Source organism: Lissotriton helveticus, chromosome 4_1, assembly GCF_964261635.1.
Source record: "Lissotriton helveticus chromosome 4_1, aLisHel1.1, whole genome shotgun sequence".
Lineage (NCBI taxonomy): Eukaryota > Metazoa > Chordata > Amphibia > Caudata > Salamandridae > Lissotriton > Lissotriton helveticus.
The window spans coordinates 993705770-993849948 of record NC_136063.1 but is presented as its reverse complement, the minus strand read 5'-3'; positions in this window follow the sequence as shown (position 1 = coordinate 993849948).

Sequence of the window (144179 nt, the reverse complement as noted above, 5' to 3'; positions counted from 1 at the left end):
ATTTGTTTTGAGTCAGGTGTGTTGCAGTTTTGCAGTTTGTTGTTTTATCTGCTTTAGTTCTGCGCTTCCTTCACAGTGCGTCTTTTCTTTTGTCCTGTTTTGTTGTTCTTAGAGGTAATAGGATATCAGACACTTCCTGGAGCCACTCATAAAGTTTTTTAACTGAGATTACTGAGTCTAGATCAGTGTTGGAAGATAGTTGTGTTTCTAAGTTTTCAAAATTAAGTTTGGTCCATGGTCAAAAGGTGGATGCATGTAGGATGGCTTTAGATATGTTTATTTGTGGTATTTTGGGCTGGTAAGCTACTAGTTGGTAGCTGACCATATGACACGAATAATCCTTTAGAAGGTAACTAGGTCTGGATTTGAAAAAAAATGAAATCTAGGATGTGTCCTGCAATGTGTGTAGGTTTGTGGACTATCTGATGTAGGTTCAGTTGTATAGGCGAGTGATGAAAGCTCTTGGATGGGGAATATTGGGCTTGCCAAACCATATGCTTAGGTAACTACAGATTCATAGGTTGGAGTGTAAAGTTATATGGTGTGACAAAGGCAGCAGACCATTAAGTGTGCCACTTAACCTGTGTTCCAAAAGTTTAAAACTCTGAGCAATTAAAAGCGTGAGCACACCCTACCACTGCCAAGGTGAAATCCCTAAGGTAGGATTCAAACAATAATACAAAGTGTAGAGGTGCACCACTTCAATAGTAACAAAAAAGGAAGAGTCCTAGTCATGTGTGTGAACTTTATACTTGACGAGGGTGGTTGAGTCCACCGTAATACAAACCTTGTCTTTCTTTTCTATTCTTAAAAAGTGTCACATCTATAAAGCGAAGACAGCCAACACGTTTCATCCATAACAATGGAATTCTTCGGTGTGAAATAGGTGTAAAGTAATGACTTATTCAGATTAAGTGTGCCAAGGCGCCATTACAAACAGTTCAAAAGGATTCCCTTCATCAGTTTTCCCAGTACGTGTAGATCACAAACTTAGGGGCCGATTAGGATGGCGGACGGATCACCACCGCCATGTAGGCGGTGGTGATCTGTCCGCCATCTGTGTCCATCCGCCACCAATTTCCCCCCTGCTATATTAAAATGGCGGGGGGACCGTGGTGGACAGAAACACCATCCGCCGCTTTTCCGCCCCGGTCGCCTTGCGGCCAGGGCGGAAAAGGGTTCATATGGCTGGCGGTGTCTTCCAGACAGCGCAAGCCATATTACGATGGCCGGATGCAGATGCCTTTCAGGCATACGGTCTTTGCTTTGGTGGCCCGTTGCGGGCCCCCAGGGTGAAGGGGGGGGTGCACATCGTTTCACAGTACAACATGGCAGGCACTGCGCGGTGCCTGTCATGTTGTGCTGTGGAATGCAAAATATGCATTTTTGGCATTGTGGCGAACGGTGTTTTCAGCACCGTCCACCGCAATGTTAAAAATGCGGGATGCACACGCCACTGTGGTGGGTGCATTCTAATTTGGGGCACAGTACCTCCGCCCTTGTGGCGGATGGTCCCTGCCCCAGACAGGATGGCGGACGGACTTTGTCCGTCCGCCGTTCTAATCGATCCAAATGTCTTTCTTGGTGGTCCAATCCTCCACAAATAAAGTAAGTAAATCTAACAACAGTTTTCCCCAAGGCCTCCTACTTGCACTCCTTTTGCTCACGCTATGTCTATGGATCATCTGTTTGTGGACGGTGCTGTAGACCTTGAGCTTGCACGTCCTCCCTTAGAGGTTCCTGGGGGAGAAGTTTTATCCTTGGTCTCGGAGGAGGCCCCTAGCATTGTGCATGACTCCTTTGTGGGTGATTTAGCGCTAGGGCGGGGTGGAGTTGGCGACGTAGCCCTAAAAGTGGTTAGTTGGAATATAGCGGGTCTTACACGAAACACAGGCATACCCGAATGGAACTCATTTGTTGAATCTTTCGGGATTTGCTTGTTTCAGGAAACTTGGTGCCTGGAACCATGCCACAAGGTGGGTTATACTACCTACTTTGTTTCCGCAATACAATCGCCTGGTGGGAAGGGCCGCCCCTCTGGCGGTCTATTAATCTGGGCAAGTATTTCCCTGGGATTCTCTATTAGATGTATAGCCACTAAGTCACCAGATTTGCAGAGAATATCAGTGAGAGGGCCCCGTGGGGGGAGGGGTCTCAAAGTCTTTAATATCTATGTCAGAGGCTCAAGGGGAGGCACATCCCCACTGTCCTCCATGGGCATTGATGAGGAACTTAGAGCTAGTGGTGCTGACTCCCTTGCTATAGTGGCTGGGGACTTCAATTGTACATTTGAACCCCTTGCTATGGAGGATATATTGGGCACCCGGGAGGACGATGCAAGGAGAGGTATTCCGCCCCTCATGTTATCCCCAATTAGAAGCTGGACACAAAGTGCCATTGATCTCAACGCTCTTTGTCTGGAACATGGTCTGAGGGCAACCAATGGCAGATCAAACTCAGATCCTAATGGGGCTCATACGTTTTATAGAGTAGGTCATTCCTCACGAATTGATTTTATTCTCTTGAATTGTAGACTTTGGGCCCACTTGCTAGATATGGTGGTCTTGCTGTCTACTGACAGCGATCACAATCCTCTATCTTTGTCCTTGTCCCCCCTATGGGTGGGAGTGACCATTGTTCCATGCCCACATGTTTGGAGAACAACACACGAAGTATGCCCCTCCAACTGTGGTAGGCGCCTGTAATGGAACACCTTTGCTGCCAATGAGGGGAAGATCCTGGAAATAAAATCCATAATGTCTAACATCATGCCCCACTTAGATTCCCCCGCTCTTAGTGCGCATGAGGTTCCCGCTTTGTTTGCCCAAACCACCAACGCCTTAAGCGAACTATTCTTAGTTTGCCCTGCAGGCATAAGGGCCAACGTAAGCGGTGGACCCAAGGGTATTGCGGGCTGGTTCTCCCCTGCCTGTCGCGCTGCCAAAGGTGATCTAATTTAGGCGGTGAAAGCCAAGGATGTAGGTCTGATTAGTATTGCAAGGAGTAATTACAGAAGGGCAATATCTAAGGCCAAGGCTGAGCACGAGAACCAGTTTTGGTATGACCTTAAGGCGGCAAGTTCAAAGAAGGATTCGAAGGGATTCTGGGACTTAATAAGAGCTAGGGACAAACCCGTGGACTCGCTTATAAAATGCAACATAACAGAAGGTGCATGGTTTGATCACTTCTCCCAGCGCTACACTATGGCTTTGGGTACTGAAGCAACCCCGACTGAATGGTCCTCCTTAGATTGCATCGAGCTTAATGAGGAACTCATGTTCACATCTAAGGAAGTGGTGGAGGCGATTAAACTTCTTGTCCCTAACAAAGCAGCGGGCCCTGACAGTCTACCGGGGGACTTGCTCCGCATCAATCCAGATGAGTGGGGGAGACTTATTGCTTCCTTACTGAACGCTGGCTTGGCTGGCGTAGCTCTACCGGATTCATGGAAGGGCGCAGTGGTCGTCACAATTTTCAAGAAAGGGAGCCGGGAGGAGCCAGCTAATTATCGTCCCATAAGCCTCCTGGACTCCACACAGAAGGTAGCAGGTAAAGTGGTTTTAGGAAGGGTTTTGCAGTGGGTAGAGGAGAAGCATATCCTTTCTGACTACCAGGCTGGCTTCAGACCAGGCATGGGGACAATAGAGCAATCCTTCCGGCTTATGATGCTTTATTGGAAAGTGGTTCTACTGGGCAAAGGCAGTCTGTACCTAGCATTTATAGATTTGCGGACTGCCTTTGACCTGGTCCCACGTAGCCAACTCTGGAGTGTGCTCAACGAATTGGGAATTCCCCCATATTTACTGAGCATGCTGATAAAGCTGCATGCTGACAACTTTGCCCAGATCAGGTGGGGTAACCAGGGACAAAAAACAGCACGTATTCCTGTAAATAGAGGGGTCCGCCAGGGATGTGTGCTAGCCCCCACTCTGTTTTCTTTGTATGTCAACGGAGTGGTGGAGCACCTGCTACAACATCCTGCAGACGCACCATCCCTGGCTGGCAGGAGTATACCTACCCTCCTATTTGCAGATGATACCCTCCTGATCTCCAAAACCCCAGCAGGCCTACAGAATCTCCTAACTAGCTTTACGTCCTTCTGTGATTTTAGGGGACTAGTTATCAACACAGGGAAGACCAAGTACCTAGTCCTAAACCCCCGAAGAAGACTGTCAAACCACCTACCCTTGACTCAGTTCCACTCGAGAGGGTCAAGGAGTTCGATTATCTCGGTATTCGTCTCTGCGACTCCATGAGTTGGAAATGTCATCACCAAAAGATGCTGCTGACCCACAAGAGGGTGGTGGGGCACTCCTTAATGAACAGCGCGCCTCAAACCTCAAACCCATTGCACCGGTACTTGACCTCTATAGGGCAAGAGGTGTCAGTGCAGCTCTTTATGGAGCGGAACTCTGGGGCGTGGAGAATGTGGACCAGTTGTCCCGGTCAGAAAACAAATTCCACAAGGACTAAATGGGTCTCCCCTACAGTACGCCAACTTTACCACTCCTCCTAGATATGGGTACTCGGCCTATTAGTGACCAGGCGAGGTTGCGCCCTCTTCTTTTGTGGGCGCGTATTTGGAGAGTCCCTGAAATGTCCAGTTATGCAGAAGGTTTAAAAGAAGTTCTTTCTACGCCTGGCTGGTCTAAGATCCGCTGGTTAAAGGAAGTCAAGCACCTTCTTACAGACCTGGGCCTTGAAGACGCTTGGACTACCAGAACTGCCCCGCCCAAGTCAGCTTTGAAGAAGTTATATTGGAGTTGGGTGTTTGATGGCAGAAATAGTAACGCTAATTTGTGTAGGTCCACTATGGATTTCCTCTTGGTCAAGGAGGTGCACTTCTGCGAGCCAAATTTGGATATTATTTTAAAAACCTGGGACAGGGCTCTATATTTTAAATTTAGGGTAGGCCTACTCCCAGTTGGGAATCTGACCTCCAGGTGGAAGGTCCCCGCACAGACAATTCCCTCCAGCCCCTTCTGTGAGACCAGCATAGAGTCAGTCCACCACCTGTTGTTGGAATGCCCGGCCTATGCAGCTCCTCGCCGCAGATGGTTGAAGCCACTCTGTAGAGAGCTTGGGAGTAGATCCCACAAGGAGGCCCTACAAATCTTGAAAACGGACCCGCGGCCCCTCTTTGCATGTGGAGTGGCGAAATTTTTAGGTTGGGCATGGCGTATTAGATCTATTAGGCTTTTGCACCTTGTTTAATATGTACTTTTAGACTGTTCTTATGTAATTTATTTGTGCTATTTGTAACATGAATTGTATGCCTTCTATGTATGTATTGGCTTTTTAATTGTTTTTATCTATTTGTAATGCTTTTTAAGATATGAACCATATCGAAATAAAGCCTAATTGACTGACTGGTTTTCCCCAAGTAAGGAGTCAGTTACATGGAAGGTCTGGCCCATTAAGCCCTGGATGACACTACAGTTGGTGTCGGAAGCCACGTGAGCCCAGCTACATCATGAAATGCGAAGTGCAATGACGGGTACAGAAAAAAAGCTGTACGGCTTCAGGCACCAACTGCAGAGACCATCCTTTTTCCAAGACCCTTTACGCCCCCATTCAGAACCACTACCCTCTCTTACAAGGTATACTAAGTATTTTGCTACAAGACTTTCTGACTTGAGAAATCCCTTGGCCTGCCGGCGACAGGGGCAAAACACGTGTCAACTGTTAGTTTAATTTATTTCTGGCAACTAATAAATACAGTCTACTGTATCAAAAATGAAATTGGATTTTGGGAATTTATACCACAGGAACAGCCTATATCCAATACACGTCTGGACTGGGTGAAAGATGCTCTTTGTGGATTCCCTCTACACAGCCACAAACACAGGAAGGTGTGGCTCATATACATTCTGAGCACTCATCTGCACTCATCTGCATTCTGATGGGTCTTCCTGGGCAGAGAGGAATGGGAGGGGGTGATACTTACACTTCAATAGGTAGTGTCCTGTCCACACACAAAGCACTGTTTTACCCCCCACAGATAGCCTGGTAGACAGGACTGGGTTGAAAGGGATCCTTGTGCATTTCAGAGAGCTGCTTTAAGTCACCCCATACATCAAAGACACTTTTGGGTATAAGTACTGGTTCTCTGACCCTCTAAAATCAGACACTTCTGGATCTTGAACTGACCCTTTAGTAAAAGGACTGCTGTGTGCTTAAAGGACTCAACTGGACTGTTTTTCGGCTTGTTGCCTCGCTGCCTGCTGCTCCCTGGCTCTGCTAAAGGAGAGTTGGACGCTGCCTTCTCTCCCAGTGATCCCCAAGGGCTTGTTAGCTTGCCTGCTGTTTTCTAAAGTTTCAGGGACACAAAAGACTTCCAGCAATTCTACTGGTGCTGCTGGACTCTGCCTTATGTGAGTCCTACCCTTACTTGAGGTGTCCTCTCCAGGTTCTGGGCCTCAGAAGTGGGTTCCTCAGCTGTTTTAATACAAAACCAGCGCATAGTCAACGCTGCACCGGCTAGAACCAACGCATCGCCATTTGATGCTGGTGCAGAGGCTGTTGGTTGACAGCAGTTCTACAGACTGCACTGCCCGTTGCTCTGCACGGCTTTACCTCATTGAGGTAAAGCCGTGGCGGGGCGTGGCGGGGCACTGCGGGGCAGTTCTGGTAGTCCAAGCGTCTTCAAGGCCCAGGTCTGTAAGAAGGGTGCTTGACTTCCTTTAACCAGCGGATCTTAGACCAGCCAGGCGTAGAAAGAACTTCTTTTGAACAACACAGCTTTACGACTTTGTGGAAAAGATTGACGCATCATGCCCTCAGTGTCGACACGTTGTTCCATTCAAAGTACTTTCTCAGTAGGCCCAGCATGGATCCCGTGGTTGGCCTGAACTGTGGTCTAGCACAACGTCAAGTAAACTTTTAGCGCTATTGACTTTTAAGTACTGTTTTTGGATTGAATGCTTTAAAAATTCATTTCCCGATTTTTCTGCTTGGATATTTGTCATTTTTATCTTATTTTGCTCAGATATATATTCTTCATTTTTGTACACCTGTGTGGAGTAATAATGTGGTGTAATATTTGTGTTACTGTGTGTGCGTGTGTTGCAGACACATTTTACACATTGCCTCTTAAGATAAGCCTGACTGCTCTGTGCCAAGCTACTATAGGGTGAACATAGGTTATCTTCTAGTGTGTATATAGCTTACTCTGAGTAGAGTGGTGGTTCCTGCCTGACCTGGGTGCATACCTCAGACAACCCCGAATCCAATTTCTAAAAGGTTTCATCTAGCGATGAGGGCCTCATAACCGTGCATGGAAACTTCATCAGCTTTTGTGAAATGAAGATGTGTGTTACAGATCTCTCTGTGTGGCATGGGCATTCCCATGCTCCAGAGTGACAACTGATGACAAGGATGGGATACATGCCCCGAAAAAACAACCCTACTCTCCCTGAGAGTTTGCTGTGGTCCAGCAAACTGTTCATGTGTGCACCCAAAGAACAGTCTATGGTTGGCGTGTGAAGAGTCAAAGCGTTGTTTGGCTCTTACAAGGCCTTTGAAGAAGGCGAAGGCCCTACAAAGGAGCATAGTCAGAAAGCCCGCAAGAAGCCTTTTGGTAAGGCTAAAAGAAGAGATACTGATCCACAGTGTAACACAGAGATATCATCCATACAAACCCTAACTCTAAAGGTGGTGACAACCAGGTACAAAGAAGTGCTAAAGGCAGCGCCAGCCAGGTGCAAGAAAATGCTAAGGGTAGAGATGACCAGGCACAGAGAGACGCTAAAGGCAGTGGCAATCAGGTACAGAAAGTACAAATGTACTTACCAGCATGAGATAGGAAAGTGCCACACGACCTCGATTCGGGTGTGACTACCAAGCCTGGTTGAGCTGCTGATGCATGCAAAGTGGCAAGTGACATCAAGTGTTCTGAAAGGCCTTAGGAGTTGTGAATTTTTTCAATGGCTGCTGAAAGAAGCGCAAAGTAGGGCGCAGCCACATTCCGGAAACAACCACCGCCATTCAACACCAACAAATTGCAGAATATTGAAGCCAGATTGACTGCAGGGATCAAAGAATTTGATGACTTCATAGATGCTCTAGAAGAAGTAGATGACAAAAAGATCATCAAATACTTGAAGAACCTTGCAGATGATGAAGTGAAAGAAGTGATAAAGAAAATATCACAAACCGATGAAGTAACATACTGTCAAATCAAAGAAAAATTGGCACACAAGTTCAATCCAGTGTTGACTATGAACGGTACAATTTCAACCAGGTAATAGAGCAAGCTGGTGAAATGATGGTTTAGTTTGTCGAAATACTTGACACCCTCATCAAGCAATGCAGGTTCAGTGAATTCAATGATGATAAGTCCATGCGTTCCTGAGTCATTGATGGTTGTCTCTCTGATTCGTTCAGAGACACATGCTGAGAGAGACACTCAGTCTAGAAAAGGCACTCATGGCTACAAGAGCTGAGGAACATTCAGATCGACCGGCTGCTGACATGAAAGCGGATACAATCCAGAATGAATCAGTGTGGATCATGAAAAGTAACAGAAACACAAAGTTGAGTCCCATAAGACAATATCTCGCAGAGAAAGAAATTGTTTCTGATGTGGATTCTCATTCTCACTTGAAGGTAAATATCCTGTGATTGGACAGATATGCAAAGGCTGTGGGAAAAAAAAACATTTCATGGTTGCAAAGTGAAAGAGATACTAAGTGCATAATGGCGAGAAGAGAAGATGGAAGCCAGAAAGTTTCTTAGGCACTCTAGCGACACCCACAAGGCCAAATGGCAATATAAACTGCGGCAATTAGAGTGTAAACTAATTCTATTGTCATCAAATTCATCTTCCAAAGGCTCTCCGATATCCTCAATGAGCGACAGTCGAGAAGATGGATGTGCAATGGTGATGTCGACCACAGAACGACATACCCAAGTAGGATTGTCTGCTTGTAAAGGAGATTACAAAGTGATAGAGAGATCATCACATGAAGGGATCAAACTGTTTTGGAAATTGCCCCAAGATCATGCTAAATGTGAATGGTTGCCCTATAACCATTATTATAGACAGTGGATTATTATCAATCAATGTAATGCAGCAGAAAAATACAATAACTGTCTAAGGCACCACGTCTAACGCCAGTGAAAACAAAGATGTACACATGGGCTGCTCCTATGCCATTGCAAGGTCAAGGGTGATTCGTAGCAACAATGAGGCATAAGAAAACGAAAGTACAAGCACCAATCCATGTTCTACAAGGTACTCCGTCCAGTGCATGCCTACTCATTTTCTGCACTGCTGCTGACATGAGACAACTACAACCTCAATGCACATTCTGAAAAATTAAGTAATTTCCTGTTGTTGTTTCATGGACTAGACAAACTCACAATGGTCAGCGACACCATTGGATTGCTTTTCATTTACTGTAGGTCATTGAGAAAGAACCAGAAAGAATATTAAAACATGACATAATCGTGCTCTCTAGTGGTCCGATGCCATCATGGGTTTCACCCATATTGGTAGTACCAAAAAAGTGTGTGTTTGTGTTGATATGCGCCAGTCCAACAAAGCAAATGAGAGAGAAAGACATCCAGGCCCACACATAGCAGGCATGATTACACAGCTGAATGGTGCCTAAGTTTTCTCCCATCTTGATTTAAACAAAGGATACCATCAACTCGAGCTGTAACAAAATTGTAGGTACATTACTACTTTTTCAACTTATGGTGGTTTGTTTAGATACAAAATACTCTGCTTTGGTGTGTTGATGGCTACAGAAATATTTCAGGATTTCATTTGCTGAGTAATTCATCCTGTCACATATGCTATTAATTAAAGTGATGAAGTGCTAGTATTTAATGATGGGTCCACAAGAAAGTAGCATAACAAAGCTCATAAACAAGTATGAGGTCTGCTCATTGATCTAGGTCTCACTTTGAAGGCAGAAAAGTATGAGTTTCACAAAAATCAATTCTGTGATAATATTTTCTCCTAAGGAGGAACGACTCCTGACCCTGAAAAAGTGCCAGCATCAACATCCATTTGCCACTGTGAATGCCCCCATTGAAGACATGACAAAGAAGACTATTCCCTTCCAGTGGTCCTCTGAATGGGACCAACTTTTCAAGAAACTCAAACATGCAGTTGAAAATGCAATTGTAATGGCCTATTTTGATCCAAAGTTACATACTGAGGTCATAGTAGATGCAAGGCAAGTGAGGTTGGGTGTGATCCTTGCTCAACACAATGGACATTCAAATGCACAGAGACACATTGTGTCCTTTTCCAGCAGAAGTCAACCTCAAACTGAATGACCCTATTCTCAGCCAGAAAAAGAGAGCCTGGCTGCAATGTGAGCTTGTGAAAATGTTCATGTGTTTCTGTATGGAAAACATTTCTCCCTTGATGCTAGCCACCAGGCATTGCTCACAATGTTTGGAAATCTGAAAGCCAATATGCCATCACCCATCGAGAGGTGGAAGCTGAGGTTGCAAGAGTATGATTACACCACTGTGCATACACCGGGGAATGATTAAAACCCTGCAGATTACTTCTCACAAGTGCCACTACACTATCAAAGTGCAACGTCTAAAGAGCTGATGTATATATCAATTTCATAGTAAAGTCTAGCCCCCCTGCAGTTCTATCCATTGAGCAAATCACTGATGCTACCAGCACAGACAGACATGCTCACAAAAGGATATCATTGCAATACAATTATGGAGAAAACACACTCGACCTCTCACAGATGAGGCTGACTATCAAAAATTAAAAATGTGCAGGAAGAACTTTCAATCACTCAAGAAGGTATTATACTTGAGAATTGTCATACCTGAGAGCTTGAGGCAACAAGTCATTGAACTGGTTCATGAAGGACATTGGGGCACTGAGTGTGGTTTCTTTGCACTGATGAACAAGTCGAGAAGGAATTAAAAGCAAGTCACTTGTGTAACTGCTTATCTTCAAAGACAATCCAGCATCCTCCAAATATATTTAACCTTCCTACAAGTGTGGGAGAAAACTCCAATTGATTTCTTTTGACCCTTAAACAATAAACATCATTGCATAGTAGTTATGAATGAGTACTCATGTTCTCCCTTAGTGCAAGATTTATTATCGACCACACATGACAAAGTAATCGAGATCCTGGATGATATTTTTGCAACTTGGGGTGTTCCACCCATTCTCAAATCTAAAGATGGTCCACCAATCAATAGCAAAGAGTTTAAGGACTTTCTTTGTCGCTGGAACATCAAGCATAAGTAAAGAACTCTTCTCTGGTCACAGGCAAATGGCGTTGTTGAACGATTTATGACCACCCTGAAGAAAGTGTTTCAGCATGCCATGCTCGAATGAATTGATCTCAAGTCTGTCTTATGTCCAGCTCTTCATGCCAATCAGTCAACTCTATATTCTACAACATGTGAAAGCCCTGCCACCTTGCTGTTTCAGAGAGTCGTTGGGACAAAACTACAACAATGAACCATGAGTCAAGTAATAGAGACTGATGAGATTCGTGTCACAGACACTTCTTGCAAAAGCAGGATGAATGCCTATGCAGATAAGCACAGATCTGCTTCGGATACAGGTTTCGAAAAATGAGACCGGGACCTAGTCAAACAAAAATGTAAATGCAAGACTGATGCTCCGTTTGATGCTGATCCATTGAGAGTCATGACAAGTAAAGGACATATGGTGACCGCTCAACATCCAGGAAAGTCCATTGCAAGAGACTTGCCACATTTCAAACATCTGCCTTGTTTTTCGCCGACTCCAACCTTACGAGTGAGACAAGTCCACCTGAGTGCTCATGTGAAGCTTCTGAATCGATGTATATGATGTCAGATGGCAGTGCAACTCCTTCACCTCATACGACTCAATCTGGAAGATTGGTGTGAGCACCTCGATGACTGATTGAGGAATTCTAATGTGTATATGCTGTCCATACTTTTTATTTACCAACGAGGTAGATCTAGTGTTGTGTGATAATGTGCAGCAGGACTCTTGTGGTCCGTGCCGGACTCCTTACAAAGTTACATAATCAGTTGGGAGGTACCTGGGTGTGTCTGGTTGTGGTCAATAAAGGTTATGTCGCAGTGTGTTCAGTTAATGGTTGCCTGCCGAAGAAAAAAAAACATGTGTTACAAAGCTCTGTGTTTGGCGTGGCCATTTGTGTGCTCCAAAGCTGGGTTGGACGCGACATCAGAAATGAGGAGGACAACCTTACAAGCAGTTCTAGACCAAAATGTGCAGCCTCTTCCTCTCTGAGAATGATATAGGTCAAGGAGAGTTACAATGGCACTGAATTAAAAGTACACAAAATCACAAGTTTCAAGAGATATTTTTTTTAATTATATAAATCCTGGTGGCATTCGCCTGCCAGTAGCTCATATGAAAATTGAAAGGTGAGGAACTACCACATTGAAAAGTCTTAACAACTACCAGCAGAGACTGCTTTGAGGAGCAAAGATCTTGTGCAACACATTTTCTGCTCAAAACAGTCTCTGCGGGCACAAATTATGCACAATGCCACAAAATTCATGTAGTGCAATCTTTGCAAGTATTATCTATGAAACAAATAGGGTCAGAAAACAGATACTCCAATCAATCACTCGCTTGACATATATGTATGGAGATTGGTTGTTTCTCACACACTTTTCATACTTCTTAGACTAACAATTCAACTTTGTTTTTTTAATTTTCATTGTGAATGCAGGAATATATACATACTTTATCATCAATCAGGTAAACATTATATAATCATCAGAACAGATAAAAGAAAGAAAAGTTAATTTTTCTAATTTTCTTTTCACAAGCGAGAAGGAAAAGAAAAAAAATGGAAAATAGCATCCAGTCAACCTCAGTTTTCACACATTAAAGACAGCAAGGATTTTCTTCTTGTGGTACCCCACCTGATGTTTTTAATATATTTGTATAGGTTGGTTACAATGGTGGCATGTATCAGGAATGATTGTGATATATATGTGTTCAACCTTGATTGATTGATTGATTGTGGGTTTCTAAAGCGCTAGAATCGACTCCCGAAGGAGTATCTCTGCGCTGTAGACCGCTGGGGAACCCGTCCTGGCTTTCCCTGTGAGATGGTCCCTACTGGGTATCTCCAAGGTGAAACCAGGCATCCCCGGCGTATATGGGGGGCCGTTGTGGAGATGAGGCAAGCTAATGCCCAGAGTTGCCGAGTGTGATCCCTAGTTAGAGTAGGCACCGAGGCGAGAATTATTGAGTCCGTTGACCCTGGTCCAAGACCCTGCCGCGTCGGGAATTGAACCCTGGACCCTTTAGAGTGCTTTGGGGAGAAAGGTTGGTATTACCTTGTATATAATTAGATTATATTGTGATTTATAAGTATTTGTTCTGTTACTTCACACTATCTTCTGCAAATGAGTAGCCAATTAGAGGACAATATTAGAAAAACTTTATAGAAAAGACAAAATAACTAATAAAAAGTATTGTCAGAATATATATGAACCAGTTTGGTTCTCATCATTTTTTTGGCTCAATATGTATGCTGTGACAATCGCCATTTTTGAATGAATACAAATGTAAATCTGTAGGGATGGCAGGTTTGTTCTTCAATTTGTAGCTCTTTCCCCTGCCTCCATCTCCTCCCATTTTTTCCTCCATGGGCCCTCTTTCTTTCTTTAGACTGTATAAATACTTTACACATTGCCCTAACTTAAACCTGTTCGCTCTGTGCCATAGCTACCAGGGAGGTTGAGCTCAGATGAATTTAGTGACATTAAGAGTTCTCCTTGACAAGGGTTGTGAATATTCCATGATGTAGGTTGTCCCCCACTCCAATTAATAATCCAATTTCTGACAGCGATCCTGAATGAATCCAGAAAACGTGATAACAGACTGCTTACATTTCACTTGAAATTCGTATTATACCAAGAGAGACTTGCTGTCCTCCAGTAATAGTACTCATATGTCAACCATGTGTTACACCAGTTAAGTACACCAGAAAGATAGTTGCATGATCCAACAATATTGGTCCTGAAACACCGACATCTACAGATTTCATTGTGTAGCAAAAAAGACATCTAGGCTGGATTTGCTTTAGTATATTCACTAAAATATTCAAAACCTGTTGTATTCTGCTGGATCTCCAATCAAGCCTTGTTTTGACCAAACATCAATTACTATACACATATTTTATGAATTTACACCCTTTAAGACTATTTTTGATGAAATGCTGGAATAATGCCATTGCTCTATCAAATAATCACTAAATTCAAACCCCCAATGTAACATTGTACAGAAACTAGCTAATGCCAGCATTAACCTTTATGATGAGCAATGCTTGTCAGTTCAATTATCAAAATAACCTACTCACATATTACAAGTGCAACATCAGACATCAAACAATGTGAATCAAATCCATATGCAATCTCAGTATAGAAATATTTCTGTCCTTTCTTATGATGGAGAAATTACCCTCTTACTATTTTGCCACAGAGGCATTAAAATATTTCAACTCCCGAATCTCCAGGATCCCATCAAACTGATACTGATTCTCACACAGTGGGCAGCCACAAATACTAAGGCCCTCATTACGATGGCGGTCGGACAAGCATTTGACTGCCATTGCAGTGGGAGTGGGACAGCCAGACAATAGTTGAAGGTCCCGCCCACCAGATTAGGATGCGACCACCCTGTAGGGGGTCGGAAGCATCCCTTTTTCTATTGCGGCTTGTGTTGCGACCCAGTAAAGGCCCAAAGCACAAGCTGCAATAGAAAACGTGATGTTTTTAGACATCCATGCACCATGTGTCAGGCACCCTGTGGGGCCTGGCACATGGAGCATGAATGTTTGTGGGCACCACATGTGCCCCCCTGGGCACACAGCAAAGGCACATGGGAGACAGGGCCCTGTTAGGGGTCCTGTAAAGTCACTTTCGGACAGCCTTTTCATGGCTGTGGGACCACCATGAATAGGCTGTTGGAAAATGACAACCTAATCCCTACGGCGGTGCCTCTGCAGGCACTGCCCCCATTGTAAGGATAACCTGTCGGAGGCGGCAGTCTCTACACCCGTCCGCTGCGCTACGACTGCCGGCCTCATAATGCGGCGGTTAGACCGCCGCCCTAGATGTCAGGTGAACCACCACCTACAACCTGTCAGTGGCAGTCCGCCAGACATCGTAATCGGGCCCTAAGTCTAGAAAAATTGTAAAGGAGTAATCCACTTCTTGAGAAAATCATTTCATTTAATGCCTTCTTTAATCTGATATTTTCTAATGACATTAAAGAACAATTCTATCAGTGTGATATTTTGCTGAAGATGATCCAGAATCTTAAGAATTCTAAGATTATTATTTATTTACCTATTTTCTTTTAATTTGAATCTTAGCTGTCGATTGACTACAGTGTGCTTCTGCTGGTCTTTATGATGTGCTTGTCCAACTTCTGGAATACATTCCTCCAAAATAACGTCAAAATATTGTTCTGCTTTTCTGCTTTGATGGTCTATTCCTCTCCTCTCATTCACTTCCTTCTCCAGGGTTTGCTTGTACCATTGGAAATTTGAGTTTGGGATGAAATCCAAGTATGATTAATTTAATGTATTTTCTATTACTGCAAACCACCTGTATCCACCATTGGTTGCACGTGAAGTGTGTGGTTTTTTCCATGTTTTTGAACGTTTCCTTTACACATGTATTTGTGAGTGAGATTTTGAAACATGTTCATTCTTCTGTAAATGGAAAAAAAGAACATGAAGTAACCCTTGAATGTTCATGTTATGTCAGGTGGAAGTTGTTCAACAGAGAACTTTATTGACGTAATCTGAAAAGACTAGTCGGGTTGGCATACTAGTGTTTAAGAGGAACACTGCTCATCATTCAGAGAACGCCTTATGAGTTTGTACTGAATAAATCATTCCATTATTTCAAAGCAAACATCCCCCACCATTGACTCATGTTTGGCATTTACAAATACTCTTCGGTCTGTCAGCAGTTTATAAAATGAATCTTAGTTGCTTTCTTCATATCCCTGTAAAATGCAGCAGCCTAAGAGACCAATATGCACCCCCTAACTCCTAAAAAAGCAACCTGTTTATCAGAATAGATAATATCTGGAACTGCTGTACAGTGGCCCATTTAGCAGCTATTAGATTTAATTACTGGATTATTTATTATATTTTGATGACTTGTACAGATTGAGAAACAGCTAAATGCACTTATTAGACGGAAACTATCTCACGACCAGCCCAGAAGGCCCAGTAGGTTGCCATATTCGTTTTCGGTTGCTCTGTAGATTGCTGATATAATTCACCTGCTTAATTCACCTCCTGAATCCCCTTGGGCATCTAAGTTCCGTCTGCCCATACCTAAGGACATTAGGGGGCAAATGCTGTTGGAACATGTTTTCTCTATCAACACCTCTTTGATCTTTGCAGGCAGGAAATTCTTGGTTGTCGTCATCATATTGAAAAAAAAAAGTGTCTATCTACCTGGCCGTCGGCTTAAAAGTAAAGGAAGTGACTATTTATCTGGCCACTGACCAAATAGTGCATTATTTCTGCTATTTAACCAGTGGCCAGCAAAAACGTACATAATCAGTGCTATTTAGCCAGCGGCCAGCTAAATATCTGAAACATCAGTGTCTATCTTGCCACAGATTAAATAGTAGAGATCATGTAATATTTGACTGGGGTCTGGATAAAATGTGTGAGGGAGGACTCTATTTATCCAGACGTGAAGAAAAAAGGGACTCCACGCAATGGCCGCTCATTTTCCCACTTAGGTCCCAAGTTTTGGAATACCCTGCCCGCTGCATTGAAAACTGAAACCAACTTTTTCCGTTTCCGCAAAGGACTCAAGACATGGCTCTTTTGGCAATTGTCCTCTTTTCCTTCTCTTAATCTGTCCCTTGGCGCCGGGAAACCCACTGCGGGTAGCTGTGCACCTTATAAGTTAAATAAATAAATAAAAATGGTAGTGTAGTGGCATCTTGTAAAGAGGATGCTGCATGTGTGAAGCATGTGAAAGTAAGTGCACATAAAAATTTACATAAAGTATGTACAGAGTAAGTACATAACGTAAGCTAAGTTGTTGACAGATAAAGAAAACCAGTAAAATCAATTTGGAATAAAAAAACATTTATGTTAATATAATATTAAAATAAAATAAATCTTTTTAAGATGCTTCAGGAGCTTGCACATATATTTTGGGCTAAAGTCTAGAAATAATTGCCTGTCTGAAAAGAATAATTATTATATTTTTGAATCATGTTACTTCCATGTTTTTTCACTGATAAGAAGACAATAGTTTTGTTTAATTTCATTATCTTTCTTCTTATGATTTTAGAGGACCTTTCTTTTTTTGGGCTTCATATGGAAGACCATGTCCTAGTTTGGGCTTCTTTTCAAATGGGATTGTGCTTGTTGGTATTTATGACCTGGCAACACAGTAGCAGTTGACATGCACCGATAAACATCATATGTGCTTTGGGGCAAAGTGCCTTGGGTCACTTACAGGATATAAATTGAGTGAGACACAGTAATGGGTCTTCTGTGGAACAGGGGAAGTGAATATAGGAGGCAGGTAAGCAATCCATCTGGGTAGTTCACAGGACGAATGTCTATTCATTTAGGTGCAGGCATAACACACACACACACCTTTTCATAATATTCATCCAGTGGATTTGGATTCAGGCATACATGCTGATTGGTCCCCATGGCATGAGTGACCCCTTCAGTCACACTGACATTTTGGTCAACTGGCAGATGTATATTGGGAATTTTACTTTTGTTTTTAACACGTTAAACAGTGTTTTAAATAGGCAAAGTCATGTCTCTACTGGACCATCATTTGTGTCCTTGACAGTGATGTCCCAGCAAGTGAAGTATGAAAGGTAAATGAAAAAAATTCAGATGGGGTGACGAGGGACATAGGAGTTGGGGTTCCTCAAAGTCCTCTTAAAGCCAGCAGAAGTTCAGTTATGACTTGGCTACATTTTTTTCAGTCACAGCATGTCCAGTGGTTTACTTTGGTGATGGCTAATGTCCATCTTTGGTGACTAATCCCCACTCTGGCGAATCTCTTGGATCCGGCAGACTCAGGTGCAACTTTTGGGCATAGAGAATCAGTCTTCTTGGCTGTACCTTGGTGGTTAGCGGAACTTTTATTAAAGTGGCTACCAACCATCTAGAATGAGCTAATTCAGCTTTCATGGCCTTGGTGCTGCAACAGGGAGTCAACCGACTGACTCTTGAGGTTCACTTTTTCTGTCTGGGCTCTGGAGTGACTTTTCCATGAGCCAGGCACCACAGGCACATTGTTCTCATTACTAGCCGAAGAAGCAACAGTGCAGTCCAGCGGTTGGCGCAGCCTCTATTGCCAGGTCTAGTGGTCTGCAGGACAGTCCTTCTTCGGTCCTCTCTCAAGTTCAGATGTGATCTGAGGTTCAGTGTACCAGGGGTACCTTAGTTTTGCCCAGAAAGTGCCCTGGCCGGATGATGAAATCATTAGCCAATGGACTACCAATATCCCTCCTGCCTAATGATGACTGCCGGCTATATCTGGCATTTTAGCAATGGTGGTGAGCACTATTCTGCCCACTATCGAGATGTCTGAGACTGTCTCTTTGTTTAAGAAGCTTGGTAGCCCACCCAATGAGTGTGGCTACCTGTGGGCTACACGCCCTTGGAAAAACTGTTTGGTGACTAGTTTCCCATGTCTATTCCAGCCACGTGCCTGTCTACCTCTTCAAGGGGACAACCCCTCTTGTGTGTCTTTGCTATTTGCCCATTAAAGGTGGCTTCTCCTTTGTAGCTCGCCTTTTGGGTCAACAACCTGTGTGTCTTCCTGGGAGAGGATGTCCACCTCTCTCTGGGGCAGGCCTCTGCAGAAGGCTGTCTGGCGGGCAGCAACTCTAAATAGCCACCGGATAAACTGGGCAACAGAGTAGCAACTTTCTAATAGTTGCTTTTTCGCAAAAGTGACGTTAAACTCTACTTGGGCATCAAGTTGAGTTTATTGCCAGAATTAATTTGATACCCTGTAGAGACTATTTTAGTAGTCCCAATCAGAAGTTAGTCGGGCTGAGGTGTCAGTCTGTAACTCTGTAATGGCCAATGGGGATACTAGCATTTGCAAAGCAAACACAATAGTTTGGAGTTTTTAATGTTAAGACATAAGATGAAATATATATGGTTTTAAGTACGACTCACTTAGAAGAATGTATTCAATGTCAAGGTGGCACATAAAAATCACCGTCAGTGTACTCGAGCTGTGTCAGAGCCCGTTCTTATTTCAGAGCAGGTGGGTGGTGAAGGTCCTGTTTGTCAGAGCGGCCAGCGCTGGAATCTGACACACCTCATGGTCTAGTGCACAGTGGTTGCTGGCACAATGAAGGAGGGTGTATGAAGCTACACAACACGGCACCCCCCTGGCAGTGATGACTTTATGGTTGCAATTGGGGAGATGAAGGCAATATTACTGCTTAACGAGTCATGGCCGATGTGAATATAACCACCAGAGATGTTGCCGCAAATGTGGTCATACAGTCCATCTGCTGACCAAAGTCGGGGCATTACTATGTGCACGAGCTGGGGTTACTTAACCCATGCTTGCAGATTTGGACTACTGAGCACTTATTTGTGGCTGAATACGAGGCGCATCATGTTGTTTTACAAAGGACACTGTAGTGAAGTGACTGTTATGGATTGAGAGGACTCCATTGACGATGCCGAGATTCAGTATTTTACTTGTTATGTCAGTCCTCTCTCTATAACTATTCAATATCCTCCAATGGCAGTCAACAAGGGAGATCTAAAAAGCCCTACAGCTGGCAACTTTCCACATGAACCTGGCATTGAAGAAGGCAATAGGTCTAAACGCATCTGCCAGGTGGTTTTAAGTACGGCGCACTGAGAAGAATGTATTCAATGTCAAGGTGGTAAATAAAACACCAGCTGTGTACTCGAGCTGTGTCAGAGCCCGTTCTTGTTTCGGAGCAGGTGATGGAGGATATATATATATATATATATATATATATATATATATATATATATATTCACTGAAAAAAACATAGGTTTCACACCAGTTATAGTTAGCTGGAAGTTTTACTCGCATAAAACCATTGAAATTCCCACGTTATATTTAGTTGGACTCACTATAACTTGCGCGTGCAATGCACTGCTGATGACGTCACATATTACATCACTCATGACATGGTCAGTGACATCACTCATGACATCACTGATGACACCATCCAGTGAATGTGTGTCTTTTAAAAAAATAAATATGTGTTATATATGTATATGTAAAGTTGATGGAAGAATAAATGTTTAAATAAGTGTTTACATGGATATTTTCTTTAAAAAAAATTGATTGGTTAACTGGTTTATTAAGTGTATCTTACTGAATATATATATATTAGAGAGTAATGTGTGTAAGTGGCTGTATGGGTTGGTGAGTAGCTACATGTGTATGTATATGGGTTATTAGATGTTTTTTCTAATATCAGTATGAGTGTCTATATGGTTTGGTGAGGGTATTACTTCGCACATAGATGCATGAATGACTAACTCTCTCTTTGTATGTGTTTTGAAGACAGCATATGTGCAGGACTGTATGGGTGGATGAGTGTGTATATGTGTGTGTTAGTAAGTGAATGACTGTCTCACTAGTGTCTTTATCAGTAACTACATATGTTTTAATCTAGTATATGTGAATATTAATGTATATAAGTGAGTATATGTGAGAGTGAGGGATTGTAAGAGTTCCTGTTTAAGTAAGTATGTTTTTCTATAAGTGATTGTTTAACAGAGTAAATATGGGTATGCTTTCTTAGAAGTAAGGTGGTAGTATGTGTATAGTTGTATATGCAAATAAATGGATGTTCAATAGTTTATTTGCATGTGTGAGTATGTGTGTGAGTAACTTTTGGATGACTGTCGTTGTGTAACAGGATATATAGGTGTATCACTACATATGATGAGTGAGTATATGTATGAGTGACTACATAGAACTGTTGGTGAATGAGTGGATGTGTATATAGATGGAGGAATTACTAAATTGGTTGTTGTAACTGGTATGGGTATCTCCATTTTTTTGAAAATTTTAGTTTCTATTTTTGAATTTGTGTTTCGAAGGTTACATTACAGTGAAAGGAGGTCTGTCACTCTGTCACAAGGATGGTGTCATCAGTGATGTCATGAGTGATGTCACTGACCATTTCATGAGTGATGTAATATGTGACGTCATCAGCAGTGCATTGCACGTGCAAGTTATAGTGAGTCCAACTAACTATAACGTGGGAATTTCAATGGTTTTATGCGAGTAAAACTTCCAGCTAACTATAACTGGTGTGAAACCTATGGTTTTTTCAGTGAATTTAATAGGTTTTTTAAATGCTAATTCCTAACTATAACTGGTGTAAAACCTATGGTTTTTTCAGTGAATTTCAATGTTTTTTTAATAGCAAATCTCTATAGGTATAAAAAGTAAAAAAATTTAAAACGAATTTTATATTGTATAATTTTTTTTTGTTTTTATTTTTTGTCCCGGGGCGCTCCCGGGGCGCGTACCGGTGAACGCACGGGTAAGCGCAATAATACGGCGCGCCCCGGGGCGTTTACCGGTGAGCGTCCCGGTAGCGCTATTCCCGCGAACGAAAACAACATCGTGATGTATCGCGTAGCCGCGTGATGCTTCATATGACGCACAGCGTAAGCGCACCCGGAAGCACGTGAGCGCATACGATCGCGCAACGTCCTGACGCGCTTATGCTACGCGCCCCCGGGCACGCCCCGGAACGTGACTACGGGTGCGCCTCGGGGCGCGTAGCGTAAGCGCGTCGGGTCATGTGACCTGAAAATAACACTTTCTATTGGTGCAGAACAGTTTTGGTTTCCAAATGATGAAAGCCCGGGTCATGTGACCTGAAAATAACACTTTTCATTGGTTCAGGACAGTTTTTTTTTCCAAATGATGAAAGACCCCACCTTTTTTCCTTATTCTGACTTTGTCCTTTGACTGAGGAAGACCTGTTTGAACAACTTGGAGAAATATTTTGTACTTTAAAATGGCTACAGTAGCAGCAGCAGCTGGAGCATCTGCACCACCACCACCACCACCACCACCACCACCACCACCAAGAGGACCACCACAACATTACATTGGTGGTCAAGAAGAGGAGGAGGAGGAAGAGGAAGAGGAGGAGGGGAGAAGATGGCTGCATGAAGACAATACCCCATACAAGCCAAGGCCACACATTGTATGGGAGGTTTTTTCTATCCCAGAGGGCAAGAAAAAAGTCAATGCGGCCAAGGTGACTTGCCTAATCTGTGGCATGGAACTTTCAAGGGGGAACCCTAACAAGAAATATTCTTTTGGTAATAATACCATGATTAGACACATGAACCGCAAACATCCGAATAATTATTATGCTGCAGAGATGAGGGAACTGGCCAGTAACCTCCCCCAATCTTCAAGTACCACCTCCAAAAGAAAGCAACCCACTCCATCGGGACCAGAGACAAGGGAGACGATCCCTTGCATTCAACCACGGTTTGAGGATTTCCGAATTACATGTATTCATTGTGGTAAACTCATCTCCTATGGTGAAAAGAGCGTAAAGCTCATCGTCCCTGCTGGTGACAACCACAATTGCCCCAAAAAAAACTAATTTTTTCTGTTTTTTGTTTTTTGCTCCAGTTGAGCCATTGTCAATTCCCTTTTTTTTATTTCTCCCCATAAAAAATACAAAAAATATATAAAACTGTTCAGAAAAGCCAAAAAAAGTACAAAATGTTTAAGCATGGGCGGATTTTGCGGATTCGCGATCCGCGAATTTGCGGATTTGCGTATTCGCGGATTGCGAAAATACGCGAAATCCGCGAATTCTCGCGGATTAGCGGATTTTTTGGGGGTGTGTGTGTTCGCACGGGTTTCTGCAAGTTCGCGAGGGTTTTGTACTATTTCGCAAATTGCGAACTTACTTGTCGGGTCGCCAGTTTAGCGAACTTGTTGTTTGTACGTGCCCAGTCTGTTTGCTAAGCTTTCTTCATCACTGCCACTCTCTGCCACCACTGGCACTCTCTTTGGTCACCCATGCCACCCTCTGGCTCACCCATGTCACCCTCTGTGTCATCACATCACCCTCTAGTTCACCAGTGTACATTATTGGGGCAAAGCAAAGCACTGCCATCCTCTGTCAACACTGGCACTCTGGTTCACCCATGCCACCCTCTGGCTGGCACACCCATGCCACCCTCAGTGTCATCACAACACCCTCTGATTGACCACTGAGTGAACAAACACCTGCTAAGTCCCTTAAGTTTTGCAAACAACAACACCTGCCCTGCCCCAACTGACATTAATGAAGGCTGGCACCTGCTTGTCTGCTCCCTTTCCTTTTTGTTGCAAATGCAAAGTAAATAATTTTTTTTAACAGGATGCAATGGCATACTTGTAACTATTCTGTGACTGATAGAGCAGGGTCACACAATAGTTGCAAGTTGGCAACCGGATTCTGGAGGGCCCCTTCAGGAAGCACTACAGGTAAATGGTTACAAATGAATAGCTCGAACTTTTGCACCTGCTCGTTCGTTTTGCTTTTGCAAAACTCGTTTTTCGGTAATTTCGCCCTATTCGCGGGGCGCGTCGTAGTGCGAACTCGCCCGTGGAAGCCGCGAACTCGTGCGAGTTACCTCAAGGTTGAGTATGGGCGCCGCCATTTTGTTTGCGTGACGTATTTCCGTTTCCGCCCGCTAAGTGTAATCTCGCCCGACTCGCGCCTTGCGAATACAAGTTCGCACGAGTTCGCGAGAGAAATCGCGTGCGAACTTACTTACTCGCGCGTGATCGGGCCGCCATCTTGTTTTTCATTCATTCCTATGTGTCTGGGTATGGTGTTTCTATCCTCTCTATATCTCTGCCATCCTTTGCTTGTTTTACTATTTTTTTGATCTATTTAACTTATTTTCTATCCCTGTATTTTTCTAGATCTATATTTTTGTGTTTTAGGCTATTTTTGTTTACTTTTGAACTACTTTTTTAAACTTTTACTTTCCTTCTTCCCTACTCTTATTTTTTTTCATTTTGTCTCTTCTTTACTGCTCACACCTGCCCAGAACAAGAACATGGTCAAGACAGCTGTGAAGCTGCCCAAGACGGGCACCGCAGCCCGTGCCCGGCTCCCGTGTGGTCGATTGAGGGCGGAAATGGTGGTGCCTCGGGAGATTTTCAGCCCTGAGGAGGTGGGCGCACTTGTTTTTTACGTGCAGCGCCGTCTCCCCAGGACCATCGCGGCAGGCGGCAGGATTGCTGCTGGTTACACCAACGGCCAGGAGCGACGGAAGCGGTGGGCGCAGGTGTGCCGGGCCCTTTTTAAGATCACGGGGGTCCAGCGCACCTACAATCAGGTCACCCACCGCTGGACCGACATCCTTGACCGAGAGCGTGACCTGCTAGACGTGCTGGGAGTGGAGGTCCCCGGTCTTGGTGAGTAGTAGTAGCAATTTTTTCATTAATATTTCAAAATCTTCTGTGCATTTCATGTGCATTGTTCTCCTTCTCTGTGCCGGTGCCACTGCTTATTTGTTATCTATTTTGTGTTCATTTAATTGGGCTGAGTATGAGTGTATGTTACAGAACTGCGTAATGCTAGACACAAAGGGGCAGATTTACAAGCCCCTTGTTCCACGTTTACACTGCCTTACCTGATGCACAGCGACGTAAACGTGGCGCATCCCTGCGAGTCATGCACAACGTGATGCATCTAAGGAGATGCGCCACGTGAATGCCTGGGCCTGCGCCTCAATGGGTGCGTTCCCACGCAGGGGGGGAGTGGGGGGTGGGTGTTAATATACGCCACACCATGGCGCCTCTCTTGTGGCGCTGCGTCACAAAATTGACGCAAGAATGGAGCAGAAGAGCTGCAAGGGGCTTGTAAATCTGCCCCTAGAGTAGAGGCTCAGGTGCAGTCCTTCCTTTGTAGCCCTCTTTTTGGATGAAATAGTAGGTTCTTGTTCTTTCTAAATGTTTGATTTGGTTGACAAGGACATCGGCAAGCAGCAATCATCAATGTTTTCTGTTATTTCTTTCATGTTGTACGTTAGGTCCGCCCAGGGGCAAATCTGCTGCAGCAGTGGCTCCAAAGGAGGAGGATGCAGGCCAGGGCGGCGAGTGCTCCTTTGCTGGCCCCAGTAAGTTTTCTTTTAAATATAGAGGACCTATTGTTGTCCAAGCATTCCTAATTTAATTGTTTTGAAATAGTGTTTAGATAGGAGCAAAATCAATATTCCTACTGTTGCAGGGACAATTCTCCACAAACCGAACTATGGACACCAAAGACCAGAGTAATAATATTTCAGAGGGGCGTGTTTGGCACACTGTATAAATAAACCTGGTAGTGTCAGCAGCACAGATTCCTCCTTCCAAAAATTGCAAAACTTTTCGCTCAGTCACTCTAGTCCGGACTCTCTAGAGGAAAAACTACAGAGTCAATTCAAGTTTAAAAGCTTTATTAAAAGTTTAAGTAAACACATATATTAAAATAAAGTTAGTTGGAAATGGAAAAGTGCTTGGTGCTGATTTGATGAGTTCTGGAATGGTACACATTTCTTGTGGTCGAGCCGAGCTTTCACCTGGTTTCAAGTTGATGTTCCTCTCTTGTCATTAGAAGTCCAGTTTCTGTCTGTTCAGAGAAAAATAATGTGTGTTAAAAAATTAAGCAAGCATTCAACAATTGTGACAAAAAAATTAAGCAAGACAACAGCTTTCCCTGGAAGGAGGGACATTTACTTTAGACTACAGTAGACAGTCAATTACTTTTTCAGTTGTTTTCACATTTTTTCATTCATAGTCCAAATACTAGTGGAGTGGTGTAATCTAACATTCTTAAATCTATTTTGTAGGTGGAACATCTGGTGGCGGGGCCAGCTCGGATGTTGTCATCATTGACTCGGAGTCCGAGGGTCAATCTGGGGAGAAGTCGCACCAAGAACAAGTACAGACTGTGAGGCAGGAGACAGTGGCGGTGGCGAGTACAGGTAAGCTGGATCATGGTACTATCTGACTCTTAGATAGGATATGATGTGTATCCAGTGGTGGCCCAGTGACAAATTACAATATGGTAATTACAGCAGGCTGGGACCGAAAGACAGATAGAGGCAGAGACAGAGAGAGAGGAAGACAGAAGGAGAGATAGAGAGGGAGGGAGCCAGAGGGAGGGTGAGGGAGGGAGACAGAGAGAGAGAGACAGCGAGGTAGAGGGAGACAAAGGGAGACAGAAAGAGTGAGACAGAGAGAGAGTGAGACAGAGAGAGAGAGAGAGAGAGAGAGAGAGAGAGAGAGAGAGAGGGAGGGAAACAGACATATCGCCTGGGCCTGGTGCAGATGATACGGTTGCTGGTGTGGTTAACGGCTCAGAGGAAAAATCACTCACTTCTGCCAGATCTCTTTCATATGAAAGAGCACCAAACCAAGGATACAAGAGAGTTGTGGGAAGGGAAATGGTGATTCAAGCGCCCCTCCCTGCGGACGCCCATGATACTGGCCTGAATAGTTTTGTACTGCCCTGGCTAGTTGCTAGTTGTACTGTGACACAACTTCCTGCTGAATCATTTTGTGTTAATCATATTCCTAAAGAGCATTGCTTACAGATTATGTCTTTCTTTCTTCATATAGTTGGCAATACTAAAACCTCCAAACCAACGAGGAGTATGCTGGCTGTACTGGCCCGGCAACGGAGGCTGGAAGCAACTGTTGCGGAGTATCGGCGACTGGTGGACCTCGAGGGGGATGACACGCACTCCAGTGCATCCAACTTAACATCGTCTACATCCTCCTCTGTTACCCCACGTTCTGCCGGTAAGCACAGTGCTCCAGCGAACCGGAGCCGTGCCGGAAGACGCCACCGCCGCGCAGCAAAAGCTGCACCTCGCAGCACTGTCAAAGGACGCTTGCGCCGTGCACTCCGCAGAGTGTCAGACCTAGAGGCGGAGGTCCAGAAATGGCACAAATTTCAAAATGTGGTGGAGGGCCTCCGCCTAGAGCAAGCCATCCTCCAGGAAAAATATGATGCCCTGGCCCTAAAGCATGATGCCCTGGAGGCCAAACTTACCAGCTTGCATCCATAGAGTGTCCCTTGCCCCTTTTTTTGAGACTGTTGGGGGGTGGGAATTGGGAGTTGGGTTTTTTGGGGACTTTTGAGGACTATTTGTTGGGGTTAGGGAGGGTCTTGCGGGAGATTATTTTGTTAGGGATATAAATATACTTTTTCAAACTTTATCTGAGCATACCTGTTTTTTTACTACTTTTGAGCTGGGTGGGTGGTGGTTTTGCAGTAATTTCATTTAACAGAACACTGTCATCGTGTTGGTTCACGTGCAATAGGCCACATTTTTTCCTAAGTAAATGCCTGTCACAGACTTTGTTAATTCAAGAGCCCTAGGACTTTGCTGCTAGTACCACTGTCACTCTCTCGCCTCTCCGAATACTCCATTATACTACCTCCCATCCAAAAGCTTATCTTACCTGTAATTTGTGTTTGAGGGCTGGCTCCACCTGGAATTCACAGAGTCCTAACGCGTTCTGCAGCAGGGCCACAACTGGAGTTTCCCGGCGTGGATTTTCTGCAAATCAAAAGCAATCAACATTAGAAATGTGGTAGCGGTGCTGACACAACCCTAAAACCTAGAAACCCCAGAGACAGCACCCCTGAGACAGGCAAGCGAGCAATAGAACGCCTACACGTTCACGTGCAATAGGCCACATTTTTTCCTAAGTAAATGCCTGTCACAGACTTTGTTAATTCAAGAGCCCTAGGACTTTGCTGCTAGTACCACTGTCACTCTCTCGCCTCTCCGAATACTCCATTATACTACCTCCCATCCAAAAGCTTATCTTACCTGTAATTTGTGTTTGAGGGCTGGCTCCTTCATTTCTTCATTTCTTCATTGTGCAGAATCCAGGCATCAGCATTATGGGTAATGGATAGGGTGAGTCTGGAGGAGGAGGACTCAGGATAGACGACCAGGACTGAGTTCTTGTCAACTAACTGTTGTGAACCGGTGGAATGCTGCTGCATCAAAATCAAGACAGTTCTGCTGATGTGCTTGTTGTTTGATTGGGTGATTACAGTTTTGTTGGGAATGTGATGAAGCACTTGCTAAAGAAAGACAGACATACAGGAATAAAAGTGAATAAGGAGGACTATTTACAATTAATGAATGATTGATTGAGTCATTTTCAGAACTCGCTGTCAGGGAAGCAGAACTCGTCCTCATACTCTGCTAACTCATCAGTCGGGGTTACTTCTGGTAACTGAGGAGAACTTTCCTCGGGTAGGGCGGTGTCCTCTTCTTCCTGCGTGCATTCTCGTACTCTGTAATCTGGTGGTATGAAGTGCTGGTTCATCTTTATCAAGGTGAGCCGCTCCACATTTGCGGGCAAGAGGCGGGACCTTTTGGAAGTCACAATGCCACCAGCAGAACTAAAAACACGTTCTGAAGACACGCTTGCGAGTGGGCAAGACAAGTAATTGATAGCCAGGTTGGTGAGCTCTCGCCATATTTTTCTTTTCCCATGCCAATACGCCAATGGGTCCTCAGTAATATTGACCTCTGTTGAGTCATCCAGATAGGCCTGCACCATTGAAAGAATGTCCTCCCGGATTCCTGTACTTTGCACTTCTGTGTCCTTTCTAGGACCAGGAAACCCTAGCTGAGTTAGCCAACTCGCTTCAGACATATCGCATGTGCCTGGTGCAGATGATACGGTTGCTGGTGTGGTTAACGGCTCAGAGGGAAAGTCACTCACTTCTGCCACAGGCACAGATGGTGAAGTGCTTTTTTGGGACGCCTGATCGCCTGCTGATTGACTAGTAGTACTGTCTTCTCCTACAGTTTCCTTCCGTTCTATTTCAAAACGAATGGCTGACTGAGCTAGCCAACCTTTGTACTCTGTAACATCCGATGTTTCAAAAGGAATTATTACTTTGCCAAACAATGGCTTTTTGTAACGTGGATCCAGAATAGTAGCACAAATGTAGTGCTGTTGTTTCTTGATATTTACAAGCCGTTCATTGCTAACTAGGCGTTGTAATAATCTCTGCGCCAACTCATGTGCTTCGTTCTTTCCAACGTCCTTTAATTGTGAAGACACCACCTTGACTTGGTGCTCGAGCTTCAGCAACAGTGGGATAGCTTTGCTCAAAGAACAGTCCTCCCTGCTCACGTCACGCGTGAAGACCTCAAAAGGCCGAAGCATGTCTGTCAGGCTTTTAACTAGCTGCCATTGCTCCACCGCTAGCATCATTCCTGTCGTATCACCACCCAGGTTGTAGAAATACTCATTGACTACTGGAAACAGCTCATGCAGACGCTCAAGCATGTAGAAGGTTGAGTTCCAACGTGTTGCTACCTCCTGGATAAGTGCTTTCACTGGCATTCTACGTTCATTTTGCTTGCGCCTCAGCTCCTTCCGGGCCTTAAAAGAATGGTTGAAATGTGTGCATATTCTTCTGCAGATGGTCAGTGTTTTGTCGACTGCAAGTTCTTTTTTCAAAAAATTTTGCACAACAAGGTTGATACAGTGCGCCAAACACGGCACTCTGATATAGAAACCGTCCTCCATGGCCTTAACTACATTCCTGCCATTATCTGTAGAAACATAACCAACCTTGCAATTTCTTGGGCGCAGCCATTTCAAGACCTTTTTGTTAAAGTCAGCCAAAATGTTGACTGCAGTATGACTTTTCTCCATGCCAAACATGGCTAATGTTGCATGTTTACGAGCACCCTTAAAAATCTCGACCAAATCACCACCTGCATTTATCTGTTTAATAACCCCTGAAAAAGAGACCCAGTGTGCAGTGATGCACATGTAATCAGTGGCTGCGCAACTGGTCCACATGTCTGTTGTCAGGTGTATAGTGTGAACAGCACTCTTCTGCAAAGCTGCCCCCACCAACTCAAGCACCTCTTTGTGTAGTGCTGGAACAGCAACCCTGGCAAAATAGTACCGGCTAGGAACCTTCCATTTAGGGGCCAATGTTGCCACGAGTTCAAGGAAACCCACACATTCGACAAACGAAAAAGGGAGAAGGTCCACCGCTAGCATTTTTGCCAGCTTAGTGTTATAGAGGCGTACAGTTGGGTGGTTGCGTTGAAATTGCGCATCTGAGGAGAACATGCCTGAAATGGTGCGCTGGACAAATTTACGGGATGATGCGGATGCCTTCTTCGACCCACTTCTGATCAGTGTTGACATTTTCCGCATTGGTGTGTCTCCCAGACTCTCAGTGTGCCTGCTATGTGTTACGGAGGGTGTGATGCTGCAAGGGGTACTGGGTGCAACCGGACACATGTCTGACGCTTCTTCTACCTCCCCATCATCTTCAGATGAAACACCTACTATGGGTATATTTTGGCCACTTGCCCTTTGGGATCGCTTTCCCTTGACTTTTGCTAGGTGCGGAAACCATTCGACAGCGTGCTTTCTTTCAAGATGACCTATCTGGCCTCCGGTTCCATAGTTGGTACCAGTCTTACCACGGCTAACTCTAGTCTTACAAATGCAACAAACGGCTATGTTATCATATTTTTCGTGGACACTAAAAAAGTTCCAAACTGGGGACTGGAAACTTCTGGTTTTGCCGCACGAGGTGATACTGGTGCCAATGCCAGATGAAGCAGTGGTGGATGAGCCTTGCAGACATCTACTGGGTTGTGCAATTATTGCAGCAACCTTACTTGAGGGAGTCGAGCGGGATGGAGTCCCCCTCCGGGGAGAAAATATGGGAGCTGTAGGTTTTGTTGAACTTGTGGTACTACTTGACTGCGTTGGTGGTGCTACCAGTGGCACGTCGCCAGGGTCACGCTCAGCATGACGTCGGGATAGGGTGTAAATGTCTGTCTGCTGCATGGCCGGTGTGGCTGGACTGACATGTGTGATGACTAGGTCATTGCTGTCATCCTCTTCAACAACATCAGAATGCACCACTTCATCAAGTCCGACGTTCGGATCCATAAGTATAAGCTTTCCGGGGCCCTTCCTTTTAACATTTGATACCTTTCGCAGCTCATGGTGTGCCTCCCTCTCAGACATCGGAGATGGTTGCCAATCCAGATCCAGATCATCGTCTGATGGAGCGGGGCTTGAAGAGGAACTTCTACACATCCTCCTTGATCTTTTCCTTGCTGGGGAGCTGGGAGAAAATGAATCATCAGGAGGAGTGGCTTCGTCTTCCTGACATGATACCCCGGCTCCAAAGTCAATTTCCTCCTGTGCCCCTACTTCTGGAAGAACAACCATTGTGGGAACTTGCACCGCTCCATGGCCATCTTCACTGACCTCTACTTGCAAGTCTCCATGGACCTCTCCTTCTCGGCCTTCTCCTTCTCGGCCTTCTCCTTCTCGGCCTTCTCCTTCTCGGCCTTCTCCTTCTCGGCCTTCTCCTTCTCGGCCTTCTCCTTCTCGGCCTTCTCCTTCTCGGCCTTCTCCTTCTCGGTCTTCTCTTTCTCGGCCTTCTCCTTCTCGGCCTTCTCCTTCTCGGCCTTCTCCTTCTCGGCCTTCTCCTTCTCGGCCTTCTCCTTCTCGGACAGCTCCTTCTCGGACAGCTCCTTGCGCATGTACTTCTGCTTGTACTAGTAGCCCATGCAGTTGTTGTTGCGGCTTTGGTTGTTGAATAGTACTTGTGAGATGAGTTAAAACCTGTGTTGATGGCGTGCTGCTACTTTCTTGCGATGATCCAACATCACTGGTCGTTGGTGATTCAACAACTAAACAGGCTACCTGTGCAGCACTCATGGTGGGCCTTTGTTTTTTTGGTTGTTGTTGCCCAAAAAATGTCTTGGTTGAGCAACCAGTCGCCTTGGTAAGTGGTGCCACTTGCTTCTTCTTCTCCTTAGTAGAGACATCTTTCTTGGAAGAGGACCTACGGGCACCTCTTTTTGGAGCCATCTTCTTCAGATGTCTTAACAACAGGCCGCAGCAGCACTTCTTCCTGGCACTGATGCTCAACGATGATGCGTAGTTTTGTGCACCTAAACGCAAATGAAGACAGAGGAACATCAGTAAATATAAATGTTGCATATCTAGCGCTTGAATAAACAGTTAGCAAGTAGGCATTTATGAATACACACGTGCACACCACACAATATGGAATTTTCATAATTAGGATTTGCTACATTTTTGGGAAACAGGAATTTAACAATGATCCAAGAGAGCACACACACAGAGGGTTGTGCTTTCATGTACCCCTGACTCCGCCTGGGCACCATGGGTGAAAGCAAGGCACAATGGGTGTAGGCCTATGTCTCATAGCTCACTGCCTGCCTTCAAAATGGCCGCTTGACCCCCCCATCCACATGGCCAGGACCATGCCTCAAAATGGCCACCACCAACATAGCCAGCACCCAACCCCTACTCCAAAAAGTGAAAACACACAACACAAATCAAATCACCACAATCCAATGCCATCCATCCATTTTCAGAAGGCTTATGCTGCCTGCTGGTGGTTTTCCGGTGCAAAATTGCATTTTTTACAATTTCGCGAGTGCGAGATTGTTGCTTCACGGCGCGAACGTGGCAAAAACCCACAAAATCCGCGAACAGACCGATTCTGGGCCCCCCTGGGCATAATGGATGACATCAGAGCACAGAATCATGTTAACAAAAATAATTTTAACAAAACAGTTGTATCATCCATGCACCCATAAATAAGCCTGGTGGTTTTCAATTCATGTGCAGCAGAATTGTAATTTTTACAATTTCGCGAGTGCGAGATTGTTGCTGCGCGGGACACGAGCAGTGCGAACACAAGCAAAAACATCCTCAGCTCGCGAACTTGCAGATTTTCCCCCCAAAAAGTCGAAAAAAAAAACACACACAAAAATCACCACAAACAAACAACATCAACTTACTTCTTTGTGAAATCAAAATTCGAATCCAAAATTAATCCAAAAAGCCTCAAATCCAAATATCCAGCAGCAACCACAAAAAGTAATCCTTCCCAGTCAAGAATGATCGAAAAGTGGCCAGGAAATGGAGGAGCTTGCTGGACAGGAACAGGAAGTTGGAGACTGGGGCACTTCCTTCACCCCACCCCTATGGGAGGAGCTTGCTGGACAGGAACAGGAAGTTGGAGACTGGGCCACTTCCTTTACTAAGTAATTTTTGTACTTTCGCTAGTGCGAGATTGTTCCTGCCCGCGCCGCGGACCGCGAGCAGCGCGAGCAGTGCGAACACAAACAAAAAATCCGCTTCGCGCGGATTTAGCGTATTCTCGCCGCATCCGCGAGAGTTCGCGGATTGCGGATTCCCCGAAAATACGAAAAATCCGCGAGCGTAACGGATTTTACGCCCATGCTTAAAAATGTTCAAAAAAACATTAAAAAAATATAAAACAACAAAAAGAAGAAAAAAACAGTTATTTTTAGAACTACCTTTAATTTATAAAAATAAACCTATATTTTTAAAGAATCTCTGTCAATTTTTTTTCCTTAGGGTACGCGCACCGGGGCGCGCACCCAAAAAAAAAAAAATTAATGAAGGAGTTAGCATGAGGGAAGAACACAAAGAGAGTAATGTTAAGAGAAAGAGAGCTAGAGGGAGAAACACAGAGGGATTGTTTATTACATAGTAAAATACAGAGAAGGTGTAATAGTGTGAAAGTGAGAAAGTAAAATGAATAAGGGAGCGAAAGAAGGGAAGAGAGAGGAAGAAGACTAAAGTAGAGATAGTGGGAGAATGTGAGTGGGTGTTGAAAGAAAAAGAAAGGACAGTAAAAAATGGGGAATGAAGGGTAGTGACAGAACCGGGATAAATGAACATTGGTGAGGTAGGGTGAGAAAAGAGCAGTTAGTGTAAGTAAAGAGGGGTGAAAGAGGGTGAAAAATTGAATTAGGATAAGACATGGGGAGTGACAAAGAGAAAGGACAGAGAGAGTAAAGGAAACAGTGCCTGAATGGGTCTGAGTGAAACAGCAAAGAAAGGTAAGTAATGCAGTGTGTGTGACTTATAGGGAGTCAGTGGGTGTAGGTCGGGGTGTGGGTGTGTAAGGTGTGTTTGTGGGTGTGGGTGTGTGGGGTGTTTCGGTGTGGGTGGAGGTGAGGGTGTGTGAGATATGTGTGAGGGGTGTGTGGGTGTGGGGGGTATGTGTGTGAGATGTATGTGTGTGTATGGAATGTGTGTGTGTGTGTGAGGAGTGTGTGTGGGGTGTGTGTGTGTGTATGAGGTGTGTGTGTGATGTGTGTGTGGGGTGTATGTCAGAGGTGTGTGTATGTGTTGGGAGGGGGATGAGGTGTGTGTGTAGGAGTGAAGTAAATAATTAGGAAAAAGAGAATGAGTGAAGAAGCAAAGGAAGGGAACAGAGGGTAAGTGAAGTAAAGAATGGGAACTGCAAGAAGTTGAATATGAGAGGGTAAATAGGGAAAGGGGAGTAAACATGGAGAATAAGAATAAGTGAGGGAAGCAGAGTAAAGAAACAGGAGTGAGGTGGTTGAGAAAATATTAGTGAGGTTAAAGCAAAGGGTGATGACAAACTAAATTTTTTTAGTCACACTTACCATATAATAAATGTAACTTTAATTAAAAAAAATTTATTACACTTTGTATCTGTGAAAGAGAGAAGAAAAAATAAGTTATAATTAGTAAAATATGTATTTTAAATTAAAAGATACAAATGAAGAGGTTAAAAATCATAACAGTGTATTTAGACTAAAGTAAGAGTGAAGGACACAGAAAGGGAAATAAGTAAGGTAGAAGGACAAAAAGAGAGAAAAAGAAATAGAAGGAGGCCAACTTACTAAGAGTAAGGCATATAGATTCACTGACAGAGAGGAAGAGAAGAACAGAGAAATGAACTGAAGGTAAGAAAGATACTAAAACAATGTGAGTTAGCAAAACTAAATCAGGAAACAGTAGTAAGTAAAAAGATAATGACAGAGACGGAAAAGAGTCTAATTAAGGATGCATTTAGAAGAATGAGGAATAGAAGACAATTGAGAGTAAGTGAAGAACAGTCATAGAGTGAAGGGATGAAGGGAGAGGGGATAATATACAACGATTGAGGGAAATGGAGTGAGGAAGTTAGTAGACAGACACACTAAGAGAAACACTGAGTGAGGTGGAGTACAATGAGTGAGCAAAGGAAATGAGTAAGGGAGCAAAAAAAGGAAAGAGAGGAGAAGACGACTAAAACAGTGGTACTGAGAGAAAATAATTTGATGATGAAAGTAAAGAGAAGGACATTGAAAGAAAGGAAATGAGGGATAGTAATGGAACCAGAGTAAAAGAAATGGGATGAAGAATGATGACAGAGGAGCAGTTAAGTTGTTGTAAAAGAAATGATAGAAGGTAGATAAACACAAGTGAACATAACACAAGGAGAGTGAGGCACTGAGGACATAGAGGTAGTGAACGAAAAATAGAGAGAAGAGGTCAAAAGAAAGGAGCAAACAAAGATAAGCGAGGGAGAGTGGGTGATTTATAGTGATAGAGTGCGACAATACTGCTGAGTGAGTAAAGAGGAATTACTAAAAGAGCAAAGGAGGAAAATACGGAAAAGGGAAGTAAAGCAGAGAGACTGAAAGCTGAAAAGTTATGCAGGGGAGAGAGGGGATGCAGACAGTTGAAATGAGAATGAGGGGTTGTGAAAGAAGTGGAGTAAAAGAACGGGTTTGAAAGAGAGGGAAAGAAAGACATTATAAGTGAGTAAAAAGAGCTGAAAGAGGGTGGAAAAGGGAAAGTGAGTGTGAGACAATGGGAATATAATTTAAATTACAGAATACAAACTATAGATTAACTTGTACAACAAGTTACATAGTTTATTTTTGCTGTTCTCAAAATATATTGAATTTCACTTAAAAAAGTGAGCTCAAACTACTCATCATATTACAGCGGGGAAAAAAACACAATCAAAAAAAATTGTGTTTTAAAAAAACCCATCTAAACTTAAAAATAACAAATGTACACTAATCTTTGATTCACTTACTTTTCCTTTAGGCCAAATAGTATATCATGAAGGTCCTTTTCGTTGGAAAGTACTCTGCTGTTCTCTAAAAATTCCATTTCATCTACTTTCTAGAAGAAAACCTTGAAGAACATCTGAAATATTTTCATTATTTTCATATACTCCTTCTGTTCAGTCATAACTCTTTGCTCATTCCTTCACCATTCCTTAAGGCCAAATAGTGTCAGATGTATCAGTATATTTTCAAATTAATTAAAACAAACTCTAAAATTACCGTTTTTCCGACGTTCTGAAAGAAAGGCTCAAACAACATTTTCACAATATTTACATTTTTGTAATTCCATCTCTGACTCCCTCATCTTCATCATTTCCTATAATACTGATATCACTTACTATGAGATCCACTTCCAGTACCTATATGACAACTCAATTTTTTATATTATCTTGATCACTTTTACTCAGAATATAATTTTAAACAGCAAACTAACCTTTATTAACTGCTCCCGTCTTCATAGGCCAATTACCTTTACTTAAATTATGGTTCTAAAAACACTAGATATGAATTTTTTCAGTCAAAAGTCAAACGTTGTTTGAAAGTCAAATGAGTGTCATTACAAAGGGTCCAACCTTTACAACTTTTTAAATAGCATGTGTAATGCCCTGATGTTGTTGAAGGACCGTCATGATAAATAATAGCTACAGTTGCAAAGGTTCTTCCTGAAATTGATAACTGAGAAGCCACAAAATTTTTAATAGAAGTTGACAATTTACTTCCATCAGGTCTACATCGTTGGAACATTAAAATCACATATTTACCATAAGTTTGTAAAAATAATGTGGACAGCATTGCAGTCTTACATTGGGTACACACCATATTGTGATCAGCTGCTTTAACGAGATTATTAACAGGCACTGATTTGCAGTCTGGTAAACTCAAATATATAAATCTTTCAGTGTCTATTCTAGTACTACTTGATAAAGTACAGTTGTCACAGTCATGCTGCCATTGATAAGAAAGGCTACAAAGATTTTTTTATATCTACTCCTTCATCTTCCAATACATCAAACATATACATTAAAAATTCCTGACAATCCTACTGAATAATCTGTGAAAATTGATTTTGACCAGAACATATGTCTATAAGATTTCTAATTTCTGAAACACTTTCTATTTTTGCTCTATCACTGCTACATTTCTCAAACACAGAATTCAATAAACAGCAGAATGTTTGATCCCGATTTTCAACAATCTGTTCTTGTAAATTTTGAAGAAAAAAAACAACATTAACTACTACATTAGCATAGCAGTTGACACCAGAACTGTTTTCAAACTGAAATCCAACAACATCTTCAACAGAATCCTTTTTCTTTCTGCTTACAATTACAGTTTCATCTACTTTTTGTCCTTTTGCTAGTACCTCACTGCAATTATTCTCATTTCTTCTTTTTCGGCCTACCACACGTTTTTCAAACAGAGGATATTGAGGCAAATGTGGAGCATACTCTCTTCTTAACCTATTGTATTCTTTAACACAATCTAGATCAGCACAAATCTTTGTTTCATCACACTCAATCAAGTACAATCCTGATAAAGTTCTGACTCGTGATAATGCCACATATGCCATACCCTCTTTAAACACAGAACTTCCAATGTTCACCAAAGCACTATCTACACTTAAACCTTGAGATTTATTAATTGTCACTGCATATGCCAAACAAACAGGAAACTGTTTTCGGCGAACATATAAGTCTTTCACAAGCAAAAATCTAGCTGAACAACGACAAATTTGTTCTATTCCGTCAATGCCATCAAATTTAATTTTTAAAATTTCAATTCCATCTCTATTTTTGTAATTCACAAAACCAACAACATGACCCATTGCTCCATTTACCAGACCTCTTTCAACATTTCAATTCCTTCTCAAAATGATACGACAATTTAAACACACATTCAGAGTCTTTTCAAAACCAGCAGTTTTAGATATAGTCTTCTCTAATGAACCCAATTTTGATTTAAAATTTTCTGACAAAATAATTGTTGCTCCCATATGCTCTATTTTATCTATAGCTTCCAGTTTCACTATCTCTTCATTTTCTAACTTTAACATTTTGTTGTTGAACATGGAACATTCTTTCAGAGTAGGCATCAAACATATGCCAGATTTCTTCTCGTTAATTTTCTTAAAAATATTCTCTGGAAGAATGTTTTCATTTGGGTACAAATTTGAAATTAATCGTCCATGTAAAGCTTCTTTCCCATGCTGACTTATTTTTCCGATTCTTACATCTTGTAGAATATTTTTATGATCTTCATACTTTGACTGCCGCATATTTTGGAGTAGTTCTGCATATTTGAAATTCAACCATATATCAACGTTTCCAATGCTTCCTAGGCACTTCCTGGTATCTTCATGCGTGACCATTTTAAACACTGGTTGTCCTTTCACTGGAGTCAACTGCAGTAGATCTCCAAAAACAACAATGTGTTTTCCTCCAAATAAGACATCATAGTCTGTTCTAAGAATTTCTTGCATTCTCAAATGCACAAAAGCAAGCATTAGATTTGAGACCATGCTTACTTCATCAATGATAAGAAGTTTTATTTTCTTCAGGACTCTGGAAACTTCGGAACACGCATCTCCAGATAGCTTGTGGTATTGCAATTTGTTATCATGCTCCACTGGCAGCATCAGTAAACGATGTAAAGTAATCCCTTTAATATTATGTGCTGCCAGCCCAGTCGGAGCGGTAACAACACAAGACAGCGGTGATTCAGTCCTTTTCTGCAGATAAGTTGCAATTGCTTTAATCAGAAAACTTTTTCCAGTTCCCGCTTCTCCACTCACGTACAGTTGGACAGGCTTAAATGATGTACATGAGCACTCTTTCTTCTCATGACTGAATCCATGTTCAACCTGTTCTGTGACTTCGTCATATATCTGTTTCTGCTCAAGGTTTAATTGTTTCACCAAATCTTCTAAATTAATTACATCCTCTTGAGCTTGATCCATAGCTCTTTCCACCTCATCCATGGCAGTGGCAGCTTCATTTTGGATAATTGGTCCTCCTAGTGGATCCTGACTCAATGAAGCAGAACTCTGACTGTCTTGAGAACTGTCTCTCACAATCTCTGCAGCAATTGTTGCTTCTTGCTCTATTTCTTCATTCAACATTTGCAGATAATTTGGAAAAACAGGACATTCTATGGTATCCTTGGTTGCATTAAAAGAGTCTTCATAACAGAGAAAATCTCCAAGTAGTTCCTCTTCTGTACGCCATGGTTTAAAGAGTTGCAAAAGAGCCAAATAGTAAAATTCTCTTTTGTCTGGATTTTCACAACTCAATTTTCGATGATTAATCAAATGACCTTTTGTCTGTTTCACTAGACATCCTTCACATCCAATGACAGCATATATTCCATTATTGATATCTTCTCGGATGTTCCTCTTATAAATATATCTTTGCAGAACTTCATAGAGACAAGCGTTCTCAAGGTGAGGACTTCTATTTGGATAGTATATATCCAACATGTTTGTCTTCAAAATATCTGTACTTTCTGGTTCTTTCTCCGCCAAATACTCTATCTCTTGTACAGATTTCAAAACTCTGTTACGTGTTGCAGCAAGACCTAGACTTATCCAAATGATGGTTCTAGATTTGGCATAGAGACTTGCTGATGACAATCGATCAGAACATTCATATGCTCCAATTTCTCGATGCGACAACATCTTCAGACTGTAACTATATAATTTCTTGCTTAGACTCTTTTCATGTGAAATGTCCTCCCACATTTCCTTCAGTTCTGTCTTTTCTTTTTTTGTGATGTAAGACGTCACATATCGAGCCACAGCAATAGAGTTGTCAGCAACGAACTGAATATCCATGTTAGTATTCCACATGGACAAAATCACTGGGTTGTAGTCGTTGATGTACTTGGACTCCTCGTTTCTTTTTAAATTGTATGTATTTTTTGGTGATTTCCTCGTCACAGTATGTCGCAAAGAAGACATCAAATTATTTACTCTTCCTTTAGAAATCACTGGTCATGGAAAGCTGAAACGACATTTTGTGTAGAACTTGTCCTTGTTTCTGAATTTTCGACGACAGTACTTTCCACAACGATGGGATTGAAAGCGTAAAACTTGTTGCATTAAACTGTTTTCTTCTGTAGTTTTCGGAACAGCACATGTTGAATACTCTTCAATGAAGCTCATCACTGCCTCATCTGAATCTGTTCCAAATTTGGGTGCATCTTTAATCCACAACAACATATGTATATGAGGAGCACCTCTCGCTTGATACTCCTTTCTCCAAAAGAAATCCAAAACCTCTCCAAGGGGAGGATTTTTTTTTGTTGGTAATAAAAGACATCATAGCTTCAAATCTATGATTGAAATATCTGCATACTTTCACTGGATCCAAAGAACACAGTTCTCCAGCAGTTTTGAATTCTATATTTTGTATATTTGCATTTGCCTCTCTTAGAAATTGAAGTAAGTTGTCCCATGCATACTCAGCACAGCTAAGAGTGAGGAACCATGTAGGAGTTCCTAAGTTTCTTAGCATACATTTCAATTCCCCATGACGACGGTACCAATACTCATTTGTACCACGCTGACATGCCATGAGATTGAGTTGGAACCGTAAATGACCAGCGAAGTATAAATAGTGCTGGTATGAAGCAGGTACCGTGGCCAATAACAGAAAATCTAAGTCATAAACCGGGTAAGGCTGCTATAAAATGCCTGGTTCCAAGAGAAATAAGCACTGGAATGCCGCCGTTGTTAGGAATTGATAACAAAAAATACAAAGATCTTGTCACTAAGAAATAATTAATGAAAAATTTCCGTCCTGGATGTTGCACAGCGACATATATATTACTCTCAAGTAGTTGGTGTGAAGCATGCTCCTGGACCGCGTCACAAATACGGACAACGACCCTCTGGACACAATAGTCCCCCCGAATATAGAAAGTCAGGCTCCCGGCACAGTAGCTCGGATTCGGAGGAGCTTATGACTTAGATTTTCTGTTATTGGCCACGGTACCTGCTTCATACCTGCACTATTTATACTTCGCTGGTCATTTACGGTTCCAAACCAACATCACTGACCTAGCCCTGACAAAGTTACAACACGTAACGAAACGTGTTGGCTGTGTATGTCCTTTTTTGGTATAATTACCCAAATAAAGAAAAAGAAAACTCAAGATCACAAGTTCCAGCGTAATTCCTTTGAGTGTGCCTTCCATTCTGTTTTATATCTGGTTGTTTTTTGTGCCCAAGGACAACGGGCGCAGGAAGTGTGCTGCACCATTCTTAATTTCATTTGGACGAGTGTTTCGGTTGTGCTAAACCTTGGTCTTGTTGTCCTGTTGCTTCTGTTAATATGCCATGAGATTGATTAAATGAGATTCCAAAATATTATCTTGCAGATTCACTTTCTCCATAAAGTCCCTCACCGAAACATTTTGCAGATGTGCTCCACTTTTCAGGATATGGTTTACTGCATAAGAAAGCCCAGACAAGTCACTTTCATACAGTAGATGAAACAAATAGGGAATGCATTGACGAAACCTTGGATCTTCAGCATATAATCTTACAGTTCGATATTCAGATGCAGGAATTTGAAGTGGTCGATCGTCATATCGTCCACCTCGACCTGTTGGAAATAAATGTGGAAAACAACGAGCTTCCAAACTTTCTTCCCATCCACTAATGGGACTTCCTTTTGCTGCTTTCATTTGAAACAAGTCAATTGCATTCCCCATCACTTCTTTGGAATGCAAAGGATGAACAGTATAATGTTCATATATTTCTTCACTTCTTGATACATCAACTTTTTCAATTTGGCCAGCTGAACAATCACTGTCTTCATCTGCAGCTGTTTCCTCTGCTTCAACACATACATGTTTGTAGTACTCATTGTTTTTGACCAAATACAACGTTGCCTTCTTGACTTTCCTAACATCCACTAAATCTTGCCAGATTTTCTTACTCTTTGTCGGAACCCCATTAACTAGAATAACCAGAGGTTCCTCTTCCACTTTCTCTACACCAATTGTATCAATATTTTTCTTGAAATCTAGAGGCAAATAAACAACTCTTCCCTTTAATCCTCTCTGTAAATCTGATGGAGGCAATTTCCCTATCTTAGGCTCCATGCAAACAATAGCCTGAAAAGGATTGACCCATTGAATCAAAATAGACTCATATGTATTTAAATCCATCAATTCAGGAGGAATGTCTACCAACTCCAGATTATTATGAACAGCTCTAGCAGGCATTCTGTTTTGATTTAATTTATCATAACAATATTTACAAATACGCTGATCAGAACTAAAATCAAAACAATTCTCCACCCACAAATAAGTTGCAAAATCCTTCCACTCATAATTATTTATCTTTTCACTTTTTACGTATAAATCAACTAATTGAGTTTGATGCTTATAATGAGTTCGTCGACAACGCACACAAGTAAAATTCGGCCTTTCACTTGATTTCACCTTAAACCTGGTAATTTCCTTTTTTTTTTAAATATGTTTATTGATAATTTTTTACACCAATTTTTACCCCCCTCCCCCGCACCAGTCCATATCTTTCAACAGCAGGTACATTTCTGGATAGTCACATAAAAGATTCCATTGCATACTCCAATATATATACATAAACAAAATTAAGGAGAGAAAAACAATAATCAACAATCAGCAATCCATAGTCCCAGTTCCAAGATCAAGAATGTAGAAAGGGCAGAGGGTACCCCAAATTGCATATATATAGTTTAACCCACTCCAACTATCACTCCCCTAGGCTCCTGCCATCCTGCTTTTCCATTCTGCGATAGGCTTCCACAGCTGTAGACCAAGCGCTCTACCCTTTTTCCCCCTTCTGGCATAGATAGCTTTCTCCAGATTATACATATACAATAACTTAGCCAACCAGTGCTGGAACGGGGGTGGTATCTTGTCTTTCCATGCAGCTGCTATACATAAGCGCAGGACAGCCATAGCCACAAACATAAAACCCCCATCTTGATATTGCTGTGAGGTACTCCCCTCCACTCCTAGTAGTATTACTTCTGGTGTCAGCTTCAATTTATATGCCAAGGATTTGTCGAGGAATGTTTCGATATTTTTTATTAGCGGAGAAAGGTTTGGGCATCCCGCAAACATATGCACTATATCTGCCTCCGTGCTGTCACACCTAGGACACCGAATCCCCTGTGTTCCTCCCCACTGAGCAATTCTGGCTGGTGTATAATAGAGTTTATAAAGAGTCTTATAGTGTTGTGCCTGCAACGCTGCCGAGCAAAGGGTTTCCAGTCCCAATCTTAATGACTTTAAGAATACGCCCTCTGGTACTCCTAGGGCTTCCCTCCATTTGGTCCCATATTTTTCCAAGTCATCCCCTCGGTGTTCTATTAATTCTGCATACAACCTTTTAATTGAACATAATTGGCCCCCCTCCACCATCTGTAGTATCGGATTTCCTTTAAAGCCCATCGGTCCGCCTCGCTTATTTCCTAGGAAACTTCTTAGTTGCAAATATTTTAAAAAAGTCCTAATTCCTGCTCGATTTCTGTGAATTGTCGTACCCCTCCCTCCCCTATTAGGTCCCCCATATTTTTAATTCCCACACAAACCCATTCCTTGAATATAGTATCTGCAAATATTTCTGATGGTAACATTGGATCGTCCAATAATCTAGTGTATGCATGAAATCTCCCCAGGCCAAAACTTTTCTTAAATGCTTTCCATATTTTATCGGCAGCTTCTAATGTCTTGAACCTAGTTCGCTTAAAATAACTTGGCTCCGAGTACCTAAGGAAAGCATTGTTTGTCTCCTCGCCGAGTATTATCCCATACACTTCCGTTGACCCTGTTGGGATTTCCGTTTCCCCCTCTGCCCCTCCCAATAAACCCATCATCTGCTGTAATGCAGCCGCCCAATAGTACATTTTAAAATCTGGCAAAGCCCATCCCCCCCTATCCCGTGGTAATGACATATATTTCAACGCTCTTCTCGTCTTCCCCTGGGACCACACAGATCGATTTACCATATTCTCCAACTTATTAAACCAAATCATGTTAAAAAACAACGGTATTGTTCTAAATAAATACAAAAATTTCGGCAACAAATTCATTTTTACGTAGTTCACTCTACCTACTATAGACATGTGTAAATTATTTACCCTATCCAAATCTTTCTTTGCTTTTATAATTATGGGGTTGATGTTGATTTCCACCAATTTTTCCAGATCAGCCGTGATCGTGATACCTAAATACATCCCCTCGTCAACCACCCGTGCATCTGTGCATATTGTGTAAGCGTTCTTTATGATTTGTGACTTGGTTTTGTTCAAAGCATACCCCGCTATTCGTCCAAACCGATCTGCCTCTAGTTCTATTTCCCTTATTGCATCTATTGGGCTGGATGTAATAACCGCAATATCATCTGCATACGCTAGGACTTTAATATCGCCCCTACTAGTAGATATCGAATTAATTTGATCATTCTGTTCTAGCCTCCGTATCAGGGGATCAATATACATAGCGAACAAGAGGGGTGAGCAAGGGCATCCTTGCCTAGTACCCCTTGTAATAGCCAGAGGTCTAGTGCGGGCAGAGTTCACCCTAACACAGGCAGTAGGATTCGTATAAAGTGATTGAATAACTTTAACAAAAACTTCACCTACCCCTCCCCTTCTTAAAACCGCCCACAAGTAATCCCATGCCACCCTGTCAAAGGCTTTTTCTGCGTCCAGTAACATAGCTGCTATAGGATTCCTTTCTACTGCCTGAGCGTCAAAGAGTGTTATCATTTTCCTAATATGTAAAGTAGTACCCCTTTGCGGTATAAAACCATGTTGATTAATGCTAACTAATTGGGTGATTATCTTAGCAAATCTAGCTCCCTGTATTTTCGAGAATATTTTGGTGTCTGCATTAATTAATGTTATAGGACGGTACGACCCTGGTTCTGTTGCATCCTTTCCTTTTTTAAGTATTATTACAATGTCCGCCCCTGCCCAACTTGCCGGAATTGCCTGCCCCTGCTGCACCCCCCTAAATGTTCTTGCTAGGTCTTTAAATATTGAATGCAGGAATACCTTATAGAACTCTCCTGGTATCAAGTCTGGGCCGGCTGCTTTCCCCTTTGGTAGACCCAATATAGCTTCATTGATCTCTTCGTCCCTCAAATCAGCATCAAGAGATTCTCTATCCTCACTATTCAGGACTTTACCCGGGATGTTCTGTAGATAGTCCGCTATTTCCCCCCTGTCTCGTATTTGTTCTTCTTTGTATAACTTGCTGTAAAACTCCCTAAATACCTCTGCTATCCCCTTCTCATCCATAACTAGACGCCCAGCATTATCTTTTATTTCCTTAATCTCTCCCTTGGCCACCCTCTGTCTTGAGCGTGCTGCTAAGGTATGTCCTATCTTTTCACTAAATTCATAGCACCTTTCCCTTTGTGTGTCGTATATTCTAGCAGCCTTAATTGCCACTCCTTCTACCGCCTCTGCTCTTGCTATCGCTACTTCCAAAACCCGCTCATTGTACTCACACTGGTCTAAAGTGGCTTGTTCCAATCTTGCTTCCGCTGTTCTCAAGACATTATTTACCCGCTCAGTCTCTATTCTTTCCTTCCTTCGTTTGGCAGTAGAGTAGCTCAGTGTCTCACCTCTTACCCCTGCCTTAAATGTGTCCCAATTGTTCCCAATGGTGGTACTCCCCCTATTAATGTCCCAAAACTCCCTAATCCACATGTGCATGTGTGTAATATAATCATCATCTTTCAACAATCCCCTTTCTAATGTCCATGAACCTACCACCCTCTTGAACCCGCTTCCCTCTATTGTTAATTTTAGGGGATTATGGTCTGACAGTATCCTTGGCATCCTATCTATCGCCGAGTCACCTAATAGTGTCTTAGACACAACAAAATAATCTAACCTAACGCATTTCCGATGCGGAGCCGAGAAAAATGTGTATCCAGGGTCAGAGGGCTTCTTTGCCCCCCACACATCCATCAGTGCATTATTTCTTGCTAAATTCTGTATTGCCCTACATACCCTCTTTTTCCTCCCCTGGTATTGTCCCATGGAGTCTAACCCCAATCCCCTAGCCCCATCAATATTAAAGTCTCCTGCCAAGATAACTCTTGGCGCCCATACGGATATTTCGGTGTCTAGAAAATCAAACAGCTCTGGATCATCCTCTGTTGACCCATAGATAGAGCCTATAGTGACCCATTCTTCCCCTATGAAGCACTCAATCAAAGCACATCTCCCCGACTGATCCTCAAATTTCTTCCTCGTTCTAATGTCTGAATGTTTTGTCAAGATAGCAACCCCTCTAATTCTAGCCCCTTGTTTGGAATTGGCAAGTAACCTACAACCCATTCGCTCCAGCAAAAAAGACCTACTCCCTTCTACATGTGTTTCCTGTAAGCTAAAGAAATCCGCCCGGTGTTTTTCAGTAATAAAGCTACCCGCTGCCTTTTTATTCTGTCGTTCAGCCCACATTCATTCATAGTCACGATTTTAATATTTGTACTCATAAGAAATTTTCAGAACTTCCGACATTCTATGCTTCCCTTCTCTTAACCCATCTCTTATGCCCCGATATCCTACGCGATTCTTATTTTTGTTGCTTCTTCTCATTTTCATCAATTTCTTTTCTTTCCCCTGTATGCTGGAATCTTGTTTCTCTTTTTTACCAACAACCTGCACTATCACCCAAGTCTCTCTCTTTCTGGTGCTACCCCCCCCTAACCCCTCCCCCCCCACCCCCCTTTCCACAGGCAACAAGGTCAATCCTGACCTACGTATGACTGGTTCCCAATCCCCATGAGTGGTGCTGCGCCCCCCCCCCTCTCCCTGCCTGTACACTCCTTTATTAGCTGCGAATACAAAAGTAAAAAAAAGATTGATTTTAAAGATATCCCATAAACCCCTTCTGAGAATTCCTTACCCCTTCAACGTATCCTACAAATGCAACTCCCCCTGTGTATATACAAAGTACTATAATCCATCACCCCATTAAGTCCTTTCCGACCAACCCCCCATTAAGTCCTTTGCGACCAATTCAGTTAGCATCTCATCCTTTATTTTCTTGCTTTCTAGTTCTGGTTCTATTTTCTTTTTTTTCCCTTTTCTCTTAGTTCAGTCAAAAAGCTCTGTGCTTTGATTTCCGAGAAGAACATTGTAGTACGCCCCTCTAAAATTACTTTCAGCCTTGCAGGGAATAGGAGGTAGGCCTCACAGCCAGCTTTTTAAAACGGGTCTAACATTTTCCGTAGTCTCCATCTCCTCTCAACCGTGGCATGACAAAAATCCGGACGAGCAAAGAAGGAGTTTCCTTTAAAAGCCCGATGATCTTGAGGCCTGGCTTTATCCATAATCTCCTGTCTGGCCAGGAAATTCCCGATGTATATTAGCATAGCTCTTGGTCTCTCAATCTGAGGAGCGCCATATGATTTCTTAATTGTCAGAGGAAATCTGTGGGCCCGTTGTACCTCTATGTCCCAATTCCAGGCAGTGATCTCCGGAAATGATTCTCTTAGCAAGGTGATCACAAAGGCCCTAGGATTCTGCTCCTCGATCCACTCTGGGATCCCAAGTAGCCTAATGTTATTCCTCCTCTGTCTGTTCTCCGCATCGTCTGCCTTCCATTGTAAGTCCTCATTGAATTTTTCCTGCGCCGTCTTGAACTCCTTCCACTGAGAGACTTCATCCTCCAGTTGGCCTGTTCTTTCCTCCACTTCTGTCATTCGACCAGCCATCTCCGCATACAACTTGTTCACTTTGCCTAGAGACCCCTCGATCTTTTTGCTCGCTTTTTTCGCTCTCTTAGCTTCGGCTCTAACCTCTCCCTGCACCTGCCTAAGGGTTGTGTAGAGCAGCTCCATTGTAGGGCCCTGTCCTTGAGTCTGCGTGCCTGAGGAGCCATTATTATACCTGGTCCTATTACCTCCTTCATCATGATACAACTTAGAGGTTGCTGAATAGTCCCAGGTCATATGTCTAGGGCTGATCCTTCTCTGCTGTTTCCTGGTATTTTGTTTCTTCCTTACAACCGTTTGCCTCTGAATACTATCGTCCAGGGAGGATTGGGTCTGATCCGTCTCAGACTCGGGGTCAGACTCAGAGTCCTGTTCCGAAGTAGATACCTCTGTTTCAACAAGGCTCCCGTCCGAAGCATCTAGTTCCGACTCACGGGATATCCCTTTATTTTTATGTACACCTGAGGCCTCATCTGTCTCGTCAGTCTCATCATTCACTGAGTAAAAGATGTCTTCGCCTGGGGTCCCTGGTAGTGGGCCTGGTACTAAACCTACTACTCCTGCTAGGCCTGGGACGGGGAGTCCCCCTGCTGGCTGGGCCAAGGCGTCTCTTAGGGCATCTCTCGAACGTGCCTTTATCAATGCCCCTTTGTCCAAGTTTGAGTTTGTGCTCGCTGTATTGGCAATGGGATTTTCCCCTGTGGTTTTATCAGCACAGCTGTCTGCCCCATCCCCCACACCAACTACTGGTATACTTTGAGGGACAGAGCGTGAAGGGTCATCCGAAATGAGTATATCTGTTAAGTTCTGACTGGGGGTGGTTCCTGGGTCACTATTATCCTCATTGTAGGGCGGATTAATAGTAGTAGTTTTTTCTGCCCTTTCTGCCCCTACCCCTGTCACCTTCGCTTTGGGGGAGGCCCCAGGACCAGTATTACTCTGGTTGCTGCTGCCGCCGCCGCCGTGATGATTAACTCCATCAGCATTGTCATTATCGATAGGGATGTCCACAGATGTGCCACCTGGTGTGGCCCCCTCGGTTATTGCCAGGTTTTCCAGTAGCACTTCAGGGGTTCCCCCCCCCAGACCTACACCACCGCTAACCGCACATACCTCCACAATGGCGCGAGGTACCGTTAACAGACCTCCCGCACCTGGCTCTGTAACTCCTGCCGTGCTTTGCTCCTCTGTGCTTTTCTCGACTTCCACTGGTGCTTCCTCAACTTGTTCTGTCTCTGCCACTGCTTCTACCGCGGGAGCTGGTTCTCGTGGCGGTGGCGTCATGGTGTCCTCTGAATCAGCCTGGACTCGGCCTCTTCTGCGATCCGCCGATACTTCTCTGCTGCTGTTCCCTCCACCGAAGGATTCCGCCAGGGTGGGTTGTCTTAGTCCCCCTCTGCCGGCTCTGAGGTTGATTTCCTTCGCTGCCGCCTCTGCTCTCAGTGCTTTCTTCTCCGCCCGTCCTGCGCTGGCCGCCGCTGCCATTGCCCGGCGCTCTGCCTTCTGCTCAGCTCTGGCTTCGGCCTCACGCTCCTTCTCCTTTCGCCTCAGCTCTCTCTTCATTGCAACAGAGTTCATGTCAGCATCTGGGTCCGGTATCTTAGACCTAGCAACCTGGTTCCTCGTTGCAATGTGTGAGGTAATCCGTTCCGGATTGCTCTGGTCTCGTGCTTGTGCTCTGTGTAGTGACCTTCCTGTATCTTTCTCCACCACTCCGAGCCCCAAGAGTAAAACTGTATCCCTTATCAGCCGGACCACCACCTCCGCTCGCTGAAAAATCCTCAGCTTCAGTTTCAGCATTAATAGTATTAACGCAATGCCTCCGTGGCTCCTCGACTTTGATTGCATGGGTATGGGCATAGACATGGGTTTGTACATCTATGGGCTTCTATAGCTTTCCGTCTCGCATCCGCATCGTATCCGTTTATCCGCTTACACAGGAGAGAGGAGAGTTAGCACCCTCTCACTCAGTGGATCGGTCCGCGGCCATCTTGCCTTATGCTTAGGCATCTAAACCTGGTAATTTCCTGGTCAAACTTTTCTGTACTTGAAATCTGTACATTGTCTTCCACATTACCTTGAATTTCTGTGTCAATTTCTACACTGTCCTCTTTTTCACCAAAATAAGAAATCTCAATTTCTTCACAAATCTTCTTCACATCTAATTCAGTTCCATGCAAAAGAGCACTGTTTAATTGTTTAAGCTTAAGTGCTGGACTTTTTGCATAATACAACATTCTCACTAATTTCCTCATTTTGGTATGATGTACTGCTAACATCCTAAAATGATGAAAAACACTCTGACAGACTTTTCTAGAAAGACAAGCCAGTGAATGCCCTTGGAAACCTGTGTTTTCTCTCACTCTGCAAGGATCTAAGTCTTGCAACAACTTCATTTTTTGTTTTAGACTTTTCTTACTATATGTACGTAAGAAATTACAAAACAAATCAATTGATTCCTGTCGCACAGTACAAATACTACTACACTTCCAAGTGTACACTGGACCCTTAGTACCTCTCCCTAAAACTTCATCAGTTAACATCTCTTCTGGTTCTCTAGGCACAAGTTTCTCTTTTTCAATCGGACAACCGTCTTTCACCTCATATGCTCGACCACTGGTGTCAACTGCATGCACTAAATCATTCTCCTGGAAGTAACTCTCCTCATTAAAAAATGGCTCACAACTTGAACTGTGCATCCATTCTCCTGAAAAAACTTTACAAAAATTAGTCCGATTAATTACTCTTTTCCATCTACTGTTTGATTTGAAAACATCAATTGTCTTGTTAAGTGTCCTAATTCTATTGATTATTAAAATAAATATTTGTTTCTTAACTTCAAAAGCCTGATCAACAATCTTCTCTTTTCTTTTTCTTATAAAAAGCAGCTCTCTGTTTACCTTTCCTAATGGTTTTTAACAAATTTAAAACCACCCTATTGCGAAACATTTGTTTACGAATGTCTCTAAACTGATTCTGCCTTCTATTCCTATACATATTATTCTCTCCTGCTCCAGTAGTAAGATTTTTTGAGGGCCTCTCCTTCCTTTTCAAATGTACTCTCTCCTTCTCTTTTTCTACATGCTGTCCAACATTTTTTATCTACATATGTTCCGTAAGAAAGACTTAGTTGTCTTACCAGGAGCTTTTTTCCTGTTTTTTTAAGTATTTGTTGTGGAGGAGTGCCGTAATTCCGTTGCTGTTTTTGATTTTTTCCGCTTATCATCTTTCCTTCTTCTTTGCCTTGAGGGCATCTTTCCTTACTCTTGAAATCTTGATTTCAATCTGTGTTAAAGAAAAAAATAGACATTATAGACCACTATTACCAAACAACAAAGCAATGACAAAAAGCAAACGGTCTATTCAGGGTTACAGATCAGGTGAGGATTCTCCAGGGGTGCAGAAGAGGTGAGACCTGTATTGAAGAGTGTAGTGGAAGAGAGGTCTGTCCACAGGTACAAAGAAAGTGAGACCTGTGTCTAAGAGTGCAGTAGGGGATAGGCTTCATGAAGTCTAGTCCACTGCCCTCTTACACACAGGCTTCACCTCCTATGCTTCTCAGGAAAGGCCTCTCTCCCACTACAGTCTTGAACATAGGCCTCATCTCCTCTGTACCTCTGGACATGCCTTACCTCATCTGCACAGTCTACTTCCTAATCTGAGGTAACACAGGTGACATTATTGTGAAAGGATGAAATATATTTATTTAATCATGCAGACACTATTTATTCCTTCTCAAAAATCTAAAAGTCATTGATTTGCACCAAAATCGTTTTTTAACTAACATTTTAGACACACAGTGCAGGTCCTATGTACAAGCATTCAGTGTCCATGAGTACAGTGGAGAGGACTGACCTCCTCTCACCCTTGGACAAGCCTTACCTCATCTGTGTCCTCTGGACAGGCCTCAATGTATTGAGTATAATTGATGGTAACTAGGTGCAGATGAGGTGACGAATGTCCAAGGGTGTAAATAAGCTGAGGCCTGTCTAAGGATGCAGATTAGTTGAAGTCTATTCAGGGTTGCAGATGAGGTGAGGATTGTCTAGGGGTACAGAAGAGATGAGGCCTGTATTGAAGAGTCTAGTGGAAGAGAGGTCTGTCCGCAGTGGGGGATAGGATTCATGAAGCCTAGTCCACTGTACTCTTAGACACAGGCCTCACCACCTACGCTCCCCAGGAATGGCCTCTCTCCCACTACAGTCTTGAACACAGGCCTCACCTCCTCTGTCACTCTGGACATGCCTCACCTCATCTGCACAATCTACTTCCTAATGTAAGGTAACACAGGTGACACTATTGTGAAAGGTTGAAATATATTTCTTTAATCATGCAGACACTATGTATTCCTTCTCAAAAATGTAAAAGCCATTCATTTTCCCCAAAATCATTTTTCACATCACATTTAAGAAACACAGCACAGGTCCTATGTACAAGCATTCAATTTCACTACTGAAATTCAACCATTCTCAAAAAACATGACACAAACCAACAGCAAAGAAACTCAATGTGCTTCCTACTCTGAGTAAACACAAGTAACATCATTGTGAAAGGGTCAAATTTATTTCTTTAAGCATGCAGACACTATTTATTCCTTCTCAAAAATGTAAAAGCCATTCATTTTCCCCCAAATCGTTTTTCACATCACATTTAAGAAACACAGCACAGGTCCCATGTACAAGCATTCAATTTCACTACTGAAATTCAACCATTCTCAAAAACCATGACACAAACCAACAGCAAAGAAACTCAATGTGCTTCCTACTCTGAGTTAACACAAGTAACATCATTGTGAAAGGGTCAAATTTATTTCTTTAAGCATGCAGACACTATTTATTGCTTCTCAAAAATGTAAAAGCCATTCATTTTCCCCAAAATCGTTTTTGACATCACATCTAAGAAACACAGCACAGGTCCTATGTACAAGCATTCCATGTCACTTCTAAAACTTCACAATTTTACAAAATACAATTCCTCTATGCAAAGAAACTCAATGTGCTTCCTACACTGAGTTAACACAGGTAACATCTTTGTGAAAAGGTCAAATTTATTTCTTTCAGCATGCAGACACTATTTATTCCTTCTCAAAAATGTAAAAGCCATTCATTTTCCCAAAATCGTTTTTGACATCACATTTAAGAAACACAGCACAGGTCCTATGTACAAGCATTCCATGTCACTACTGAAACTTCACAATTTTACAAAATACAATTCATCTATGCAAAGAAACTCAATGTGCTTCCTACACTGAGTTAACACAGGTAACATCATTGTGAAAGGGTCAAATTTCTTTCTTTAACCCCTTCCACGCTCATGACGAGCTGGGCTCGTCATGAAGTAGCCTCCTCGCACGCTCATGACGAGCCCAGCTCGTCATGAGGAGTGGCATTTTCGATTTTCCAGCACAGCAGGGGAATATGCTGAGCAGCCATGGGGTTAAGGATGCACACATTATTTATTCCTTCTCAAAAATGTGAAACCCATTCATTTTCCCCAAAATCGTTTTTGACATCACATTTAAGAAACACAGCACAGGTCCTATGTACAAGCATTCCATGTCAGTACTAAAACTTCACAATTTTACAAAATACAATTCCTCTATGCAAAGAAACTCAATGTGCTTCCTACACTGAGTTAACACAGGTAACATCATTGTGAAAAGGTCAAATTTATTTCTTTCAGCATGCAGACACTATTTATTCCTTCTCAAAAATATAAAAGCCATTCATTTCCACCAAAATCGTTTTTGACCTCACATTTAAGAAACACAGCACAGGTCCTATGTACAAGAATTCCATGTCACTACTGAAACTTCACAATTTTACAAAATACAATTCCTCTATGCAGTACAAACTTTTTACCAACCATTATGAAAAAGCATGACACAAACAACATTTAAAAACCACAATTTGCTTCCAAACATTCTCCATACAGTATACAACTCTCTATCTATATTAAATGAATCATTACTTACCTTTACAAATGCTTTAGGAGATTGAAAACAGTGTCAGACACACACACCAGTATTTCTTTAGCAGAGCAAAAGGTATGTTTTCCAGGCACTGCAACCATTAATGGCACAGAAAACCTCTAATTCTACACACATATCCCTTTTTGTTAACCAATTAAAACTCTTCAGTCTCTATTTTCAAACCAACACCCTCCCCCCAGCCCTTTCTACCTGTTACCATAGCAACTCCCTCCTCACTGAGCTCTCAGGGTTAAAAGTGTATTCTACAATGTTGCAAAAGAAATCAGCAAGGATGTTTGACATCTCAATACCCCAGCTTATGAGGTGCAATGTTTCTTTAAATGACTTTTTCTTAACCATTCAAATTACTTCTTTCACAGAACAGAACCATGCACTCTAACTTTCAGTTTTCAACTTTCTGAATCCACCAATCATTGCTTATGATTCAAGAGCACTGAAACTCCGCAGTTTTTTTTTTGCAAACTCCTACTGTTCCAACTGCCATTTTATTCCTACACTTCATCTGACTGCACCAGAACCTCCTCTCACCATGTATTCTGTCTGGATTATTGGACATAGCTATATCCACTGGGCTCAAAGGTATGCAGCTACCAGAAATTTTCACAACCTTGACTTACCAAATGTAGACATAAAATGGATTGGCCAAAGAGGATTGAGATGTCATCAATTGATACCATTGGTGAAAACATTTTTGCATCTGCCACACCCTCACCTCATAATTCTGCACTGTGGTGGAAATCACTTAGGCACTTTGACTGGGGTAGGTCTGGAAATGCTTTTAAAGGACACCTTTGAGCAATTGATGGCACTTTTTCCTCAAACTGCCTTGGTATATTGCAATATATGCCAAAGACAGAAATTGAAGTGGTCCAACCAATTTTGTCCACAATTTGAGAAAGCACGGAAACATGTGAATAAATCTGTTTCTGCTTACATGAGAGACTATGGAATGGGTTCAATATACAACAATAACTTGCGTTACAACATGCAAGATATCTACAGAGGAGATGGTGTACACTTCTTAGATGAGGGGAATAGAATATTCCTCCTGAATTTAAGACTCTGCATTGGTACCTACTTGTAGGTACCTAAATCAGCCACACAACCCAAAAGCTCTTTTCAGGGCTACCCTACCTCTGATCACTCCAAATGATTATCTTTTTCTAACTTTTTTCACTATTTTTCACCAAAGTACGCTCCCTGGTACGCTTCCCGGTGCGTGTACCGGGCGCTCACCACGCAAAAAATATTTTTTTTATTTTTTTTTGGCCTATATGGGCCTCCTAAGACCCCCTCAGAAAACCTAGGAGATCAGGGGGTGCCTACCGTGCCCCCTTATACCCATTCCCAACGTTGTTTGTCCTCCATTTTCTGTCTCAAATCTACCGAAACACAAAATGGAGGACTCCCGTTGCGCTGCCGGTACCCGTACCGGGGCGCGCACCGGTAAGTGCTCCCCCAAAAAATTTTTTACGTTCATTTACATAAAAACCTCTGTAGAGAAGTTCACCAAATATAGAATAGGCAATACTACATACCAGTCCCTACCATTTTCCCAAATTTGGTGGAATTCCATTGAGCCATTTGGCCTGTAGCCCTGTCTAAATATCCTGAGGTAAATTACATGACAAAAACACATCTGAAGTGTTAGAATTTACAACCAATTAAAATGTTACTTTCATTTTCTACTATTATTTCCTGACATTTGATTGGTTATGTACATGAATATATATGAAAAAAGAGAGGGAAACACAGCCATTTTGACTACTACTTCCTGAAGTACATTTGAAAAGGATTTTCACTGAGAACTTCAACTGCTTTCTCAAAGGTAAGTTGTTATTTTGGAAAGTGAAGTATGTTGTGCACTTTAAGTTAATTTGGAAAACATTTTCTGATAGTTATATACTATCCCTCTGTAATAGTTATAGATTGAGATAGGCTTCTCTGTTATAGTTATGGATGGAGTTAGGCTTCTCTGGTATAATTATGAATTTACTTAGGCTTTATCACATACACTTTTTTATATTTCTACTTCCAGCCTGATACCATATACTGCCCAAAGATAACTTCACTGTTAAAAAATCAAAACTACCTGTCTGAACTTAAACCCAACAGTGCCCTATCTCTACTGATATATTTATTTTTTATGCAATTTACAGCAAGAAAATGGAAGGAGAACAGAATATTTCTTTCGAAATTGTTCTGGAGAACAACCCTGAAGAAATTATTGATGAGAATGATGACTTTGATTTTATGGATGAGTCACTGGACCATGAATTAGTTCAGTGTGTGGAAGCAATATAATCACAGAATGAAAATGAGGACATTCCAGACAATATGTTGTTAGAAGTTTTATTAAATTTTGAAAAAGAATCAGAAAAATAAATGTATATTTAATAATCAAAAAATGTTCGAGACATTATTCATTTTTATATAATTCATAAACTAGTACCAAATTGATTATAATATAAAGTCAGACTTATAGTATACTGTGCAACTTTTTTGTGTTACATAGTAATTTTGCTCATAGTTACTTCCTTTCTCCCACTTTATTATCTCCAATGTGTATTTGACATCTCTTTTTCATCTCCTGCCTCCATGTTGTTTCTGCTTTCCTGACAGACTATGATATGGATTTCATATACCACAATAACTTCTGTAACAACATGCAAATTATCTACAGAGGAGACGGTCTACATTGAATTTAAGACCCTGCAATGCTACATACATGTTGGTACTTAAAAAAACACCCAAACAACACAACAACTCTATGCAGAGCTACCCTACCTCTAAGCACTTCAAATTATTATTTTACTGTTTCACTGGGTTTTCCCCTTGGTACGCTCCCCGCTACGCTCCCCGGTGCGCGTACCGGGCGCTTCCCCCGCGAAAATCGAAAAAAACATAAGTTTTTTTTTTTTTGCCCCGCTGAGCCTTTTATGGCCCCCACATCAAACCTAGGGGGTCAGGGAGGTGTACCCTGCCCCCTTTTGGTCATTTCCCCCTTTGTTTTTTGCCACCTCTTGTGTCTCGATCCTACCGAGACACAAGATGGCGGCCGCTCCGGACTGTTTGGAATGTTTACAGACACCCGAGAGCCAATCAGCTTTCCGCGCGCGAACTCGCGTAGCGCGCCTGGTGCGCTCCCCGGTGCGCGTACCGGGGCGCGGCTATAGATATATATTTTTTTTTAAACCCAAATTACTCAAAATCCTCTAGAGCACATATCTTGAGACATAGCAAAAGCACATCGGGCTACCAGTCCCTACAATTTTGCCAAGTTTGGTGAAAATCCATTCAGCCGTTCGAGCTAAAAGTGAGTCCAACCGCCCTATGGAAATTAACATGGGGAAAACACGTTTTGGGACCCCCCTTTTATCTCGGCCCCCGATTGACGAATCCCCCCCAAACTTTCAGGGAAGGAGCGGAGAGCCGCAAGGCAAATTTCAGGCAGATTCCTCAACCGGCGCCAAAGTTATTCCCGATAGAATGTTGCGATTTCCCTATGGAAAACAATCCTAACTATAACTACCTACTGGCGACCGCAAGTAGGTAATATATATACATATATATATATATATATATATATATTACCTACTGGCGGTCGCCAGTAGGTATATATAGTTAGGATTTTTTCTCTATGGGATTTTTGAAAATTCTATGTCTAATAACTTTGGCGTTTGTGGACGGAATTGGCTGACATTTTCAGGAAAATGGAACATTTTGTTTCTGAGCAGCCCCTGAAAATTTGGGGGGGTTTCGTCAAGGGGGGGCCGAGAAAAAAGGGGGGTCCCAAAACGTGTTTTTAACATTGAGTTTTCCATAGGGCGGTTGGCCTCACTTTTAGCCCGAACGGCTGAATGGATTTGCACGAAACTTGGCAAAATTGTAGGGACTGGTAGCCCGATGTGCCTTTTGTAGGTCTCAATATATGTGCTACAGTGGATTTTGAGAAATTAACGTTTAAAAAAAGATATATATCTGTAACAGCGGACCGGGCAGCGCTCCAGTACGCGTACTTTTCGCGCAACGGAGCTTTGTGAAGCGAAGCTGATTGGTTCTCCGGCGTCTGTAAACATTCCAAACAGTCCGTAGCGGCCGCCATCTTGTCTCTCGGTAGGATCGAGAGACAAGAGGAGGCCAAAGCGAAGGGGCAAATGACCATAAGGGGGCATAGTAGATCCTCGCTGACCCCCTAGGTTTGATGTGGAGGTTTTAAAAGGGCCCCGCGGGGCAAAAAAAAAAAATAATAATAATAATCGAACGGCTGAATGGATTTGCACGAAACTTGGTAAAATATTAGGGACTGGTAGCCCGATGTGCCTTTGCTAGGTCTCAATATATGTGCTCCAGTGGATTTTGAGAAATTAACGTTCAAAAAAAGATATATATCTGTAACAGCGCTCCGCTTCGCGTAACGGAGGTTTGCGAAGCTGATTGGTCATTCTGTCACTGGGCTATAGTTGGGCTACATCTGGCTGATATTTGGGCTACATTTGTTTTTTCTGTCTCTGGCGGCCATCTTTGGGCTACATTGGGCTACATTGGGCTTCATTGGGCTTCATTGGGCTACATTGGGCTACATTTGGGCTCCAACATATATATAGGCCAATGTAGCCCAATATATATTTTTCAAAGTTAATTTTCGTAAAAACCACTGGAGCATATATCTTGAGACATAGCAAAGGCACATCGGGCTACCAGTCCCTACAATTTTGCCAAGTTTCGTGGAAATCCATTCAGCCGTTCGAGCTAAAAGTGAGTCCAACCGCCCTATGGAAATGAAGGAAATGAATGGGTAATTTGTAATTAGCAAATAGCTCATCGCAAACTAGGAATGGTAAAGAATCGCTATTTATTCCTTAAAGTTCGCTATTTAGGAAATGCAAAAAACTTTGATGATACATATGGCGGTTCATCTCTAACAAGATAAGAAGCATAGGGATAGATTTATGATGACTGGCGCATCACCAGGGATGTGTTAGTCATTCTGTGCAGCTGTTCCGTCACCTATGGTGTGCTGCATTTACAATGCGGCGCATCATGGGGCAAAAACAGCACAGATGCGTGATGTATCTGTGCCGTAAAGGTGGCGCATTGCTGGAGTTGTATCGCAAGTGTGATGAAGCTCCAGCAAGGGTCGGGGGTGCCCCTGTCGCAGGGTTTCTGTTCTCACACAGAACTGTGGACAGAGGATTGGAACCTCGGCGAATTAGGGTGCCCCAAAACTCACCTTAGTAATCAAAAACCCCTTAGCAAGCTAGGTACAGTGTCACATTGGATATAACAAACTCTCAATGTTTAGACAATCCAGAATATGAACTTATAGTACCTCAGGATACGTGGAACTCATGAACAGTCGGTCGTTATATATTTCTTAGAAACCAGAACATGGAGTTAAGAAGAAAACATGTGTATTTGAAATGTTTATTTACTAATGCCGTCTTCTCAGGCGTAGTATCTTAGATAATACAAGTACACATATTATCAGTAGCAAAATTACCAGCATAGTTACTAGTACATAAAAAGCGAATGGTGACAGTATGTTAACATGCTGTAAATGAATAAGAGTTAGCAACACTTATAAGCAGCCACGGGCCGTGGAGGGAGTTACGGTGGGGCAGGGAGGCGGGGAGGGGGAGGGGCAGGGTGGAGAGGGCTCCACCCTGCCCCTCCCCCTCCCCGCCTCCCTGCCCCACCGTAACTCCCTCCACGGCCCGCGGCTGCTTATATCTCACCCTCCCTAATACACATATTATAATATTTGCTAAGAAGGTCTGTTTGTGTTGGTTTAGGGCGTGCCCATACTTTAGTGTCTTAGATTTGAAGGAATCACATCAGCATACACCAGCTCTCTCTTCATGTGAACCGCATCAACTGTTGTGTATGTGTGTTCGGCAAAGCAATATAAAACCCGCCTCATGCCCAGAATTGGCAGAAGCTGCACTTATGTTATGAGTATGAAGTCGTGGAGATCAGACCTCATAACAATTCTGTATCGTGTTGTTCTTGAAACTTCAGCACTCGCTGTACAGATATAGTTTAACAAGCAAAGCAGATAGTAGAGCAATAACATATTATTCTCATGTAAACCACGATGAACTACTAGGTTGAAAGCTAAAGCAACAACTAAGTGTCGTGTGCAGAAGTTGCAAAAAAGGAAAAATGGCATTTAAACCGGTAATGAGCCCATGCTAACTTAACAAGGTGTAAAGATATCCAGGACCTAGATGACACCTCCCCATGATCCGGAAACGAACTGAATAAGATAATAGAAGTGCCATCTCATGAGAGCAGATTGCAACTTTATATGTGGACGGTCCACAAGGTAAAACATTAAAAACTAGGAAAATTTAATGCTAAAGAAAAATAAAACAGCCAAGTACTTTATCGAGTCTTAAGCCAATAGGCAAGCTAAATAATAAAAACTTGACAAATAAGTCAATGAATTGTCAATGAAATGCTAGTACTCAGCATATCAAACATGAAAAAGGTCTATGACATAACTGTGTATGCAAAATAAGCTGCAACAGCCTCCAATAGGAAGTCACCGTCTTCATCCGAAAAGAGTTCAGCCATCCAATTTAAAAGCGGAAAAGAACATACGTGCTCTCCCAGCACCGGATCCTCTATCACCATCAGAGGACAGCTCGGTGGGTTTTCAAGAAAGCTCTGTTCCAAGAAAGACTGTGTTGCCGCCAGTAAATTCCAGGGACCAATTAGTCCATGCATCAATGCCACAGCCATAATCCTTTCGCCAGGACAAACCAACTCGTGAGTAATGATAGGAGTCATCAGCTGATTAAAGTCGACGTCAGGAGAAACCGGTCCGCAGAGACACAAATCAATGGCCCAATCGAAATCACAGGTCAGGCAGTGAAATACAGGCTGGACACAGGTGAAGTAGGAGAATCGAAAAGATAATCCATATGCCGTGCTTAATATCGCCAACGGCATTGTGCCATAATATTCTAGCATGCGATTGCGGAACAGTGTCAGCAGCTGCAGGGCGGGAGCTTGCACAGGAGGGACATCCATATTTAAAAATGTAAAAAAGCACAAGAGCGTCCGCTGGTAATGCAAGTAAAAATGGGAATCCACGAAGCCCAGTGGAAAAAATAGAATGAAAGAAAGCAGGGATGACTCCAAAGATTTTCTCAAATGAAGTCACGAGACCACTGGTAACAACTTTAAAAAAGTGCGCCAGGGCCTTTGTGGAGGACGCGTTAAAGATAGTCCGAACCATGTCGCTGAAATGCAAAGGCGAATCAGTATTGAAAAGGGTCTGCACCTCTGTACGGGTGTTCGCTATGTGAAGCACGAAAGTTTCACGGGCCGAACTCAAGGCCACCTCTCTCTGAGACAAAAGAGCTCTTATTCTTGCCATGCCGTTGAAATCTGCTCCCAAGGTTGGTATTTGTGGCCAGATTGAAAACTCCCTATGTTCATGTGTGGGAGGAAATAGAACATTTCTGCAGCAAATAACCCGTTCACTTACTGTTATGATAAAAGGAATACTTTTAATTTACCCAGAACAATCTTCATTATTGAGCATCAAATAACTACCATTTTCCAACAACTTGAACGTGGGGATGATAGCAGGAACTGGCGTGCCTTGCAACACGCAAGCCATATTTGGTCGGTGTTTGTTGCATGAACCGTGTAACTGTATGTGCCTACACATTAGTGAATGATCTGGCGTCTCAGTGCATTCCTCTCCATTCAGATAAACTTCTTGATCATCTTTGAAACATCTGTATGTGTATGGAAGCGACCAGACCTCATGAAGAAAAGCACTACCTAAAGGTTCATAACGACCTATTGGTATATATTTCATACAATTTGAAAACTTATATAAAGCAAAAGGCAGCGTTATTAAACCGTGGATAAAGCACGTTGCCAAAAAACCCGCAATCCTCTGCTGATGATGTCACTGAGCATGTCAGGAATGATGTAATATGTGACATCATCAGCAGTGGATTACGGGTAATAGTATCTCTAGTTTACTCCCCTGTAGCTGTCTTTCTTTTAACATAAGTGTCTGTTTCCTTCCCTTATACTTACTGTTCTTTTTTTTGTAAAAAAATTTTGGTTCACTTCCGGTTCGCGTACCGGCGAGCGAACTGGGAAGCGAACTACGAGAAATAGAGGTTGGCACAGTTCCAAATATTGTACCAATTTTTTAATAACGGGGAGGTAGTTCTGAAAAGAACTTTTTTTTGTATTGTTTTTGTTGTTTTATATTTTTTTTATTATTTTTCTGAACATTTTTTTACTTTTTTTGAATTTTTCTGAACAGTTTTATATTTTTTTGGGTTTTTCTTGGAGGGGGCAATGAAAACGATTCATTGTAAAGGGCTCAACAGGAGCAACAAAAAAAAAAAAGAATTTATTGTTTGGGGCGTTTCGGACAAACATGAGCATGATTGTCAATAGCTCTGTTGATCAGAGTGATGCTTCTTTCTCCGTAGCAAATGAATCCACTGCAATGTACGCAGACTTGTTTTACTTCACGAAATCTCGTTTGTATATTTGGCACCATCTCCCTGCCCTCTGGTCCCGTTACTTCCGGTACAACAGATCTTCTGGCCATAATAGGGAGATTATCTAGGTCGTTACGAAACTGTGCAGCACTGTAGTTGTTAGGATGCCACCTAGTCATATGGCGATGCATTGTGTAGTTTCCGAAACTGTATTTTTTGTCGGTCCCTCTGGACAGTCTATCTTGACATATAAGGCAAGTTACGTATCTTGCATTTACTTTTTTCTGACCTTTGGGAATTTTAAAAAATTGCCAAATGAAGTTTTCTTTCCGGTGAGACGTCCTGGGCTCCTCAGGCAAAAAGTGCCTCTCTTCGTGCTTGTCGTCCTGTTCCTCTTCTTCCTCTTCTTGCTGTATTATAACTTCAGCAGGTGGTCCACTCTTCCTTGGATGTGGTGGAGGTGGTGGGGAAGCACCAGCTGAAGCTACTAAAGAAGCCATTGCTCACTGGTAACAAAGGGTCTTTCTCTCACAATGATGAAAGTCAGAGTGAGGAAAGAAGGAGGGATTTTCATCATTTGGGAAAAACAATAGTTCTCAACCAATGAAAAGTGTTCATTTTAGATTATATGACCTAGTCTTACATCATTAGGAAACCAAAAGTGAAATGAACCAATGAAAAGTGTTATTACCAAGTCACATGACCTGCTGTGTTTACGTTAAGCGCTTTGCAGGGCCTCCCGGTTTGCTTCCAGAAACCTGTGCTTTGCGACTCGGTAAGCGTACCAGTTCGCTAACGTAGCACGTCATATGACGTATCACGCGACAACGCGAAACGTCATGCGGACGGGAGGCGTCACGATGTTGTTTTCTAACGCGGCAGTTGCGGTAAAGAAACGTTTACCGGCTCGCGGTCTATTTCGCGGCATCAAGGTCAGCTAACGGGAAGCTTCCCGATTCGCGAAGCGGGAACGAAGAAAAAAAAATATTTAAAAAAAAAATTATTAATAAACATATAAAATATATTTTGGGATTTAAAGAAGAATACATTTTACAGCTACAGATATTAGCTGTTAAAAAACCAATGAAATTCACTGAAAAAACCATAGGTTATAGACCATATATAGTTAGGAATTAGCATTTACAAAACCTTGAAAATTCACTAAAAAAACCATAGGTTATAGACCATATATAGTTAGGAATTAGCATTTAGAAAACCTTATTTTACTCACACAAAACCATTGAAATTCCATATATAGTTAGTTGCACTAACTATATATCGCGCACCCGCAATCCACTGCTGATGATGTCACATATTACATCATTCATGACATGGTCAGTGACATCACTGATGACATCACTGATGACATCTCAAATGACATCACTGATGACATCACTGATGACATCTCAAATGACATCACTGATGACATCATGACACACCAATACCAGTTACTACATACGCACTCACTGATTCCTACGTCTACACACACATTCACTCATTCACCCATACAATCACTCATACATACAGTCACTCATTATTACAACACTATCATATGCAGTCATACACCTATGCAGACAGTCACACACTGCCACTCATCCATGGAGTTACTCACACACCAAGTCAGTCCTGTAAAGAATCAATCACACTTCCATTTCTTCATCTATACAGTTAAACACAGAACGCCATACTTCAGTGACATCACTGATGACATCACTAATGACATCTGAAATGACATCACTGATGACATCTCAAATGACATCACTGATGACATCATGACACACCAATACCAGTTACTACATACGCACTCACTGATTCGTACGTCTACACACACATTCAGTCATTCACCCATACAATTACTCATACATACAGTCAGTTATTATTAGAACACTATCATATGCACTCATACACCTAGTCAGTCCTGTGAAGAATCAATCACACTTCGATTTCCTCATCTATAGTTAAACACAGAACACCATACTTTTCACACAAATACTAACACATACTTACTCTCTTATACAATCACTGATACAAGTACACATTGATATGCACAGCGTCACACACCTCCCAGCCAGCCACACACACACTCAGTCTTCCATCCATCCAGTCATTCTTCAATATGTAAAACGTATTTAAACTTTACAAAAACAGACAGACACTAGATGATGTCATCAGTGATGTCATCAGTGATGTCACTGACCATGTCATGAATGATGTAATATGTGACATCATCAGCAGTGGATTGCGGGTGCGCGATATATAGTTAGTGCAACTAACTATATATGGAATTTCAATGGTTTTGTGTGAGTAAAATAAGGTTTTCTAAATGCTAATTCCTAACTATATATGGTCTATAACCTATGGTTTTTTCAGTGAATTTTCAAGGTTTTGTAAATGCTAATTCCTAACTATATATGGTCTATAACCTATGGTTTTTTCAGTGAATATATATATATATCCCACTTTTAATATACAGCTCCCTGCCTTAGGCTTTTCATTGAGGGAACTTTTCTTTATTGTTAAGGGCTTTGCCATTGCTTCACATAGCAAAGGCAAACTAGCAGTTGAATACTGCCCTTCCAGGGTGCAGTGGCAAGCTGGGAACCATTGTTGGTCATCACACTCAGGGTGGCACAATCAGTGCAGCTGACCTGTGTAGACATTCTAACTTAAAGGCCTTGGGTACCTTTGGTACCATATAGTAGGGACTTATAAGTCAGTAAGTTGGGGGTAGCCAATTCAGCATGCATTTAGTAAATAATTAGAACACAGGCACTGAAGTCTGGTTAGCATGTCTCAGTTAACTGTCAGGGTAAAAAAAACAGCAGCATCAGTCCAAAACTTTCAGGGTGAATATGCAAAAAGAGGTATTTTCTTACAACCACACAAATTCTCCTGCTTTCTTCTCTCAACACATCTCCCCCTCAGGAACATCGGATGTATGGCGTTACAACGCATACTTTTACAACGCCTACCTTTACAACGCATTTTTTTACACCGCAACATCCATTACAACGCACACCATTACAACGCATGCCATTACAATGAATTCTTTGACACTTCCTTTACAACGCATTCCACTACAACGCGTACTACATTTACAACGCATACCATTACAACGCATTACATTACATTGCATGTAAGGTAAGTGTTGGATAGTGTAGGGGTACAAATTACTATTCTAACTCCAGGGGGTGCAGCAGTAGGGTAAGTGTTGGATAGTGTAGGGGAAAAAATTACTATTCTAACTCCAGGGGGGGCAACAGTAGGGTAGGTGTTGGATAGTGTAAGGGTACTAATATGTTGTAATGATATGCGTTGTAATGGTATGCGTTGTAATGACTGCGTTGTAATGGCATGCGTTGTAGTGGTGTGCGTTACAGTGTCATGCGTTGTAATGACTGCGTTGTAAATGCATGCGTTGTAATGGATGTTGCGTTGTAAAAGTTTCGTTGTAATGGTAGTGCACTGTAAAAGTTGCGTTGTAAAGGTTGTTCCCCAGGAACATCATCTAGCTCACTGAATGCACTCTAGGAGTTAATAGCTGATATTGGCTGAAGTAGGCAGACCATCATCACCCCGGTAGAATTCTTGGAGATTCTTATGAGAGGCGGGCATAACAGCTAGAATGACCAGAGTGCACTGGCTGGGTGCAGAGGGATAAAGGGGACAAGGGCCAGGAGTGGCAGACTCACATGGACAGACCAAAGGGGGCCAGGAACAGAAGGTTCCTTAGAGGCAGACTCAGGGGGACCCTAAACCAGGGTCAAAATGACTAAATAAACCAGGGTGATCCAGAACATGGTAACTAGGAGGACCAGTGCCACTGCGATAAAGAATACCAGATCCAGGAGGACCATTACATGACAGAGGGGACCACGGTCAAATGGACAAGAATAAGATGGAATTGGCAAACCAGAAGGCTAGGAGGACTAGGATGATACAGGGTGACCTGTGGACTAGGAGGGCTAGGAAAACCGATTACAGGAGAACCAGACACATAGGAGTACCTGAACTAAGACAAGGACTATATGGACCAGGGGGCTTGGAGCTGAAGGATTATGAACAGGCAAACCACGAGGAGTAGCTAAACCAGAGTAGCAGGACCAAAAGGACAAATGGGCCAGAATTAGGGTGAAGAAGATTAAAAGATCCAGAACCTGGAGCCTGCAATACAAGAGTCCTAGGATCCAGAGGACTGGGGCAGGAGTACATGGGAATGATGGCCAGAAAGACCAGGACCAGGAAGTACGGGGCCAAGAAGTTCTAAGGCTATCATGAACAGGAGAACCTGGACCATCAGAACTAGGAAAGGTTGGGACGATCTGTGATGGGCAAGGATAAGTTAAGACAGAACCATGAGAACAAGGAACAGGAGGATAGGGACCATGAGGATCAGGACCAGACTGAGGAGAACGATGGTATCAATACCAGGAAGTCAATGGCCAGTATGACAAGAAGTCTAGATTAAGGACAACATCTTAGCAGCCCCAGAAAATTAGAACAGGAAAACGAGATGGATAAAAAGCATCATGACCAGAAGGATCAGAAAAAAAGCTTAAGAGGGCCATGCAGATCAGGATCTAGGAGTAAGGGCTGGAATTTCCAAGTCGGGCAGGGCAATCATCTAGGGTAGCAGGATGGAGGTGCAGAAGATCAGATTTAAGAAGTCCAACAGAGTTAGAAATAGTAAGGGAACTGGACAATGGTGGTTAGGAGGACCAAAATACCCAGGCTGAGGAGGACCTAAAAAAGGAGAACCTGGATCAAGAAGGCCAGGTCCAGTGGGCGCATACTTATAGGATGAGGAGGACAAGGAACAGATCTGTTAGGACTACAACAACCCAAACCAGGAGGAAAAAGACAAGAAGGTCAGGATATAAGAGGCCAACAGGACCAAGTGAACCCACAGGACCTGTAGTAACAGGGTTTGGATATTCAGGTTGAGGAGAACCAGGACAATGTGACCAGGGACAGGAGGGCCAAAAAGTAACCAGATTAGGATATGGCAAGACTGGAGGAAGAAAGAACGACCAGAATGGCCAAAAATAGGATTTTGATGGCCAGCAAAATAGGACATGAAGATCAAGACCAAGGAGACCAAGACTATGGTGGATGGTGGACCAGTTCCAGGAGAACTAGGTCGATGACTATAAGGACCAGGACTAAGACGATCAGGGTCAGTGGGCACAGTATCACAACAAGGACAAAGGCTATGGAAAAAAATGGTGACCATGGCCATGAGGCCCAGGGAGGTGAGCCAAGGGACCTAGCAATCAGAGCCTGAAGAATTAGCTTTAGGAAAACTGGAAGACAAATGACCAGGGATAACAGGAAGATTAGGACAATGAGGATCAGGACCTTCAGTGCCAGAACCAAGATGACAAAGGTGAGGAGAAAAATGTGGTTCAGGCCCAGGGAAATCAGGACCAGGCTGCCTGCCTAGGGACAAGATAGTCAGACAGATGAGGAACACAGTGGCCAGGCCCCAGGAGTACCAGAATAAGAGGATCATGCCCAGTTGGTGTAGAACTATGAAGACAAAGATGGGGAGGGCCAAGTCCAAGTGTATCAGAACCAGATCCTGGAAGACTAGGAAGATTAGCAGCATGAGGGTCACCACCAGCGGACCAGAGTAAGCAAGGAAGACAAAGGAGAATACCAAGGATACCAGGATGCCCAGAGCCAGGGGGGCCAAGAATAGAGCAATCAAGATGAGAAGGATTAGGTCAAAGAGCATAGAGAACAGGACTATGAGTGCCAGAGGACCATCACCTTAAGACCAGGGCCCGGAGTATCATGGCAAGATGCAGGACATCCAGGATAGGTAGTTAGATCAGGACCAGGAGGACAAGAGTCATTAAGCTCAGAGACCAAATGAATGAGGATTAGGTTTACTAGATGGATCAGAGTAAACAGGACCTGAAACACTGCTAGGAGGACCAGGGCAGACAGAACCAAGGTGACCAGGACCGGAAGTACCAACTGAAATAGCAAAATCACAAACTGGGGCAGTAAGACTGTGAGGATTAGAGGGAGCAGAACACCTAGAGCCTTGAGGACTAATGGGACCAGACCAGGACCAAAGTGAGCATACCCAGTCCAAGAGGACCTGTTAAAGAGGATCAGAACCACTGGACTAAGTACCAGGTGGACCAAGAGGACAGGGACTGGGACAAGAAGGATCAGGAAAATTGAATCTAGGAGCGCCAGATCGAGCAGAACTAGGACAACATAGTGAGGATGGAGAAAGACCCTGCAGAACAGCAGCATCAGGGTGGGGAGGATCAGCAGCACCGGGATCACAAGGTCCAAGAAGGGCTAATACGAGCAGGGGACAGGAGCAGGGCCAGAAAGTCCAGGGTGAGGAAGAACTGGATCTATGAACAGCAGATTCAGTAAAACCAGTACCAGGTGGGCCAGAGCTAGTCAGGTGGGGATTACGACCAGTAGGAGCAAAACAACCCAGAAAATGATAATTTGGAGGAGGACCACAAAGAGTACCAACACCAGAAGGCATGGAAAGACCAGAAAGAGAAGACAGAGAGCGGGAGGACACTGATATGATTCTAGGCCACATGTGTTAGGATATCTCACTTATAATTTGTTTTTACACCCAAAACCCACCCACCATTTTCCATCCACTTATAGAACTTGTAATTAAATCTGGTGTCAAATGATTTATCTGGGATGTTAGTGTTACACTAATCACTGTCTGGTACTGCACAAACACAAGTACTGTCTCTCACCACTGAACATCAATGTGAGAAATTGGATTGTTGGCTGAGGAGGTGGCTATGAGCCCTTTCCAACCAAAATCCACAATTCCCATCAGGGTGAAATTTAAAAGTCTCTGAATTTACCCTCTGGTAGCTTGGCACAAAAGCAGTCATGCTTCACTTAGAGGGAATGAGTATTTATGCAAAAGTGAAAACACAGCACACAAAAAATACCCCAGCAATTTTGAAAAATATAGTTACATTTAATACATTTTTTGATACCACAACTACAAAAATCTAATCTGTAGAACCGGACGTATGCAATTTTAAAGTTGTAGGAAAAATGGTTCTTAAAAGCACATAGCGCCAACTGTGGTTATCTTGTCATGCAAGACTGGGACAAAGGGCCATATGTATCATCATACCGTTTAGCGATTCCTAAATAGCGATTTTTAAGGAATCGCTATTTAGAAATCGCAAAACGCTATGTATGTACAAAATCGCTTTTTTATAGCGATTCCTTACCATTCCTAATTTGCGATTAGCAAGTTGCTAATCGCAAATTACCCATTCATTTCTATGGGCCAGGATGCCCATAGGAATGAAGGGGCAATTTGCGATTAGCAATTTGCTACTCGCAAATTAGGAATTTTTTCAAGGGTCCAGGGGTGTCTCAAGAACACCCTGCTGCACCCCTGAAAATGACATGTGGGGGCATATGGCGCACGAGCGTCATATGGCACCTTTGGGTTTTTTGAAAAAAGCTTTTTTAAAAGAATTCACAACTTACCACCAACCAGAAGTTGGTGGTAATTTGCGAATCCTTATGGGCATTTTTTGAATATTTTTTATTTGATACATTGCATTTAAGGAATCGCAAAGTTTGCGATTCCTTAAGTACAATCGCAAAATAAGGAATAGCAATTTTTGCGATTCCTTATTTTGCATCAAACATGTTACATACATACCATTTAGGTAATTAGCATTCGCAAAGGCCGAAATTCGCAGAATTTCGGCATTTGCGAATGCTAATTAGCTTGATTCATATGGCCCAAAGTCACAAGTTCAGGCGGACCATGATTGAGTGCGGTCCAGATAAAGGGACCAGGTTAGGCCCACTGAGAATTGTAGCATTTGGGGCATATTTATGAGGGCCTTGCATCATGTTTGCTCCACGCAAAGGGGTACATGCACGACGCAAAGCCCCAAGCCATCTTTATGAAGTGATGCAAAGCCACCTTACGTGTCTTTTAATGACTTCAGAAATAGAGAGTAATACAATGCAGTGAAAATCACTGCATTGCTTTACTCTGTGCAAGGGGGGCATTCCATGGGCACGGTGTTGGGTGTTCCCATGCAACTCCCATGGTTTTTTACGCTACCCCAGATTTAAAAGGGCTTGTAAACCTAGGAATGTGTCAAACTCATATGCCTCCCAAGGTGAGGAGTAACGAGGAGAAATATCTTTATTTCTGTTAATTGTTTCCTCTTTCTATGTGTGCTGTATTCCGCAGCAAACATAGAAAGAGGAAAATGGCTCTATGGATTGTTTTTGTGCAGGCAGGTACCCCTGACTGCACAAACACAATCCTCCCAACAACACAGGTACCCTTGCACCATGCTGTAAGGGTGCCTGTAAATTTTTTAACTGCCATTTTGACTTGGCAAAATTAACCTTTTGCCTGGCCTACACCTTCCGTTGTAATGCATACAAGTCACATATAAGGTAGGCCCTAAAGTCTCATTGGGCAGGGTGCACTGTATTTAAAAAGTAGGACATCCATATTAAAGTTTTACATGTCCTGGACATGAAAAACTCCCAAAGTCATGTTCTCTACTGTAAGGCCCATCTCTCCCATTAACTAGCACTGACTTATCTTATTTCATTTAATAGCTGCTAACTTTGGATTGGTAGCAGGTAGGGATGCCATGTTTAGACCCAAATGATTTTTCATTTAAAATCCTCTTTACTGGTAATGTTAAATTTGAAGTCATGAGTTTGAAAATGCCACTTTTATTATGTTGATATTTTCTTGTCCTAATGTATGTGCCTTCGGCCAGTGTCACAAGTCACTTGACTGTGAAAGGCTCTGCTGTTGGCGTTTGTATATTCCTCCCAGACAGTGACACAAAGGAGACTAGGTGTGTATAGGATCAGTCATTTTGCCTGGATGGCTGAGCTGTTTCCTGTTCTACCTAAACTTCCAGGAGCTTGCCTCCAGCACACACAAAGTAACCTGACACTAGCCTTTTTTCATCCCAGACTTCTTGGAGCTGTGACAGGAGAAGGGAAGAACTTTCCCGAACCAGATGTGGGGGTAAGACAGGTTGCTTCCCCACAGACAAAAACAGGCAGCAGGTGTAAATATTTGACCCTCAGATCAACTCTTCGGTACACTCCTGGACCTGTGGAAGACTTCAGAACAACTGATTTGCCAACAGAGGATTTCCATGATGCTATTAGAGAACTGCACTGCTGTTCGAAGGACTAACTTGCTGCTTGAAGGAGGACTGGACCATCTCCTTGAACCCGGGACCACCAGATCTGATTCTAAGGGCTGGCCTGCCTCGTGCATGAGGTACTGGGTAATAACAAGTTCCTGGGGTTTAAAACCCTGCTTGCTGACCTTTGCTGGAGTGAGTCCTAATCCTCAAATTGCACCCCCCAGGTCTTGGCCCCTTGATAGTGGTAGTGGTGTTGGTTGTACTTCTCAAAACACTGTTACTTAAAAAACAATCCTCCCAAAACATCCTGGAGAATCAACAGAAGAGTGGGACCAACCAGCCACCCAATCCACCCATGGTGCTTCGCTGGTCGACCTGACTTTTCAGTAGCTTCTGCTATGTTCATCTCTGCAGCAGCAAATCCAGTTCAGTGGAACCTCCTGACAAAGGTGTGTGGTCTCAGGGCGCCCTCATCGACCATAGAGTGCACCTGTGTGCTGCTGGAGATTTTCAACCTTCAAAAAGTTGTCTGGGTCCGATGATAAAAATCTTTAATGTGCTCAACAACAACTGGCTTCCCATCAATGACATACTTAGCCTGGAAATCCAGCTTTTTCCAAACAGAATTTTCCCCACCGTCACCGACTGCCTCATCAAGACTTCACCCTGCGTCTTCCTGGTGTTAACAACTCCTCCTCAGGACACAGCCTGCTACCTTTCCACACTGAACTCTACCTTCTCAATAACTTTTATTTTCTGAAAATGTTCTAAACATGACGGTAAGCCAAGAGCGTAGCCAATCCACCCCTTGTATCCGAACCGCTGTACATCACGGTCGGCCTTAACTTTTGACTTTGACCCAACCTTGTTTGACTAGATATCCGGGGTTGGTGCTTTGATTATTTAGGTGCTGGATTTCTCTTTCAAAAATCACAACTCTGATTCGACTGACTTGATTTAATTCATTTTGGTGTCTATTTTCTCTACGTTTCTAAATTAGTATGGGAGTTTACTTGTAATGTGCTTTCACTTTATTACTGTTTGTGTGCTGCATTCATACTTTACACATTGCCTCTAAGTTATGACTGGCTGTTTTAGTGCCAAGCTACAAGAGGGTTAAGCACAGGTTAATTTAGTGACTATTGTGGTTGACCCTGACAAGGAGTATGGGTGCTCCTGAGTGGGGCTTCCACCCCCCTCAACAAATAACTCAATTTCTTACAATAGGTAATTTGTAGTGGGCTGACATGAGTGTTTAGTCTCCAGACAGAAACACAGGGAAAGCCAGAATAACTGACAAGTTAGTATGGTATATCAATGCAAGTCATGCAGATGACTTTCTTTGCATTAGTTTAGTTAAACGTCTTTAATCTTAGGAGTGCTATGAAATAGTCACACTCCTTAACTGCCTCGACCTCAACCTCTTATAGTTAATATTCAGAGAACATTTCAAATGCTTCTATAAGTTTCCCTGATACATCCTTAGTTAATACCGCAAGTACCACAACACTGGCATAGAGATGAACCAATCATTTCATTTTTGTTCTGAGGGAGACAGAGAGTAATCTGTTGAAAGATGGAATGTATCTCATTTAGATGCAGTAAAGGTCCTGAGACTTACCAGCACCTATTTGGTTATACTTGTTAACTCTGTAGTCTGAGTACTGGCTGTATGAAATCAGTGCCTCACCACTCAATAATCATGAGTATGGAACTTTACGACTTTTAAGAATCACATATTTGGAAATTAAATTACATAGAATATATTCTTGCTTTGCTGTCTCTGAATTTAACTTTCTTTTTGCAGATATCAAACTCAAATGACGATATCACCCATACAGCAATTTAGCCTTATGTAGTTCTTACTTACTTGCCGCACATAGATGCAAAGGCATCTCATAAAAACAAAGACTGATGTTTGGCTACATACATAGATAGGCTCTATTTCTTAAAGATATACAATTTTTCTTCCTTGTTTCATGAACAAGTCTATCAATTATATTGCATTGACGACTTGCATAAACAGCCCATACAATTATTTCTATTTTCATAAGAACAACCTAAATATAAAATGGCACCATATCACTGGGATACAGCTTTTTCACTCCTGGTCTTTGATTTTACATATCATTGGGGAATATTAGCAAGAATCTCGTTAAAATTACTGCCGTTTTAGCGGCAGGAAACTGCAGCTAAAATGGAGATAATGGGCTTTCTAATATGCGTTATAGAATTCCAATAGAAGCCCGGGTTAGATGTGCAGGACATCTAACCTGCAGCCGCGGCCGGTAGTGGGAGTACCGGCCGGGCGGTGACGTGGGGAGGGGGAGGGGCAGGGTGGGGGGTAGTAATGTATGGATTACGGACTTTAACAGGTAAGTAAACATAAAAATAAATTAAACGAATTCCGTTGCTTGCACTGCATCACCAAATGCGATGCAGTGCGCGCAACGAAATTTGTTTTATTTATTTTTATGTTTACTTACCTGTTAAAGTCCGTAATCCATACATTACTACCCCCACCCTGCCCCTCCCCCTCCCCACGTCACCGTCCAGCCGGTACTCCCACTACCGGCCACGGCTGCTAACCTGGGCTTCTATTGGAATTCTATAACTCATATTAGCAAGCACATTATCGCCGTTTTAGCGGCTGTTTCCTGCCGCTAAAACTGGGATAATTTTAACGTGCTTCTTGCTACTATGCCCTAAGGTTTTTATTTTATTTTGGTTTTTTTCCTCAAAACCAGATGTGGGTTTTATTTTCCGCAATGTGAGCAGCAATTTATCATGGAACTGTTCTGAGAGCCAAAAACAATATTTTCCTTTCATTATATCTAGAGATGAAGGTCTCCCAGTCTCCGCATTGATCCAATATTCATGGCAACCAATGATGGTTAGAGTACTTGCAATATGTTTAAACCACTGTAGCTTATGAAAATTGCTACTTTCCCAAAGTTTACAAATTGGCTTGCAGTGGGAAAATAAATTCACTTTGGTCCATATTCGATGCCAAACAAGAGTGGCTTTAGAGCTGCGACAATTTTGATGTTATTCATGCCCAGGGCATTTTTAAGTGCTGCCATTCGGGTCCAGTCACCAACTTGTAACAAACACCCAAGAAATTGATTTTCGATCTTCTGGATGCCTGGTGACTTGCTGCTTCCTCAAATCTTGGCCCCATGCAAGCCAGCGACATGTACTTTGGCCTGGCAGGCCAGTAGCGCTGGCTTAATCTATCTTCTGCCGACACTGATATCTTCTGCTACACTGCTCCTTCATCTGTTTACTCTAGGTTAAATTGGCGTTGAACCTTATTCCTAGATAATCATAGAAGTCAACCCAGTCTAACTGCTTGTTCTGAACACTAAATTAGTTTTTTAAGCTGTGCCGAGAGTTGACCAGCATATATTTGGTTTTTGAGGTGTTTATTTGAGTTTCTTCTTAGAACAGTAAGTTTCAAAATGCTTAAGGATTTTGTGCATGGAGCGTTATGTGCAGGCTAATAGGGCGATGTTGTCAGCAAACAGCAAGATGGGTGTTTTGTCTGTCTGCACCTCCCCCCCAAATCATGGGAACATCCAGATTTAATGCTAGTTATTGGTCGCTCACATCGTTAATTAATAGATTGAATAAAAATGGTGCAACAACGGAGCCTTGCCTCATGCCCAGGTCTATACCAAAGCTTGGAGTGCACACTCCCTTGAATCCAAATCTCACCACAGCTGTAATATTCTGATGGAGCAGCTTTATGGTACACAGGAGCTTGTTATTGATGCATTGCTCCTTCAGGGCCTGCCATGGGGGGCCTCCTGTCCACAGAGTAAAAGGCTCAGATCGATAAATATTAAGAAAAGCAATTACTATTTTATAAAATTTACTTCATGCAAGCAGTGTACAGCCTGGCCGCTTGACCGATCATGCCTTGTAAATTATGGAATGCAGCTTGACAAAATATTGCAGTACTCGCGGGAAACATCCTGTACAACGCAACTTTTACCACGCAGTGCCTTTACGACGCAACTTTTACAACGCAAACCATTACAACGCATTGCGCTGGGGGGCGCTCTAGGATAGGGAATACGTTTAATTTACTATCCAACACCTTCCCTAGTGTCCACGGGGACTGGGGTTGGAATAGTAAATTAAACTATTCACTACCCAGCACCCCAAAGGGCTATGCGTTGTAAAGGTTTTCATTGTAAAAACCGCGTTGTAAAGGCATGCGTGGTAAAAGCATGCGTTGTAATGTCATACATCCAGTACTCGCATCAAGCCTCTAGCCGAGTCAACAGTAATTTAGCATAAGCTTAGATTTTCCCTGCACTATCCAAGAGAGAACCTGGGTGGCAATTTCCTTGAACATCATTGTTTTTAAGTTTTTAAGTTTATTCTAATTTGTTTAGTTGAACAGAACCAGAATGAATAATTCCATAATGTGCCGATTTGTAACCAAGGGCGGAGTTCGCAAAGTTGCGCTACGCAAAACTTTGCGAAGTGGAAAAAAACTCAGCCGCATTACGCAGAACTCAGCAAGCGGCGGAATGTGATAGAAAAATGCAGTTCATGGTGATTTTCAGTGCCGGATGCTTGTTCACACTGTGCAATCATCGCGAACTGCCCCATGCACAGCGCAAGCAGGTGCTGCATTTCTTTCTGCTGCGCGGGTAGATTTTTACTCGAGGTGCAGCTTTCTCAACGCAAACGGGCAGTTTATCAACACGAGGGGTCGCAAGCATACACGACCACTCACAGTGAGATCCCTGGCCCCCCTGTATTCAGAAATCTCACCAGGAAGTTTATTTTCCTCGCTCGCACTCGCCAACTTGATATTGGCGATTGCGAACGAGGAAAAATCTCACCAGGCGGTGGAATTTCCTCACTCGTGCTCACCAACTTGACAGTGACTAACGCGAGAGGAAAAAAACTCTGCTCCACGTAACTCCCTGAGCTCCGAATAACGCGGAGTGCGGAAAACTCCACGAGGGGAGCGCAGTTCACCATCCAGGCTTACTGATTTGCTGAAGAAAAAGAGGTGTTCATGGAGCCTTCATAAATTCTATGACTGTCCCTCATACATTTCCAGGATTTTTGTTTATGAGCATGTACATAACTTTAAAACAGTACACAGCTTCTCCTAATTTTGCAAAGGTTATAATCATCTTTATTGTTAGCCAACTCTGCAGATAAACTTAAAGGAGTATGAGCATATGTGAGCATGGGACAGCTCCATAACTGGTCTCCCTAATCACTGTGCCTTGGCCCAAGGTGTAATGGAATGGCATTCTCTCATAATAACTTAGGCACAATTAAACATTTAGGACCTTTTGGCCTATGAGCTAATGCTTAGTCTGCAAATGACATTTAAGCCAGTTTTAGCACTAGGGGCATCATGTTGCAAAAGAATAGGGTTTGGGACCACATACGTGCTTAATATTATGTTCGAAAGCCCTTTCACAAATTGCGAAATTATTTTGACTCATAAAAGAACTTTTGCGATCCTTTCCAAACTGAAAATAGAAGGGTCGTACCTCTTCCATTTCTGACTCGAAAAGGAATTTCACGATAGTTTACTATTACCATGCCTATTGCAACCCTTGATGACCTACTGATACCTAAGTTTGGCTGATAACTGATTTGCAAAGTGTAAAGGGTCCCCATTGAACCTGTTTCACTTTGAGCATCATATTGGAACACTTAGGGGAAGAAAGCAGTAGTTCAATTGACCATTGTCGTATGCCCCTGAAGTCTTCCAAAATTAAAAATGTTTTTTCTTAAAGCAGCACTTGTTCCTTTAAGCACAGGGTGCTTTAAGAAAAAATTTCCGTTTTTTTGATACAATCATAGGTATGGGGGTGTGCTGTCCCTTTCAGACAAACATCTGTGTGACTATATCCAATCAAAGAAGGTTTCACATTTCTAACTGCCTAATGACTAACAATTGGGCAGGTAATTCTGCAACTCCTTGAGATACAGTATTTTTTTAAATGACCTAATTGAACAAAGATTGTTTTGAAAAACGCTATTCTATTCATGGTCTATGCGCAGTGTGCGACCACTTTTGCCAGTGGAATAATAGCACAGCAGGACCCTAATGAAAAGGGGGGGCCCTCGCCCCCCCCCGCACGCATGGCGGCGCGGCGACCGTCGCCCCCCCTTTCTCCATTGTTGTCTCTCGGTGGTGGGGGCGGGCCCTGGGGGGCGTGACCCACCACCGATTGGCCGGCGGCCTCCCTGACCCGGATACAAGGAAGAAGGTCCGGGTCAGGGGGGGCGGGCTACAGGAGGGGCGGGCCGGGGGGGCGTGCCCCCCCCCGCCTGGCCCCTCGGGAATAAAGAGGTGGGGAGCGCCCAGGAGACCCCCTTGTCCCTGGACGCTCCCTCACAGTACGGTGTGCCCCGCGCTCGGGGCTTCTTTGTTTTTTAATCTTTCTCGCTTTTGTTTCAGGTTCCTGAGGAAGCTTTGGTTTGCGATCCCTTTGTCACAGGAGCAGCTTAGGAGCCGTACGCAGCGAGCAGAGGCCACGCGGAGCCCATCTGAAGCACCACACCGCTTCGAGAACAGGAGCGGCTAGGGAGCGGCGCCGCATCAAGAGCAAGTCGGTATTTCGTCAGGAAAGGGACCGGCAGGCGAGGAGGTATTTGTTGACTAGGGTGGGCGTCAGGAACCTGGTGCGGCCCTATCGTGCAGAGTAGGACGGGATGTGAAGCGTTGCACCGCGGACTCGGGCCACCGGCGGTATTGTAAGTTCTTTGTTGGGCGGTTAGAAGGAGTTTTCAGCTGCTAAGAAACTACCCGCTTCGCGCTTTTTTTCCATTTGCTCACGCGAGTGCTCGTAGGGCAATTTTGGTACGTTTTCTGTTAAAAAAGCGAAGCAGGGTCGACCAGGGCAGCACCTGGATGGGAGACCCCATATAGCAGTGTGTGCAATAGTAAAAAAGAGCGATTAGTGACCCCAGAATTGTCTTACAATTACAAGAGAAAATGATTTGAAGTTTTTTAAATGTTTTAAGGCTGCATTACTTCTTGCTATTGGTGATTCCTAACGACAATTATAAGAAAAAAGGATTTGAGGTTTTCTAAATGTGTTAAGGCTGCATTACCTCTTGCTATTGGTGATTGCTAACGAAATGCAGTGGAGAATAAGAAGGGAAATGACTGTTGTCTCATAATTAGTCTGGCCTGGAAAGAATGTTAATTTTCTATTACTGATCAAAACGAATTTAGTAGTGCACACCCCAATAGGGCAATAGGTGCGGATTCAAGCCTCCATTGTATTTAAACTAGGTTTTTTCCTAAATCGGCCCTGTTTTATCGCATGGTGGTAATACATATCTATATTTCAGGCATTTAACGACACTACTGGTGCAATTCACTCACAGATAAGGACGTAAGGACTCCTGGTGTGGAGCGTGATTGCAGACGGATATCGCCGGCGACGACGCAGGACTGGTCGGTAAGAGGGGTACGGGGGGCTAGCATTCATTGCTCCTGGTGGCCGCCGGGTGGGTCTACATTAGGTTTACTCACCCCCTTACATAAGCGGACAAGCCGCTGGTGTTGCGGTCGCCGTTGCATGGTGCTGAAAGCCCCCTGGTGACCCTCCATCAGAAAGGTACACAAGGTTGGCCTGTCGTGATATTAGGAGAGTAGGCAGCTGGTTGTGGGGGTTTTTTATCATGCCAGGTCCGCGGGGTGGTAAAGGTGGGTCCAACATGGAGGCTATGATGCGGGCCATGATGCGTGAGATGGGTGAAATTAAACAGCGGCTAGGGAAAGTAGATGACCTGGAAGCACGTTTTAATGCAAGGCATGATGATGCCCCTGGCCCATCGGGTAGGCCTATCCGCCAGAGGGTGGCACCATTGCCAAGGGGGGATTTTGTTACCCCACCTAGGAAGTCTAAGTCCAAGAGACCCAGGTATGCTGCACCCGCCCCAGGGCCAGTAGAGCCGGTACCTGCCGTGCCGCTGGCGGTCGTCCCACCCCCGCATATACCTATGCCTACACCCCCTGCCCCCGTGGTGCCGGTGCCCGTAGGTCCACCAGGAGACGCAGCGTCTGCTCCCCCACCAGTGCCCACAATCCCGGCTACAGGCTTGCCACACCCGGCACCCGCCTTGCCTACTGCGCCGGTACCACTGGGCATAACCCCAGTGGTACCTGTTGTCCCGGGTGGGAATTTAGATTCAATGCCCCCTGAATTGCTGTCCCAGATAACGGCCTTGATGCCATGGCTCCAAAAAGGGGGAGCTTTCCCAAATTCTGCAGATCATGCAGCGGAGGCGGCGAGGTTTGTAGAAAAAATCAAATCGGCAGCGGTCGCCGACAGTGTTGCATTGCCAGTATCTTCTCCCCTTGCAGGTCCAAGTCTTCCCCAGCCGGACGGAGCTAATGGGCAGCCGGCCCCGGTGCCCGCACTTGGTAAGGAAGTGGCATTGCCGCTCTTGGGGGACGGTGTTTTACCTTCCAGGAGTGAGAATTTGGCTCAACATGTGTCATTAGCTGTGAAGGAGATGGTTTGGACAGATAAATATGTATATATTTATTCTTTGTTGTTAGATGATAGGGAAATGGAGCATGCGAAAACACTGAAGGAGTGGATGCACCCAAGTGAATGGAGGGTGCAGTGTGCTAGATTTAGGGTTGAGGAAACTCTGATCAACTGGATGAAGGCTTGGGCTGTATTCACTGCTATTAAAGCTGAACGACCTCCAGATTTACAGGCGCCATTGGCATGCTACTCGAGCAGGATTGTGGGGTGGAGTGAACAGTATTCTGGGGAGGCGTGGAAAGGGTATGACGTGAATTTCAGGAAAGCATTGGAATTTAATAGAACATTGGCATGGGACACGGTGGATTCCATGTCTTGGCATAAACAGTTCTCGGATAATGCACCCCCCCCCCTCAGTTCTCCGGTCCAGTCAAGGTGTTCTCTGCTAGACCTCAACAGCCCTTTCGGCCCCCCCAAACGAGTGAGGTGCCTGGGAAATTTAGGGCCAGTGGGGCAGAGAAAAAAGGGGTGTGCTGGGATTTTAATAGGCGCACCTGCACAAGGGGCGCGTGTAAGTTTAGACATGCATGTTTCTCCTGTGGTCACCCCTCTCATCCAGAAACTGCCTGTAGGTCCAAGCAGGGAAACACGGGACAGAAGGGTAGGGGAAAGCCATTGTAAGACAAACCGGTTAGGCCCCCCCACGCCAGTGGATGTGGTGGCAATGATCCCATGGTTGAACAGATACCCGGACCACACATCGGCCACCCTACTTCAAGAAGGTTTTTCTAAAGGCTTTAGGATCCCTGCGGCAGGATACACAGGCAGCGCGCACTGTAGAAACCAATTGTCAGTAAAGCACAATCCGGCTGTGGTGGCCGCCAAAATTGACAAGGAGCTATCTTTAGGCAGGATAGCTGGCCCTTTCACTGAAGTGCCGGTCCCCAATTTTGTGTGTTCCCCATTAGGAGTTGTCCCCAAAAAAGAGAAAGGGCAATTCAGATTGATCCACAACCTGTCAGCACCTAGGGGGGCGTCACTGAACGATGCCATTGACGAGGGTATCTGTAGTGTTAAGTACGCCTCTTTTGATCAGGCTGTTAACTTATTACAGGCCACGGGGCCCGGGGCGCTGATGGCGAAATCAGACATAGAATCAGCCTTTCGCCTCCTCCCGGTACACCCAGCGGATCAACATCTCTTAGGCTTCACCTTTGGGGATATGTTCTACATGGATAAATGCATGCCCATGGGTTGTTCTATATCTTGTGCTTACTTTGAGATGTTTAGCTCTTTTCTTGAATGGGCCATGAGACAAGCGACGGGCCACCAGCAGGTCATGCATTATTTGGATGATTTCCTCTTCCTGGGTACGGCGGGATCTCAGGAGTGTGCACTGGCATTGCAGGAATTTTGCGTGCTCATGCGGGCTTTTGGTGTCCCGCTTGCGCCCGGGAAGACTGTTGGCCCGACCACCTGTTTAGAATTCCTCGGCATTGAGATTGATTCAGTAGAGGGATGTTTTAGATTGCCTAGGGACAAGGTGGACAAATTCAAAACAGCGCTACGTTCGTGCCTACAGAAAGATAAGGTCACCCTGCAACAATTACAGGAGGTGGTAGGGCAGTTGAACTTCGCACTGAGGATCATCCCCATGGCTCGCCCTTTCTCTCGCTCCATTGCTCAAGCAATGAAGGGGCTGAGGGAGAAACACCACCGCACTCGGCTATCGTCTGAAATTCGCCAGGATATGCTTATATGGATGGCATTCCTGGAGGATTTTAACGGCAGGGTGGTCTGGCCCGGCCCGCTCACAACATCAGCAGAGTTGGGCCTGTGGACTGATGCTGCCGGTAGTGTGGGCTTTGGCGCCATCCTAGGGAACAGGTGGGTCGCTCAACAGTGGCCGGAGGTATGGAGAACATGGGGTCTGACCACCAATATTGGCTTCCTGGAACTCTTCCCAATATGGGTGGCATTGATGATCTGGCCCGAACATCTATGTAATCAATCAGTGGTGTTTTGGTCAGACAACATGACAGTAGTTGAATGTATAAACCAGCAAGGGGCACGATGTCCTTTCATACTTCGTCTGATAAAAGAAATTGTGTTACAGTGCCTAAGATGGAATGTCGTGTTTAAGGCCAAACATGTCCCTGGTGTTCTGAACAATGCTGCTGACTCCCTCTCTCGCTTCAAAATGCAGGTTTTCAGGGCGCATCTTCCTACAGCAGACCCCTCGCCAGCGCACTTCCCAGCAGTACTTTGGCAGATTGGTGCCCCAGATTACAGGACCTCGTGGTCGCTAGCCTAGCCCCCAGGACCAAGACGGCTTATGAAGGGGCGTTTTTGTCTTACTGTACTTTTTTGGGGCAGCAATGGGAGGTGCGATGGGCACAGGAGGATGGCTTTGCAGCCTATTTAGAATGGATGCACAGGGAGGGACGCTCTGTGGCAGCTGCAAGCAGGCATAGGGCAGCGGTATCTTTCTTTGCTCAAGCTAGGGGCTTGCGGGATCCCACTAATACCTTTATGGTACGTAAGGCTTTGAGGGGTTGGCGCCGTATTCAGGGCCATCAGAAAGATAAGAGAAAGCCCATAGGGTGGGCACGGCTGACAGCCCTACTGGGCGCGCTGGACACTGTTTGCAGCTCAGAGTGGGAGGTACTACTTTTTAAAGCGGCATTCTCCTTGGCATTTTATGGGGCACTGAGAATTAGCGAACTGGTGGCAGGTTCCAAGTCAGACATACAGGGCGGCTTGCAAAGGGCGGGGGTAAGGATACAAGAGGACACTATGTGGGTGTCCATTCGTAAATCAAAGACTGACCAAGAGTCAAGGGGTCACACCATAGTCCTCCAACGGGTCCCCGCCAACCCTTGCTGCCCAGTGAAGCACGTGGAGGTATTGCTCGGGCTGCTGGTAACCACAGCGGGCAGGGCTCTGCTCTGTCACTCCGACGGTAATCCCTTGACCAGGTTTCAGTTCAGGAGGGTATTGAAGATGGTGGTCAGAAAAACAGGTCTTGACCCTAAGGAGTTTGGCTCTCATTCCTTTAGGATTGGGGCAGCAACTGAGGCGGTAGCAGGGGGCGGCCCGATCGTGCAGAGTAGGACGGGACGTGAAGCGTTGCACCGCGGACTCGGGCCACCGGCGGTATTGTAAGTTCTTTGTTGGGCGGTTAGAAGGAGTTTTCAGCTGCTAAGAAACTACCCGCTTCGCGCTTTTTTTCCATTTGCTCACGCGAGTGCTCGTAGGGCAATTTTGGTACGTTTTCTGTTAAAAAAGCGAAGCAGGGTCGACCAGGGCAGCACCTGGATGGGAGACCCCATATAGCAGTGTGCGCAATAGTAAAAAAGAGCGATTAGTGACCCCAGAATTGTCTTACAATTACAAGAGAAAATGATTTGAAGTTTTTTAAATGTTTTAAGGCTGCATTACTTCTTGCTATTGGTGATTCCTAACGACAATTATAAGAAAAAAGGATTTGAGGTTTTCTAAATGTGTTAAGGCTGCATTACCTCTTGCTATTGGTGATTGCTAACGAAATGCAGTGGAGAATAAGAAGGGAAATGACTGTTGTCTCATAATTAGTCTGGCCTGGAAAGAATGTTAATTTTCTATTACTGATCAAAACGAATTTAGTAGTGCACACCCCAATAGGGCAATAGGTGCGGATTCAAGCCTCCATTGTATTTAAACTAGGTTTTTTTCCTAAATCGGCCCTGTTTTATCGCATGGTGGTAATACATATTTATATTTCAGGCATTTAACGACACTACTGGTGCAATTCACTCACAGATAAGGACGTAAGGACTCCTGGTGTGGAGCGTGATTGCAGACGGATATCGCCGGCGACGACGCAGGACTGGTCGGTAAGAGGGGTACGGGGGGCTAGCATTCATTGCTCCTGGTGGCCGCCGGGTGGGTCTACATTAGGTTTACTCACCCCCTTACATAAGCGGACAAGCCGCTGGTGTTGCGGTCGCCGTTGCATGGTGCTGAAAGCCCCCTGGTGACCCTCCATCAGAAAGGTACACAAGGTTGGCCTGTCGTGATATTAGGAGAGTAGGCAGCTGGTTGTGGGGGTTTTTTATCATGCCAGGTCCGCGGGGTGGTAAAGGTGGGTCCAACATGGAGGCTGTGATGCGGGCCATGATGCGTGAGATGGGTGAAATTAAACAGCGGCTAGGGAAAGTAGATGACCTGGAAGCACGTTTTAATGCAAGGCATGATGATGCCCCTGGCCCATCGGGTAGGCCTATCCGCCAGAGGGTGGCACCATTGCCAAGGGGGGATTTTGTTACCCCACCTAGGAAGTCTAAGTCCAAGAGACCCAGGTATGCTGCACCCGCCCCAGGGCCAGTAGAGCCGGTACCTGCCGTGCCGCTGGCGGTCGTCCCACCCCCGCATATACCTATGCCTACACCCCCTGCCCCCGTGGTGCCGGTGCCCGTAGGTCCACCAGGAGACGCAGCGTCTGCTCCCCCACCAGTGCCCACAATCCCGGCTACAGGCTTGCCACACCCGGCACCCGCCTTGCCTACTGCGCCGGTACCACTGGGCATAACCCCAGTGGTACCTGTTGTCCCGGGTGGGAATTTAGATTCAATGCCCCCTGAATTGCTGTCCCAGATAACGGCCTTGATGCCATGGCTCCAAAAAGGGGGAGCTTTCCCAAATTCTGCAGATCATGCAGCAGAGGCGGCGAGGTTTGTAGAAAAAATCAAATCGGCAGCGGTCGCCGACAGTGTTGCATTGCCAGTATCTTCTCCCCTTGCAGGTCCAAGTCTTCCCCAGCCGGACGGAGCTAATGGGCAGCCGGCCCCGGTGCCCGCACTTGGTAAGGAAGTGGCATTGCCGCTCTTGGGGGACGGTGTTTTACCTTCCAGGAGTGAGAATTTGGCTCAACATGTGTCATTAGCTGTGAAGGAGATGGTTTGGACAGATAAATATGTATATATTTATTCTTTGTTGTTAGATAATAGGGAAATGGAGCATACGAAAACACTGAAGGAGTGGATGCACCCAAGTGAATGGAGGGTGCAGTGTGCTAGATTTAGGGTTGAGGAAACTCTGATCAACTGGATGAAGGCTTGGGCTGTATTCACTGCTATTAAAGCTGAACGACCTCCAGATTTACAGGCGCCATTGGCATGCTACTCGAGCAGGATTGTGGGGTGGAGTGAACAGTATTCTGGGGAGGCGTGGAAAGGGTATGACGTGAATTTCAGGAAAGCATTGGAATTTAATAGAACATTGGCATGGGACACGGTGGATTCCATGTCTTGGCATAAACAGTTCTCGGATAATGCACCCCCCCCTCAGTTCTCCGGTCCAGTCAAGGTGTTCTCTGCTAGACCTCAACAGCCCTTTCGGCCCCCCCAAACGAGTGAGGTGCCTGGGAAATTTAGGGCCAGTGGGGCAGAGAAAAAAGGGGTGTGCTGGGATTTTAATAGGCGCACCTGCACAAGGGGCGCGTGTAAGTTTAGACATGCATGTTCCTCCTGTGGTCACCCCTCTCATCCAGAAACTGCCTGTAGGTCCAAGCAGGGAAACACGGGACAGAAGGGTAGGGGAAAGCCATTGTAAGACAAACCGGTTAGGCCCCCCCACGCCAGTGGATGTGGTGGCAATGATCCCATGGTTGAACAGATACCCGGACCACACATCGGCCACCCTACTTCAAGAAGGATTTTCTAAAGGCTTTAGGATCCCTGCGGCAGGATACACAGGCAGCGCGCACTGTAGAAACCAATTGTCAGTAAAGCACAATCCGGCTGTGGTGGCCGCCAAAATTGACAAGGAGCTATCTTTAGGCAGGATAGCTGGCCCTTTCACTGAAGTGCCGGTACCCAATTTTGTGTGTTCCCCATTAGGAGTTGTCCCCAAAAAAGAGAAAGGGCAATTCAGATTGATCCACAACCTGTCAGCACCTAGGGGGGCGTCACTGAACGATGCCATTGACGAGGGTATCTGTAGTGTTAAGTACGCCTCTTTTGATCAGGCTGTTAACTTATTACAGGCCACGGGGCCCGGGGCGCTGATGGCGAAATCAGACATAGAATCAGCCTTTCGCCTCCTCCCGGTACACCCAGCGGATCAACATCTCTTAGGCTTCACCTTTGGGGATATGTTCTACATGGATAAATGCATGCCCATGGGTTGTTCTATATCTTGTGCTTACTTTGAGATGTTTAGCTCTTTTCTTGAATGGGCCATGAGACAAGCGACGGGCCACCAGCAGGTCATGCATTATTTGGATGATTTCCTCTTCCTGGGTACGGCGGGATCTCAGGAGTGTGCACTGGCATTGCAGGAATTTTGAGTGCTCATGCGGGCTTTTGGTGTCCCGCTTGCGCCCGGGAAGACTGTTGGCCCGACCACCTGTTTAGAATTCCTCGGCATTGAGATTGATTCAGTAGAGGGATGTTTTAGATTGCCTAGGGACAAGGTGGACAAATTCAAAACAGCGCTACGTTCGTGCCTACGGAAAGATAAGGTCACCCTGCAACAATTACAGGAGGTGGTAGGGCAGTTGAACTTCGCACTGAGGATCATCCCCATGGCTCGCCCTTTCTCTCGCTCCATTGCTCAAGCAATGAAGGGGCTGAGGGAGAAACACCACCGCACTCGGCTATCATCTGAAATTCGCCAGGATATGCTTATATGGATGGCATTCCTGGAGGATTTTAACGGCAGGGTGGTCTGGCCCGGCCCGCTCACAACATCAGCAGAGTTGGGCCTGTGGACTGATGCTGCCGGTAGTGTGGGCTTTGGCGCCATCCTAGGGAACAGGTGGGTCGCTCAACAGTGGCCGGAGGTATGGAGAACATGGGGTCTGACCACCAATATTGGCTTCCTGGAACTCTTCCCAATATGGGTGGCATTGATGATCTGGCCCGAACATCTATGTAATCAATCAGTGGTGTTTTGGTCAGACAACATGACAGTAGTTGAATGTATAAACCAGCAAGGGGCACGATGTCCTTTCATACTTCATCTGATAAAAGAAATTGTGTTACAGTGCCTAAGATGTGATGTCGTGTTTAAGGCCAAACATGTCCCTGGTGTTCTGAACAATGCTGCTGACTCCCTCTCTCGCTTCAAAATGCAGGTTTTCAGGGCGCATCTTCCTACAGCAGACCCCTCGCCAGCGCACTTCCCAGCAGTACTTTGGCAGATTGGTGCCCCAGATTACAGGACCTCGTGGTCGCTAGCCTAGCCCCCAGGACCAAGACGGCTTATGAAGGGGCGTTTTTGTCTTACTGTACTTATTTGGGGCAGCAATGGGAGGTGCGATGGGCACAGGAGGATGGCTTTGCAGCCTATTTAGAATGGATGCACAGGGAGGGACGCTCTGTGGCAGCTGCAAGCAGGCATAGGGCAGCGGTATCTTTCTTTGCTCAAGCTAGGGGCTTGCGGGATCCCACTAATACCTTTATGGTACGTAAGGCTTTGAGGGGTTGGCGCCGTATTCAGGGCCATCAGAAAGATAAGAGAAAGCCCATAGGGTGGGCACGGCTGACAGCCCTACTGGGCGCGCTGGACACTGTTTGCAGCTCAGAGTGGGAGGTACTACTTTTTAAAGCGGCATTCTCCTTGGCATTTTATGGGGCACTGAGAATTAGCGAACTGGTGGCAGGTTCCAAGTCAGACATACAGGGCGGCTTGCAAAGGGCGGGGGTAAGGATACAAGAGGACACTATGTGGGTGTCCATTCGTAAATCAAAGACTGACCAAGAGTCAAGGGGTCACACCATAGTCCTCCAACGGGTCCCCGCCAACCCTTGCTGCCCAGTGAAGCACGTGGAGGTATTGCTCGGGCTGCTGGTAACCACAGCGGGCAGGGCTCTGCTCTGTCACTCCGACGGTAATCCCTTGACCAGGTTTCAGTTCAGGAGGGTATTGAAGATGGTGGTCAGAAAAACAGGTCTTGACCCTAAGGAGTTTGGCTCTCATTCCTTTAGGATTGGGGCAGCAACTGAGGCGGTAGCAGGGGGCCTCCCAGTGGAGGGAGTCAAGAGAATTGGAAGATGGTCCTCAGATTGCTACAAACGCTATGTACGGATTGACATGCTGTGATTACATGGTGGAGGTATCGGTATACAAGGGAACCCGTAAAATTGGCCAAGGACCACGGGTGGAACTGGTTATTTTTGTTTAACAGAGGTCCTAGGTTTTATGAATCATACTTGGAAAGATAATTTGCACAGACTCGTGATGAAGGCTGCGTTTATCTTCTTCAATGTCCAGCCGGACCGAGAAGCATTTATTATGAAAACAATTTTAGTATAAGCAGAATAAGGCGAAACAGGTCGCACATTGATAACTGGGCACAAGCCTGTACCTAGTCAGAAGAAGACAATACAGGGGGAAAGAAGAAGGAGTTTACAGGCAAACAAGGAGAACAGGGTGGCTTATAATATAGTACAAACAATTTTTGGATAAGCACAAACCCACAGTAACTGCCGTAAAAAATAATTCATAAAACAAGCAGTACTGCTAAACAGTCGACTAACGTTTCGATCCCTATCTCCTAAGGTATAGTGGGATCATCTTCAGGACTACAATTGACCTTGCCTGATTAGTCGAGTGAGCCTGTAGAGTTAAAACAGGGAGGAAAAAGGGAAAAGAAGATTCTTCATCAATTCATTACATTGAAATGATTAAAAGGTTAAAATGTCAGTCAGTGACCACTTCCGACATGCAAAGTGCAACACGTGCAAATGCAATTGCTTGTTCCAAAGGGCACGGGTGCTTTTGTGCTCATATTTGGGCTTGAAGGAGACCGAGTGGTAGTGAGGCATACCGCATTTACAAAATACAAGGTAGTGCTTAATGGCTGGTTGTGCGGGGTGTTGCTAGAGGGGTCCTAGTGAGGGGGTGTTGGCCAGAGGGTCGTGAGGGCGTGAGTCCTTAGTGTATAATATAATTACCACAAGCGGGGCAAGGTTGGCCCTGGAGTGGCTGAAGACACTTGGAATGCGCAATAGCTTCCGGTGTAGCTGATGCCTACAAAGAAATATTTCTGTCATACAGGGCAATCAGCAGATTCAAGTAGAATACAGAGAATTAAAGGGAGCCGGGGTTACCGTGTCCAGTTCGTGGTCGAGCGGCATCAAGGATTCTAAACCCGGTAGGGTCGGTTCAGTTCAGGCCTGAAAGGAGGGTTTTAATAAAAAGCAAAAGTCAGGACCCACTAGGTGAAGCCGGGGTGGCGGATTAGGTGCAGTGAGGAAAAAACTATTACCCTTGGAGCCTAGCATCTAGCGTGGGCTCGACGGGGAACTTCAAATGAATGTTTCAACCTGTGAAACAAAAAACGAGCAATTAAAACCGGCAGTGAGAGACAGTGTAGATGAAGGCGGCGAGTGCAGACAGGTAGTTACCGTCCTAGGCGGTTTGTAATCTCCGCAGGGCGCTCAATAGCGTGGGCCTTATCCGTGCGAGCCTGTAAGAGAAGAATACGGAGGGCGCACATGAGGCACATTGGCGCGAGAGGGACCCTCAGGGGAGCCGGGGTGATGCGTTCAGTTCAGTGCTTACCGTGATGTGCTCGTAGTGGGGCCGCAGTTTTTAATTGCTCGTTTTTTGTTTCACAGGTTGAAACATTCATTTGAAGTTCCCCGTCGAGCCCACGCTAGATGCTAGGCTCCAAGGGTAATAGTTTTTTCCTCACTGCACCTAATCCGCCACCCCGGCTTCACCTAGTGGGTCCTGACTTTTGCTTTTTATTAAAACCCTCCTTTCAGGCCTGAACTGAACCGACCCTACCGGGTTTAGAATCCTTGATGCCGCTCGACCACGAACTGGACACGGTAACCCCGGCTCCCTTTAATTCTCTGTATTCTACTTGAATCTGCTGATTGCCCTGTATGACAGAAATATTTCTTTGTAGGCATCAGCTACACCGGAAGCTATTGCGCATTCCAAGTGTCTTCAGCCACTCCAGGGCCAACCTTGCCCCGCTTGTGGTAATTATATTATACACTAAGGACTCACGCCCTCACGACCCTCTGGCCAACACCCCCTCACTAGGACCCCTCTAGCAACACCCCGCACAACCAGCCATTAAGCACTACCTTGTATTTTGTAAATGCGGTATGCCTCACTACCACTCGGTCTCCTTCAAGCCCAAATATGAGCACAAAAGCACCCGTGCCCTTTGGAACAAGCAATTGCATTTGCACGTGTTGCACTTTGCATGTCGGAAGTGGTCACTGACTGACATTTTAACCTTTTAATCATTTCAATGTAATGAATTGACGAAGAATCTTCTTTTCCCTTTTTCCTCCCTGTTTTAACTCTACAGGCTCACTCGACTAATCAGGCAAAGTCAATTGTAGTCCTGAAGATGATCCCACTATACCTTAGGAGATAGGGATCGAAACGTTCGTCGACTGTTTAGCAGTACTGCTTGTTTTATGAATTATTTTTTACGGCAGTTACTGTGGGTTTGTGCTTATCCAAAAATTGTTTGTACTATATTATAAGCCACCCTGTTCTCCTTGTTTGCCTGTAAACTCCTTCTTCTTTCCCCCTGTATTGTCTTCTTCTGACTAGGTACAGGCTTGTGCCCAGTTATCAATGTGCGACCTGTTTCGCCTTATTCTGCTTATACTAAAATTGTTTTCATAATAAATGCTTCTCGGTCCGGCTGGACATTGAAGAAGATAAACGCAGCCTTCATCACGAGTCTGTGCAAATTATCTTTCCAACCAGTGATTACATGGTGCTCACGCCTGGTTTGTTTCCGCTTTCTTACAGTTTCTCAGACCTGTTACGCAGGGGAGGAATCTGTCGTCGGGCACCAACAACAGACATCAGCGCGGAACTACAGCCAGGAAACAAGGAGGAAACATGTTTGGATTGTGGGTCACTCCTATGTGAGACGAGCCGAATGTGTGTTTATTTCAGGTGACCGCGGAAAAGGGGCTGCACAACTGGGGTTAGACATCACGTTCTTCGGGAGAGGGGGGTTATGCTTCAACCAGTTTAGGGGCTTCTTCCAGGGGCTGTTAGCGCGCCGGCAATCTCCCCCGTCAGTGGTGATACTTCACCTGGGGGAGAATGATTTGGCCAACATGGGGAGGCGCATTTTGATTGAGGAGATTATCTCAACGGCAGGGTGGATGGCCAGGACCTGCCCGGGTTGCACGGTAGTATGGTCGCAACTCATACCCCGATTACGGTGGCGGGGGGGGATTCGGTCAGGGCGTTGAATCACTCGGTAAAGAGGATCAACACACGGTTGGATCGGTTGTTTCGAACCTCTCTGTTGCAGACAATACCTCATGGGTGCATCTGGGGCGACAGGTATTACTTGAGGGATGGAGTGCACTTGAATGAAGCAGGGAATGTCTTGTGGTCTGACAATATCTGGGCCTGGTTGGAGGGATTTGCAAATAAGAGCGTTCCTTAGGTAGGTGTTAGAGGGGGGAGGCCAGATCGTCGGTTAACAATGCTGGCCTGTGGCGGTAAGGTCATTATCGGTGAGCACATATTTGAGGTCTGAGGGGGCGGGCATCATCCTATGGAGGTTCCCGCCCAGGGGGAGGGGCCTGCGGGCCACTCCTAGAACTCCAGGGGCAAGGTAATTGATGCTGCAAAGGAGCGCGGGTAGGAGTAGTTCACGCTTTCCTTAGGCTGGTAGCCACCCCGCGCGCGTATACTCATGACGTCACCGGCTGGCGCAGAGTAAGGGCCCTCCTTCAGTGGGTAAATGGAGTTCAGGGCGTAGACCGGGCAATTCCCGGGGTAACACTGCGCATGCGCACGTCTCATGGGGAGGCGCAGCTTGTAGGACCTGACACCGGTAGTGACCTAGCCATATGGCCAGAAATGTACAAAAATCAAGATGAGGATGTTTAGACTCGGTTAGGAAACAACATGTATTAGAGTTTTGTTAAGGTCAGTCTCTCAAACTTGTTGACAATAATTTTGTATCTAATGTCCTGCTGATTTTTGTATAAATTGTTGATCATGCAATTAAAAACCTTTTTAATTTCATACTTTAATAAATACGGCCGGGCGACTAGCGCCCGCCTTCCAAAAAGTAAAGACGTCTCGTGTCCACGTTTCTGGGTGTTGGGTGCCGGTTTGGGGGGGAGGCGGCAGCTAGTCGCTTACCATGTGAAAAGGGGGGGCCCTTGGCCCCCCCGCACGCATGGCGGCGCGGCGACCGTCGCCCCCCCTTTCTCCATTGTTGTCTCTCGGTGGTGGGGGTGGGCCCTGGGGGGCGCGACCGCCCACCGATTGGCCGGCGGCCTCCCTGACCCGGATACAAGGTAGAAGGTCCGGGTCAGGGGGGGCGGGCTACAGGAGGGGTGGGCCGGGGGGGCGTGCCCCCCCCGCCTGGCCCCTCGGGAATAAAGAGGTGGGGAGCGCCCAGGAGACCCCCTTGTCCCTGGACGCTCCCTCACAGTACGGTGTGCCCCGCGCTTGGGGCTTCTTTGTTTTCCCACCCACCATCCCTTGGAACAAAAGTCTTGTGGCATTCATTATGTCTGGTTTAATGGTAAGTTTTTGAAGGTACTGTCCACATGTCTTACATGGTAGTAGAAATGGATATGTTGGTATATTTTGCTGATGCTTTTGTTTAGGAATTTTTTCCCCTTTTAGCAAACTGTGTGTGAAGTAATTTTTCTTTGATGCCAAGTGTCTTTAGGCCTTTCTTCCCTTTGTAGCTGTACGGTGATACTGTTATTTATTAGCCAGTGTAGCTGTCCTTTAGAGTTTTTTCCCATAGGTCGTCGTATTTATTAGGTATGGGGCATGCGGTAAGGTAATTATCGGTGAGCACATATTTGAGGTCTGAGGGGGCGGGCATCATCCTATGGAGGTTCCCGCCCAGGGGGAGGGGCCTGCGGGCCACTCCTAGAACTCCAGGGGCAAGGTAATTGATGCTGCAAAGGAGCGCGGGTAGGAGTAGTTCACGCTTTCCTTAGGCTGGTAGCCACCCCGCGCGCGTATACTCATGACGTCACCGGCTGGCGCAGAGTAAGGGCCCTCCTTCAGTGGGTAAATGGAGTTCAGGGCGTAGACCGGGCAATTCCCGGGGTAACACTGCGCATGCGCACGTCTCATGGGGAGGCGCAGCTTGTAGGACCTGACACCGGTAGTGACCTAGCCATATGGCCAGAAATGTACAAAAATCAAGATGAGGATGTTTAGACTCGGTTAGGAAACAACATGTATTAGAGTTTTGTTAAGGTCAGGCTCTCAAACTTGTTGACAATAATTTTGTATCTAATGTCCTGCTGATTTTTGTATAAATTGTTGATCATGCAATTAAAAACCTTTTTAATTTCATACTTTAATAAATACGGCCGGGCGACTAGCGCCCGCCTTCCAAAAAGTAAAGACGTCTCGTGTCCACGTTTCTGGGTGTTGGGTGCCGGTTTGGGGGGGAGGCGGCAGCTAGTCGCTGACCATGCTTGCAGGAGATGTTTGCCAATTGTGTTCACTCCTTGTTTGCAATCCAACGTGGTGGTAATACTTTTTGAAAACTGACTGAGACATAATAATAAAAAATTTAAGCTGGTTACACAGCAGCTGGTTAAATAGTGAAGTTTCTGATCTTTTTGCACAGCTACCAGCCAAACGGTGCCCATTGTCGACTATTTACTCTGCCACCAGGTGACTACTGTAATTTTTTTTCTATTTCTACGGCTGATGGGCAAACAGTATTCTGCCATTTGGCAAGTGGGCAGGTAAATAGTAAATGTTATTTGCGATTTGCTGTTCAAATAGTACATCATCAATTTAGCCCTTGCCCGGTTAAATAAATAAGTTTCCTTGTTATGTACATGGTTGCAGGTCAAACCGTGTGGAATTTCTACTATTTAAGCAGCAGTCAGGTAAACAGTGAAGCATCTCTGCTATTTGCAAGGGCTCTGGCCAAATAGGAAATAATCCCTACTATTTAGCCAAGGGGCAGGTAAATAGCAAGGAAAATTCCCTATTTTCCATATAGCCACCACTTTAGATTAAAGAGAAACCACAGAGTTGTATTTAGATCAAACTAGAGCCTTCAAATGCAATGGTTTACAGAAGCACTGCGTCTAAAAAGGATTAACAAACGAGTTTTCATTCAGAAAACAAATTGCAAAAAAAACATCCGCACCGCAGCTAATCTTCTTAGAAGGCTTGGTACAACAAGGCTTGGTAAAACAGAGCTTGTCATGATCTTCATTGTTCATAGGTGGCCCTTCCCGCTGTCTCCTTTCAGATTCTCCTCTGTTTCTTTAGACGTCACAGTCCCTGGTACGGTTACAGCGCACATGCTCCCTGTCATAACTGTAAGTGCTTTGACATCAAGCGGACACGTCATCGGGGTGCACGTGACAAAGGTCTCTGCTCAGGGCAACACTTGTAAAACAGATAGAGCGCCCTGAGGGAGCCTCGTGAATTAGTGTATCTCTAGTGCCGCTTGCAGAAGTGTAGAGCTCTGCCAACGGACACCTTGCTTCGGGTTCTCAACTTTCACATATCTCGCAGTCAGGGCGAATATCACGTTCCAAGGCGAAAATAGGGCAGCGGGTGACGGGTCGGGTCGGGGTGTTGAAATGTATGCTCAGCTCAAGTTGAACAATAGTCCCCGGGAGCAGATTTGGCACAGAGGTGCCGACTTGTGAAAAGAGTGCTGCTCTGGGCGCTGCTTCCTGAACAGACTAGTTAAAGCTCGTGGCTGATGTATGCTAAGCAGGACCCGGCAGTCTGCGTAGAGAGGAGGCGGCCACAGCAGCCCGTAAAATGGGCCCGCACTTTGATGGCTCCTCTGGAGGCCCCAGCCAAAGGCACATCTCCGTTCCTCCTCCCTCCCCCCCAGTCCTGCCATGCAAAGATAATCAGGTTTATGTAAAGTATGTGTGCTCTTTTGACAGTCCGCAATATCTCATTAATTCAATCACACCACACGCCATTGTGCTCACAGTGTTTGAAATGCGGATAGGCATGGAGGCTTTTTTTAATCCTGTCAATCAATGTTAACATTTTTTCCGCAGTTGCCATGGCCGGGGCCAGAGTTCATGAAAACACAGAAAAGAGCCAACAAAACAAGAATAAAGACCTATTTGAGATACTCTTTTTAAAGGACATCTACCATGCACAAAACATGGGAAGTAAATGTAGACAAGTTTGGACACAGAGAGGAAAGAAGAGAAAGAAAGAATCAGAAAATCAAACAGGCCTATAAAAACTTGACCCACGAGTCTCTGGGAAAAAACAGATGAATTGCTCCCTGGTTGGACAATGTTCTTTCCTTCGTGCGTCCTCCAGGACTACAATGCCAGATATATTATAACACATGCCACTGATGTCTTTACACCGTTGTAAGCCAGCTCAGACCAACGGAATGCCAATAGAAGACAACAAAGGGTTGTCTTGTGGTCATTTTCACGTTCTCCCACCCTTTTGCAAGCAAGCACTGGGAAAATTATTCATGCATATCGCCCAACAAAGAGACGCTGGGCGATTTGAGATGTCAGATGGTGAGGGCTGACAACGTCTGGGTTTTTTTAATACAAAAAACGTCTTGGCTACTACTGGCAAATTAAAAAATGGTTCTTTATTAATCCAAGGCCAGAAAATTTTTCTGCTGACAAACAGAGAGACAGTGAGCCAGAGTGAGGAAAAATCAAAACTACATTGTGATGAAAAACCAGGAGTACAATTTCAACAAAGCACTGCAAAGATTTGCCTCCAAAGTAAAGATGGGAAAGGGTTGCAGGTCACTGGAACTTTAAACGCAGGTGCTGCTTTTGGAAGGAAATGTAGCTTCATTTGCGGACATTTCTAAAGTAAACAACTGGACATAACACAATAACAGACACAAAAGCTGCATAACACAATTAAAACACAGCACAGAACATGAATGCAGCACGATAACCACAGTACAAAATGATGTCACATTGCAATAATATAGCAAAAAAACACAACAGCGCAACAGACAAAACACATCTCTAGCAGAAAAATGTCACCAACAGACATGCACAAACATTTATTTCCACCTCCACAAACCTGCGTATATGTTATGGTGGCAAAAGAAGTTTTCACAAAGCGGTGCCTTACTTATCATCAATGACATGAAATCGCGCCAGGTAAAAGTGTTTTGTGATCAGGCCCATGGTCTTTGACACAGTTTTGAGATGACTGGTGCCTTAAATGATTAAAGAGTGGAGCAGCACTATTTTACCATTTTAGAAAATTGCAAATATTTTGTGGTCACGGGAACTTTAAAGGCATGTGCTTCATTTGGCAGGGAATGTAGCAGCATCTTTTTCTATTTTTAAAGTGAACACCAGCACCTAACATAATAACATACACAAAGCAGTGGGGCTTGGCCAACAAGATGGCAGAATAGAACGTGCTTCTTCGGTGTTCCCGATGAACATGGGGAGATCCGCTATAATCCTGTGATGCTGTGAGGCATCAGCCCCAGGATAATCAGCACACCTGCTTCCTGGCACACCCAATACAGCTGATCGGCCCTTGATCATCACGATACGCGCGATCTTACGGAGCAGATGAAGAGACGGGTAAGACATCTTGGGCAGATACGGAGGGCCCGTGTCTGTGGAGGGATCCGAGATCCAGCAACAGGGCAGCCACACAAAGGAAACCTTAGGAGATAAGTGGCGGCATCACGAGTGGCGGCTCCCGGACCAAAATGTCTATGCCCCTGACCTGGGCCTAATGATTGCTTTACACAACATTATTAGTAATCTGGGGAAGCTTGTCTATGTGCTTTTACTAACAGTAACCCGATAGTTCTAAAAATGGCCGCCGGAAACGCCGGAAACGCCGGAACCTTTCTGTGCATGCATCTGCCACATCTCCGTGGTGTGACGTATCTTTTGCTTTGGTGGGAAAATCTTTGCAGCTGCACACTAGTGCCAAGATGGCCGCTTCACGTCTCACACATTAAAGCACCTGCTACTGCTTCAATTAAACTTTGTTTGCTTTGCTTACCTATTAACCCCTTCGGTGCTGATGACGGCTCCCGGTCATCATCAGTTACGGTGGGCGTGTGCTGATGACGGCCGGGAGCCGTCATGACCATGCCCCCGATCGGAATGTGCCGCACAGGCGCAGGATTCCGGCCGCAGCCAGGGGGTAATGCTGTAGTATATATAAAGTAATGGACTTAGAGTAGAAATAAGTGGTATACAGTGCATTCATTTATATTTGTGTTCTAATGGGATTCTTTTTGACTTTATTAATAGCTTGTATTTGGGCCTAGGGATGACATGAACAGCCATATTGAAAACCGCTCTGCGCATGAGGCGAGAACTTTGAGAGACCTCAAGCAATGGCATTGAACTGGTGTCAGTGGCTGTCTTTACGGCAATGCGCCTGGGAACCACAAATTCATAACCTGGGAAAGGAAAAGAACTCAAAACTTTGTATATTAAAATGAAATAATATTGATGGGTGGAATAAAATTCATGGGTAAGAAAATTATGGGTGGGAACTTGATCAATATAAGTCAATGAAAATTACCTCATCTTATTATGGTGTGATGACCTCTCCTTGTCTTTCTAACCAATCACTGAAGGGGAATACATATATTTGCAACATTTAAGGGGGGGTACATTGCCCTGGAAATGGTATAACTAAGGTAGGCTTAATTAGAGAAATTGTCCGACTTGTCCGATTATCTGACCTGTCACTGACCCAACGCATGCTGTAGGAGATCGAGAGCAGAGGTGCTGGCAGAGCACTCTGTCAGAGAAATTGGGGTTTTGCTGAGGGAGAAGTATCGATTTACTGATCGGGGTAGAAGAATTTGCCGTAGAGAGGGGTGTGACGCTGGCGTTGCACTAGTGGAGGTTACCTGTCCTGATCTGCACCTGTCCTGTCCTGTTGGCACTTCATTAGTCGGGAGCCCAATCTTTGCCTCACCCCATGGCCAGCCCATGGCCAGGGTTGGTCTTCACACCATTCTCGGTAAATATAATCCATGTGGTATGTCCTTGTGCTATTTCCCTTTCTGACCTTTCCCAGGAACCAATGTCTAAAGGTGTTACTGTGATTTCGTGCAAACTATATATCCTATTAATCATTTTCTTATTTGTAAAACTAATGGTCACTGTATTGTGGCCGCTGACTCAACAAAACTTGCATAGATAAAGTGTTTAAAACTTCTCACAAGTCTGTTGTTATTTCAGGCAATGTAAATTATTAAAATTGCTACCTATTATGCCAACTCCCTTTCGATCCTGAGAACTTATAGCATAAGTGACAAAGGATTAGTAAGTCATGGTGTACAAGTATAAGTGCTAAGTAATAAAAATCCTTATAGGCAGTAAGTAGGAGCAGGATTTCTGGTTCAAAGGTGTAAATGTTTATGGACCCAGGTGAGTATAATTTATTGAGCTCGTAATCCCGCGCAACATCACCGGGAGGGGTCAGCTGCGCAATAGTTGCCAGCAAAGCAAAGGTAACGCGCAGCGGATAAGAAGTGAACCCCGCAGTGACCCAATTCAGTTCTTCCAATGAGCCGACCTGGGAGAGGGTAAGAGGTGGAGTCCTGCTGTGTAGACGGCCGGCGTGTGAGACAGGGATTCCCGGAGAGAGATCGTCTGCCTTGAAGCCCGGTTTGAGCCTACAGTAAAACAGCAGAGTATACGACAGTTCGGCAAGGTGGGACTAAGCGGCTCAATTTGCAGTGGTGAAGATCGTAAATTGGGGGAACATCACAGATCATTAATGCCTCATTACTGAGGGACCTGTGATAACTTTCGAATATACCCTCTGACCCCCAGTTCCTCACTCAACTTATGACCAGGTGAAAAACAGAGGTGAGGTGTCCCCGGGGGGTACTCCACCTGGTGTGGCGCCCCTGCGGGAGGAGTAAAGAGATCCGGTAGGGGGCCATTCCACACCGGAGCGGTAGAAGATCCCTGTAGGAGGTCAAGTGTGAGGGGGACCTGAGACCACTGTGTTGGAACACCACTGGTGGAATCCTACAGTCTGAACAATAAACTGAACTGCTTTATAATTGGGGCTAGTGGCAATAAATTATAAAGTGAACCAGAGGAAACAATATGGTGAAAGACAAAGGTAACCGCACGCAGTCCAACAAAATACTGAGCTGTGCACAGCCAGTGCCTCAGGGACCGGGCCAACTCAAGGTGGACACTGAGGAGAGACCTCTGGATGCAGCCCACCAGGACCCCTCGTTGTCCAATACATACTGGCAGCAATCCAGTCAACCAGAGATGATACGGTTAACTGGATAGAAGCTGTGGCCATTGAGGTTAACCTCTTGTGCTGTGACCTGCGTAAGGTCGCAGGTAGGGTCACCACGACGGAACAGAATGTGGAGACCCTCCAGGCTGAGCTCAAGTCTTTCAGAGAAACGGTTATGGACCTACAGTAAAAGACAAGTAATGTAGCCGACCGAGCTGAAGACCAGGAGGGCCGTTCACAAGAGAACAACCTGCGCTTCATGGAGTTTCCGGAGTTGTCAGAGGGCGCCTCGGCAGAGCTGTTTCTGGGAGAATGGATTATGAAAGTACTGGCTCCCGGTAGGATATCTAAATTCTTCTACATTGAGCGGGCCCACAGGGCCTTGGCTCCCCGCCGTGACCTGGGGCCCGCTGAGAGCCATCATTGTCTGTTTTTTCAATTATCGATATCGGTACATGATCCTGCAGGCCACCCATACAAGAGAACCCTTGCTCTTTGATGGTCACCCGATCGCAATTTTCCAGGATTATAAACAACGTGTGCAGAACCAGTGGAGGACCTTCCTGGCAGTCAAGAGATGATCCTGTGAGACCGGGATAAAATACAGCCTCCAGTTTCTGGCCAACCTTGGAATAAAATATAAAGGAAAATCCACATTTTTATTCTCAGCAGTGAAGGCATCAACCTGGATGGACGTAAATGGGGGCTCTGCTGCCCAACGGACTTTACCCTCTGGATCAGCAAAGACATTGGGTCCGCCGTACCCGGCAACACAACAAAATCAAGTGACTGGAGGAATACGACATAAAGGTGGTGACAACTCTGGATGTGTCAGGGTGTGTGCAGATGGTACCCTTCAGCTGACAGAGATTTTATCAGACTTGGCCTCCAGGATGTTGTGCCTTATTCCAACGTATCCTGAGACCGTTCCGAACATAAGGAAAGTATGGACATTGACCAGGAAGTGAAGCTAAGTACTGATGGGGAAGTACCCCCAGTTCATGCTATGTGTGGGAAATAATGTGTATTGGCCCCTTGTGTTCAGGAGACACCACACCCCCCTAAGTGGCTGAGCCTCGCACATGGAGTTAGAGGTTTTTGTCTCGCATCCCGATGATCACTTGGCCACTGTCAAGGCACCATTTGAGGGAATATGACCACTGCACGTTGGAAGAGCATAGAACATATAATATAAGACTATGCCTATTGATGCAGTGGATAGTCATTTTTCATTGGGAATCCGGGGGGGGGGAGGGATTAGGGCAGGGGATTTGGATACTAGCTCTCCTGAACATTGGAAGGGAGGGATCCGCACCACTACCCAGTGGGAGGGTGTAGAATCTTGAAATTACAACAGTTATGCATGTTCTGCAACAGTTTATGTGTGGTTTAGAGGTTCCGTGTCTGAAGTATTGTCTAGTGCTGTGCGACTCATCTCTATGGACAGGTGGAAAAGGGGGACACACAGGTACCACTAACTGCGAGTCACTATAGCCGTGTGACGAAATTGATTTCCTGGAATGTGCGGGGTATGGCGATGCCCGAAAAAAGGAGACATGTCTTGGCTTACTTAAAAAGATCCAGAATATCGATTGCATGTCTCCAAGAAACTCACATTTTGGGGCTTCCCTGCAGGCCATAAGGCGTAGATGGCAGGGGCAGATATATGGCACCTCCTACTCGGGTTTGCGGGCGGGGCTCTCATTTGGGAGGTCTCAGGGGTCCTCTTCCAGTACATACACAATTTGGATGACTCAGAGGGACGATATGTAATTCTACATGGTAGACTTGATGGCCAAGAGAGCTGCCTCATTAATGTATACGCACCTAACTTGGACGACTCAGGTTTTTTCCCCAGGGTGGTGGGTGCTGTGACCCCATATTTGGGCAGAGGGGTGATCATGATGGGGGATGTTAACTGTGTCTTAGATGGTATGTTGGAGCAGGATCCTCCTAGACACCGCACAAAACCAGGAATACATTGGAGGGGCTGCAACTGAGGGATGTGTGGGAACAAGGTGCCTAGATCGTAAAGTCTTTTCCTGTCACACACCAGCAACAAACACTTTTAGCCAGCTAGATCAATGTTTCCTATCAGTAGATCTCCTCCCCATGGTCGGAGATATAGTGTATCTCCCTGGTATACATCAGATAATTCAGCAGTGCTGCTGACCCTAAACACCATGAAGCCCAAATCAGGGATTCCCATATGGAGTCTGCGTCCAGAGGCGCTTACGGACCCACCCTTTGTGGCGACACTAGGAGAAGAACTATCCAGATACTTTTAAACTAATTGGGGTTTGGCATCCTAGAGAGCAATAGAGTGGGAGGCTATGAAAATAGTGCTCAGAGGGGTTTGTATTAAGACAACATATGGGGTGTGCCAGCAACTGGAGGGCGCATCATCAAGGTACAGGAAGAAAAATGAGGGATTATAGAAGTGTTGCTTCTGACTGCCCCCCCAGCTGCTAGATGAATGACGTGATGCTTGGGAATTTCTATTGGAATCTCTGCGCCATCTAGAAAAGTTTAAACATACAGTATACCGGCAGCGGCTGCATGCAGAAGTAGACAGAATTCGTCTCTTCTCGCCAATTTAATCAATGGATCAAGAATCACTTTCTGGATAGGGCATGTTTGGTTAGAGAAGAGAGGGAATTAGTGAAACCCTCAGTAAGATCTCACTTCATGTTAACCACCACCCCTTCCCTCGAGCCCTACCTCATAATTGTCACCAAACCCCTACACAGATTTTTATTGACAAAGTTTAGATTTATTTTGATCCACTTTTCTTTGGGATGTTATCAAACCTGGGCCAAACCCGATGAGGCTCCTCCCTGCAATTGTGACAAATTTTCCCGTCAAGATACCTTGCATTTCATGATGTTTTGTGGGTTTTACGCAGGTGCAAGGGAAAAACATTTGTTACCTATCCTGAGGGAAGCCGGCTTTATCCAAGTCAGGCCCGCATTAATTTACCTTCAGATGTTGAGCAACACTCGCATTATCTACTGTGTGGCTAGTTTCTTAGCGGCGGCTTTCAGAATCAAGAATAAACACCCGCCACTAAATGCATCATACTAATTATGGTATTGTCCACGCTGATTTTATTTCTGTGTAATTTGCGGTGTTATTCTTCACTCGGACTTAGCCCTGACTTTGTACATTCATGAATTGCCCTTTTAACTTTGTATGTAATTTTTATGCCTTTTATGATTTTTAACAAAATCGAATAAAGTGTATTTTGACTGACTGACTGAATTTAATCAATGGGGAGAAGCCTGTCACCCCCATAGTCCAGATGCAGTCAAAGTAAGGTAACGTGGCCTAAAGCCACTGGTGATCTTGGAGGTCATGTCAGAACACCTAGTGGAAGTCTATACCGGACGCACATCTCATCCTCCGGAGATAGTAGCTGAACTCTTGGCCAACTTGGGCTTACTCCGGCTGGAGGAAGCAGTGGGTGAGTTGCTGGATGACCGGATCTCTAAGGAGGAATTACTTGAGGCTATACAAGCCTTGAGACCAGCGAAGAGCCCTCTGAGCGACATTTTCCCGTTAGAGTTTTATTGGAGGTTTGCTCTGTTGCTGGTGGACCGCCTGCTGGAGGTATATAACAAAGCCTTTCGGCTGCAAAACCTACCAGCCTCTATGAGAGAGTCAATGGTGATTATGATCCGAAAGGTGGACAGGGACCTTTGGATACTGAGTTCATATAATCCAAGTTCCCTATTAAATATGGATATAAAAATCCTGAGTGGAATACTAGTGGCCCGGCTGTTGGCTCACAAGCAGTACCTGATACATACTGACAAGGCGGGGTTTATCCCCAACATAATACAACTCATAATCTATGCAGTTTGCCCCATGTATGGCATTCCTACACTATAAATCAGGATGACCCTGCTTTGGCCCTATTAGATATAGAGCAAGCTTTTGATTAGGTAAACTGGTCCTAAATCTGGGAGGTTCTGCGAATAATGGGAATGGGAGAGTGGTTCCTCAAATGGATACAACTGCTCTACACAGCTCTCCACGCTAGAGTGAGAATGGGACAAAGACCCTCGTGCTACATCGGGGCATCAGACAGGGAAGCCCACTGTCGCCATTCTTATTCACAGCAGCAATGAAGCCGCTGGCTATGGCCCTGAGAAAGAAATTGTGAGCATGGGAGATCCCCCTAGGAGAAGCTAACCATGTTATCTCAATGTATGAGGACGATACATTGGTGTACATCTGACAGCCAACGCAGTCAATCCCTATACTTTAAGATATGCTGCAGGAATTTGAGGATTTGGTTATCTATCTGGGATAAAATTAAATCAGGGCAAATCGAAATTGCTTCTGATTGGACGGCTGGCCCTGGAGCCATGAGAGACGCTACTGGGAGTGGGACTCCCATGGGTGGAGACTGGGAATTAGGCTGGCGCCTATGCAAGAAAGTTTCCTAAAATGTAACATAGGGAAGGTAATAGAAGGAATACGAGGATCGGTGCGATTCTGGCACGAATGGGAAGAATCGCCATTACAAAAATGATAATTTTACCACGATGCACATATGCGATGCAGCACTCCCTGTATAGAATCCTGCAATGCTTTTTTAAAACATTGGATAACCTGTTAATATATCTACTATGGGGTAGCAAAGATAAGAGGGTGAGCCTGACCACTCTATAGAGAAGCCGAGAACTGGGAGAAAAGATTATTGGCAGGTACCTTCTCTGGGGGTTAACTCCCCAAACCTTTGATGCTGGGGAGAGGGGTCCCACTGGATTGCTCCTACATAATAAGGCACGACGCAGAGGTCTGGAAATATACAGTTCGAAAGGTCGTTGGACCCAGAGATGCCGCTTTGGGTGATTCAACCATTCTTTAAATTTGCGACCTCCATATCTGTCTGCAGATGGAAGAAGGGTGGATGCTTAACAATGGGGTATCAATTTGAGACCAAACAATTTATTACACTAGAAAAGGCAGAGACGGCTTTTGACTTGGGGAGGGGAAAGTTCCCCCTTTTACAAATATACTAAACATAATCTTACGCATGGCTCAGGGACGCCGTCTGATCTTGCACCTGTATCTGGCGATTCGGGAGGATAGGAGGATCCAGGTACTCCACATTCAGTCCAAATGGGCAGCAGTGGTGGAAGCTCCCCCAGCTGAAAAAGATCGGATCAAAATACATGAGGGGGGTCAAACGAGTAACCTTGAATAGGCGGTTTCAACTAATACAATACAATTTTTTGCATCAAACTTACCTTGCCCCAGAAATTCGTAATGCTGGGGTTAGCCCTTGCAAAGCACCGAATAGCAATATCCTGGATGGGCCAGGCCCCACCAAGAGTAGTAATGTGGGTGAAGGATGTGTATAAATAGGCAACAGCAGATGCAGTTCGGATGAAGCAGGTACTGCACGATGAGAACGTCGAGGATGATGTACGGGCCTTGGAGGCAATGATCAAAGACTTAAGGGAGACACAACTACCTCATACTCCATCCCCCTGAACACTGACACTAGGAACAATCCATAGAGAACAGAACTTTGACTAACATACCCCGACACAACAGGAGTAGACTTCAGACACACAAGGGAAGGTGGGAGGGGGGTGGCAGGGGAGTTACTTGTTTAGGTTGACAAGCGGGAATTCTATGAGAATGTCTTGTGATTGTATTGTACACAGTAAGAATAATCAACTGGACTGCTTAGGGTCAGATGACCATTCTATAAGAGACTAAAAATGTATAATCATTGACCAAATGTTTCATTATGTGCATTGTAATATCTGCTATTGATCCAGCGCCCATATGGAAAATATGTCCAAACAACACTACCCAACTCCACAATACTCACCATTAAATATATACACTCACAAGGTCCATAAACTAACAAGACATATTTTTGAGTAACTGAATCATGTGACCTAATTAATAAAACCTATTCACAATTTATACACACAATCATATACAACTGCAGTATAATGACTTCACTATAGTTCTTGTAATTATTGCATTTAATTAGGCCATTTAGGCAAATGGATCTGCTGATGGTAACTAATTTCATGAAATAACAAGGCCAGCTTGTATTTTCAAAAATCCTATTTATTACCTATTTATTAAAAAAAAGTGCATTTATTAGAATCTTTTTATTTAAGCAGCATGGTTTGAGGAATTGTAAATTAGTCAGACAGTTTCAAGCAGAATCAAATAGCATGTTTAAAGAAGAATAAACAGTTTTCCCATCACCAAAACCCTATTTCCCTATCTAAAACTCACTTTGCCTAAAAGAAATAAAGAGTAAAAGTCATTTAGCCCTATTAATCCTTACATGCTCCAAAGTGTCCGACAGCACGTCTCGCCCTTCTGGATTCGGAAAGCGAGAAGCACCCTCCCTCTAAAGGGGTCAGTTTATATACCTTTTTCCCTAACTAATCTAAGTAAAATGAATACGTTTCTCAGCCATCCAAAACTCTGATTGGCTGTCACTTCGTCAGACCACAATTTGTCATCACATTTTTGAAGCCCAGTTCCGACTCTCTCTTAGAGTCTATTGTCCCTTATTTTCATGTCACATAGCTTCCTCCAATTTGCAACATCTGAAATAGTCAGTCCGTGACTTCCTTAGCTTGACAATCTCTCTGCCGTTTTCTGACCTTGACCAATCCGACCAAAAGCACGAATAGATCATTGTTCAATTAAGTTTGCATTTTTTTTCCTTTTAACACGGCAGAAACTTTCCACACTGGGCTCTTGCTTTCTCTGAGCAGGATTTTGCCAAATGCATAATAAAAGACGTGCTAGGCCTCAAGCCTCTTTCTCAGTAACTAGTATATAAACAAACACAAAAGAATAATTAATGCAAGAATTAGAAATCATTCTGTTACCCACCCACCTTAGCTAATTATTAACCCATTAGTCTAAGTTACCTAGCAGAAGCAAATAAAGCAACAAACAGATTTGTGCAACATTTAAAACGCAAAGACAAAACATGAGCACACAGAAATAAGCACATGCCATTATTAAAAACAGCAGCATTTAATTCTGACAACACAATAGACAGAATTAGTTTATTATTTTGTTCACATGCAAGCACTTTGCACACAATTGCACATATATGAGCACACATATTAGTTTCCCGTGTGTAATGATCTGTAAATCTTTAATCTAGATTGGTTAGTAATTTCACTGCACACTTTATTAATATTATTATTTATTATGGATGTTTAACTTTGCGAGCTGAAATAAATATATTTCTAAATCTCGCTCCATCAACTCCCTCATCTGGTGATTTTAAAATCACCAAACCACACCCAAAATTTAGCAAAATTTTATCTCATAGATGAACATGTTTGATTTTCACTGTGTTAGTATTTCTAAAGACTTGTCTCATCAGTTTGTCTACAATTCTCATATTGAGTTCTACGAAACTCTTCCAGTTCTATTTCTTACGCTTGTTCCTTTCTGATCTTGTATATTCTCTTCTTTTCCCTTAGGTATTTCTTTCTCTTGTGTAACATGCAACTAATCTTCAACAACAGTATCACAAAAACTATAACTAATAAAGGTGTCAGTATTCTGTCAAGAATTGAACCACCAATTTGTTGAAACCAAGTTTTGATTGTTTGAAATCTTTTGGACAGACGTTTTGAAAAGTCATCCTCTTCTAAGGGAACAATGTCTGATTGCAACTCAGTGACATTTTTGATATACATCTCAATACCCTGACTCTTATCAAGGATATAAGTACAGCAGTGCTGGACATGTAGAATGCCACAAACTCCTCCCTCTTTTGCTAGCAGAATGTCCAACGCAAGACGATTCTGCATTACCATAGTCCGAATAGCAATAAGCTCCGTATCCACTAATTGGAAACCACCAGCTGTGTCAGTTGACAATCTGTCAACAATTGTTGACAATTTTCTGATTCTTCCTGCATTCAAGGTTATACCCACTAAAGGTATCACCGCTTCAAAGATATCTCCCAAAATTTCTGAGAAACTTTCTCTTTTGTATCTGTTCAAATGTTTGCTGATTTCAAATGAACCTTCTGCATTTCTGTCAACATGAAATATTTTTGGAAAAACCAATCCTACAAAACACGTCCCATACTAGTGATCTGGAAGATTGTAGTAAGCTTTATCTCCACAAACAAAATAAATCCCAGGAAATATCGGATCCTTGCCACCTTTGAATCCCCAACCCCCCATGGTTTGATAAGTGTCCTCACAATGACTCGCACCCACAAAATAGTTGTCAAACAAAGTATTGTCTCTTCTAATGCAAAATTTACCACTAATTGGTTTATCTATATGTATAGCAGCATTCTCAAAAAATTTGCCATTAAGTTTTTCGTCTTCTTTCTGCCAGAACTTGGATTTGGTCTGTTTAAGCATCTCATTCCTCTTATAAATTGCTCTTCTCTCCTCAACTAAATTCAGGAAAGACTTTTCCTCAGATCTCAATTTACATGTCAAATTATTTCTGAAAGCATACTCATAGGTAAGTTCATTTGTCACAATAAAGAATTCCCTCATCTGTTTGGCTTGCTTGTGCTTATTTAGACTTTTCTCAATTTTCAGATTTGCCAAAATTTCGTCATAATTAGAATAATAATACTCTAAACGACCAGTTTGATAAAATAAACTAGTTATCACACTGCAGGTTATGCCATAAGTAAGAGGAAGCATATTATAGGTAACTCCCTCCGAAACAGAAGCAGGCAATTTCACACAGATATAACAATCTTTCACCTCCATGACCTTAACATATTCAGCCAGGAGTCTTGAAAAAGTATTACTAGAAAAATCACTAACAGATCTATCTTGGTGAATCTCTGGTCTATGATCAATAACTCTGTTAGTTTTGCCTGTTGCACTATGTTTGTCTTGTTTAACTGAAGCTTTGCTCGTCATGTTGACCTTGTACATTTCCGTGTCTGAGACTAGAGCAAAGCTAGGAAAATCAGAGGAAAGTGGCACAAGGAGTTGGTCGTATTTTACCTCCCAGGCAGAAAATGTGATGTGCCTTCCAAGCTGCGCTGCGATGCGATGAGGTCTGGCGAGGTCCCGTTGGCCTGGGAGGATGTGAGAGGGAAAAGCTTCGGGCAGAGGCTATCCTGGCCTGGATTTGGTTCAGATTATAAGTGGATCCTGCACCGTGCTACTGCTGCTGCACTGGTGACGGAGACGGGGAAAAAAAAAAACCTGTATCGCCGTATTTTGAACAGACCTGAACAGACCTGCAGACCCGCAGAGCGGCAGAGTTTAGAGCGTTCACCTGGCGGTTACCTGGCTATCAAAAAGCGCTAATCGGTACTTTAAGTCGGTGTCTTGAGTCGGAGGCAATGGTGGTAACGGAGGCAGGATTCGAGTGGGCTGGACTGAGACTGTGAATGGACTGAGACTCGAGGTGAGGTGAGGCGGCGTGGAGCGGTTGCTCATTGCGTTACAGCTTCCATCACCGAGGCTTGCTCGTATCCGACTGGTGATCGCCGATGTCAGTGCTTCTCTGCTGTTGAAGATACAGGCAGTTGAGGCATTAGAGACATTATTGCGGATGGTGTTGGCGCGAGACACAGCACTCTACAGTATCTTTTCAAATAGTTAAACCGGCTGCAGGTTTGTTTCATTTGGGGTGTCAGCAGGTGAGGTGATACTCGCTCCTTGCTTCTCGCTCACTCACTCACTATTCCTCGTTCCTCGATTGTCCAGTGTAGAAGCCCCGAGCTCTCTCCTCTCTGCCGAGCGGGGGGAAATAGTCATCACTTGTTTGGCGGAAGCTGATGAGATTATATAAAAAAAAAAAACAATCGTGTATCCTCCTGCAGCAGCTGTTCAGCCTCGTCCCACAGCCTTCTACCTGCAAGGCTACTATTGGTCAGGATAAACGGAGTGAAATAAGCTTGAACTTAAACTTAAATTTAACACCTTCAACTGAACTGAATTGAATTATTAGAAATGAAATGAACAGAGTGGGCGGTCTGACAGTCAGACAGTCTGACAGTCTGATAAATCAGGATACAGCAAGTATTGCGGCTGAGGGGACTAGGGGAAATCCAGTACTTTTCCAAGCTGCCTGCAATGAGAGTTGGGTTAGCAAAGAATAAAAACTTGTTTGGGCAGTTGAAGCAGAAGCCAAAGCAGAGATTGAGACTAAAAACCCAACTCACAAATAAATATATACAGTCTACCTCAAGCCCTACTAGGTATCATTTGGTGAAAGCAGCAATTCAAATCGAGTTTGGAGGCCATCGCAGTATAGATGTGATAAACTGCATATACAATTTACCTCGCGAGTACAAAGCACAACTAAGGTTACGGTTCCCTGTCCAAGCGAAGCTGTATAAGGGAGGGCGAGGTGTGCAGAAAGCGATAAAAAGCAAGGGTCAAGGAGAGGCGGTTACCACAGTCTTTTCACTTAGCAACCCACTGCTCTGTATTGAAATCTTTGGACCAGGCAAAATATTTAACAGAAGATTAGCTATGGAAGACCTGGTTCATGAAGCTGGTGCTGGAGCTGGAGAATCAGTTTCATCGTCAGTGTCGAGGCTGCAGAAGGAGCAAACGGAACCAATAAAGCACAGTGAGATCAACCTCGGAAAAAAAACTGAGAATAAATCGGAACTATCAAGGGAATTAAGCAACTCAACGATACCCTCTAGGAGTATAGAGGGGGATGCTTACACACCTGAAATTGAAATTGAAAATGTTGTTGACTCCTCCAAATTGATGGATAAAAACACAGATAAACGATCAGAGACAAAGGGACCAGAAACTCGGGGAGCCAAGGCAAAGGAAATTAAAAATAAATTACGAGAAGAAGGGAAAGGGAGAGAGAAAGATAAAGACAAAGAAAAATCAAAACGGAAAGGTTCAGAAAAAGAAAAAGAAAAAGATCAAGATAAAAACAGAGACAAAGACAAAAGCAAAGATAAAGGAATGGAAATAGAAAATGAAAAAATCATAGAAAGAAATAAAAAATGTCCTGGTGATAATGAGAAAGCTCAACGAAAGGATAAAGAGAAGGAGAAATGTATCGAAGCCAATGATGATGTGGAGTTAATGGCAAAAAAAGCCAAACAACTTCAAACTATTAAGAATTTGAAAGCAAATGCTAAAGCTACCGAACAAGCCAATACACTTCAGCCTAGTATATCCAGTATCTTCAGCCCTATACCCAAGGAAGCGGCGAAAAAAGTCTCAAAATATCCAGCACCGGATGAATTATCTAAGAATGAGGAGAATAGGATGATACATCTGGAACCAGATTTCGAATCATCAACAAAGTCTCTTTTAAAGCAATCTGGTTATAATGAGTCTCCCAGCTCCTTACGCAATCCATCTATTGCGAAATTGAGACAATCTGAAGCTGAAAATCCATCTGAGGGATCGGATGCAGATATATACGAGACTGGTCTATCTACGACAAGTGAGATCAGCGATGATGATATCAATTCAGCTCGAGGTTCAACACCTGAATGTACAGACTCCTTAGATGCCAAGAAACCCAGCGCTTCAGATCAAGGTCAAACCCCGCGGGGAAAAAAATTCGAGAAAAGGATAACAAGGAACCAACGACTCAATAAGTCAAACTTTGAAGAAAGCTCAGACCAAGGAAGCATCACTGGGCAAGTCAGCAAAAGTAGGAATAAATCTAATAATTCAGAGGAAGCTGTACCGGCTCAGCACAGGGAAGAGAATTCAAATGGGAGCGATAACCAACTACAACATGGATCGGCGGTAAGAAAAGGGAAATTGGTTGAGCCTTCTTTAAAAGATATCCTGACGACTATCAGAGACTTCCATAAGGATATAAAGAAAGACAGTGAAAGGAATCATGCCGCTATTCAGAAGTTAGAAGGGGTGGTCAACAAAGTAGGTAGTACGTGCACCGAGATATCGGAAAGGATGGCATCTCTAGAGACTCGTACTTAGTATTTAGAGAAAGATGTTGCCTGCCTCCAAAAGCAAGAAAAATCTCAAGAAGGGATCATCAGAGATCTAATGTTCAAGGTTGAAGACCAGGAGAACCGCTCCAGGAGAAATACCCTTCGTTTTCTGGGCATTTCGGAAGCCGTGGAGAGGAATGATCCTAGGGGATATATAAGTAACCTCCTGAAAAAAACTTTTCCGGAATTAGAATCCTGGGATATGGACAAAGAAATTCAGCGGGCCCACCGTTTTCCCCTCACACAACGTAAACAAGCTGAGAACTCCACCAAATACCCAAGGGCAATGTTAGTGTACTTTGGTAACTTTCTTTTACGGGAAGCCATTTACGATCTAGCGCGGCCTACCAGCAAGCAGGAACATAATTGATTTTTCTTTTTTGTAAGACCAGACTATGCACATCCTACAGTTGAAAGAAGATGGAGAATGCGTCAGCTCCTTACCCCTTTTGAAAAAGCTGGTGCCACTGTTTACTTACAAAACCCTTCCCGTTTGAAAGTAATTTTCAAAGGTACTACGCGTTTTTTCAACAGCGAAATTTAAGCGGAAGGATACTTGCAAGAAATATCGGACACTGTAAGGAAGGATAACTGATAAACACTATGAACTTAAAATGTAATTCTATTGGGGATAAATTAATTACCGGAGATTTGTAATTAACTATTGCTATAGTACAGCCTTAAGCTTTTATTTCTCTGATATTTTTTTCCTCATTTCCTCTTTGGCATTGAGGTTCTTTCTGCAGTCTCTAATGGCGGGGCCAGAGACTCTGAGAGTGATCGTTGGTGTACGGATCACACAGACGCCCACACCTGGATCCTGTTGGACCCAGGATGCTTCAATGGGTGGTTGGGGGGGCGGAAGGGACTGGGTGGTGGAAGGGGGTGGGGAGGGAGGGTTGGGTTGGTGCTGGGTGGGTGCAAACCTAAAAAAGAGAATCCATGATACTATTGTAATTATAATCAGGCTGAGATTTAAAGCTGTAACAAGGCATGTAGTCAAATGTGTTTTTATTATATTAAGCGGAAGGTTGAATAGAAGGAAGGATCCAAGACAGAAGTATGTTAAAGCTTAGGATCTGCTCTATGAATACCGGGGGCCTAAACGATTGGATAAAAAGGGGAAGACTAGAGGAATTTGTTAAATTTACACGTACGGATATTATGTGTATACAGGAGACCCATTTTCCATGGGGGAAAAGGCACTGTCTAAACCTAAAGGGATTCGAGACGCTTTCTTGTTCCTCTCAAACGTCTACTATTAGGGGGGTCGCTATCATTGGCAAGGTGGGTCTGGGGGGAGCTAAACGATCCAAGGCTGACACTATGGGGCGGTGGGCATTATGAGAAATGAATCTGGGCATCACTATTTGCTGTATTTATGGGGCTAACAGCGACGACCCTGATACCTTTGACCGCATCGAGAAGGAGCTAGCAAGCTGGCCAGCACCCATAGTGGTTTGTTGGGATTTTAATATCTCTGCAGATTTCGAAGGGGGAACCGGATATACCGGTCTTAAACCCCGGGTGTATCGGGCAGTACGCTCAATGATGGATTCACACGGCTTGAGGGATGTCTGGGGTAGTATTGAATCAGGGAACCCAGGTTTTACATATTTTTCGCATCCATTTAAGAAATATTCCAAGCTAGATTATTTTATGATTCCCACCACAGAGATTAGCACAGTAGAAATCAGTAAATTACCTATGATAATATCAGACCATAATCCACTGTTATTAACAATAGCTCTCAACAGACCAGCTAAACTAATGAGACCATGGACTTTTGATAAGAAGCTTTTAACAGATAGTAGTTATATAGCGCATATGAAGAATTGGTCACGGGCCTTTTTTGAAGCAAATAGATATAGCGCATCGCGAAATTCTGTTTGGGACAGCTATAAAGCTGCCTTAAGGGGAGAAACCAGTAGCTATAACTCTCGCAATTGGAAACAACTCAACTCAGAAAGAGAGCAATTAATGATTAAATTAACAGTTGCAGAGGAACAGCACAGGAAAGATATATCCCAGGGAAGGCAGGACACCAAATGTTTAGAAAGAGTGAGTACTATTAAAGCCGAGATACACAAGCAATTAGCTAAAAAAGCAGCTGCTGAATATCAAGCGCAAAGAAGGAATATGTATGAGACGGGGGAGAAGCTGGAAAGCATTGGCACTACGTATCAGACAAGTGACTTCGAAAAATATTATTTCACGTATAGAAGAGCAGGGTAGGACCTACGAGGAGCCAAAGGATATTATAAATGTCTTCAAAAGATACTATCAAACATTGTATCAGGAAGATCCGGTTATTGAGGAACCAATGATTGAGTGGATAGGATTGGGGACCAAAGTGGCTCAGGACGACAGAGGAATTTTAGAACAATCCATTACTATGGATGAACTCTCAGAGGCCAAACAAGAATTAGCAGCAGGGAAGGCTGCGGGCCCCGATGGTCTACCAATCGAGCTCTTTAAATGCTTATTTGAAGAAACATCTACACTCTTGTTGGACCTTTTTAACGGGATTATAAATACAGGTTTAATCCCTGAGTCATGGATGAACACCAATATAGTGGTGTTCCATAAAAAGGGCAAGCCTACGGAAAATCCGGGTTCATATAGACCCATATCTCTAATAAACGCGGACAATAAATTATATGCTAAGATCTTGACAACCCGCTTGGGACGGATCATTGGGACCCTGGTCTCTCCCTGGCAGCATGGTTTCATTCCTGGTAGGGAAATCACCGATCATATCAGATGAGCTATCACGTTGTTTGATATCCATGCTGCCGAGGAGGGAGGGGTTGCAATGATCCTCCTAGACGCGGAGAAAGCTTTTGATCGCGTCAGATGGGAATTTCTGTGGAGCGTGCTCGCTGAAAGGGGGTTTGGACCGAGGTTTATGAAGGCTATTCAGGCTATGTATGTCACCCCAGTCGTGAAAATTCAAATGATGGGTGAGAGTTCGGAATTACGAGGGGGACAAGGCAGGGATCCCCATGCTCACCCATTCTATTTGCACTCTATATCGATCCTCTAATACGTCAAATAATCAATAACACAGCAATCAAACCGGTAGTCACGAAGGGATTTCAAACAAAAATCTTGGCATATGCCGATGATTTGGCTGTCATTACTACTGATCCCGAAGCGGCTATGCGAGAATTGGTTGGCACTATGAGCAAATTTGGTGGACAATCAGGCTATCGCTTAAATGTGGGTAAGACGCAGGTGCTCTGCTCTAAGAACATAAATAAATCAGACTCTAGATTTGTTGATTCTGTGGTTTATCTGGGGATAACGATCAACGCACAGCCGGAGTTGATAATTAGAGACAACTTCATTCCTCTTATGAAATCCATGAGGGAGAATCTGAAAAGAATGGATACATTACAACTTTCAATAATAGGTTGTGCCAATGTCATCAAAATGACTATGTTCCCCAAGGTGTTATATAAATTCCGGTCGATCCCCTTTAAAATAGAGGGGAAAATTATCAAAGAAAGCCATCTTTATGAATTTCTTGTGGCAGTATGGAAAGGTTAGAAGATCCATGAAATATATGTCTTTGCCTCAGGAAAGGGGGGGCTTGGGACTGCCAAACCTCAGATATTATCATTGGTCTTGTCTTCTTACGCAGATGACTATATTATTCAATCCAGTGGGAAGCAGCACAAACTCCCCGAGTAGACAAGAAGTGATCCCATCTTTCTTTGAATTGCTGCTTGGTAGTGAGGCTACTGGGGTATTATTAAGGAGAACAGAAAGAAGATATTACAATAAGTCCAGACTCAAGACACTCGAAGGGATATGGGGGGTCTGGGTAGCAGCTCAGAAAGCACTGGCAATTTCTAAATATAATCACCACACCCCACTTTGGAACTCGGGCCTCTTTCCTAACCTAAGTAAGGATGGGCCTTGGAGAAACTGGGCGCGACAAGGTATCCTGACACTGGGTCAAGTTATGGTTAGGGAAGAGTGTAGAACTCTGGAAGAAGTAAGACAAAGGCAATCCCTCCAGAGTATACAAGATTATAAATATGCTCAGGTGGTCAGTACAATCAGATCAATAAGGCCCCGTATCATCTTAAGGGAGAGGTGCAAGATATTGGATTATTTGAAGGGGGGTGAACCTAGAATTAATGGTGTGTATAGGCTGTTTTTTGGAGGAATCCCAGGATGATATGGGCAAAACCGAGGCAGCCTGGGCTTTAAAATTGGAGGATCCGGACATTGACCTGGACAGAGCCCTCGTAATGGATAGAAGATTCCTACGCTTCTCCAATTTAAGAGCTCAGCACTTTAAGACATTATTCAACCTGTATTATACCCCCTCTAAGCTTTACGATTGGGGTAAGAGGGAGAACAGCAACTGTCCCAGATGCTGTAAAGGTCCAGCTGACATTATCCATATGTTTTATCAGTGCGAGAAACTTGAATCAATTAAAACAGAGATTGAATCATTCTGAGCGGGGCTGCTGGATGCTCAGATAACCTTGTCTCTGACACTCATTATTATAGGATGCCAAAGCAAATTGAAATTAAATATTGAGACTGAACCTTTAATTTTTATCTCCACAGCTGTACTTAGAATTTTAATTTCAGCAGCTTGGAAAGACACTGAGGCCCCAACCTTTCAAATGTGGTTGTCCAGATTATTGGGAATACATAATGTGGAGGCGGCTCTGTATGAACTCAAGGGTAAAAAATTAAGAGAAGCGGGGATGAAGACCTGGGCACCAGTGGCTGCTTGGCGTGCTAGCAGATTATAGCAACTCATTGATTTTTAGGATTATGGCTACGGCATTGCTCTTAATTGCTTTATTCTCTTCTCATCTTTTTTTTTCTCTTTTCACTGTCTGCGGTAGCCGGCATAATGTGTACAAATATTCATATTAATAATATTAACTATTTCATGATTTACAAGAATTAATTCAATCAGATACTAAGCTATCTAATTCGACAACCGACCTCTACATTACCCATTTTATTGTTAATCTTGGTGGTTTGTTTATATTGTATCTTGTCTATTTCATTTAAATCATGTATAATGTTTTCTTAATATGCTACATGGATTCTCAATAAAAAAAAAGAAAAAGAAATAGACCTTGTACATTTCTTTGTCATTTCCAAAAGGGAAAATGACTGCTAGAACTAACCATAACAAAATTATTAAGACCACACAAATCAAAGACATCTTACAGCTTCTCTTAAAGATGGAACATCTTGAACTGTTATTTACAAAAACGTAAGGCATTTTCACTCTTTTAACAAAGCTTTGCAGAGAAAAAAACAAAAATCAAAAATTTTAAATGTCTACATTTTCTAAATTCTAACTCCTCCCTATTTTAGATTTTTTTTTTTTTTTTTTTTTAGAAAACCCTACCTTCTAACAACTTTTCTTCGACCTTATGTCACAATTTGTTTTCCAACTAACACAATTTCTTCGACCTTGGGTCACCTAACACAATTTCTTCAGCCTTATGCCAAAAACGAAAACCCTAAATTTAAACAGAAAACACGTTAATCATTGTCACTATTGTCATCTATCTCTTCCTGACTGCTACTATTGATTTCCACTACAGGTGGAATAATTATACAAGTCCATTCAGGTGACTTATATTTCTGGTTTGGTTTCACAATTCTCTTTGCCCTTCTATTAATGACTTCTATTTTCTTTCCTGCCTCACTTTTCTTTTCAGGATCTTTTTGACTTGATATCTCGTTGATTTGCTCCTTTGATTTGTGTATCAATTTGAATTTCAGGCCTTCATTTTCTTTTGGCCAGTTATCACCTTTTCTTGGTAATTTCTTCTTTGGCTCGGTCACATTACACTCTGTTCTCCAAGCTCTTTTTCAGAAATTTCTTATTTGGAATCTTCATCACTATCATCAGTTTCACTGTCAGAAATTTGAATTCTAGACTCAGGTACTTCTTTACTCGGCAGCTTCACTCCGTTAGGAACATCATCTTTAAATAGCTGGTACTTGGTCATTCGTTTTCTTCTTCTTCTTCAATTACCTTCAACTTCCCAGTTTCAGAAATCCTGTTCCTGCTTTCAGAGCTTCTTTTCTGCTTTTCAATACTCTCCTGGTCTTGATTCACAACTTGATCAGAATTTTCTTCTGCTTCTTTTTCTAGCAGATCTTCATCATTTTCTGAGTCTAATGTCACAATTTCCAAATCTTTTTCATTCAGCGCTTCATTTCCATTCAAACTCTCCAGATGTCGACTTTCTTGTCTATCTTCAGGATCTGGATTTCTTTCAGGTTTTTCTTCAGAATCTGAATCAGCAGTAGTGTCACTCTCTTCATCAGAATTTTCAGGTGTAGGTACACGAATGTTATGACTTGCGTGTATCCACCTCTTCAAACCTTTGCACTTCACTGCATTTGTTGTGACTAGAATAACCTGTCTTGGTTTCTGCCACCTGGGTACTAGACAGTTTCTTCTTCGATGAACTTTTGTCCTCACCCAGTCACCTGGTAACAGATCATGTGCTTGTTCTTTTTCTCTTGTTTGTACTTCAGTTCCCACCTGATTTGACACAGAAGTCACGATGTCAGACAAATTCCTGCAGTACTCCAAAATGACGCTATCATTAATAGACATCAATTTTCCCACAGGAATAAAAGCCTGTCTCATAACCCTGCCCATGAGAATATCATGTGGGCTTAAACCTGTCTTTTTATCAGGTGTACTTCTCAGAGACATCAAAACAAGTGGAAGTGCATCTGTCCACTTCATACCTGTGGCTAGACACATTTTTCAAATTCTGTTTTTAATAGTTCCATTTACTTGCTCAACAACACCTGATGCTTCTGGTCTGTATGCACAATGAGGCTTCTTTTCTATGTTTAAAGCTCCACAAACCAATTGTAACAATCTGTTTTCAAAATGTCTTCCACAATCACTTTCCACAGTCACCGGGAAACCGTAGCTTGGTATAATCTACCTTAAAAGCAATTTTGCAACAGTGATTGAATCATTGTGACGTGTGGGAAATGCTTCAACCCATCTTGAAAACAGACAGATTATCACAAGGAAATAATGCAATTTATTATGTGGTGGCATTTCAATGAAATCCATTTGTAGCCTGGTAAAAGGACCACTCTCCCGTCCTATAGTTCCCATTCTCACAACTGTTTTTCTGTTGGGGTTCATTTGTTGGCAAACCAAACACCGTTGACAAAGAGACTCTGCAATATTTCTGAACTTTGGATTGAACCAAGTCTCTCTAAAAAGCCTAATCATAGAATCTCTTCCAATATGTGGCTGACCATGATACATTCTAGCCATATCAGCGATCATGCTATTTGGTAAAAAACGTTCTGCCATCTTTATAAGTGCAGACTCCATCCTCATCTCGCTGTCTACATTCTGCTTTCAACCATGTATTTTTCTCCTCATCACTTGCTTCATCTTGTAAATCTTTAACTCCCTGCCATGTTTCAACTACTGATGTTAGCATAAGTGAGTTCAAGACATGTTCATCATTCTTTTCCCCATTAATTGCAAAATTGTTTTTCGCGCAGTATTTTGCTATTTCGTCTGCGTAGGCATTTCCTTCGGTGATAAAATCCTCACCTTTTTTGTGAGCTGAACATTTTACAACAGCAATCTTTTCTGGTACTTGAATGCCATCAATTAATCTTTTAATCAATTTTGCATTTCTGATGGGAGTACCTGCAGAAGTTAAATAGCCTATTTGGGACCAAAGCTGTCCATAATCATGTACAACTCCATATCAGTACTGGCTGTCAGTTATTATGGTGATTTTCAAATGTATTGCTTTTTCACAAGCACGAATCAAAGCAATCAATTCCGCTACTTGAGCTGAACGAACTCCTTCGAGACATGATGCTTCAATCACCGTAGCAACTGTACAGACAGAATATGCTGCTCTCAGAAAACCCTCATCTGTTCTTAAACAAGAACCATCAACAAAGTAGACAAAATCTGATTCAGGCAAAGGAACAGCTTTAATGTCCTGCCTTGGCTTGGTACAATATTCCAAAACATCCAAGCACTCATGATCCACATCATTCTCATTTCTGATCTCTGTTACAGTACCATCAGGCAATAATGTGGAAGGATTTAAATTCACACACCTTGCTATTGAGACATTATCTGCTCCCAGAATAAGTTTCTCGTATTTGGTAAGCCTGTTACTGGTTAAGTGTTGCGTTTTACTTCTGGTAAGGAGAATTTCAACAGAATGAGGTACATAGACTTTTACAGGAAATCCCATGATGATTCCCTCACTTTGCTCAAGACTTACACTAGTTGCAGCTACTGCTTTTAAACAACCTGGTAGTGCTTTTGCAAATGGATCAAGCACTGCTGAGAAATATGCAATTGGCTTTCTCAGTTTTCCATGTCTCTGAATTAACACAGACAATGCACATCCTTCTCTTTCAGTGCAATACAGCTCAAAATTCTTTTCGTAATCTGGCATGCATAAAGCTGGAGCTTCACACAAGCTTCTTTTTAGTTTCTCAAAAGCTTCCATTTCAACTTCTGTGAGAACAATTGGATCTTTTATATCCGATTTTGTTAGTCTCTGCAGTGGTTTCGCAATTACCGAAAATCCACTAATCCATTGACGACAATAACCAACCATTCCTAGAAACATTCTGACCTGTCTTTGTGTTTTTGGAGGTTGCATTCCCTGAATCCTCTTGATTCTCTCAATTGTGACTTGTCTAATTCCCTTTGCAATTCTGTGACCAAGGTATTTTACCTCTTGTTTACAAAACTGTAATTTTGCAGGTGACACTTTATGTCCTTCATCTGCCAAGTGATTCAAAAGAGTAATTGTATCTGTAACACAGTTATCTCGTGTTTTTGCTGCAACGAGTAAATCATCAATATATTGGACCAATGTCGATTTTCCTGGCAAATCTAGATTCTTCAAAGATTTCTTTAACAACTGATTAAAGATAGATGGACTCTCTGTATACCCTTGAGGGATGCGACACCATGCTAATGTGCGACCTTGGAACCTGAATGCAAAGATTTGCTGGCTGTCTGGATGCAATGGAACAGTAAAGAACGCATTGCAAAGGTCAATGACAGTATACCATTCTGCATCATGCGGAATTTGGTAAAGAATCACTGCTGGGTTTGAAACAACTGGACAACATGGAACAACTATTTGATTAACCCTTCTCAGGTCTTGAACTATTCTGTATGTTCCGTTTGGCTTTTTGATCCCCATGATTGGTGAGTTACAAGGACTGCTTTCAATTTCTTTTAGAACACCTTGCTTTATGAATTTTTCAATTACAGGAATGACACCTTCAATTGTTTCTGCTTTCATTTTGTACTGAGGAATGTTTGGGAATTCAATTCCTTGTTTCACTGTGATTTTAACAGGATCAACATGTCTCATCAAGCCCATCTCACTTCCTGTCAAATCCCAATTTTCAGTTTTGACTGTCTTTTTCAATTCTTCTGGAAGATTATCTTTGTCAAATACAGGGAACAATTTACTTTCTTCTGCTTCAACCATCAACATTGTCAATTTATAAAGCCCATCTTCCTCTAATGTCTGAAGCTCAATACCCTTGCAATTCATCTTGCATAGGATGTCTCTTCCCAGCAAGTTTACAGGACTGCTGTTGCAAACTACAAACCTGTGTTTGTCTTTGAATTTGCCAATTTCTACCTTTACAGGCTCAGTCAAATCTGTTTCAATTTGCTGATTAGCTACGCCAACTACTTGGATGGTGTCACCAGAGAGAGGCAGGTTTTCAATTTCCACTGATCTAACAGTAGAACGGGTAGCACCAGTGTCCACAAGAAAAGTGATTTCTACATCATTCACTTTACCATTTACAAATGGACCAGACTGGTCAACCTCAAGAGTGGCTCCAAGTACACACTCTTCCTCCTCTCTCAGGCACCGTCATAAGTAATCCTCTGAATCACTTCCTCCATTTTCTGTCATCAAAAACTGTTGAGAAACATTTGGCACATTCACTCTTTTTGGTCTGGTTACCTGATCACCTCCGCTGAATCCTGTTTCCGAATTATCCCTTTGACCACCTCCACAGTTAGGAAGAGGAGGCTGTGGAATTTGATTCTGCTGATTTACTAACTGTCGCTGTAGCTGTTGCTGCAGATTCAACTCATTTAGTTGTCGCTGTATCTGTTGCTGCAGATTTACATCATTCTGCATCTGTGGATTTAATGATGCATTTTTAAAATTTCTGGGCGGATTTTTACACTCACGCTTCCAGTGTCCAATTTCGCCACAATTAAAACATGGCAACTTTTGTTTAAGTTCTTCAATATTAACATAAAATTTTGGTTTATTATAATTGCCCTTAAATTTTCCTTGAGCCTGATTCTGATTTTGATTAAAATGTACATTTTTGTTCTCCAAATTTGTAATCTGCTGTTCAGCTACCTTTACCTGTGCCCACATAGCTTTTTCCTTTAACTGTTTCTGCCTGGCGTCTATCTCATCACTACAGTATTTTGCCTTTCTCAGTATGTCATCAACTGAGAGTGATTGCCATCCGACAATACCATTTCTAATCATGTCACCAATTTCAGGTCTGAGACCATAGACGAATCTGTAAATAAAGTGACTCATGTCCTTTTCACTTAATTTTTTCATAGCCACTGTACTGTTTAAAAACCAACAGTAATCTTTCATAGAATGAATGAACTGATTCTTTTGGCTCCTGATTTGTTCTATCTATTTTGACCCAATCAACTTCTTTAGTAAATTACTTTGTCATACAATCCCATGACTCCTGATGATGGAGCACCCGTCACTGTATCTCGAGCTGGTTCTACTTTTGGCCAACTTACAGCAATTTCACATTCTGTCCAAAGATCTGATGGGACAACAATGTCAAAGAATCCATCAAGATTCTGACACTTTTATGAACCTGTCCACCTGTCTATACCATTCTACTGGCTTTTCTCTCAGCCGAGGAAAATCATTTGTGAACAATAGAATGTCTTGTCTAGACCAAGGAACATGCACATAACCACCACCTGCAATTTCTCTCATTGGGTATTGATTAGTCAGCCTTTCTCTTTTTATCTTCCTCTTTTTTCTTGGTCCATTTAACTCTCCATTTACTCAAATCACCCAATTTCTTAATATACACAATCAAATCTTTTATATGCACAATTCTTCCCATTGTATTAAAATTCTCAATGTCTTTTTCAGTGAAATCCATTCTGTAATGTTTTTCCAAATTTTTCTGCCTGCTCAAATCAATCTCTAATTCTGCAGCCAATTCTTCTAATTGATCATATTTGTTTTTCGTTTTCCACTGTACACTTTTGCAAATGAATAACAATTCATCATCTTGATAATGCTTCAAACTGTCAGGACCAATTGTGCCAATTATTAATTCCTCTAAATCTGGTTTTAGTCTTGCAACATCAATCTTTGAAGATGAATCTGATTTTTCAACACTCTTTTTGGGGATTCAATATCTGATTCTGCACCCATTGGTGTTCTACATGATGAACCTGGATTAAAATTTAAATCAGGAATCATAGTTTTCTCTCAATGAATTTCAGTTAATTCTGAGTAAAATTTGTCAGCCACTTTCTGAATTTCTGCATTTAATGGAATTGTTAAACCTGGCTGCTTAATTTCTCCTTGATCAAAAACAGGCTGAACAGGAACAATTGTTACTGGAACTGTTACAGCTTCCATGCCTTTAGTTAACTGTCGAATTAATTCTTCTTTTGATCGTAAATATTCTGAAGTATTTGAAGTTTCATCATCTCTTTCAGCACCTATTAGACTTCTAGAAGGAATCTCATTTCTTGAAATTGGTGTTTCAGGAAAATTTCTACTTTCTCCATAAGTTGTTTCTAACCTTTCAGGAGTTTCTGTATTGATCGGGTAAAATCTGGGTGTTTCTTCATTTAATGGAGGTGCACTTGGTGTGGTTCCTGTAGAAACCATCGGGGTAGACCATGAACAAGCTGGTTTTAAAGGAGTCGGTTTTTTATTTGTCATATAAATTTCTTCTAAAACTGGATCTTCTAATTCATTTTCTTCAATGTTATTTTTCTTTTGAGTATTCTTTTGACCTGGTATTTCAGTAATCATTACTCTCACTGGGTAAAAACCATCACACATGTCTGCCTGTCTCCATCGACGCATTCTATCCTCATGAGTTTCTCGTTTGAAATTAGATTTTGGAGGTCTTTTTATACCACACCTTTCCCGCTGTAGTTCAAACATCCCATCCTCCCATTCAACTAAAGCTTCAAATTGTGTAGGTCTAGGCTTCGGCACAAGAGCCATCATTTTTTTCTCAAGTTTTTCAAAATTCTCATATTAAATGAGCCATCTTCCAGCCAAGCTAAAACACCATCATTCTTGGTATAATCCATCCAATTATTAAACCAAAGGCAAGTATGATAACCATATTCACCTTCCATATAGGCTGCAGGTGTTTTGTACTTATGAAGTAATTTTCCACCTCGCGTCTCAATTTTCTTATCAGGTGAAAGTACATTTTTTAATTTCTGAAGCCAAGTAAGCTTCTTTTCCTCTTTTCTGTAATAATAACTGATGTTTTAATCAAATTTGTTTAATTTAGAATGATCGTAAATATTTCCTGGTTGTTCCGCTAATTCAGCCAATCCGTGCGAGAAACACACCAACAAGCCAATCAGGTTAAGCTACGTCACCACCTTGCTCAACCAATAGAATTGCTGCTTTTTAGAAGAACCAATCAGCTAACAGCTCGTCAAAATCATATGAGCCAATCAGTGCGCTAGCTGCGACGTATGTTAGCCAATCACAGCGTGGACCTGTGACGTACACAGCCGCTGCAGCTTCTTGTGTCTCAATCATAGCGCTCACCCCTCCTTCACAAAATCTTTTCACAGCGCCATTTTAAGAAAACTTTTTCAATGAATTTCAATTAATAACAACAGAAAAACAAACCATTTGTCTGTTTCGCTAAATAAAGTGACAGCTTTTACAATCATACAAGTATTCTTTTGCGTGGAATAGACGACGCTATTCTCACAGAATATACATTCAATGACAAAAGTACGACTACTCTACCCTTCTAACAGGTAATAACAAACTCATTTCCCTCTGAATGCACATAAAGTAGCAATTCAAAGTTTGACTCGAACGAAATTACAAAATCATTTACGCACTTTCAAATGGAAAATTTCCCTAACCACACATACATGAAATCCTGGCAGGACTTTAACCAGCCATAGAAATCCACATTTGTCAGTAAAAATAGACGACGCTACTTTACCCTTCACTCAAGTTTGGATAAAATTCTACTACTCTTTTCGCAGTGAGTTTTAAAACAGGCTCTGAGTCCCTATACTCGAAAACTACAATTTCATAGACAATCCTCACTATACATTCTACCTATCACACCTAAAATCCCTAAACTTGTGTTGTACGCCCACAACACTAGTGATAACAATACCACTATTTTGAAACAGAACAAATGCACTGTGTAACTTCACTTCTCGTTACACCACTCAAATGCCGCGGCAAGCTAGGAATTTTCACACTGCTGGAAAAAAACCTTTTGACTACATATAACATGTGAACAAACTCAACATATGTTAAACATCGATCCTATGTAATTACCATGTAGCATGTCAGTTACCATAGCAACCGTAACTCTGCTACCAGAGAAATTGATCCAGCGCCCATATGGAAAATATGTCCAAACAACACTACCCAACTCCACAATACTCACCATTAAATATATACACTCACAAGGCCCATAAACTAACAAGACATATTTTTGAGCAACTGAATCATGTGACCTAATTAATAAAACCTATTCACAATTTATATACACATTTATATTCAACTGCAGTATAATGACTTCACTATAGTTCTTGTAATTATTGCCTTTAATTAGGCCATTTAGGCAAATGGATCTGCGGATGGTAACTAATTTCATGAAATAACAAGGCCAGCTTGTATTTTCAAAAATCTTATTTATTAACTATTTATTTAAAAAAAAGTGCATTTATTAGAATCTTTTTACTTACGCAGCATGGTTTGAGGAATTGTAAATTAGTCAGACAGTTTCAAGCAGAATCAAATAGCATGTTTAAAGAAGAATAAACAGTTTTCCATCACCAAAACCCTATTTCCCTGTCTAAAACTCACTTTGCCTAAAAGAAATAAAGAGTAAAAGTCATTTAGCCCTATTAATCCTTACGTGCTCCATAGTGTCCAACAGCACGTCACGCCTTTCTGGATTCGGAAAGCGAGAAGCACCCTCCCTCTAAAGGGGTCAGATAATATACTTTTTTCCCTAACTAATCTAAGTAAAATGAATACTTTTCTCAGCCATCCAAAACTCTGATTGGCTGTCACTTCGTCAGACCACAATTTGTCATCACATTTTTGAAGCCCAGTTCCGACTCTCTCTTAGAGTCTATTGTCCCTTATTTTCATGTCACGTAGCTTCCTCCAATTTGCAACATCTGAAATAGTCAGTCCGTGACTTCCTTAGCTTGACAATCTCTCTGCCGGTTCCTGACCTTGACCAATCCGACCAAAAGCACGAATAGTTCATTGTTCAATTAAGTTTGCATTTTTTTTCCATTTAACACGGCAGAAGCTTTCCACACTAGGCTCTTGCTTTCTCTGAGCAGGATTTTGCCAAATGCATAATAAAAGACGTGCTAGGCCTCAAGCCTCTTTCTCAGTAACTAGTATATAAACAAACACAAAAGAATAATTAATGCAAGAATTAGAAGTCATTCTGTTACCCACCCACCTTAGCTAATTATTAACCCATTAGTCTAAGTTACCTAGCAGAAGCAAATAAAGCAACAAACAGATTTGTGCAACATTTAAAACGTAAAGACAAAACATGAGCACACAGAAATAAGCACACGCCATTAATAAAAACAGACACATTTAATTCTGACAACACAATAGACAGAATTAGTTTATTATTTTTTTCACATGCAAGCACTTTGCCCAAAATTGCACATTTATGAGCACACATATTAGTTTCCCGCGTGTAATGATCTGTACATTTTTAATCTAGATTGGTTAGTAATTTCACTGCGCACTTTATTAATATTATTATTTATTATGGAAGGTTAACTTTGCGAGCTGAAATAAATATATTTCTAAATCTCGCTCCATCACTATCATTTCAAATGCAAATACAAACATTAAAAAAATTACATACACAAAGCAAAATAACAACACAAATAAAACATAATGGCACAAACTACAGTCAAAACACAGAACACAACACAATAACCACAGCACAAAAACATAGCATCACAAAAACAACAAAACATATCACCACCACAAAATGTCACAAAATAAACATGCATAAATATTCTTGTCACACATTATCAGCTTCACAACCCTGCTTCTATAATACAGTGTTAACAAGAGTTTGCGCCAAGTGCTGTCTTACTAACCACCAAGGAAGTGAAATAGAGCCAATGAAAAATGTTTGTGATTAGACCCTTTGTCTCTGCTACAGTTTGAGCTGACTGGCATGTTATATGATTGAAAAATGGAAGCAGATATATTTTACCATTTTAGAAAAATGTAAATGGTTGCATGTCACAGGAACTTTAAAACCATATGCTGCATTTTGCTGGATGTGTAGGATATGTAGGAGCATTTGTTGACATATCTACAGAACACAATGCAATAACATGCACAAAACAACAAAACATCACAATTAAATCATAACAACAAGTTACAACACAAAAAAACAGTCAAAAACAAAACACAACAACCACGCTCAAAAATACACAAGCGCAGAAAACAACTGAACCCATAAACACCACAATAAAATGGCACTCACATGTGCAAACATTCTTGTCACGCAATACCTCCTCCAGAAACATTCTTTCATAATACATTGGTAAAAGCAGTTTGAAACAAGAACTATCTTAACTTAATATTTTGTGATCACAACACTTATCTCTGTCATAGTTTTAAACAGTCAAAGAGGCAGAGCAGGGATATTTTACAACTCGACAAAGCGGTAAATGGGCATTTGCCGCCAGTACAACAGAAAACAGCCATCACATAACAAATCAAAACAACAACTTGGTTGGTTTGGTGGGGATTGTATACGGGCTCTGCAAGCATTAAAACAAGCATTGAGTGTTAAATCTCGCAACAGTGAGACTATAAAATCATTACGCTTGGACTACAAGGTAGCCATTCTTAACAGGAAGAAAAGCCTTCAGGATGAGGCATGGTCTAATCTTAATTTTGCAGCAGAAACAAACAATGCCAAACTTTACTTGGTAATCATAAATCGCCCCTTTTTAAAGTCTGATAGCATACCCGAATTAACTTCTTATGTTGAATGCAATGCTTGGATTGAGCATTTTACGAACATTTTTAACCCAACTAGGAACATCTCAGAACTTTTAACATTTGAAATTTCCACCTGGTCTCCATTACCTCTGTTGATTAACCTAGAAGAGATATATGATGGTTTAATCAACAGTAAAGGTGGTAAAGCTTCTGGACCGGATGGAGTTCCCATAGACCTTTATAAAACCGAAATGGATCTATGGGCACCCATCCTAACCAGGGTTTTTAACACGGCAGCAGAGGGAAAAATCCCACTAACCTGGGGCCAATCGATAATTGTACCTCTCGTTAAAAAAGGATCCAAATCTGAAACGAGCAATTACCGACCTATCTCCTTGTTGGACGCTTCCATCAAGGTGATGAGCAGAGTTTTGCTAAGGAGATTGGAACCCTGGGCCGAAGAACAGGATATTTTAACTAAGGTACAATACGGTTTCAGGAAGGGCCTAGGAACCTTGGAGCAATGCGCCAACCTAGACCTCTTGATAAATAAATACACTGTCGCAAAGGAGGGGAATTTATTCCTCTGCTTTGCGGACTTGAGCAGCGCCTTCGACCTCGTGGACCATGCCATATTATGGAGGATCCTATTGGACTTGGGCGCCCCCAAGGAAATAGTACACTTCTTGGGGAGGCTCTATGAAATGTTGTCTTGTAAAGTTTGATACGACCCATCCGGAGAATGTACCCCTTTTTTTAAAGTTACCAGAGGCATACGCCAGGGTTGTGTTTTGGCTCCTTTATTATTTTCATTGTTTATTAATCAAATAGACTCAACCCTAGGCCAAATTTCAGCCGATGCCCCGCGCATCGATGGTAAGGTTGTACCAATTCTATTATATGCGGATGACGCTGTTTTAATATCTCGTACAAAAATCGGACTACAACGCCTCATAGATAACTTTGTTGTATTTATCAAGGGCAGGAAACTAAAGATTAATAAAAGCAAGACTGTTGCCATGTCCTGTGGCAAAAAAAACAACTCAACAAGCACTTTTTTTATTGACAAGGAGAAGCTGCTAACAGTAAAGAAATTTTGTTATCTCGGAATAACATTTTCTGATGATGGGAAATGGACACAAGAATTTAATAACATAGGTCTAAAGATGACTAGGAATACTAACAATTCCCAACAGGTATTATGCAGAGACAATTTCAAATATGTATGCCAAAGGCATTACAGAAAGAACAGAAACAAGGAGTCAATTGATTTAGAAAAAGGTAGTATTATTCACCAAGGAACAGAAAGGGAAATTATTCATAAGCAATTACAGTTAAGACAGCACTGTAAAGACCAGATCTTATGACAACCCAGTGACACTTGGTGCAAGGTGCTATGTACAATTGGTGAAGTGAGCGTGCAAGTGCTTTAAGAACAGCATTGGCGGCGCATTCAACAAAGTATATACATCAATCAAAGGCTCCAAAAACAAGTTACAATCACTTGGAAAACAATTATTTCTTCAGGAGCACTAGGTGTGATATGCGTCATGTAATTCAAGCTGAAAGGTCGACGGCGTTTCGATCCCCATTAGTCGGGATCGTCATCAGGACAGAGTTGTCGATAGGTACAGTGAATGCAACCAAGCAAAGATGCGTGGCTAGCAGGAATCCGAGGCGGCAAAAATGGGCCTGGTGCTGAACGCGGCTTGAATTTGGGCGTGGAGTTTACCGGCAATGAATGCTGGAGCTCCAGCATTCATTGCCGGTAAACTCCACGCCAGATGAGCCCATCACTGCCGTCTGACGCCTTGCTTAACTCAGGCGCTGTCTACCCCGCGTGCCGCCCAAATTCAAGCCGCGTTCAGCACCAGGCCCATTTTTGCCGCCTCGGATTCCTGCTAGCCACGCATCTTTGCTTGGCTGCATTCACTGTACCTATCGACAACTCTGTCCTGATGACGATCCCGACTAATGGGGATCGAAACGCCGTCGACCTTTCAGCTTGAATTACATGACGCATATCACACCTAGTGCTCCTGAAGAAATAATTGTTTTCCAAGTGATTGTAACTTGTTTTTGGAGCCTTTGATTGATGTATATACTTTGTTGAATGCGCCGCCAATGCTGTTCTTAAAGCACTTGCACGCTCACTTCACCAATTGTACATAGCACCTTGCACCAAGTGTCACTGGGTTGTCATAAGATCTGGTCTTTACAGTGCTGTCTTAACTGTAATTGCTTATGAATAATTTCCCTTTCTGTTCCTTGGTGAATAATACTACCTTTTTCTAAATCAATTGACTCCTTGTTTCTGTTCTTTCTGTAATGCCTTTGGCATACATATTTGAAATTGTCTCTGCATAATACCTGTTGGGAATTGTTCTTTCATACACGATACACCCATCCCAACGAGGTTTATGGGTTTTCTCCTGTTATTCCTACAATTAGGAATACTAACAGCATCTTTAGTTTTTCCACTAAATTGGGTGGCCCCAGAAGAATTAAGGACCTGGTAACCATTTACAATGCAAGATGTGTTACATCAGCACTGTACGGGGCAGGAATCTGGGGTTACCGTGACGGGAAAACTATGCAATGTGATGAAAATAAATTCTTAAAGAGAGTACTGTGTGTCCCCCAATCTGCTTCAACTTTACTAGTGCACGAAGAAGTAGGGATTAACTACATTATAGACCTAGCAGCTTTGCGCCCTTTAACATTATGGCGATCTATCTGGGCAAAATCAGAAACGTTGTTTACACAACAAATAATACGAGATTGTTTAAAACTTGATCACTTTCTCCTTATACCATGGTTGAAATATATCCACCATTGGTATCGTATTTTATTTAACAATGATATTCTATCACATCCAGATTTTGCCGCCTCTATCTCTAAGAAGGAACTAAAGGAGACATTTTTATCTTATAAGAAAGAGAACAGAGTGAGGCAGTCGAGGACGTTACCAACAGTTGTTTTTTATCAAGAGCTTGATCTAAATAAAGGCTTCCAGTCTTATCTATCTGAGGTCACACTGAACTCACACCGATTTGTTTTAACGCGTCTTAGATTGGGTACCGTACACCACTTGGTGGCATTTCCTGTTATGAGAACTGGTTCAAACTCTGTATGCCCCTGTGATGGAACCTCAAGACAAAGCTGCCGTCAGTTTTTATTGTTCTGTAAATATTATCATTTCTTAAGGCTTTTTTACCTCAAACCAATTTTTTTAAAATGTAACGCTCGATCCATAAACATTGCAATGAAATTAATTATGGGCCTGGAAAATTCAGATATCTGCTTTGCTGTAGCTATGTATATAATGAAATGTATCGATGCCAGGAAATCTATTATTGTTTAAATTGGTAATCAGTACATAGTCAAAATACATGAACTATGCATCCATCCTGCTGGAATATTGTTCATTTTAAAAAAAAAAAGAGTTTTAATATTTATATTTGTATATAGTTGATTGTTTTTAAAATTTCTACTAAAATGTATTTAGGCCTTGTTTCCCTGAATTATATGTAGCACTTTTGCACTTTATGTACACATTTATTGCACACAGAACTTAAGCAACCTTCGGGGGGGGGGGCTTGGTTTGTACATATGTATTATACGTAAGTGAAATGTATTGGCTACCCTGTGGATAATTTTTATATTTTTTTGTCAGTCATAATGTGTTGTTGTGATTAATAATTATTGTAATTTGCTGTTTTGTTTTTTGTTTGTGCTTACATGGATTGTTATGACAACCCGAATAAAAGCTTTTTGAAATTGAAATTGAAAACAACAACTTAACAAAAACATGGCACAACAAAACAAACAAAGTCGAAACAGAAACCATAGTACATAACATAGGCGCTGATCACGATGTTGGTCGGGGTTGCATCTGACTGACATCCCTGCAGAGGGGAAACCAACCGTCCTCAGGTATGCTTTTTCAACACCGCAATTAGGATGTGACCGCATATGGTGCAGGCGCATTCTTCCATTTTTCAATGGGAGATTGTGAAGCAGGCAAAAACTGCCCACAGTACAAGCACAGCTTGAAAGTTTGATGTTTTTACACATCCCTGCACCGTGTGGCAGGTACCTCACTGTGCTGCCACGCGGTGCAGGGATGTGAAGGGTATAAGAAAACAACACAAATGCCAATACTGGACTTTACTCTCTATTTTTGTTTTGACCTTTATGAATAAAACATACTGGCCCGTTTTTTGATTACTTCACTAGTTTATTTATTCATTTATTTCACTAGTGGAACTTTTTTATTTTTTAGACATCTAAAAAAAATGTTATGCATGTATATACAGATACCAAACAATACAATTCATAACTAGAATTTTTAAACATTATACAAAATATTTGCGAAATTACAACACATCCTCCCCACACTTTGGCCAATGCAAACATACCTCACTCATACACCCCACATATACCACAAATTACGGGCAGACCCTTTGTCAATTCCTGATTGTTTATAAAAATGGATGAGATTGTTTTTCTTAATCCAGAATCCTATTCCAACAGAACGTAAATTGGAAACAAATCCCTATTTACTAGACTCAGTATATCCTATTTATTTTGATTGTCATTGGGCCCGGTCAGTCGACGCGTTTCAAACCCCCGAATGCGGGGTTCTCCTCAGAACCAACAATTTCTACAAAGCAAAAACAAAAAACACACATACTAATTTAAAAACAGCTCCTGTAACAGCTTTAAATAACTCTGACTTGCACTGCCAACCGGCAGACAAAACCGTACCTTATTGATGTGAAACAGTCGAGTTGGGTGTACAACAGATCACGATTTACACACTGGACAGAAGACATAACAAAAACTTATGTCACAAGGGTAGTGTGGAGCATCTTTCAGAGTTCACCGTAATGCTTGATTGTCCTGCACTCACCTATGTAATCTTTTTTGGGGGGCCATGTGCTCCTGTAAGAGGAAGGAGAGTTCGCGTGTCACTTACACGACTCAATTGATGTAATTCCAAATAAAGTTCCCCAACTGGGGACTTACCACGACTCTGCGCGGCTCGTAACTTTTCAACCAGGGTGGACTTTCAATGTTCCCCTGTGTGAACATACCGGGATACTCAGTAGCTATTACGCACCAGAAAACGTCAGTGAATCTGGGTGGCGAGGTGATCTGCTTACCTTCGTTCCTCTGCACGGCTTGTGACTTTTCATCCAGGGAGGGCCTTCAATATATTCCTGTGTAGACAAATCGGGATATTTATTAGCAGTACCGCACCAGAAAGCGTGAGTAAATCTGGGCGGAGAGGGTGCCTGCTTACCTACTTTACAAACAAACGTTTCCTATCCACAGTAACCCTGCAATCTCCTATGGGAGTGGTCCTACTTCTCTTTTGACCATACTCCTTTGGGTGAACTATCACGTGATCAGGATAGCCGAGGGGACCTTACTTCGTAATCTAAACGGTCCGTTTATGCCAATACGATGCTTTCCAGGGAATAAAGCTTTATTGACACATCTCCTCGAATACAATCACACAGATCAGTCGCCTGAATACCACACACCGACATTCACTGTGGCGTGCATTCTGGTCCTTGTGGTCCCAGTCTATCTTACGAATGCTTTTACGGTCTGGCCATCCATGTATTGTGTTCTTATGTCTTGCATATACTAGTGATGCAATTTTTGGGCCATGGGTAGATTGGTTATGAGCAAATATTTCCCATTCAATCTCCGAAAGAACTTTTGTTCATCGCACCTCTCCTTGTTTCACGGATTTCCTTTAAAGATTTCAGAGATCCTGTTCAGTCCATTGGTCGCTGTGTTGTATTCCAATATAAGGAATGCTTCCCGTTGACTGAGTTTTCCCTCTGTATCACCTCCCCTTGGATATTTGTCAATCTTGGAAATGATGGTCCATCGAAGGTCCTCCTCTTTATGATTTTTTAGCAACCAATGTTGTACCAAAGGTGCGTTAGGTGTTTTCTTCCTTATTCTTGATTTGTGCTGAGTAATTCGCTGTCTTGCCTCCTGGGTGGTCTTTCCTATGTATAGTTTCGGGCATGGACATGTAATCCCATAAATTACATTCTTTGTCTGGCAGTTTGTAAAAGTTTCATGTTTCCATTGAATTTCATTAAACGAGAACACCGTTCCTTCCTTTGTTTGTTCACAGCAAGAACAGTGGCCACATTTGTCGTGCCCCAACACTGGAGGTAGGCCCATCATGCCTCTTAATGTTGGTTTAGAAGCGGTGGGCAACGCTGCCCTCACAATGTGGTTGGCTACACTTTTTTCTTTTTTAAAAGCAAAGAGTGATGGTTCCTTGAAATCAGTGTGTAGATCCTTAATCAAATGCCAATTCTGCATCACCATCTTGCATAACTGATTTGCGTTAGGGCCAAAGGTTGTGACACATACAATTCTCTTTTGTTCCGCTCGTGATTTCTTGTGTAATAGTGTCTCCCTTGGGACCCACCATGCTCTCCTTAAAGAGTTCTTTAGCAGTTTCTTCGGGTATCCTCTTTCCAACAATCGCTCTACCAGTCCATGTGCGTGGATAAAATATTCCTCTTTGTAGAAGCAATTTCTCCTTATTCTAAGGAATTGCCCGAATGGCAGATTTTGTTTAAGGCTTCTCGGGTGATGACTTGAAAAATTGAGTGCTTTATTTCGGTCTGTTGGTTTACGGAACAATGTTGTACCTAGAGTCCCCTCCACTGCATACACTTTTACATCTAAGATGGTGATATTTCTATTGGAAGAATTGAAGCTAAATTTAATGTCTTCCGTCCTCTGGTTGATCCATGTCACACATTCCTTTAGTTTTTCTTGTGTTCCTGACCAAATCATAAACACATCATCGATGTATCTCATATACTTCGTGATGTGTGCAGCATATGGGTTGTTGTTGTAAATAAATTTACTTTCGTATCAGCCCATGAATAATACTGCCAATGGGGATACTGATTTTACGTGCCGAGTGGAGCCCGTGCCTGGGAGCCTGCACTTTGAATTCTCTTAACCCTGCTGCTTGCCGCACCAGCTGCAGGGACTCCAACTACCAGGAGCCCCTGGCCGACTGACGGGCAACACCTGGTCCGCTCTCCCTGTTCGCCCCGCCCTCAGGACCCCCGATGGTGTACGAATCCCTGCCTCCTTCACTCTTGTGGGATACTGACTTTACGTGCTGAGTGGAGCGTCTAATCACACTGTAGGTGCTGTTACAGTACCTTCGGTGCCTTTATTAGACAACAATAAATCCCAACCACCACTACAGGGAACTAGAGTTAATCACACAAACGCAAACATGATAAATCCAGTAGGTAGTGCTTCAATAGCCAAAGAAACAATAGCCAAAGAAAATCCAGCAAGGGGCACTAACGCTACTAACACCATCCAGCAGAGCCAGAAAGGGCACCAATTGGGAAATAAACCTAGGGGAGGTTATATTAATCTCCGACCAGATGTTAGTCCATATGCAATTGTCTTGACAGGGGTTCCTGAGCTAAACAATCAACCCAAAGAAACTTTTTGGACACTAAAAAATAAAGTCTCACATTGGTTAAATGAAAAGAGGCCATTACCACATCATATAAAAAGTAAAATACTAATGGTTCGTAGAGTTCCATGGGTAGGACCCACAAGGAAAGTAATCCCTGGAGACTGTGTGGTTGTTACATTTGAAGATCCACATACTGTGCACCACTTATGTTCATGGAATCCTCGTCTTCATGACGGAAGCACCATAATTGAAATTAGACCACTCTCATTTTTTTACCCATCTAAAATGTGTTCTGATGGTGGTGGAAGTTGGACAGTGGTGAACCATCACACTCAGGGTGGGACAAGTGGTGGGAATTTGGGCAATCCCAGACAATGGATGGGAGTACCAACCTTCAATAGATTTAGCTGCTTAGAAGCAGTCGACTGACTGAATCCATCAGCGGGTTGTGTAACTAGTACTAAAGCTAGACCATGTAGGCTGAGGCCCATTCGCACTAATAAAATTAGGGGCGGATACATGGAGGTAAATGGAGAAGTACATGCGGGTGCAGAAAGTAAAAACAGCCACAGTGCACGCGCTAACCCTTGGGACCCAAGTGCTTCTAAGTCATTAAGTAGTGTTGGAGTAATGGTGGCAGCTTGTGCCCAGGGGGTGAGACAGCTAGGTCCATCAACATTAGAGTCTGGGAGTACAAATAGTGCTATTATGTAGGGAGAGCGAGGCAGAACATATGAAGATCTGGACCCATAGGGAAAACAAACATCGAGAGCCGTGACATTAAATACAAGGCCCCCAACCTTGGAGTCACTCCCGACATGCAGCCGTAATATTAAGACACTGAAATTAATATCATGGAATATAGCTGGTGTAGCCAAGAACTTGAGGGACCCCGAATGGGCTAAGTATATTGACTCTAGTGACATTTGCCTTCTGCAAGAATCATGGTCACTTGATACCCCACATAGGGTACGCTTCAAATCCTTTGGAATTGGTGCCATACCCTCCCTAAGGGGAAGGCCATTGGGCGGTTTAATTGCATGAGTCAAGGTAACTCTAAGGATTCAGGTTGAAATCATAGATACGAGCTCACTAGATATATTAGCATTGAAAATTACAACATGCGAAGGGAAATCCCTTTATCTAATCAATGTCTTTAACAGACCTGCCTCTGCATCCAAAGAATCCCCTATCCTTGTTAAACTGGACTCTTTTCTAGGTAAAATAGTTGGCAGGGAAGCCGTTATTATAGCTGGTGATCTAAACTGCAACTATGAACCTGTCCTAGGGCTCAGCGACGTCTTCGAGGAAGAAGACCAAGCTAATAATATTCCTGCATTGGGCAATAGTGAACCTGCTAAATGTACAGTCTTGGCAGTTCAATTGGTGAAGTTGTCTGCGGAGCATGGTCTCACGGCCTGTAATGGACGTCTCCCATCTGACACTTCCAAAAAACCAAAATTTTCTAGAAACAAGTGTAAAAGTAATCTAGATTTTTTAATTGTGTCATTGACTATCTGGCAGCACATGATCGATCTCGAGGTAGAAGACAGGATAGAGAGTGATCATTGTCCCCTGGCTTTAATGTTTGAATCTTGCTTGGTCATGGGGGTTGGGAACGGTGTGTTAACAGATGTACACAGTGGCTCGTGTGATGAGATCCTTGTCAGTAACAACAGACGAGCATTAAAATGGTCCCATATATGGGAGCACGGTGAGATCCTTGCTGAAATTTTTTTACAATTTGCGATGTCTTTTGGGGTCTTCACAGGTTCCCATGTTGAGGATAACAACTCTGATCATTTTACGGCACTTCACAATGATTTTTTTAAAACACTGAAAGTACTAGTCACAAAAATGCAAAAGAAAAGCCAACAAAAATTGAATAATTTGTCTCACAGCAAGCCATGGTATGGCAAGTTATGCAGGGAATCTAAGTGGTCCCTTTTGCTGGCGATTAAAACTAAATCCGCAGAAGAAGTTAAAATAGCAAGGAAAGTTTATAAGCAGGTGCAAAATTCCTCAAGGAAGACTTGGGAGGAAGGTAGCTGGGCGGACTTGTTGGTGGCTGCCATAGCAAGGGACACTGCAGGGTTCTGGAGGTTAGTCGCCAATGGTAACCATGAAGGGAGAATTGCAAAGGATATTTACCTTGACAAACTTACGTGGGTCAACCATTTCACGACCCTATACAAAAAGTATGATACAAACTTCAAAAATATTGGCGAAGATGTACCATGGCTTACACCTCCCAAAGAATATCTGAAATTTTCAATAGAGGAGACTGAGGCGGCAATTAACGCAGGAAAAAGAGGTAACGCGCCTGGTCTAGATAAAATACCTGGGGACCTCTACAAGCATGACCTGAAGGTATGGCACCGTATATAAATTATTTGTGTAACATGCTGTCCCGTAATGTAGATTTTCCAGAAAGTTGGAGGGGAGCCGAGATTGTTTTAATTTTTAAAAAGGGGGACCTGTCAGAACCTTCAAATTACCGGCCAATCATTCTAATGGACATCCTCCAAAAAATCTATTCGAGACACATTTTAATTCGTGTAAACGAGTGGTTGGATGAGAACATGGTCCTCACGAAGTACCAAGCTGGTTTTAGGAGTAAAGTGAGCACCATTGACCAAGTTTTTCGATTTTGCAGTCTTTATTGGATATATGTACATATCAAAAAGGGCCATTTATATGTTGCCTTCGTAGATCTCAGAGCGGCGTTCGATCTAGTGCCGCGAGATCTCCTCTGGAGTACCCTATATAAGGCTAGGCTTCATAGTAGTTTGTTGGTTCAGATAATTGAGTTGCACGCCAGGAACTTTGCCAAAGGGAGATGGGGCCCAAATGGGGAATTAACCCAGAAAATACCTATCGAGCGCGGCGTCCGCCAAGGCTGCGTTCTGGCCCCTACATTATTTTCCCTCTTCGTGAATGACATCCCAGCACATTTAGAGGGTTGTAAAAATGACTCACCAAAATTAAATGGAGAAAAGGTATCCGCGTTATTATTCGCGGATGACACTATTCTAATTTTGCAAACTAAGAAAGGTCTCCAGGCACTGCTTAATTCTTTTAGTGATTACTGTAACAAGAAAGGCCTAGAAATCAACGGAAGTAAAACTAAATGTATGGCCCTAAATCCCATCAAACCAGACAAAAGTTCTTTAACTTTAAATGGCCTAAAATTGGAATCGGTCCAAAATTTTTCTTATTTGGGGGTCACGCTTGATTCCAACTTTACATGGAGCTCTCAAATTGAAAAAAGTAAGCTAATATATACACAGAATATAAAACCTGTCCTTAAGAAGCAAAGTTTAAGCATTAGTAAAGCTGTGTCACCTGTAGTGGAGTTATTTAAATTCAAAGTCCAACCAGCAGCCCTTTATGGTGCTGAGATCTGGAGCCCCATGGCAAAGGATGTATTTACTAGTATGGATAATAAATGTATAAGAAGTTTGTTAAGGGCTCCAAGAGGTACTCCTTTGGTACCTCTCCAGTTGGACCTAAATGTCAAAAGGACTGACCACTACACTATTGTCCGGCCACTAATGTTTTGGGTGAGGCTATGCCAGACACCTGAATTGCTTGACTATAGGAATGGGCTAAAAGAGATACCGTGTTTGGACATATCGAATACAAATCTATGGCTAAAACATGTTAGATTGTGGTTTACTAAAATAGGACTATTGCAATTTTGGGAAAATCCGGAAGGTCTACCGCCAAATTCAAAACTGATTGTGAAAAGGGCTTTTTGGGGTTTCATTTATAACCAAACAACTAACGGGAATAACGGGGGGACCTTAGTAAAAAAAAAATTAAGTTTCAAGGATGAGCCTCTTTTTGAGACCTTCCTTGACGAAATTGAGCCCCCACTTGCAAAAACCCTTTTTATGAAACTAAGATACGGTAACCTTATGACCAAATCAACCCTGGCACGCTGGGCAAGAAAAAAGGCTGATGGGGTAATAACGACAGATGGAATTTGCACTATGTGCGAGGGCAATTCCAAGGAGGATGATCTCCATATCCTTTTCTTCTGTACAGCCTTTGTGTCGGCCAGAAGGAAATGGATTAAACCCATATGTAACCTTTTGGGACTAAGGTCTTGCGAAATGGCATTAAGAATGTTTAAGACAGACACAACTCAAACTATAGTGTTTAGCATCAGCAGATTTCTGCTTTCTATTTACTTTGTGTGTAGAAAAAAGGGCCTAAAGCTGTAATGACAAAGAGCTAACTGGTGTGTTTTAAGACGCGCTTTCCGACTAATGTTAAATAGGTCAATGTGATGACGTTTTGTTTTAAACACGTTTTATAACTGTATTGATTTTATTAGATCACAACAGTGTTAGCTGTTTTTTTTAATGAAATGATAATTGTGATTACAATGTATATTTTATATGGAACTGTTTTGTGATTCCTTTATGGCAATTCAAGCCGAAATAAAGAGATAACGAATACTGCCAGTTCCGGTGCAAAGGGGCAGCCCATGGCCAACCCTTTGGTCTAGTAGAAAAATTTGGTGTCAAACTGAAAGTAATTTCTTTGCAACACAAATTTAGCTAATTGGATTATGAAGTTCGTCGGGACTCTAGTTGGACGTTCCCTTAGTTCGAAAAAAGAATGTTAAGGTCTCCAATGCCTGTTCCTGGGGTATCTGTGTGTATAATGAGACTATGTCCATAGTCACTAATAATTGTTTTTTCTCATCAAATTGCACTGATGTTATTTGATTAAGGAAATCTGTCGTATCTTTTAAATGAGCTGGAATTACCTCAATGAACGGTTTTAGAAAGAAATCAATGTATTTTGATACCGGTTCTATCGATGACGCACACCCCGAGACTATCGGGCGGCCCGGAGGGTCTATTTCGTCCTTTTGCATTTTAGGGAGGACATAAAACATCGGTATCCTTGGGTTCTTATTCTGGAGAGAACTAAATTCTTTAGGTCCTAGGATCCCTAAGTCATGTCCCTCCTGGAGAATGTTGAACAGTTCTCTTTTCAATTCCTCAGTAGGATTTTTATTGATCTTTTTGTAACAACTTGGATCGTCAACTTGGCATCTGACTTCCTTTTTGTATCTGTTAATATCCCAGAGTACTACCGCCCCTCCTTTATCCGCCTGTTTTATAACTAATGATTTGTCATTTTTTGAGGAGAAAATTGCCTCTTTCTCGTCTTTGGTGATATTAAAATTGACATAATGTTTTCGATTTTCAAGAGCTGTTATTCCTGAAAGTATTGCTCTTTCAAATGTAATCACCTCCTTGGGAGTCTTAAAATCAGGTGGGCAGAAGGATGACTTTTTATGGAGTCCTGCAACCTCCGTCGAAGTTTGTTCTGGTGTATCTGCAAAAAAGGTCTTCAGACAAATTTTTCGACAAAATTCCAACAGTTCCAACTTCATTTTTACAAAATCGGTCGGCCTTACTGGGACATGGCCATGGGCTGCCTCTTTGCACCGGAACTGGCAGTATTATTCATGGGCTAATACGAAAGTAAATTTATTTACAACAACAACCCATATGCTGCACACATCACGAAGTATATGAGATACATCGATGATGTGTTCATGATTTGGTCGAGAACACAAGAAAAACTAAATGAATTTGTGACATGGATCAACCAGAGGACAGAAGACATTACATTTTGCTTCAATTCTTCCAATAGAAGTATCACCTTCTTAGATGTAAAAGTGTATGCAGTAGAGGGGACTCTAGGTACAACATTGTTCCGTAAACCAACAGACCGAAATAAAGCACTCCATTTTTCAAGTCATCACCCGAGAAGCCTTAAACAAAATCTGCCATTCAGGCAATTCCTTAGAATAAGGAGAAATTGCTCCAACAAAGAGGATATTTTATCCACGCAATTGGGCTGGTAGAGCGATTGTTTGAAAGAGGATACCCGAAGAAACTGCTAAAGAACTCTTTAAGGAGAGCATGGTGGGTCCCAAGGGAGACACTATTACAAAAGAAATCACGAGCGGAGCAAAAGAGAATTGTATGTGTCACAACCTTTGGCCCTAACGCAAATCAGTTACGCAAGATGGTGATGCAGAATTGGCATTTGATTAAGGATCTACATACTGATTTCAAGGAACCACCACTGTTTGCTTTTTAAAAAGAAAAAAGTGTAGCCAACCTCATTGTGAGGGCAGCATTGCCCACCGCTTCTACACCAACATTAAGAGGCATGATGGGACTACCTCCAGTGTTGGAGCACCACAAATGTGGTAACTGTTATTGCTGTGAACAAACAAAGGAAGGAACGGTGTTCTCGTTTAATGGAATTCATTGGAAACATGAAACTTTTACAAACGGCCAGACAAAGAATGTAATTTATGGGATTACATGTCCATGCCCGAAACTATACATAGGAAAGACCACCCAGGAGGCAAGACAGCGGATTACTCAGCACAAATCAAGAATAAGGAAGGAAACACCTAACGCACCATTGGTACAACATTGGTTGCTAAAAAATCATAAAGAGGAGGACCTTCAATGGACCATCATTTCCAAATTTGACAAAGATCCAAGGGGAGGTGATACAGAGGGAAAACTCAGTCAACGGGAAGCATTCCTTATAATGAAATACAACACAGCGACCAACGGACTGAACGAGATCTCTGACATTTTTTAAGGAAATCTGTGAAACAAGGAGAGGTGCGATGAACAAAAGTTCTTTCGGACATTGAATGGGAAATATTTGCTCATAACCAATCTACCCATGGCCCAAAAATCGCATCACTAGTATATGCAAAACATAAGAACACAATACATGGATGGCCAGACCGTAAAAGCATTCATAAGATAGACTGGGACCACAAGGACCAGAATGCACGCCACAGTGAATGTCGGTGTGTGGTATTCAGGCGACTGATCTGTGTGATTGTATTCGAGGAGATGTGTCAATAAACCTTTATTCCCTGGAAAGCATCGTATTGGCATAAACGGACCGTTTAGATTACGAAGTAAGGTCCCCTCGGCTATCCCGATCACATGATAGTTCACCCATAGGAGTATGGTCAAAAGAGAAGTAGGACCACTCCCATAGGAGATTGCAGGGTTACTGTGGATAGGAAACGTTTGTTTGTAAAGTAGGTAAGCCCAGATTTACTCACGCTTTCTGGTGCGGTACAGCTAATAAATATCCCGATTTGTCTACACAGGAATATATTGAAGGCCCTCCCTGGATGAAAAGTCACAAGCCGTGCAGAGAAACGAAGGTAAGCAGATCACCTCGCCGCCCAGATTCACTGACGTTTTCTGGTGCGTAATAGCTACTGAGTATCCTGCTTTGTTCACACAGGGGAACATTGAAAGTCCACCCTGGTTGAAAAGTTACGAGCCGCGCAGAGTCATGGTAAGTCCCCAGTTGGGGAACTTTATTTGGAAGTACATCAATTGAGTCGTGTAAGTGACACGCAAACCCTCCTTCCTCAAACAGGAGCACATGGCCCCCCCAAAAAGATTAAATAGGTGAGTGCAGGACAATCTAGCGTTACGGTGAACTCTAAAAGATGCTCCACACTACCCTTGTGACATAAGTTTTTGTTATGTCTTCTGTCCAGTGTGTAAATCGTGATCTGTTGTCCACCCAACTCGACTGTTTCACATCAATAAGCTATGGTTTTGTCTGCCGGTTGGCGGTGCAAGTCAGAGTTATTGAAAGCTGTTACAGGAGCTGTTTTTAAATTAGTATGTGTGTTTTTTGTTTTTGCTTTGTAGAAATTGTTGGTCCTGAGGAGAACCCCGCATTCGGGGGTTCGAATCGCGCTGACCTGACCGGGCCCACTGTCAATCAAAATAAATAGGATATACTGAGTCTAGTAAATAGGGATTTGTTTCCAATGTACACTCTGTTGTAATAGGATTCTGGATTAAGAAAAACAATCTCATCCATTTGTATAAACAATCGGGAATTGACAAAGGGTCTTCCCGTAATTTGTCGTATATGTGGGGTATATGAGTGAGGTATGTTTGCATTGGCCAAAGTGTGGGGAGGATGTGTTGTAATTTTGTAAATATTTTGTATAATGTTTAAAAATTCTTGTTATGAATTGATTTGTTTGGTATCTGTATATACATGCATAAAAAATTTGTGAGATGTCTAAAAAATAAAAAAGTTCCACTAGTGAAATAAATGAATAAATAAACTAGTGACGTAATCAAAAAAGGGGCCGGTATGTTTTATTCATAAAGGTCAAAACAAAAATAGAGAGTAATGTCCAGTATTGGCAATTGTGTTGTTTTCTTATGATATTTGGCTTAGCCTTACTGGGTCAGAGCCTAGTCCCTGTTTTTTTTTCTAGGGATGTGAAGGGTGGCACCATAAGTGCCCCTCATGGCGACATTCAGAGGGTCAGGGGGAAGGGGGCTCTGCTAGCGTCCTCCAAAGTCAATTTCCGACAGCACTTCCATGTCGGAAAGGCCCGACATGGAACTGCTGTCGGAAAGTGGCACCATAATCCTGACAGCGGAAACGCCGTCCTTTAGGAATTTTGAGGCCTTTCCAACTAGCCAAAATCCCTGGTCGGTTTCAACTCTGACCTCTGCCATTGTAATACGGCTGCCGCTTTCCGACCCACATTGTAATTAGGCCCATTGTGTAATAATGCAAAACAAAAACACAACTTAAAAAACTAAAAAAACGCACATCTGCCTTTTGCACACCTTAAAAAAGGGGATAACATGATCTCTCATATTATGATATCCCATTTTCTGAGGTGTCAAAGAGGAATAATTCATAGATTGTATCCCTGATAAATATTGAATGCTGTTTGCTTGAGAGTCAGGATTGAGCCATTAGGGATATTTGTACTAGAAATGTTAAATGCTGTCATTGTTAGATTGAAACACAGAATACATAGGAATGTACAAGCACATATGGGTATTTTTTCTCTAGGTTCTGAGTACATTTTAGGATTGCCACAGATGTTTTTAATCCCATGGATCTTAGATTATTTCTTCAGTGCATGGAGCACACTATAGTGAGTGACATCAGCTCATTTCAAACATATCTACATTTCCCTTGAAAATATATTTTCCTAGCAGAGAATGCAGAACATAGGGGCATATTACCAACCAATAGAGATATTTTTTGTCTCTAACTTGTTTAGAGACAAAAATTATCGCCGCAAATCGGCGATTTTTATCGCAGATAAACCTTGCTATTAGCAAGGTTTATCGCAAATGCGATAAAAAACGGCCGCAATGCATGAATATCGCTGAAAAGTCAGCGATATTCATGCATTATCGAGCAAATGCTCTTAGCCATGTTATCCACCTCCCATTGGATAACATGGCTAAGAACTGCTCCTGGGCAAGTGTTAGCTTTTGGAGATATTCGCGCTTAGCGCAATATCTCCAAAAGTTGGTAATAGGAGATAGCAATGTTAGCGACTGT